The sequence below is a fragment of the Lagenorhynchus albirostris genome, chromosome 13 (genome assembly GCF_949774975.1).
Source record: "Lagenorhynchus albirostris chromosome 13, mLagAlb1.1, whole genome shotgun sequence".
Lineage (NCBI taxonomy): Eukaryota > Metazoa > Chordata > Mammalia > Artiodactyla > Delphinidae > Lagenorhynchus > Lagenorhynchus albirostris.
The window spans coordinates 38,359,153-38,503,331 of record NC_083107.1 but is presented as its reverse complement, the minus strand read 5'-3'; the positions used below and the strand labels follow the sequence as shown (position 1 = coordinate 38,503,331).

The following is a 144,179-nucleotide window of genomic DNA, read 5'->3' as shown; positions in this document are numbered from 1 at the left end:
TTGACTTATACAATGAATATTCGATCCCACATACAGTGTGGGGGAGGAGCTTGTACACACACATTCTTGCTTAATATGCTCCTGGCACTCATGGGTTACAGGAGGTTTTCAGGCTGGGCACTGGGATTCACCCAGCCATGGTAAGAGACCATGAACACCATGTGGCCAAGGCCTCGGGCTGAAGGGATTACTGCAGAGTATTAAAACTGGGACGGGTGATACTTCTGGAAACTCAAACACCCTTTGGACAAAATAAAGTCCCTGAGATTTAAAGGAGACCTTTCTCACTAAGAGCTGAGGATTTGTATTTCCTTTTAAAAGCAGAAAGGGATGGGGCTAAGAAAAAAAAAAAAAAAAATGTGGCTTGTACTGTGCCTTCCAAATTGAATTATTCCTGGGGGCTCTTTTCCTGAACTAGCCTGGCAGGGAAAGGTGGGCACCAGCAAAGGTTCCCACGTAAGAGACAGGGTACCTGCCCACCATAAGTATACACCGTGTCTCTGTTGAAACACATGCCCAGCCAGCCCAGACTCCTTGTAAACCAAGAGGAATGAGTCCGCATGACCTAGAAAAAAACCCTGAGGCTAGAGGCATCAAGTCCTGCTCGACACTTAACAGGCTGTGTGACATTGAGCAAGTCCCTATCCTACAGGCTCCCTGTAACCAGCTAGCCTCAATTTCGTTACCTGTGACGTGCAGAGTTGAACAGGAAGCTTGCCCAAGTCCCTCTAGTCAGAATATTAGATGATTCCATGCCTTCTTGCTTCAGACCTCCCCCGGGGAATGTGCCTCCTGGGGAGAAGGGGTTGTAGGCCAAGATCTGCTGGCAGTAGAGTTCCCCAGCAAGGGACACTAATCCACATGGGGACAGTTAGCATAACTGGAATTTAATCAAATAAATGGCTAAAACTTAATTGTTAAGTGGGAGGCTGCCTATGCCATCTGACCGATCCTACAGCTTACTGCACTGCTGGATGCCATCTGAGGGACGGGGTGGGACCCAAGCAGTTCCTGCCCACCTCCCAGTTGGCCCCAGACCACTCATGCTCACACACTGCTGAGGCCACTTTTTACCAGAAGGCCCCTTTATGCTAACAAGCAACCCAGACAAAGCGTGTCAACTATCTGAGGGGGTGAGAGATCCCTGGTGGGAAAGACTCATGGTAAGAGAACACACCTCCCTGGAAACAGATGTCCTGATCCCATAGCACAAATTGCAGTATCACATCCCCAAAATACAAGCCCTCCCATAAATCATTCAGGGGAGCCTGTTTCGTTTTCCTGTTCTGATGAAAGTGACCCGTGTGCAGGGCTCAAGGCCAAAAGTGCCGCCACACTCGAGCACCTCCACACTTCCCCACAGCTTACTGTAAAGGGGCTGACCAAAACCACGGTGGCTGGAACCACTTCCCCACCTGCCCTCTAGAAGCTGGCATTCCCCGGGGTTCTGTCCTTCCTCTCCTCCTGTGCCAGCCCGGCCAAGCCCTCAGGGACCACCCGGAAAATCTCCTTTCTCCCCACCTTCCCAGGATCATCCCACATACAGCTGGGAGCTAGGTCTCATCTTTAATTTCTGTCCTTCTTCTTTGGGCAGTGTCTCCTACTCTACCTGACACTGTTCATTTCAAGCCAGCATGTTTCCTCTCTCCTCACTGTATTTTCTTTAATCAACTTTATTGAGGTGTGATTTTACATAAATAAAACTTTCGCCAATTTTCAGTGTACAATTCAATGAGTTCTGACAAATGTGTACAGTCATGTAACCACACCTCCATCATGCAGAACACTTAACGTTATCTCTCACCCTTTTGCAGTCTACCTCCTATCCAGGCCCCCGACTCTTGGCATTCTGTGATCTGTTTTCTATCCCAAGTGTTTTGTCTTTTCTAGAATTTCATTTAAATGGAATCATTCTGAAAGTACTCTTTTATCTGGCTTCTTTCACTTAGCATAATGCCTTTGAGATTCATCCATATTGTTGCAGGCATCAGTACTTCCGCTCTTTTTATTACTGAGTAGTATTCTACTGTGCAGCTACATCACAATTCCTTTGCCTAGTCATTAGTTGATGGCTATTCCAGTTTTCCACTATTACAAATAACGCTGCCATGAATACTGGAATACAGGTCTTTGTGTGGATGTATGCTCTCATTTCTCATTAGCAGAAAAACTGCTGGGTCATAGCGTCAGTGAATCTTAACTTTACAAGAAATTGCCAAACTCTTTTCCAGAGTGACTGTATCATCTTGCATTCCTATGAATTAGAGTTCCAGCTGCGCTACATCTTTGTCAAATCTTGATATTTTTTATCTTTTTAATTTTAGTCATTTGAGCATGTATGTAGTGGTATCCCCTTATGGTTTTAATTTGCATTTCCCTAATGACTAATGATGTTAAGCATATTTCCATGTGTTTATTTGCCATTTGCATATCTTCTTTGGTGAACTGTCTGTTGTTCAAATCTTTTGCGCATTTTATTGTTTGTTTTCTCATTAAGTTGTAAGAATTCTTTACTCCAGATACAAGTTCTTAATCAGATATAAAGTATAAAATATTTTTCGCAAATATTTTCTCCCCGTCTCTGTCTTGTCTTTACATTTTGTTAACAGTATCTTTTGAAAAGCAAGTTTTCAATTTTCATAATGTTCAATTTACCAATATTTTATTTTATAGTTTGATCTCTGTGTGTGTGTCCTATTTAAAAAGTATTTGTCTAACCCAAGGTCACACAGATTTTCTCCCATGTTTTATAGTTTTACCTCCTACATTTAGGTCTATGATCCATTTTGAGTTAATTTTTGTCTATGGTGTGAGATGGAGATTGAAGTTCTTTTTTTTTTTTGCACATGGATTCTAATTACTCCAGTTCATTTGATGAAAAGATTATGTTTTTCTCATGACTGCCTTTGCATCTTTGTAAAAATTCAGCTGATCATGTATGTGTGGATCTATTTCTGGACTCTATTCTGTTCCATTGATCCACATATCTATCTGTATACCAACACTACAATGTCTTGATTATTCTAACTTTACACTGAGTCTTAAAATCAGATAGTATAAGTCCTCCAACTTGGTTTTTCTCTTTCAAAATTGTTTTGACTATTCTAGGTAGTCAAAACATTTTGCATTTTTATATAAACTTTAGAATCAATTTGTCAATTTCAACCAAAAAAAACTGCTGATCTTTTGATCAATTTCTCCCCCATTATGTTTTAAGCTCCTGGAGGACAAGGAATCTATCTTACATTTTCCTCATGGTTCCTGAGTAATGGTCATTTAACTGCCTCGCTGGGGAAATGAGGCTATGATTGCAGGCAGGGGAGGCTGAGGGCAGAATGGGAGAAGGTAGATCTGAAGGAACACAGGTAAGGAATGGTGCGGCGTCAAATGCAGACATGGGGACAATAAATGGAAACTCTTGGGTGGGGGCAAAGTGACTATTGTCACTCCTAGTGTGTCACCCTAGGAGTGGCACAGGAAAGTGGTGAATAGAAAGAAAGGAAGGTTTCTCTCATAACCTAGGTCACTGTGTTTCACGGTCAGAAAAAGTTCCAAGATGCTCAGAACTTGGTTATTCTAGAGGGAGAAACTGGGGTTCCCAGAGGCTGGAATCTAGTAATCAATCACGGTGAAATGGAATGGAAGTTGACTGCATTTCTATCTGATTTCCCCTAGAAAGAGTTAGAAAGGTCTTAGAGATCATCTAGTTTGTGTTTTACAAGTGGGCAAAACAAGAACTGGAGAGACTGAAGTCAGAGTTAAACAGTGAATTAGTAGCACAACTAGGACTAGAAAACAATATAGGTCTTCTGTCCCCCAGGTCAATGACCTTTCCACTATATCCCAGCCTCTTTAAGAAGTTAATCAGTTAATCAGCTCTAAGCTGTTCCAGAAATTCAGAGGCTGGTCTACAGGTCTCCCCTGATGCTTCCTCCCTTTCTGTCCACCCATCAGCAGAAGCCATTTTCAAGGAACCTTAGTGGCTTCTCCTCAAAATCCTCACTGGGACCAAGCTCCCTTTCTTTGTCATTCACTTCAAACCAGCTTTGTCTTTCCCAGGTACTTTGGTGAAATAGGAAGGGCTCTGAACCAGAAGTCAGGAAACCTGGTCTCTGGACCACCTACTCCAAACTCACCGATCACTGAACTTTTCCAAGCCACGGTTTCTCTCCTCTGTCAAATGAGGATGATAACACCCACCCCATCTGCTTGAAGGCATTGTGAGGATACAGTGAAAATAGAGCAGAAGTACCCTCAAATGTCTAGAAGGTGGCATACAGTGGAAGGTTTAGGAATGGAGATAACACACTCCGAAAACATGCTTCTTCTGAAAACTCATTGCCAGAAGCAGGAATGACAAAGGAGGTTTAGGGGCTTGTACTGCATGTACACTATCTTCCTTCAGTAGAACTCCCTCGCCACAGTAGGAAAACCTGACTGAGTCCTTTCATTCTCAATGTGTGTAGAGGTTTGGGGGCGGGGGGGAATGTACATCCCAACTCTCTGCCAATCTCTCCATCTCCCTCTCTCCTTCTGGAAAGAGGCCTTTCCCAGAGATATTTGAGCTCACCTTTGCTCTGGTCTTGGGGGCCCCCTCCCACTTCCAAGTAACTGCACAGCTCAAGTCCTCAACTTGCAGCACCTCTACTCCACCTCACAAGTCAGTCCAATGTCCTGGCCGATCTCTCCAGAGGCCTCCAACTGTACCTCCGATTTGCCTCCTCAACAGCTGCCTCAGACAACACAGGGCTTAACGGCCCACAAGCCTGCCATGCCTAAACTGAGGTTGTTCATTCCCTGAACAAAGTTTTGAGTGCCCCCCCCAACCTCCCAAGTATTATTTAATGGGAAAGAGCCATAAAATCATCAGTAATCACCACCTTGATACCAAGTATTGACCATTCTAAAAAATCCCAGATAAAGCTCCATCTAGCCCCCAGACACATGCTCCCTTTGCTTGCCTTTCTCTCCCCAGAAACAAGATTCCCCAACCCCACTGAGACTGAACACTGGTCTTGTGGAATAGCCTTCTTCCCCGTGATGCAGGATTCGACTCCCATTCCTGGAAGGCCCCAAATTCAGTGCGCCTGAAACTGACCCTAGGCTTTGCTGATCTCTCCTGCTTGGAGCAATTTAATTACTAAATTAAGGTAATATCATTGTTTTTCTAACCACAAATGGTGTTAAAATGATCAATGTCACTAATGGATAGCTGGATCTCCCTCCACCACCTCCTTGCCCCCACATCCTAACACCCCCCTCCCCACCAAGGAGAACCAAACTGTCTCCTCCTAGTGAGGGTGCCACATTTCCATGCAAACTGAGTGTCCAGAGTGAACGGCGAGGGGGCAGTACCCAGACTTTCTCCTAGCTTGAGCTGCTGGAGTATTTGCATAGTAAAATGCCTTAACAGCTTGGAATTAATCTTCGCTGCTACCCTGGATGGCCTAAAGAACTATTTTCCAGGCCCTCCTATGTGAAAACTCTGGATGGCATTTGTAGGTAATGGAGCCTCTGTATATTTGTCTAATTATCATATTTTTCTATCTGTCTCCAAAATGTGGCCCCAACCTAGAATATCATAAAATGTTGTAGGTGCCTTAGACTATTTTTATTATATGAAAATACTTAAGCATTCAATAAATTACACCATGCATGCCTTTATGCATGAGGATTACAGTGGAATGAGTAGAGGTTTGCATGAGTGGACACAGCACAGGCTTTGGAAACCAAAATACCCTGGTTTGAGTCTTCCTTCATGGATGATTTAGGGAACAGCCACACATCCTTGCTAAGCCTTGGTTTCCTCTGCTGTAAAAAGGGGATGTGCTAGGCTACCTTCTAAAATGACCCCAACGCCCCAGCCTTCTGGCATCCACGCCCTTGTGTAATCCCCACCACTGGAGTGTGGGCTGGACCTTGCTAGACCTGGATCTTGCTTCTAATAAAAAGAAAATGGCAAAAATAGTAGGATATCAACTCCAAGATTAGATTACAAAGGACTGTGACTTTTCTCTCTCTCTCTCAACTTGTTTATTCCAATGGAGCTGACTGCCATGTTGTAGCTGCCCTGTAGAGGACCACACAGCAAGGAACTTAAGGCAGCCTCCAGCCGACAGCCAGTGAGGAACCAAGGCCCTCAGTCCAACAGCTCATGAAAAACTGAATCCTGCCAAGAGCCACTGAGTGAGCCTGCCCAGTTGAACCTCCAGAAGACTGTAGATCTGTCCTTACCTTGACTGCGGTCCATGACAGACCCTCAGCCCAGCTAAGCTGCACCCGGATTCCTGACCCATAGTAACTACGAGATAATAAATGTGTGTTGATGTAAGTGCTAAGTGTTGAGGTGATCTGTTACCTAGCAATGGATAACTAATACAGGAGATCAAACCATATAAGCTACTTCACAGAAATGCTTCCTCCTATGAGATAATAGGACTTTAAATAATGAAGCACCACGCAGACGGTATACTATCATTTGCTTTCAATCCAATAAGTCAGTCATTTTCCTAAATGCTTAACTTGCTCTGTTTGACCAACCAGAGGAAGTTCTGCTCTCTTCCAAACGTCCCCATCCACATGTTTTCCAGGAGGTTTTACCCCTATGACAATGTCCGCTTTGGGGCTTGGGGTTTGTTTTGTCTGGACTGTGGGCAGTACCACCTCACAGAAGATAGTGAGTAGACAACAATGGAAAGTGAGCTGAGAGTAATAGGAAGGCTGTCCCCACAAAACTACTCTTACCTGAGCTTTGTCACTGACAAACTCCTACCACTAATAAATAATAGTGGTAAGAATCATAATGATAATAGTTACTACCATTTACTGAGCAACCACTATGGGCAAGGAACTTTGCAAACATTCTTTCAGATCCTCACCACAACCCTGAAAAAAAAATTCACAGGTTTTAAATCACTTAGCATCTAAATGCTAAGCAGTTAGACGTCAGAGTTGAGGTTAGAATCAAACTCTTCTTATGTGTATTTATTCATTTTCTTTTATGTATGTGTGCCTCGATAAACTATTTTTTAATAAAAGGTGAGAATTTGTTTTGTATACTTTTTGTCCCACTTAACACTGTATCATGAACATTTTCCCATGTCCTTAAGTTTTCAGGGAGAAAATACTATTTTTAAAGGTGGCATAGTATTCCATTATCAAGCAGACTTATCCTACCCTTATTATTCAGCATTTAGGCTGTTTCCGGGGTTTTGCTATCAAAAATTACACTGTGATAAGCATCCATGTACATACATCTGTCATCACATCTCTGACTATTTCCTTAGGATAAGGCCCTAGAAGTGGGACTACAGGGTCAAATAAGCAAACGTTTTTAATGCTCCTTATGCATGTTGCCAAATTGCTTGTACCAATTCATACTCCCAAGGAGATAAACACTTAAATCCAAAAGCAAAGGGAGTTTTAAAATGTGAGATAAGCTAGCACCTTGTTTAAAGGAACAACTCCTTAAGTTCCCTGCAAAGGCCCTCTGAAAACCCCTGTGAACCAATGGCTGAGGATACATTGTTCCACCTTCCTGACTGGCTGGTTAAATTCCCAATGTCCCAGATGTCATTTCACTTACAACTGTAGGAGGGGATTGGGTGGGGTAAGAGGGGAGATGGAAGCATTTGCATGATAATAAACCTGAAACTTAATAATCATGCTTTTACAGAATGTGTATATGGTTCTTTCTTGAGGCAGCTTTTCCAGAATTGGATGACCTTCTCCAAGGGGATAAGGATATTTTTCCTTGCCAGATCTTAAGCTAGGGCATTGAAATTATTTCTATACACATACACAAAAAGGAGGGAGCTGAGATGCAAATATTTAGTCACCCAAAGAGAGGAGAAAAGATATCACAGTGGCATTAATTATCTAGATAGTACTAAAGGCCAAACGAAGATTCAGGGAAAAAAAATTTTAATTGTTAAAATTCTCCACCCCAATTTGTTATGCACTGACATAGTCAAAGAATCACTGGCCTATTTTAACCTTTGAACATTTCCATTTTGCTTTTGTAAATAGGGAGAGAGAAAGGAAAAGACTATTCACAAAGATAATGGTGGAAGGATGGCTATGGGAGAGACACAGAAACAGAGGAGGGGGAAAAGGCTATTTCAGTTCTCTGTAGTTACTTGGGTTTTCACACCATAGGCTAGGTCTTAAGAAATGGAAGTCAGGGGCTTCCCTGGTGGCGCAGTGGTTGAGAGTCCGCCTGCCGATGCAGGGGACACGGGTTCGTGCCCCAGTCCGCCGAGGAGCAGCTGGGCCCGTGAGCATGGCCGCTGGGCCTGCGTATCTGGAGCCTGCGCTCCGCAACGGGAGAGGCCACAACAGTGAGAGGCCCGTGTACCGCAAAAAAAAAAAAAAAAAAAAAAAGAAATGGAAGTCAGCTTCACACACAGGCCAGGTAGGACAGGGCCTGGCTGGTGTGGTATTAAGAGGCCAAGAAGGTTTCGGTATTTTGCTATTATTTGAAACGCCTTGCACTGGTCAGGGCAGGCCAACTGCTGTAGCAAACAACCCCAATATCAGTGGCCTAACACAATAAAACAGTATTTTTCACTTATATCACAGTCTAATGCAGGTTATCCAGAGGGTGGCAGATGAAGGAGGGCCTACCTCACACTGTCATTCAGGGGCCCAAGGAAACGTGAACTAAACCAAGACCACATCATTCTCATCCATCCAACTGACAAAATTTGAATTTTTACAACAAAAAAATAACTGTATATACATTGTATGATCCAAACAGATTTTAGAAATTATAAAATCGCTGCTCAGAGTTCTGTGCCACCAAAGCATAGAGAGAAGGAAGGCCCAAGTAAGAAAAGCTAGGAGAGAAGTAGAATTAAATAAAAGGGAAGAGACTTGAGGGAACCACCTACATTGCTCCCCAACTCAGAAGAAGTTCAGAAGAAAATGAGTCCAAGCCCCAGAAAGAAGTTGTCACATCCCTACAAAGAGCAGCTACTGGCAACAGGGAATAGTTGTGCCAATATAGGCTCTTTTAGACTCTTACAGCCACTCTCAGAACCCTCCCTCTAAGAATAATCACCTAAATCAGGACATCTTGGATCCTGGGCATGAAACATGCATACTCAGCTCTTAAGTCTCCTGCTTTCTTACGGTCACATGTTTCTTACTTAGCAGCCCAGTCAGAGCATCAGTTTTGGAAGGGAGGTTACTTATTCCTAGGCCTAGGGTGAGGGATGGGAGGGTATGTGAGAACTTGGGCAGAGGCTCACCATAGTCCCATCAGACTCGTACGGATCATGCCTCCTGCACTGGGCAGGTGAATGTTGGACTAGGAGGTTGTGGTGAGCAAGAGGTGGTTTCAGGGACATTTGGTGCAAGATCAATTAGACCAGGGCCAAAATAGCCTCTGGGATAGGAAGTGTCTTAGTAACATAGGCCTGGGGCCTGGGGGGAGAAGACGTTTCATCACTTAAATTTCAATATTTGTCTAACAGAGCCCTGAAGAGATTTCCAGGGAATACATAATTGCCAAGAGAAACTGGAGATTTCTAGAAGGTTCCTGTATCTCTCAGTGATATCTTCACTGGCCCTGGCTGAGCAGCACCTTCACGCTAAGTTGGTGGACACTGTCCTTCTCGGGGTGACCACCTCGCCCCAGTTTGCCCAGGACTTTGCCAGTTTTAAAACTGTCTCAGTCTCAGGCAAACCAGCATAGTTATTCGCCCTAGTTCTTCTACACAATTTTGCTGACTGCATCAACCAGGAGCTGTTTTACCTAAAATGACAAAGGATTTGTACTGAACCACTGACATCCTCGTCTAGAGGAGTCCAGATAAGGGCAGGTGAGGGCCACTGTCTGCCTGTGGCACAAAGCAGCATTATCTATACCCTGAGGATGGGAGACTCGATTTACAACTTTAGCCTCTACTCACAGACTTGGGAGGGAGCGTGAAGATAATCTAATACAACCATCCTGGATGGCACATAAGGAAATGGAGATGGAGAAATCTTAAGGGACTCTCTTAAACCTACACAGCAGAACTGTCCAGGGCCAAGGCTTCTTTTGCAATCTGGCACTCTTTCCACCATACCACACAAGTCCGTCACTAGAACACCCAAGCAACTGAATTAATGGGTCCTAAGAGATGAACCTGGACATCCCTCCCAAATCCTATGAGATGTATTCCCATAGTCACCACCAGTGGCAAAGGAGAGGATGGTGGCAGCAGCCTTCTCTTGGGGAGAAGTGTGGTGGATAAGAGGCGATACCACCTTGAGCCTCCTTATCCTTCTGGGGCTCCACCTCCAGCCTCCAACCTCTCCTGACCAACGTCAGAGGCCCACAACACCCTGCGCTCTCATCCCATCCTAACTCCTTGGGGTTATCCAGGGATGGTAAACAGGCGAAAAGAGGGGGAGGGGTGGGCTTGGGGAGTAGTAAGTCCATCACCACAACCGCCTCCCTGAGCATCTCTTTAAAGTTTATTTGCAACTTTTGAGAAGCCGAACAAAATACCTTTTTCAGGTTGACTCCACAGAAACGTCATTTTTGTTTTCAGAAATCAAGCCAGCGGCCAAGCAACTACTTCTTCAACCAATGAAGCACCTTCTTTCAAGTGTCTTCTTTTTAAACGGAACAAAAACGGTTTTGATCACACACAGAAAGGAGTGTGCAGCTGGTAATACATGCCCCTTGGGAACACAGGGCTTTTAAAATCATTACTCTTATGGCTTTTCCCATTATTATTTCAGATTTATTAAGCCTCAGCTGTCTAGATGTACCTGTAGAAAGGTAATTTGGGTTGGGTATCATTTTAGGAAGCATATGGAAATTGCCATCAAAGAGTAATTATTTTATATTCTCACTCCTCCCAGTTCTCTTTCTGGACTTAGAGATGGGCACTATTGAGACAGATGGGAGTAACACAATGCAGGTTACTTCTACCCCCTCCAATACTGGGGGATTGAAAAGCTACTTCAGGTAGATATGTTTCAACCCAAAAGGCTGTGACATTGAGAAGTTAAACCATCCATTCCTGTTTACCTCTGCACCTCACTCTTTCCCAAGACATACCTTGTTCTAACTATCCTCTCTATTCTCTGCCCCTGAAAATCTTTTCCACGCTCTGAGACCCAGCTTAAGATCCAAGCTAAATGACCTTTAACAAGTCACTTAACTAGTTCAAGCCTCAGTTTCTTTATCTGGAGAATGGCAATAATACTACATGGATCAGAGGAGCAAATGACATACACATAAGAGGAGCTCAAAAACAGAGCATGCCCTTTACCTTCACCAAGTGCCCAGTGAGAGGGCATTCATTTATTGTCTTAACCAGTTTGCATTCCAGAATCTTCTTTTTTAAAACAATGTTCATGCCATATTTTAACCAGTGGTCTACCATATTTTGATTAGGACTAAGTGTGGCCTATCAATTGTTAAAAAGTTTCCAGAAACCAAAACTAAGTCCTGTAGCAAAAAGGCACGTGGAGGTCATGGTGTAGGTACGTGCTGGTGTGCCTTCTCATATGAGAAGGAAAATTCCCAAAACCTATTACAGGAAAATGTTTGCGTCACCTGCCATGGCCCTGCTGTAATTCATTGTTATTTTCCTCGAAATACCTCATACTGTACTGCATGTAGGAAGACATGTGGGCACTCCATTTGTGTTTGTAAACTGAATTATAGCCATGGTTGCAAAGTGTTGGGAATTTAACTAGTTGGGGTGGGAGGGAAATGTTTTCAAAAGCCATTTAATTCTTTGTGCTCTAAACTATATTTCAGTAAAACAGAACTCCAAAAGATCACCCAAAGCTGCCGCCACAACAGCCCTGGCCCAAGGATTGTTGAATGGTGTCCTATAAACCCTGCCTCATAAATACTCCCAGCCTAATGAACCCACGCCCCCAAAGAGCCCCTGAACTGGTCTACTAACCCCAATACATGTTAAATTTATTATTTCTAAACAAGACAAAAGACCCGATTGGATTTATTTCCTTTAAAAAAAAAAAAGGCACTCCTTTCCTGACCAAATTGAGACCTTGAGCTGGTTTATTTGCGCCTACTTGCCCGTCATTTAAGCAAAACCTCCTTCTATAACTTCCCTGGCGTTTTTAAGAATCGCCTTCCTTCCCTGACTGGCCTAAGCCTACTCCTCTCACCACGGATTGTTCACAGCTGAGACAGCCATTCACTGATTCTTCCTATGGCTACGCCAGGTGACTTCCTACCTGGACGCCCCTGAGCTGTGTTCTCTCAGGTTACCCTCCCAGGTTCTCCCCTGCAGGGAGAGTCACATAGAATCTTAGAGTCAGAAATGACTTTGGAATTCATGTAGCCATTTTACAGATGAGGAAACTAAGGCCCAGAGAAGAAAATGAACTGAAAGAGCAGGGACTAGAGCCCAGGTGTCTTGACTCTGAATCCAGCACTGCGCCACCAAACACCCGGCCTGAAGGCGTCCCCAGCAGCCCCTCCCGCGGCACACAGTCCAGTGGGATCGCTTGTGAGGTCCAGGGATGTTGCCTTCAGTGCTGCCGGCCTGGCCTCCAAGCTGTCTGCCCATATAGGCTTCGTGTGGCCGCCACCCTCCATCGCCCATCGCCCTGCAGCCTCCAGGCTTGTCTCATAGGACTTCCCAGCACCGTGTATTCTCGAGGGCAGATTCCTTCCTTCTTGGATAAAGTGAGACGTACAAAATCTGACAAACTAATCCATCTGGGGAAAGGAGACTAATGACTCCTCCTAGATAATCTGAGAATGTTAAAACACAGGCCTTCTAAAAAACAAACAAACAAAACAAGGCCTTCTGAAGGAAACGGCTTTCCTGTCCCGAGCAGCACAGTAATTTTAAAAGAAGGCATTTGAAACTTCAGGGGTGATGGAGCAAGCTGCCTGCCCTCTTAGAGGTAAGAGGTAGGAGCTGGCCAGGCCCAGAGGTGGCCCAGTGGATCAGGTGGTACGTAAATCCACCTGCTCTCTCAGCCTGCATGTGTCACCGGCAAAGCCCCCGTGAACAATTCCTGGGAAATAAAAATAGAATCTGGGTAATAAAATAACGTCTAACCTTGTTTTCCTTTGTGCCTCGTCTAGTTTCACTTGCTCAAAGTGGGCTGCGTGTAGAGGCCTTGTTCCGGGCCCTTCAAACCAGAGCTCCCGGTAGGAAACGGCTGCGACACCGCAGCTCGGCCGGCGAAGCGCTCCACACAACACTCAATTCAAGATGGCGGCAGCAGAGCGCGTGCGAGACGCTGCACCCCACCCTGAGATCTGGAGCCGGGAGCAACGCAGGCGCGCCAGCCCTGGGAGAACTCCGGCCCCGCCCCCCCGCTGACGAGATCCCTACAGAGCACCCCCGCGCATGGCCTTCTGGGCGGAGTAGGGGCTCCAGAGCCTGAGCTCGCACCTCTCCGTTCTCGAATCAAAGAACAAAACTTCTGAACTAAACTCGGTCTCCTTCTATTGGCTAGACCAATAGAAGGTAGGAGGACCCTTCTTGGGGCCCAACTCAAAAGAGTCGATAACAAAGGGAATCACTGAGAACCGCAGATCAGTATCATAACCCCAGGGCTCACAATTCTCCCTCCAGGAACCGGTCTGTCCTCAATTCCCATCACCTCACCATGGCAGCCTGAGCACTGTTAGCACTTTCAGGAGCCACCCCCTACCCGACACATCACACTGGATCCAACACTTATCCCACCAAGCACCTAGCATGAGTCGAAACCCAGGAGTGGGCATGTCCAGAAAGGACAAGATTAAAAGCCCCAGGGAAAGTCTGCAGGAGGAGTCCTAATCCCTGCCTATTCTCCTAACCAGTTCTGTGGCCCCTAACAAACCACTGGACTTCTCTGTGCCTCAGTTTACTCACAGGAAAAATGAGGCTAATGGCAATACCTGGGTAGCATGGGGACAAAATGAGAAAACTCTTCAACAAAGGTAAAAATCGTTTTCAAAGGTACGATTTTCTCATTACATTATTAGTAGTAATATAATTACTTCCTTGCCCTCCTCCCAGACAAATACATTTATTTGGAATCCTTTCAGAGAAGTCCCAGATTTACCAGGTAGTTTGTATGAATTAGGCTCTCCTCCTGCTTAAATTCTCTTGCAGTTAAGCCCAGCCTGTACCAATTGATGTTTTTATAAATAAGATAAAAAGGGAAGAAGATTTGACCAGGGCTCAGGACTCAGACAATGAAATCATTTGGTGAAAGACGAATTCCAATCACCTGCCTCCATCACCAAGCAAATGCATGCTGAACACCACCTGAAAGCAGGTTACAGCAAGATCCCAAGGTGTGGGGTCCTTGGCCTTGGTCTCAGAATGTAACTTCAAGTCCCTTCAGTTCTTTGCTTTTTTTTTTTTTGTGGCTCTAAGAATATGAGAAGGAATTATTATATACGTGTGTGTGTATGTGTGTGTTTTATACCTTTTTAAAGCATATATTGACTTTGCCTCATCTTTTTTCTTTTTTCCGGGTGCAAAACATAGTGATTCTATATTTTTGTACATTACAAAATTATCACCACTCCTTTGTTTTTGAGGCCAGTTCTCGGCCTTCAAGTTCTTAAAGCCCAGTGGTGACCAGGCAAAACTCTTGCCCATGTTCCGTTTTAGCTCAGTACTCACACCTCTTCTGTCCACAGACTTGAACCTTCAGGGTCTGACAGGTGGGGAGTTCTTCAGGCAAAAGCTGTGATTATACCACCTGTGGCTTAAAGGCAAAAGAAGAGGGAATTCTAAATAAAAAAGAAATGACCACACAAATTAACAGACCAGGTGTGATTTAGAATCTCTCTTCCCTGATCCAGCCCGAGCACATCTTTGAAAGCCTGATCTGCTACTTTTCCTGACGGGCAGTATGGGCAACATGAAACTTTTAGAATGGTAAAAGTAGATTTCACAAACTAACAGTAAAGAGCCCGGCCCCAGTAGAGTACATTTTACCTGTCTTTGGAATACCCCCATAACTTGAAGAGGCCCCACTTCTTACGCTTCCTTAATTCTCAGAAATTATTCAAAGGCGAGAATACAATTAGAGGGAGCAGCAAGCAGGGAATCTGATGATTTTTCCCAGTCTCCTCTCCAACAGAAATCTTCTAACAAAGCAAATGGCTCTGAGGGCGCAGTTCCTCTAGAAAGCACTCATATCAACCGCCAGCCTTAAAATGGACATAAATATCAGGTCGGTTTCACAGCCATTTATCCCACTCCTGGGGTAAAACACATAAATAAACTGGAAATGGACACTTCTCCCACCCCAGGGAGGTGATCCCGCCCCAGGGCTCCACGCACACTCTCTCTTAGTAAAAGAAAACCAGCCCTCCTCTGGCGGAACCTGTCTGGGATGGTTTCGTGCCGTAGACTCGAGCCCCAGAGATCACCCTTCTGCCTCCACGGGCTGCAGACCCCTGGGTAGAGCACTTGCTTCTGGGCACTTTCCTTTCTTTCTGCCCTCTTCCGTTTCCACGCCACTGTGTCTCCCACACCAGCCCTGCCCTTTACTGCAGCGGTCCCCAACCTTTTGGGCACCAGGGACCGATTTTGTGGAAGACAATTTTTCCACGGACTCGGGGGTGGGGGGGATGGTTTCGGGATGATTCAAGTGCATTGTGTTTATTGTGCACTTTATTTCGATTACTATTACATAGTAGTATATAATGCAATACTTATACAACTCACCATAATGCTGAGAGGAGGCAGAGCTCAGGCGGTAATGCGAGCGATGGGGAGCGGCTGTTAATGCAGATGAAGCTTCGCTGGCCTGCCGCTCACTTCCTGCTGTGTAGCCCAGTTCCTAACAGGCCACGGACCGGGGATTGGGGACCCCTGCTTTACCCTGTGCTTTCTCTGCTTGCCTCGCCTCCTCTTTTACTTCTTCTTATTTTGTTGTTGCTGTTTGTTCTTGTTGTTGTTTTATATTTGGGTTTTGTTTGCCTGCTTTTTTTAAAGTTTTTCTTTATTGTGGTAAAATATATATAACATAATATTTAATCTTTATCATTTTAACCACGTGTAAGTGTACAATGCAGCGGCATTAACTACATTTACAATTCTGTGGACCCTTCACAACCATCCATCTCCAGAATTTGTTCATCATCTCCAATCTAAACTCTGTGCCCATTAAACAACTCCCCTCTCCCCTCCCCACAGCCCTTGGTAACTTGTATTCTGCTTTCTATCTCTATGATGTTGCCTGTTGTAGGTACCTCATATAAGCGGAATCATACAATGCTTGTCCTTCTGTAACTGCCTTGTTTCACTAAGCATAATGTTTTCAAGGTCCATCCACACTGTAGCCTGTTTCAAAATTTCATTTCTTTCTATGGCTGAACAGTAGTCTATTGTGTGTACATAACACATTTTGTTTATCAGTTCATCTCCTGATGGACACTTGGGTTGTTTCCACTTTTTAGCCATGGTGAGTAATACTGCTATGAACATGGATGTACAGATATCTGTTTGAGTCCCTGCTTTCAATTCTTTTGGATATATACATAGGAGTAGAATTGCTGGACCAAATCATAGCTACCTAGCACTGATGAGATGCTTCCAAAGTTTGTTCCAGGAGAGGACACTGAACCAACTTATTGCCTTGGAGGGAGGAAGAAGCAAAGCAGAGAACTTGAACTCATCAGAGAAACAGTGGTCTACAGATCTCACTTTATGCCATCCTCACATAGTACTGGAACGTCTACCCTGGGACCTGACTTGACTTGTAACTAGCTGTGTGATCAAACAGCTCTGAGCCTCAGTTTTCCAGTCCATGAAATGGAGGTAACAGCACGTGTTCTGCTTGTAACATATTACAGGGCTACTGTGAGCATCAAATGAGAGAATGCTTGTGAACTGTTTTGTAGGCCAATAATTACACAAATGCAGCGGTAACAGTAATAAGAAAATGACTGGGAATCTAAACAGAATTACAGACCTTCATGAACTACTTGTGCCTCCTCCAAAAACCTGGGGCTGCTTCCCCAGCAATTCACTGCTATCATTTAAGCATTTCTCTCAGGTGCCCAGCAATCATTCCTTCTGATCCCACAAGGCAGAGTCAAGCACCTAGGGCTCTCCTTTCCAAAGGAAGCACCTGGAGAGATGGATCCTCAAAGGCCAAACAGGAAACTGAGGCTAGAACCTGGATCTGAACTATCGGAAAATCACGAGCATTTTAATCTGCTCATTTGAAAGCATTCATTAACGATCCCATCCCCACGCCTTCGTCAATCCCCTGCGCATCTGAAAGCACTTAGATCAATCTGATGGTGTAATCTGAACTTTGAGAGCCTCATGAAAAGTATCCTCTTTGATTTTAGAAAATAAAAGAAAAATAGAAGGTACTTACTCCGGAGACCTGGATGCACGTATGCTGTCCTGGTGATAACACAATGAGTAAAATCCATCCTGGGAGAGTAAATTATCCCACTGAAGGTCTTGCTGGCCCTTCCAAAGGGCCACTTACATCTGGGCATCTCTACAGAGAATTGTGTGCAGGCACTGTGCTCACTCCAGGGAAAGGTGCAACTGTGGGACAGGGACAAGTGGAGAGATAAGACATTTAAATGTAATGCTCCAATTAATAAAGCCCTAGGAGACAAACTCCTGGTATATGAAATAACCTGGGTTTAAAAACAAAAAACAAAACCATCATTGAATAATGCAAAGTTGCACTGTGCCTTTGCAGCTGCAAGACTAAAATACTTCCTTAGATGCTTCCACTCCTCTTGCTCAGGGTGAAGTAAACTGGGCCCCACTCATAGCTAAGAGTGGAGTCTTCAAAATTCATGTTCTGCACCCAGCCCTCTTCTCTGTTTTAGTTGAGTTTAGTTGAGTCTGTCGGCCCAGCCAAACCAAGACAGGCCCATCTCTTTACCTGTCCAGACTTGAGGATTGATTGGCTGGTTATTCTTTTTTTTTAAATAAATTTATTTATCTATTTATTTATTGAAGGAACCCTTCTTCATTATACAAACCCTAAACGGTAGATGCAAAATGAGGGGCTCATGCAATAGGTTGGAGCATGGGGTTGACCATACTTCTCAAAAGTTAATGCAGAACACGACTCAGTATCTCTGGGGAGGGTCTGTAGGTTGTGTATTTCTAATGGACTCCCAGGTGATGCCCACTCTCTGTGACAGCACTTTGATCCACTGATAGCACTTTGAGTCTTGAGGGGAGAGATCCCTTCCTGAAGAGCCCCCAGGTGAGGAAGGTGGTAAGAGGAGGGGAGAGCTGAGGACCGGTTTTCCCGTCTATTGAGCCCCACAGGAATGGCCACCTGGGAGATGCGGGGTACAACCTCACAATGTCAGCTTGAGAGGGAAGCATAATTCACCGACTTGTGGGGGGAGGGTGGCGGGGGCTGGCTGGAAGCAGTGGCAGGAAGTCCAAGTACACGCTGCAGGCTGTTTGTGCCACCAGAGGAAAGAGGAACTGACCTTTTTCTCACGGGGAAGTGCATCTTCTCTGCTCCAAACCACAGGCTCACAACCATACTATCGTGAGTGAAGTTCCTGCGATGACCACTGGGTGTGGGCCTGCCTCTTCTGGCGCCCACCCACAGGAGCTCCCTCCCTACTGGCTTGGCTAGCCCATTCCACCGCCCTGCTGAGAACCCGGGCTCCCCACCCAGGAGCACAACCCCACTTGCCTTCCCATGCCAGTGTCGTACCTCTAAGCCCAAGCCAGGAAAGAAAGCTATGTACAGCGACACTTAAATTGCATCCTCACAATTCTCTCTCGGTCTTGGCTTGCCGTGTGCTTCTTTAGCACTTTTCTTTTTTAATAGCTAAAGTTACTCGCCCTCCTTTTAAGTAGATTGTGCAAAAGGCATAGGCCAACTTCTGATATATTCCCACAAGCAAAATTAAATACCAGTAACATGTGTTTTAGTGAATTGGGTCCCTCAATTTGCATCTTATAATAAGCATGTTATCATACTGGTTTATGTCTCAGCTCTTTAGTTTTTATCTCTCTGGGGCTAGATTCCCCCTCATGAGTTCAATATAAGTCTATGAACTAATGCAAGTTTTAAAATGCTTTTCTTCTGTGTTAACATTAACACCCTTATGAGTGAAAGGGTTTTACTCCCCAAAGTGTACAGAATGTTTGCATTCACTGGAGGATGGGACGGGATATTAGCCTCAGTGACATCCATGGCTACTCTTAAGTGGAAGGAGTTGAGTCAGTAATCCGACCTTCCCCTGAAAAAAAGCCTTTTTCACCTCTTTGCACGGAGACATAATCTCTGGTGTGTTCATTCCCTTACATTTAGATTAATTATAAAACATTGTCACCAGAATATTAAAGTAATGTTTAATACACAGAAGGGAATAAGGTATTCTGGAAAATGCATAATTTCTCTATGATGATTTTGCAAGTTGCGTGCAATATGATCTTTTGATTGCCAGCTATAGAAATATTGTGACTAAGCTTTCACTAGCTTTTTATTTTTGCAACCATCCTGTCATAGCACTTTGAAAACTGTAAGCTTGGCCCATCAAAAAAAAAAAAAAAAAAAACCAAGGGTGCCCATGCTAGAGAGTTCTCTCCGCTTGGTTCCTAAAGTGTGTGGTGAAAGGGGAGGGTTTGCAGTGTACAGGGGCAACTTTCGCTTCACCAGTGCTAACATAGTTGGAGGGAGTGAGGGAGTGACCCCCACCCTCTCTATGAGCCCGACACCACACACACACACACACACACACGCTCTCCGTGTCCCTGGAAGGTGTCAACGTTCCTAAATGGAAATCTTAAGTCCTCTCGCTTGCGTCAGATCTTACAAGCTCTATTGCAGCCACACACCCAGAAGGCAAGGTCTGAACCAACATAGAGCCACAGCAAGTGGAATATTCCTTGCCGGCAGTGGCTGAAATGGGACCGACACTCCTCGGGGGGACTGCTCCTGGGGACTGGGTACCTCAGCCATCTCCCTCTAGGTCACTGGGCTCCACGTCCTTGGCTGTGTTGGTTAACAACCAACTATGGTTACCAGCGGAGGACTCCTGTCCTTCGAGGTCTCACTTCTGGTCTCTGCAGGTGAAACTTTTCCACTTCATCATATTTTTTTAAAATAATAATGATAGCAGGAGGAACATTCCAGCCTCCACTCCCTCACGTGAGCCCTCACCAAGCACGTCAGTGTCCCCATTCCTCTGTCACACCACCCAGAACGCTGGTAGAATTCTTTGAGCTTTTTAAAGCAGGAATGAATTTTTAAATATGTGTTCTATTTATCCGTGCCACCTAACGGCAATACACCCAACACCTGTCATCTTGTTTCCGTTCTCTTCAATGCTTCCTAAGCCTTTCTGACCCCCACCCTCTGCTCTTCAAAAATATACTGGATGCATATATGAAAAACTAAGCCCTCTCACCCCAAAAAGCTCAGAGTCTGGAGGCTTAATTACCTCTCCATTTGCAGCACAGAGGCCCCTTGGGTCAGAATTAAATGTGATTTCCAGTAGGAGACGGGGTAGGTTTACTCCGCTCCTGCCCATCCCACATCTGTTCTGTAGACACCATGACTCCTTAGGCCTGGAAAGGATAAGCCAAGCCTCTCTAGCCCAGCTTTGTCGCCTTGACGTTTAACTCCAGAAGAAGACGGGTGGGAGCCCAGAGCGAATACAATTTCTGAAGATAAGACTCTAGAAACCTGGGCATGATGAATATCAAAGATCAAAGCCCAATAATGTCCTTGAGATCATCATAGTCATTACAGACAAGGGGTGCTTTCCTGTCTGGCTGTGTGTGGACAGGCGGCACACACAAGATATGAATATGCATATGTTGTAAACAGGTGTATACATAAGGAATTAGAGGCGAAACTGTACATATGTACATGCTTCCTGTACAGACACCGTAATTCTGACTCCCAGGGAAAATGGAAAGAGTGATTATATGCAAACTATTACATTAAACAGTTGTTTGGACCCTTGGGTTTCCTAACCAGGTATACATGATTTTCAGTGATTATCATTTTGCTGAGGTGCTGACATGGAAGAGGGGATACCTAGCTAGAGAAGGAAGTTTTGTCCTCTGCTCCAAAAGCTGCATCTCACAGAGGCCTTACTTTCCTCCCTGTCCCCCATCAAGGTCTGTAGGGAACACTTAACTTTTTCAGTTATACTTTATTTCAGTGGGAGGGAAGATATAGGCCATACTGGTAATATCAAAATGTTTTCACACCTCAGGGGAATGTTTCCATGTGTGTTGAACCCTTTGGGAATCTCCTGGCCATTCACTTAGCATGTATTTACACCCTGACGATCCTCCTGAAGGGTGGGCCCAGGGCTGGGGCTTGTGGCTGTGGACAGGTCACAGGAGTGGGAAGGGGGTTCCGGGAGAAACTCAAGGGTGAAAGGGAGAATTTGAAACCCAGTGCCAAAAATTATTCTTTATGTGCCTGAAATGTCCTGATTTATGACACCAGACAGTCATAGACCAGTCTTGCTTCCAGGAGGAACAGATAGGCAGGGGACATGAGGCATGGAAGGATACCAGATTATACGACTTCAAAACAAAAATACAAAGGTCTCTGTTTTTGAAATGTAAACTCCAAGAGAGTGAAGCCCCAGCCTGCTCAGCCTTATTTTATACAGAGAACATTACTCTGATTCTGGATAAACATGCTTGCTCTCTTCTAATTCATGCCTTCATTATGAAATTCATGTAATTTTGTGGCCAAATGACAATAAAATCATATTATTACAGGATATAGCATGTATCAACAAGCATGCTGCAAAGAAAAAAGCAACATAATATAACTTTTACAAGTAGTCAAGAGAATTAAAAAATGTGTAACTCTTCCCCCCTGAAAAGGAAAATCCCTGGAGCCTACTCTTGTACCTTTCTGTTCTTTTTCGAGTTGAGTTTATCATTGGGCTTGAGACGATGGTAAAGTACTAAATGCTTCGTGAGACATGATGTTTTCCCTTTGTATTATAAACATGGTCCATCTCTAGGAACTAACTGACCTGCTTGAGCCTCAAGGTCTTCATCTTTAGGCTCTTCGTTGGGTGGGCTTCTAGCAGCAGTCAACATATAAGGAAGACCTTTTGTGGGCTTCCACAGACAGTCTGGAACGGTTCTAGACTAAGGCAAGGGGGGATTTAGATACACCATTGAACAATGGGGTCATTGTCTGCTTGAATGTGATGAAGATGACTACATAATTTGACCCAAATACTATACTCATAGCAGAGCCCTTCCTCTAGGAAATTACCAGCACTTTCAAGGATCACTTCCTACTGGTCTCTTGGTCTCCTTCGCGTTCACTGTCAATCCATTCCATACCCTGCCACACTCTTCTTAAAACTTTTCTATGGACATGATTTTGAAAACCTTTTTACTGACTATAATACAACCCCCTTAAGCCTATCATTAAGGGTGCTCCATAAAATGGCTCCAAATTAGTTTCCAACCTTACTTTCCATGATTTTCATAGACAACCCTTCTCTTCCTGCCTTACTGGTCTAGCCATTGCCCTCCAAGCACCACAGCGCTGCCTTGAATTGGTTTGCCTCGTCCTTTCCCTTTACCATCTAAATCCCAGCCTGCTTTTGATGACCAACTAAAAGCCCAACATCTTTGTGGGTCCCAGAGACATTATCTTCCTTCATATGCCTACAGTTCATGCCTCTCACTTCTGAATTAATCATATTGCACCTTTTAATTGTTTTTTGTTTTGGGTTTTTTTTTAAATAAACTTATTTATTTATTTTATTTATTTATTTATTTATTTTTGGCTGTGTTGGGTCTTCGTTGCTGCACGCGGTCTTTCTCTAGTTGCGGTGAGCAGGGGCTACTCTTCATTGCGGTGCACGGGCTTCTCATTACAGTGGCTTCTCTTGTTGTGGAGTATGGGCTCTAGGCGCATGGGCTTCAGTAGTTGTGGCACGTGGGCTCAGCAGTTGTGGCTCGTGGGCTCTAGGGCGCAGGCTCATTATTTCTGGCACACGGGCTTTGTTGTTCCACGGCATGTGTTCCCGGACCAGGGTTCAACCCTGTGTCCCCTGCATTGGCAGGCAGATATTTAACCACTGCACCACCAGGAAAGTCCCTGAACCTTTTAATTGTTAATTATCTGCTTGTATGTTTATAGTCTTTATCCCCTGCATTAGGACCAATCATAATCCTTTTGAAAACAGGAGTGGGGTCTTATAGTTTTTATAGTTGCCCAAAGTACATAGAACACCACATTGCACATTGTAGGTGAAGAAAACAAACTTAGCTTATGTTGACGTTCTGAGAAAGATCACAGGACTGCACATAGAGAAGTAAAGATTTCTTTGTCATGTTCCTTTTATATTGAATTAGAGGCAGGTAATCAGTTACAGATCAGCTCAGAGGGTTGAATACATGGACTTATCCCCTGTATAGGTCACGTACATTTGATCACGGTGCAAGAATTTTGTTTCTATTACTAATATCCTTCTAAATTATTTGCTGTTATTTTTTTCTCAGTAAGACTGGGCCAGATGAAGAAACAACGTATACTTATCTCCACCGTCTGAAAACAACTTTTAAGTGTGCATCCTACTGATAAGGTATAAAGAATAACATTCCCATTCATTTGGGAGCTCTGAAGCCCCTTGCCTGGGACTGCTGTCTAGGCTGGCAAAGTGAATTATATATTAGCATTTTAAAAGGCCCACTGTTCTCACCACATCAGCTTAACTAAGACTAGTTATTTAGGAAGATTCTAATTAATTTAATTCTCCACTGGTGGCCATTTCTGACGGGCAGTGACTGTGTCTTTGACCTCTTTGCATCCCTTCCCCAGCACTTAGCTCTGTAGGTTGCTTATAGCAGGGACTTAATAAATATTTGTTGATTGAACAAATGAATGAGGCTTACTGCAGATGCACAAGTGAATTCCTCAGATACGCCTCACAAAATCAAACTGGTCCTCCCAGCTCCAAAGACAGACAGAAATGCAAGCACCGTGGGAAATACTGACACTGGCCTTGCTCAGTAGTTAACAGAACCAGAACCCATTAAGCAAAGCCACTTTGAGTATGCTTCCTAATCAGTTTAATTAGCACTGTTGTCATTTTTTTCATATGATACCCCCCAACTTTGGCATACATATGGTGACAACACTGTAAAATGAGATCCTGGAGGTCAGTAGGTGGAGGATAAGAGTGAAGATTCCTAAGTCATATCACAGTGGCAGGACCAATTGTACACCCTTGAACAGGTCACTTTAGTCTCTCTAAGCTTCAGTAAAATGGAAATAATGATCGTACCTACCCCACACGATGATAATGAAGAAGAAATAAGAACTTGAATGGAAAAGTCTTATTGTTGTACCTAGCACATAGTAAATTCTCAATAAATATTAGCTGATATTATTATTTCTACTTTAACCTACATTTTGCTCTTTACCAAGCTCCAGACAGTCTGCCAGCTGAGGATGAGAAGAGTTAGGTTTTCAGTCAGAGGTCACAGTTTGGACATGGCCTGGCCCTCAATCCCCAGGCAGCAGAAGATGTGTGGTACTTAGCGACCCTTGGTGAGATGCACAAGGCCTGTGGGAGAGGGCTGTCCTCCAGTGTTACCCTCCAGCAGGGAGAGGGGTAGAGAGGGACCTCCAACCCTAAGGTGCACCAAAGTGATAAAATTCACCCTGACCATTGCAAATGCAACCATTTCCAAAATTGGGGCATTTTAAAAACATGATGACAGCTTTAGATTTCAAACAAAAATCACTGCAGCTTTTTTTTCTGTGACATAAACTTGTAAAGGAAATGGGTCTACTAACCTAAAGCAAAGGAAAAGCCACTGTTAAGATGGACCCCAACCCCACTTCCCCCCAGTCATCAAGACTGGTTGTCAGTACCCCCATCCTACGTAGAGTCCAGAGCCTTCGGATGGCTTGTACTGTGTGACTGCTCTGTGCTGCTCTTCGATAAGAGGTAGGAAGCAATGTGTGTCTTTTCCTTTTTCGGAGGGAGAAATGCAGCTTGAATGGGGTTAAGCACAGAGAGAGGACAACAGGTGGGTGAGCAAGACGAAGATAAAGCCAGGATTACAACCCAGAGCCGTCAGCTCAGAGACCAGGCGCGTTCACCAGCCTGGACCAAAAACGCCAGGAGTCCATCCCTGGCCCATCAGCCTGTCAGAGGGAAAAGAACGTGTACTCTCAAAGAAGCCGAAAAATAAAAAGGACTCCACAAATAAGGCAAAGCAGCCACCAGCAAATCCACACAAAGGGGACCCCTTTAAAAGAAAATCTCTCGTGTTCCTGAGTTCCAAACTTTGGGCGAGTTTCCGAAGAGGAGTATTTGCATTTTCGTTTTTCCACTTAGTGTGGGGAAGCCAGCAACAGGTAAAAAGTCAGGCACTCTGAAATAGGGGATGAGCAACACTTCACAAATCTTAGCACCAAAGGGGGAAAATCTCCATGCACCTCTCCGTAGGTTTACTTTCTGTGTGTCGGAGAAGAGGGAAAAATCAGCAGGGAAAAAAATCAGGCAAATTACTTCCTCTCAGACCATCCTCAACAGGGATATTTGATTTGCTGTGGCTCTCTTAGGCTTCCTGCTGCCCTGCTCCTATTTCAGGGATAACTTTGCCTGTGCAGGCTCGAAACAGCTGCTGCACACAGCAACTGCAGCGCTATCGGGCCCCGAAACATTCAAAGTCAACCCATGTCCATTCGAAGAAGTAAATGTGAATCAAAGGATGGTTGGCAAGAAAAGAAATGGCAGCAGAAGAGCTGAACAGAGCAGAATTTGTACATCTCTAAACAGAGCCAGGAACCCCTGACCAAAGGGGAAAAGGACTAAGATTTCACCTTGTGCAGAAAAAGACTGTACAACCTAAATAGCATAGTAAGTGGAATAATTCTCACAACCCAGAGTTGTATACCACTTCAGTCAATCTTCCCTTTAGTTCATTGTTATTTCACCATCTTTGAACTCAAAATTAAATACCCCTAGTAACAGGATTCAGGTCATGCTATTGGCTATTTGAATTCTCTAACAGGATGTGATGAGGGCTCGAAATGCAAATTAAGTGGGTGTTTCCCTTAAATCCTGCCTAGAGAATGGAACAGATTGTGAGATCTATTTAAGACATTTGAGATGAATTTGGTTTGGTGAGTAGCTCTTTTTTATGCCCTTTTAACTTTAAATGCTGTCTCCCAGCGATTCTTGATTCCTAAAATTCATTTCTACCATCAGAGGGGTGGATTAAAAGAGGAACCTTTCTAGGTAGTGACCTAAATGTGCCCTGTCATCAGGATGCCGCTTAGAAACCCTTGAAATATGGGACACGCTTACATATTCCCCACTAGGACTGGCACCAAAACAAGCTTTTGATTTCATTCTTAAGTTCTTCTGTAATGCACACTTTTTCTGCCATTCCTGCTTCTGAATTTAGTAGGTCACAAGGGAGAGATTTGCCGTTTGAGTTCCTTTGCACAGGAGCTGGAGGCTTGGGTTCCAATTCTGGCTCAGCCACTAACTGTGTGGTTTCAAGCTTGGCTCTCACTTTTTTCAAGCTGTGTGATCTCAGGTCCTTCACTTAATCTTTGGGCCTCTGTTGCCCTGATCTGTAAAACGAATGATTGCTGTGGTTCCTTTCAAGTTTTAGTCTATTCTTGTCCTACCTAATTTCTAGAATCACTAGGAGAATTGATTCGATCATGCCTGTAAAAGTACTCTATAAACCTTAAGTGTTTCCTGGGAGCATTTTTTAAAATATAAAGCAAGGGGAAAAGTAATGGGATTTAACAATAGGTATTAATTTACACTAAGATAGGAAGGAAAAGAATGACTGCTGCTGGATTTTGCTGGAATTGAAACGTTCTTTAGCTTAATGTAACCCTGGAACAGTGCAAACTGAAAAGCGCTGTCTCTGCTAGGAAGTCAGAGAAAAGCAACATAACATTATTGTTTCCCTGTTGATTAAGAACTCAGGATGGATCCTTGAAGAAGGAACGTGTGCTTGCAGCACACCTTTTTTCTGAACTTTCAACTGAATTCCATATTGACTTTACAACCAATATGCATATTCCTCAAATCTCTTCCCTCACACTACAACCAAAAAGGAGCCAAAGCTATGTGGCATGTAAGAAGAGAAACAGCACCTGCAAAATACTTCCATTCTGATCCTCTCTACCACTCCTTTCTGGGGACCCTACTTTATAAAATAAGAATTCTTCATAGGAATAAACATTAACACTGAGAAAAAATGTTAATAGGAATGATCATCTTCAACATTAACTTCACTGTCTAGCCCTCAGAAAAAGAAAATTATGTCAGCACACATAAAACTTGAAAGATATTTCTTACCACTTGATAGGTTTGGCTCTAATACAAATACTCTGGAAAACTCCAAGCAAAAATGCCTAGGAGACATTCTACCGAGGTTTGGGGTGCTCAGTTAGACCTCAGTAGGATCCAAGTTTTCTCTCCTTCCCTAAGATTTTTCTTTACCACCAGTTCTGATACAATCATTTATTTCTCCAGCACCACCAGTATTCAAAAGGCCAGGTGCTGGGTGCTGTAGGAGCTACTGAGTCTCTGCCATCATGGACCCAGACAGCTAACAGATCTTTTTGTTTAGTGTGACAATCTGGACAGACCACAAAATTAATGTTCATAGACCAGGCGTGGGAGGGTAAGAACAATGTCCCATATTTGGTCCCTACCCTCCCGAGAACCCGGAACTCTGTCCTCTAATCCGTGCTCGGTGCATGCTGGGCAGCCAATTAATCTCTCTGCAATTTGAAGTTTCACTCTCGGGAGAGGGCACAGTGAGGACCCCAATCAGATTTGTCAGTCCCTTCTGCTGCTTCCACCATTCACGGAGAAACATGACCTTGACATATCACACGGGGAGATGTCTTCCCAAATCATCAATCTTTCGTGGGTTTTCAAAAGTTCTAGCCCTCGCATAACACCATCATTTCATAATGAATTTTTATTTTCTTTCAGCTAAAAAGGATATAGGGGAAGCTATGTGGGATTTGGGGTTTTTTTCATTTGTTTGTTTTAACGAGGGGTCTTTCTTCTCCAAAGGGGGGAAGAAGAAAAAGATATCCTTTACCCACTCCCCCCTCCTCCCCCCAACCCTCCCCCTGCCAAGCCCACTTCTAGAGAGATCCATTTATTTACAAACTGACTTCAAGAAGAAATAAGAGGTGGAGACTAGACTAGAAATGAAATTGTAGTGAACACCAGGGCTGAAGGTGTCCCCAAATCCAGGATTGTTTGTTCTGTTTCAGTCGGGTCTCCCTTTTGAAGCAGAGTCACTCTTTCTAGGTAATGGCAAGGAGCTTAGCATGTTCAGTGAGGATGCTGTCACAGAATCCCTAATAGCCTTAGGTTTCGGTAACACAGAGGCAGAGCATGGGACAGGAAATGTTCCTTTAAGAAATAACACTTGTCTGGAGGTCCCATCTCACCTAGATGAGAGGAACTCTCAAAAACTCATCCAGGCCACCTAGTTAATCAGGGTTATTTATTTGTCATGGAAAAGCCACTGGGGAAAGATGATGGCAAGAAGGGCTGCTTGCTCCAAACTCCCTCTGGCAGTGTGCACAGCTGTTGGTAGGAAGAGACACTTTTGTGTGCCTTACCAGTGGACATCCTTGATCTCTGTGTGTGAGCCATACATGTGTGTGTTTGTGAACGTTTATGGCTTGTGTGCTAACACGGGGAGAGACAATCCCCTTGACCACAGAGTTCAGTGGAATTCACTGGATGAGACAGCAGAACATCTGGCTTCTCTGCTCTCCTTCTCATTGACGTGGCCCTGGGCAAGCCGTTAACTTTGGTGAGGCTCAGTCTCCCCATCCACAAAGTGGAAGTCGTGAGATCTGTCCCAACGAGGATCAGATGAAATGAGGCACATGAAAGCACTGTATAACGTATAAGGCAGCACACATCTGTGAAGAGTCATTATTTATGATGAATAAGCAGGAAAGAATCCAGATGCCAATTATTTTTCTGTCTTCTCACTAGGCTAGGTAATCTAGCCAGAGGGTGAGTGGGTAAGATTTTCCCCACTTACGTTCACAGCCAATATGTAAATCTATAATACACAGGTGTCTGAGTTCTATTATTTATAAACCTATTTTAATATGCTATATTGTTTCTAGTTCTCTTCTGGATCTCCAGGCAATAGAAAACACCAAACTTAGAAAAGTTATTTGCAAATTAACTGGGCCAGAAGGAATTTTTATCACTCGTTTGTAGACCTAACATTTGTGTCACTAATTTCTAAGGAACGGGGCACTATTACGATTACAATAGCGTGTTTTGATATGGACCTCTTTCCTCCTATCATTTTTTTCCCCTTATAAACCTTCCCCAAATTTCCTGATGTGGGTAATAAAGAAGTTTTATGTTTGTTTGTTTGTCTGCATTAAGATATATTTGCTGAAGTTTGGGGAACCTAAAATTAGAATATTTAATAAACAACTACTGATTTTCATCACCTTCTTTGGGATTTACCACTAATCCAGGGACATTAGCTTTCTTGAGCTAAATTAAAAGACAAATTTAAATCCTGCATGGTAGCCACCAAAAGCATATATTTGAAAAACAGAATTCAGCATGCCATATTATGCATTATTTAATGGTATGCAAATTATGTCAGACAGTTAGGAAAACCACACTTTAGCGTTAATAAACAGCAACACTACTACTACATTAATTATGATATCGCTATGATTTATTCCCAAGTTTTGCATTTTGATTCTCCTTGAAAATTTATGCCATCTGATAAGCAGTAACCTATTTCCCCTCCTACGCCTCCTACCCATTCCTCAAATCTGTTCCTCCTTCCCACCCGATGGGTGTCTGCAAAAACGGGTACAGAAATACAGTCTTAAGCGGCTGCATTGTCTTATAAGCATTAATAATTAAAGAACAAGCAAACACCACCTAAAGCTCCAACATTTATTGTGTCAATGTTAAGCACACTTTTTAAAAGACAACATAGAATGTATAGAAACAAGGGGTCTGGGGGACTCATGCTCATTTCCACAATACGGGGAATTAGGTTGGCTGGTCTCAGAAGGGCCAGGACGGCACTCAGGACAGCGATGGTCCATGGGCCCTCAATATGGGACTGATTCACTGTTCCAATGTGGGTCTGTTTTTTTGTTTTTACTTTTTATTAAAAAATATAAATAAAATGGCACTGCAGGCCCGGGCAGGAAGGACACTGCAGGACTCTGTCTTCGCACAACGGCTTCTTGGAGGCTACTGTCAGAAAACATCACAAACTAGCAGGATGACAGACCACGCAGATGTCGGCTGGGCGGCACGTGTCCACCCCGCCCCTGGGGGTTCAAATTTTCTCAGAACTTAAGGGCTCTCGAGCTTCCATCCGAAAACTGCCACACATCTTGAGCTCTCTGGGTACTACGCCGAACGGGGGTGTGTGAAGAACCTAGAAAGAGGTTGGAGACAGAGGAGGGGGAAAAAAAAAGTACAGGTGTGACTTGGCCCAGTCATTTTCTGTTCTCTAACTAGCTTTTTAAAATTATAACTTAAATCAAGCACAGGTTGAGCCACCGGCATTTTAAACATGATTTCAAACTCAATCTCCCCCACCTCCCCCAAATCTCTGACCTCTGAGTGCCTTCCCCATGCCTCCCTCCCCGCCTTCCCCCAAAGGACCCGGACACCCTCCCCGATCATAGGACAGTCCTAATAAGCTGGGGACACACCTGGAAGGAAACACTTTCCCTTATGACTGAGAAAACTGAGTAGGAAACAGTCCTTTGGTTGAGGAGAACAGGGGAAGGAGGAGGGAGGGGGACATTTCCTTAAAATAATAATAAAATTATAAAGAAACAAAAAACTCAAAATTGATGTAAAAGCAGCACAACGAAAACATGAAATGTCATCAAGTTCAACGTCAAAGCAGCCAACGATTTACAAGAGGCGAACAAATCTCTGAAGAGGAAACCAGAACTCAAAATAGTTGCTCCCAAATGGCACCAAAAACTGCCTGTAGTTTCTTTCAAACATGCAGTTTTCTTTTCTTTTTTTTCTTTTTTGTAAGGGGACAAGGCAGTGGTGAAGGGAAGAAGGGAGTGGTTATTTTCCTCCAGGGTTCCTCCCTTGCTTTGTACATTGACTCGAAGCAGCAGAACTGGGAGTCCGGATGTGCCGAGGAAGAGGGCTACGACTGTGGCATTCCAGGCCTCGTTGCCATGGCGACCTGAAGCAGGGGCCTGGGGCCTCCTCTCCCCTGACTTGGCGCCGCAGGAGGCCCAGGGTCTGGAGCTCAGCTGCTTTCTCGAATCCCCCCACCCTGAGCAGTGGAGACCTGGGCTGAGGGGCCTGCTGTGTCCAGGTGGGCTCTTGGGAATTCCATTCCCAGCCCAGCCCTAAGTCACTGTCGTCGAGGCCCCTTTCGCTGATACCCGCCCCCCCCATCAAACCCCTTTGTCAGACCTGCTACCAATATTTAAAATCCTAACAGGCAAAGTATAGCTAGCATGGGCATGTACCACATCCATTGTTATTTAAAAAGCACAGCCCCCCCTATGGGTTTGGGGGTCCTACTTTAAAGGATAGACTTTGGGGAAATGGCTTAATTTGCCTTTTCTGCCATCTCATAAAGACCTGATAAATGCTCCCTTTATCACTTTACAGAAAGGGAAAACAGTATTTGGATCAACCATTGAGTTGCCTTCAGCCAAGTTTAGGTTCTTGAGTACAATGGACCCACGTGAACTGTATTGGTCTCCTTTCCCATGTGAAAGGGAGGAATTGATCGCATCCCATGATCATGAATGACACTGGGAAATAGAGAGAGAGAGAGAAATAGGCCCATCCCCTTAAAGGCTGATTCACTGGCCATGTGTTTTACTAAATGAAACAGTGGGCTAATGGGATAACAAGATGACAGCAAGCAAAAGAACAGACCCACCAACCCATGTCTACAATTTGCAGCAAAGCAACCCTGGAATAAATGTACATAATCCCAGCTCCATCTATGTGTTCTGATGTCCATGTCTCTAAAAATGGGTTCATTTATTGTTAATCGGGAAAGCTGCAGGGCCTTAGGAGACACTTAGGAAAATTTGCTAAGTGGCTAATGCCTTTTAAAAGTTAACAGTCTTTTATAAAACACTTTTCCAAGCAGGTTTAAAGAACACTGCTAATCCCATCCTCATACCAGCAAAAGTCCCACAATTTTTTTTTTTTTAAATGGGAAGTAGTCTGAAAAAAAGAGCATAGGATGTGTACATTCTTGAACACACCAGGCCCAGGGACAATGGAGTAACAGAATCATAATGAAGAACACACGACTACAACACAGTCATAAGAAATCATGTTTGTGTGTATGGAGCCGGGGAGGGGTTTAAAAAACGAAAACACTGCTATTTCCTCCCTCACTCTCTGAGAGTAAAGTGTTTGAAGCAGGACAGAATGGGGCCTGAGGCTTCTCAACTCCTTTCCAGGAAGGCCTGAAATATCCCAGTACCTTTTAACAAACTTTTAGTGTCTGTGAATAAACCAGCTCATTTCCTTATTTCTCCAAATGAAATGATATCTAGCCCCCGCCGCCACTTCCTTTCAAGTCCTCACTTCAAGCATTGTGAATATATACAGTATGAACTTATTGCATATACAAAAATGGTATTTAAATAAACAGTTCTATCACAGAATGCCCTGGGAAAAGCTCAGCTACTTCACACTTCCTGCCATTGCTGGTACAAACGAAGTCCCAAGCGTTCACCTCACTTCTTAGCAACCTTTAAAATATGTTCGTCTCACTCTTTTTGTAGGTCCTAAGCAGAGAGAGGAGAGTTACTGGTTTCAGGATGAAGGTAGTACATGTGCTGGAGAGTGTCTGGGTTAAAATCTGTGAGAAATAGTATTTACTGTATTCCTGTTTATTAAATTGTTCTCAAAATGAAGATAAAAAGGAACATGTTAAGCTTTAGGAGTTCAAGTATGTAGAGAACATTGCATTCAACACATCAGGGGTGTCACATAAACTTAAGTTGAGAATTTTGAAATGTGTTCATGTCCTTAGCAGTTCCTCGTTTTAAAGCTTTATCATGACTTCACCCTACTGTTGGAAATGGTTTTTGTTATTTTATATTAAGATTTTTAATTTTAGGGTTCCAGATACAAGATGTCATTTATAAGTTATATTCTTGTTGCCTAGGTTTTCAGGCTTCTATTGTTCACGCAGCTTCAGAAATAATATTTTATAAGAGGGCTTCAGTAAGTCAGGAGACTGAGAACCCTGAAGAACCTGTCTCCCAATAAATTTATTTAACTTTGGGACCATGTAAATCAAACATAATCTATGATTTATCACCAGATGTTTGCACCCTCCCCATTGCCCATTTAAGAAATTTGAGCATACAAGCATACAGTATCCACCATTAATTCTGTCTGTCAGGATGCAAAACCTAATTACACTAAGAGCATCATATACTGAGAAATTTAAATGAATACTGTATATAAAACTTGCACAGCCGTACTCAGAGCGCCTAATAAAAGAGTAATAGGAATACACAGCGGTTTTATGGACATTTAATATGGTGGAGCAAAGTCACCATGTCTGAAACTGGCATGGCACTTGAAGAATATTTCTATCTGTCTTGAACAGCATTCTGGATTCACTTGTGAAGTTAAACTCATCTAAAACACATATATCACCCCTCACTTCACTGCCAATTATCAAGTTCTGCAAGTACCCCCTCATTCCATCCCAGCTCCTGTACCATTTATGCTCTCCCAAATCATCTCTTACCAGATTCCTCTCTGCCTCCACTCTCTGCTTCCCACCCAAACAGACTTTTAAAAAATACACTTACTTTCTCTATATTTTAGAAAGATAAAACAATTCTTGCCCCAGATAAAAGGCATTCTGTGAAAAGGCCACCTCACAAGGCACCAGGGCATAAGAACTGAGCAACAGAAATGCTACCACAAGACAACAGAACGGTTTTTGTTTTGTTTTTTACAAAAAGAAGAACAATGTCGTATCCATTCATCTACACTGGGAACAGGGAGACAGTGTCACAGAGGTATGTGTTTAATAAAGCAAATAGATGCTGCAACATGCAGTATTTGTAAAACTGACAACACAGATTTCTAAGTAGGGGTTTTTAAAACAGACCTAACTTGCTTTTCAAAGACGTTGCTTCATTTTATAAATCTGTTGGTTGGCCAAAAGATAATTGAAGGGTATTCCCACCCTCATTTGCTATCAACCAGGAAGACCCTATAAAAACAGCTACAACATCTGTCCCAACTAGGGTCCCTAGGATCTCAGAATCACAAAGCAAACCACCATATATCTCAGGAAATTAGTGGCTGATTCCACAGGTTTGGCCAAAGTTGGCTAAACTCCTAGTTACTGCTTGCTTGCTTACTTGCTTTCTTTTTTTCCCCCCTCTCTCCTTTACCTGATGCTTTTGTTTCTGGATTTTTAGATTTGAGGGGTGGGATTATTTTTGGTATGAGGAAAGGCTCTTATGTGGAAACAAAAGAGCTGATTAAAAAAAAAAAACAACTTTTTTACATTATGTTCTAAGATAGGGCATGATGGGAGAATAGAAAAGAACTTTTAGACAACAAGAACACAAAAAAAATCCAAAGGGAATAAAGGTTTAAGATGCTATTATCAGGAAGTTTTTCATTTATATCTGAATGGATTACTGCTAAGAGATGGAGGGGAAGTTTTTAACATCATACTGAAAACACTTTCCATTTCTCGAAAATTATTCTAGAATTATAAAGTCTAAACTATTTCCATGGCTTGAGATATGTCTATTTTAATATAGTAAGTATTTTATGTTCCTTTAGGGTATAATACACGCATCAAAATGCCCATAGAAATAATCTTGAAAAAGACTGACTGGCCTTCTCTTAAAACCTGTTATTTTCTTGAAAGTAATTTACAGAGTGTGTCAAATGAGGACACAAGAAGCTTACATTGTGTACTTTAATTTTTTTATTTTTTTCAATAAAGGGACAAAATGGGTGTATGAACAGGTTAATGCAGACAACTGCCAAAAAAACACAGACAGTGGTTTTTCCAATAGAACTTAACAAAGACCAGAAACAAATACAATAAAAAGCCAGGTTGTAATGACCTTTGGTCATCCAAATAAAAAAAAAATAAAAACAAAGAAAAATAAAAGATCAAATTAAGTGCCTCTGTTTTGAACAGGGCACATAAGCAATAATAAATAGTGACTCCCATAGTAAAAGATAAAATTTCAAGTTACGACAAACAGCTTTCATTACAGGAATAGAAAAGGCCAATAACAAAATATTCTGCATTGCCATTTACAAAAAAGTATTGACTAAAGCGGGCTTTCTCTTTAATATGCTTTGCATATGAAATTCTTTCCAATCTAAATATAAAGCACCATTTAGTTTTTGGCAATGAAAAAAACTGCAAAACATTGGTTTTTTTTTTTTTCCTTTTTTTTTTCTTTCTTTCTTTTACTGCATATGAAGGTAAGATGCTGGAATGTAGGGTGATAGAAGGAAAGGGACAAAAAGCACACTACATAACAAACCAACGTTATTAGCTTGCAGTACTGCATACAGCATGGCAGCAGGAAAAAGGAACAAAAAAGGATATGTACAACCCCTATGACAGCCATCCGTGTGACATTCTAGCAGGCTCCCCCAAACCGCCATTATATGGCTTCTCATCTGTACAATGTCACACTTTTTTCTCTTTTTTTTTGAAGCATACAAATAATTTGCACTATATTATCCTGCCAAATTAAAAAAATATACTGTGGCAGCCTGTCTTTTTTTTTTTCCACTACCAAAAAAGGTACATTGATACCTTTTAAGAGAACAAGCAACAGTTAAAAATACAAGCTTCAATATAAATACTATAGTGCCTAACACTAGATGAACATTTAATTCAAATACCATTCTAGAAATACAGAAAAAAGACCATAAATGTGTTTTAGCATAGGAATCAACATGAGTGTGCATTTTCCTATATTTAAGTACTATATAATCTTAAACCTTTCCCCAATGTATGTTTTTTTTTTTTACAACCTGAAGAGCGGTGTGTATCCAAGGCATAGAATTTCCACTACCATTTTTAAATGGATAACAAGTCTTGTAACACCACCAAGACAATGGAACCCTAAAATGCAGTTCCCCCCTAAACATAATGAAGTGTTTTTTTAAAAAATTCTTTTTTTCTTAACATTTATATTTAAAAAAGTTTTGTACAAAAAAATCCTTGCACTGTAGAAGCGAAAGCAATCATTCATTTCTATGTTAAGTGTATTCTGTTTTCCATTCACAGCGCTTGCAATGTTGAGTCCGAGTAAGTAAGCTCATTAGTCAAGTAAATGGCGGGCAAAGTTTTTTTTTTAGTTTTTTTTTTTTAAATGCTCATCAATGAGATTGTGTTCAAATTATTTTTTTTCAGCATTCTTGCAACTTTTCCCTTAAGTATAGACCTGTAAACTGGGAAAATTGTACAGTGCACTTAATTGTCCTATCTGAGCAGGTTTATTTTATACTCAACCTCTGTATCTCTGATTAGAGAAAAGATACAGATATTACAGGCAGAGTCAAGTGCTATTTGAACACCAACTGGGGCAGATGCTAGCTTAATAAAAAAGAAAAAATTAAAAAAATAAAATAAAAACAATGAATCCTCTTTCATGTTAACACAAATAGCACACAGTGTATGGAAAAGAAATGAAGTACAAATTTTAGGGAGCACAGACATATATACTGCTACTCTTAAAATTCTTTCTCTTCTTTTTTAAGAATGTCACATTTAAACGCAAGTCTTAAGAATTCATAGTTAATCATCATTGTATCAATATTAGCTTATACACCTGTTCTAGTTTAAAATGGCAAATAGTACCACATTGTGCTAATAAATCACATTTTTTTTTCCTCTGTTACCCTCTGTCAAACCTTATTGTCAGTCTCTTCTTTTTAACATGCTATTCGAGGTCTTAAAGTTTATCGTTTGATTGTCCATTTGACAACCAAGTAGATCTGGATCTATTTCTTCTGGTGCCAGAATTTTTTTCAAAAGACATTATTTAAAACAAGTTATCTTCATAAAATGAATCCCTTACTAATGTATTTCATCATGTTCCAGAGCTTTTGCACGTTGCACGTTCAATTTAATCATCATTTAAAAAAAATAAAACTTTGGGCAAAAGAGCCCATTTCTTTTAAGCTCTCATCAGGAGCAAAATAGCTTTTATACTGGTATAATCAGTTTTGCTTACAAGATTAAACGAAAGGGAAAAATGATGATTAACTAGGACATAATGGGTCATATTTTTAGGTAGCCATTGTTGTGAGAAATACAATATAGAATTATACTCTAGGTCCTAAGGTTTATTACCTCACCCAATGCTGAATTAAGCTACAAGTTTATAACAAGTAGAAAGAACCATCAATGTGGTTTTAATAGATCCAAGGCACTCATATTTTAAAACCAAATGATAGAATAAACTTGTTTTATTTTTCTGTTAATTTGTCAATTCAAGGCCTTTCCTTCATCTCCAATTGATATATTTAACCCTTTAGAGACAGACATTTAGCTTGTAGAGATTTGCTTTCAGTGCCATCTATTCTGTCTATAGAGGGTTAATCCAAAGACTGTTTTCCCTCCTCATGTTATAAAAGAAAACTGTACATGATATGTATTACAGAATGTATGCAGCATGGTCTTTTTCTCTCTCTCTCTCTTTTTCTCTCAGAACGGAACTGGAAACAGCAACATGTTTTCTCAGCAACGAATCGGGGACAATTTAAAATAGCCATAACATACCATACATGCTGTCTAAGTTTAAAAAAAAAAAAAAACATACACAACATGTAAATTATTGCACAAGAGAAAGGCTCAAAGTTTGCGTAAAATGCAATAGTATTGCCCCATACAGATCATGCATTCAAACGGTGAGAACATAAAGGAAAAAAAGAAAAAGAAAAAGAAAAAAAACAAAACAAAACAGGTGTGCTGGTGACAAGCACTCTCATATTCTTAGCTTCCGTTACTTCTGTTTGTTTGTTTGTATGTTTAAATCACATGGGACTAGAAAAAAATCCTACAGGGTGTGGGGCTGGAGGGCGATGGGGAAAGGGGAGGGTGATGAAAAAAGGAGGTGGCAGGTGGGAGTGAGGGAGGGGTATTAATATACCTCTATTCAGTTTTTATATCATTATTCAACACTCGATCACTGTGCCATTTTTTCATGTGTTTCTCCAGGGTACTGTACACGCTAAAAGGCATCTTACAAATTTCACATTTGTAAACGTCCTTCCCCACCTGGCCATGCGTTTTCATGTGCCTGGTGAGCTTGCTACTCTGGGCACAGGCATAGTTGCACAGCTCGCATTTATAAGGCCTTTCGCCCGTGTGGCTTCTCCTGTGGACAGTGAGATTGCTACAGTTCTTGAAGACTTTCCCACAGTACTCACAAGTGTCGCTGCGTCTGCCCTCTTTTGAGCTGGGCCTGCCCGGGCCCGGACCACTAATATGGGGCGTGCTCCCTCCACTTCCCGTGCCGCTGCGCCCCGAGATCCCTCCGTCCAGCTCCCCGGGCGGCGTGGAGAAGCGCAAGCTTCCGTTCTCCGAGGAGTGCTCCGACGAGGAGGCGAAAGGCGATTGTCTGGAGTCTCCGAAGCTAAGGAAGGGATCTTTGAGCTGCCTGGAGGCCGCGTAGCCGGCGAGCCACTGCGAGTACACATTCTCCGTGTTGGGCATCGCGGCCGGGGGCAGGTCGAACTCCTTCTCGAGCTTGATGCGCTTGGAGAAGGGGCTCAGCGAGCTGGGGCTGCCCAGCAGCAGCTTTTTGGACAGGCCCCCCGAGGCCGACTCGCCCGGGGAGCAGCCGCGGCCGTTAACAGTGCCATCGTCTATGCGGTCCGACTCGCCGGCCACCGAGTCTTCGTCGCATGTGTCCCTGTGGCCCTCGGCCTCGGCCAGGTGGCCGCGCTTATGCTTCTCGCCCAGGACCTGGTGGAAGGCCTCGCTGAAGTGCTGCATGGAGCTGAGCACCATGCCCTGCATGACGTCGGGCAGGGCACGGCCCTCGTCGCCCACGCCCACCACCGCGCCCCGCGAGCTGTTCTCGTGGTGGCGCGCCGCCTCCAGGCTCAGCCCGAAGCCGTAGTCCACCCTCTCGCTCTCCGTCAGCTCCTCCTCCTCCTCTTCCTCCTCTTCTTCCTCTTCCTCGTCGTCCTCCTCTTCCTCCTCGTCCCCATTCTCCGGGATCAAGTTGGGGTCGTTCTCGCTCTTGAACTTGGCCACCACGGACTTGAGCGCGCTGCTGGCGCTGCCCACCAGGTCGCTGGTGCCGGGTTCCGGGGAGCTGGCGGTGGAGAGGCCGTCGTCGGACTTGACCGTCATGGGGGACGACTTGTGCATGTGCGTCTTCATGTGGCGCTTCAGCTTGCTGGCCTGTGTGCACGCGTGGTCGCACAGGTTGCACTTGTAGGGCTTCTCGCCCGTGTGGCTGCGCCGATGCACCACCAGGTTGCTCTGAAATTTGAACGTCTTGCCGCAGAACTCGCATGACTTGGACTTGACCGGGGGCTGGGAGGGAGGAGGGGCGGATTGCAGAGGAGGGAGTGGGGGCGTCGCCAGGAAGGGCGGCTTGCTACCTGGCTGGAATGGTTGCAGTAACCTTTGCATAGGGCTGGGCCGGCCTGGGGACAGCGGTGGGCTAGACGTGTTCCCTGCCAGCTCTCTAAGTCTCCTAGAGAAATCCATGGCGGGAGGCTCCATAGCCATTGGATTCAACCGCAGCACCCTGTCAAAGGCACTCGGGTGATGGGTGGCCAGGGCCATCTCTTCCGCCCCCAGGCGCTCTATGCGGTGGGGGTCCAAGTGATGTCTTGGTGGCGGACTAAACAGGGGGGGAGTGGGTGGAAAGCGCCCTTCTGCCAGGCCGGAAGCCTCTCTGGATACTGATCCTGGTATTCTTAGCAGGTTAAAGGGGTTATTGTCTGCAATATGAATCCCATGGAGAGGTGGCTGGGAAGGACATTCTGCACCTAGTCCTGAAGGGATACCAACCCGCGGGGTCAGGGGACTTCCGTGTTCGCTTTCTAAGTAGATTCTTAATCCATGAGTGTTCTGTGCGTGTTGCAAGAGAAACCATGCACTGGTGAATGGCTGTTTGCAAGTTGTACATGTGTAGCTGCTGGGCTCATCTTTACCTGCAAAATAATACAACACCAACATCAATGTTTAATCACCAAGGAGGGCATCAGCAATTGCTTATTTATGTTCCACCTCCAGCCTTCCCTGCCCCCAGCCCTCAACCCCACGGCCTAAGCCCTCACTGACCTTATCCCCTGTGCCTAGATGGTGCTGGCATCTGGAGGTTGGTGCCCAATAAAAATTTGTCAAATCAGTCTTCCTGCCATTTGACTCAGTTCTAAGAATTTTAAATCCAGTCTTCAAAGTAGAAAGATCTAGATCGATTCAAGCTTGAGGATGAGGATCCCTACATTCTAGAGAAATTCAGCAAACATCTTCTGAACTTTCCAGTCTTTCACCAGCTGTGTTTTGGGGCAAGCCATTTCATCTCTGTGCCTCTGTTTTCCTTGTCCGTTAAGGGAGGGATTTGGACAGGCTGGCCTAAGGGAAACTTTCCTGCTTTCCTAAATCCCCCTGGGTGGCAGGTGAACTGTCTGAACAGGCAATCATTTCATGGAGATGTGAAAAAAGAGAAGGTCAACTCATTACAATTCTCTGTGGCCCTAGAGATGCTTTTAATCTTAGCCTGAAACACACTAATTGTTGATATTGTTAAAAATGAGAAGGTACTCATGAAATAATTACGTGGAAGAGAGACTAGCGACATCCTCACAACCCCAGCCTGTGTGAGGGTCAGTTAGTCCCAGTTCTGGTTCCACAACACCCCACGGGGATTCCCATTTTTATCTCAAGGGCTGTTACAAAAAATCTCAATAGAGAAATTTAATTCAAATTTAACCAACAGGCCATATCAAATCTTTAGGAGTTGTCCACCCCAGTCAAACAAATGGGAGTCTAGAGAAGTCAGGTGGAGTGTCTAGGGCCAACTTAAGCAGACACAGCATCCTAGTTTAAGAACAGTTAAAGCAGCCAGCACCATGAAGGGCAGCAGGCTGAGAAATGCTACGCTAGCCTCCTCCTCATTATTTTGAGAGGCTAACAACGTGAACCAAATTATACAACATCCTGCGCCCTCAGCTGAGCCTCAGCTCCAGTTGAGAAAGAAACAGAAAGATACAGTTCAGCTAGTCAACTCTTTGGCCAGTAGCCAAGCCGTCTGGAGAGGGGCCCTGCTTAAGTCACATTATTTCTCTCTCGCTGAAAAGAACCCAAGAGTGGGAAATGCCGCTGTGGCAAAGAGGGGCCAGCTTGACTTCCCAATCATTCCTTTTCGGTGATAGCTAAACTAAAAAACACATATAACAAGGGAGTAACTAACAGTTTACCAGTCAACTCAGCATTAAAAAGGGCTCAGATGCTGGTGGCCAAAGGACTAGGATGAGAAAAATCAGTAACTTCCCAGGAATTCCAAAAAAGACACTGTATAAAGCACAAATGAGAAATACACTTTAGTCCCCCTTTTTAAGAGGAGTTCCTTAAGGCCACAGATAGTATTTGTCAGTAACTCTTGAAAAAGGAAAAAATTCACCATGGAGTTAAAGAGTGGGAATGAGGAATTAATCAATTATGATTCTTCCATTTAGCAAGTCAGAAAAGCTGGCAGCATCTTCTCAGGAGCCCCAAACACTCATATTCCAAAACAAGCCAGCCTCACTCAAGCACTTGTCTGAATAATGGACTCCCTGCCCTGACCTTGTAATTTACTTTACAGTGCATTTATAATCTCACTCAATATATCCCACTCCTGGGTAAATCTCTTTAACAAGATTAGATGATAAGATACCAAAATTAGGTTTCAAACATTTGCTAATGTGGAGGGAGAAAAAAAAAGGCAGAAAGATTTTGAAAGAAAACCGCTGACATTAGTATCACATTATCTGCCTATTTTTGTTTGCCTTCTCTCTTCAAAGGGAAATAAAAAGCATCATTGAGAGTATTTTCATAAATTTTTTGTTGTTGTTGAACAATGACTTGGGTCCTAAATAGGCAGGAAAAAAACTATCTAGTTCCAACTACCGTGACCCTCTGTGGCTTTCTCCTTTGCCTCTCTAGGACTCTGTGTTATTATCATACATTTAGCCTGACAATCTGAATTGGGTAAGTAAAAAGGAGATTTGTCAGCTGAAGCAAGTCGTTAACACTTTCATCACTACAAATGCCTTTAAATCATATTTTACCTTATAATATTCTATTGAAACCCAGGACTGGACCCACAATTAGCGATGCTGGTTTTGCATGCACCATGAATGCAGTCATTGATAGATGCCGAAATCTATATAGCACTACATCAAGGGTCTCATCTGGATCCTTTTAAAAAGGCTTAAATGAGAAAAGCCCATTTTATTTTGCTGCACTGAGCTTCCTAAAATTTTGTTTTCAAAGCTATGTGATCATGCTACAATATGTTAACACTGTGCTGTTACCCTCCCCTCTCTCTCATACATCAGGTTAGAGAAAATGGCATTTTATCTTATAATGAGCATACAACATACAGTTTTCACTACCGCATTTTAGTATTCCCATCAACTAGATATTCTAGATCATGAGGGCAGCTAGTGTAATCATAATGTCAATGAGAAGGGCTGTTACGATTGAGACTAAAGATTACATGGAAAGAGCTGCTTTGAAACTGGTAATTATTACCAGTCCACTAATAGCAAATGATGCATTACAGTTTCACCATATAATCTGTATTTCACTCAGCTCATGCCAGTGCACCATATTATATTACAGTGCTCACAGATTCTAAATTCCTAAACTGCAGTCATCAATAAATGTGTTACTTGCTGTAATTTGTGAAATTACTTTGTTCATAACATCTTTGATGGTTTAGAAAGACCAGAATTGATTTCCTGTGTGGCAAAATTAGGGCTACATTGATTTATTGACGTGTAAAATATAATAATATTCTTCATTTACTCTGATGAAAATCAACTTCTCAATTTGAGAGCCTCATTGGGCATTCACTGGGATTGTTTTGATTTAGAGCAATAAACGGAGACCTGGCCCCGAGCATGGGAACTTGAGGCATCAAAACGGTTAAACTCAGCTATTAGCTCACCTACAGCTTTTACTTTATTTCATTTTATTGTATGGAAAGGAAGAACCCCATTCCTGGTTTGTCACCAAGGCTCAAGAGTCATGATTTAGAAGAGTGATGTCTTATGAGGGACCCCTGGCTCTACTATTTACTAGCTGGTAGCTCTGGGACAGTCATTTAATTTCTCCGAGTCTTAGGTTTCCTATCTGGAAAATGAGCGTAAAAAACAGTACCTTAAAGAATTGTGAGGCTCAAATGACAAACATATATAAAAGCTCTCTGTGATCTACCAGGTCCAACATGAACGTGAGTTTTCATTATTACCAGGCTTGATTAGTTACCACGAACGATGACTAACCACACGTTACACACCCACAAGGGCTTCTGGAGGAAAGACTGGAATCCAGAATCCGGGCTTTCCCAGGCCAAGGGGAGGCCCTGGTTAGAAGAAAGCAAGAGGGGGTGATTTTTAAGGCCCTTGCCCATGGTCCACCCAGCAGGGAGGCCACAAGGTCAGTGCTAAATGCTCTGAAAGCCAAGGGCACTGGTTAAGGCAGCTGAGTGGGGTGCGGGTCAGTTTTGCTTCAGAACTTTCTGGATCCCCACAACCCACTTCCACATACCTTGTTCTGGTCACTCCTAAACTGGTCCTGCCGGCATGGGCGCCAGCAAACTAGGCTCCCTCCCATTGCCGGAAGCAGGGAGAAGGCAGGGGCTCCTTATCAGGCTACTGGTTTCCCACCCCCTAGATCAAACTCCCTGCCCTCAGGAGGATCCAGAGCAAGAGAGAGAACTCACTCCCTTCCTACCCCTTCCCTCCAAGGGTGGCTCTGTTCCCACAGACAAGTAAGGGCCCCAGGCACCCCCAGCAAAACGAGGCGAGTTCTCCCCACCCAGTCAGCATGTAGGGACTTGAAACCATGAGTCCAAACCCCTAAACTGTACAATCGGTGACCTAACCCAGGCTTCTGCCCAGCTAGGCTTGTGGGTGCCGGGGGCGGGGGTGGGGGGGTGGGGGGGGTGCGTGGCGGGGAGGTGCTTTTAACCCCTGCACCACCCAGCCCTCAGGACCTGAGGGCTTGTGAAATTCATACAATAACTCTTTGTTACCTAGACCTAGGAGTTAATAAAAATAAACAACTAGCTTCCAGTCTGATCTCAGGGCGCAGGCCCTGCCCTGCAGACACCATTCACAAGAAGGTTGGGTCTAGTTGACCTCCCATCTGAAAACCAGTCACCTTTAAGGCCCCAACTCCTGCATTTTGCTGTCTGTTATTCCCTTTCCACGACACATCATTCCCTTTCTTCTTTTCTTTCCACAAAAGGTTATTTTTTTCATTTACTTTAAAAATATTTTCCTTAAATACAAATTAGATGCCACACTTCTTTTCTTCTTGAACCTGCTTTTTTGTGTTTGGGGTGGAATCAATCCCCCGGCCCCCTACCCCTACCCCCGCATCTGACTTTTTAGCCATGCATGTTATTCCTACAGAGAGAAGCAAACTGTATTACCTTCTAAAACAACATCTTTCAAAAACATTTTTTTCCCAAAAACATTTTTATAAACATACAAATCTAAATTTCATAAGAAGTTCCCCACTATGAAAGTTGGCTTAAGCAAGTAACTGGATGGTGGTAGTCGCAGTGATGGCGGGAGGGGTGTGTGTGGTATCTTTGAATTTTAGCAACAATGCTATGCATTTTTCTCTAAATCTAGGAGAAAAACAAATAGAAATCATATATGTCTGCACATATATAATGTACGATGCATATATAAAAATATACCATGTTTAAATACACACGTAAATGCATATATAACATGCATAAGGATAACTCTAGAGTAACTGTGAACTGACTCCTTTCAGTTCTGGCCTCTGCTAAAGACATATGCCATGGAGTAAATCCGAAGTCCTAAATGAGGCCATGGGAGTAAATGTCCAGCAATACAATGGGCCCTGAACACACAGATATACTCAGTCACCAGCCATGGAGCCACACAAGACCCTGGGGAGGAGACCCGCAGGGATGAGCTGCTTCCAGCCCCATGCCTTCAGTAAGGAGAGAGAGAAAAAGGGGAGGGAAAAAAGCCACTTAGGGCTGAATGGATTGGGGGAGCTGGGTGCCAAGTGAGTAATGGAATATACATATGCAGATGCCAATGTATTTTGGAAATAACTCCTTTCAGTACTTAAAAAGTAAGGGTAATTTCCAGAAACTCTCATCTCTACACACATGGACGTTTGTAGAAGAAATAATGCTCAACTTACAAATACCCTGCGGGGCATATTCTGCACTCATCCCAGGCGTGGGGATTAGAGCTCCGTGTGTAGAACGAGGGGAGGAGAGGCCCCTCCAGTGCAGAAGTTTATCTGTGAAAGAAACCCAAAATCAAGCACTAAAGCTATAAACAACATGCATCTTAAACCACAGGATATCACATTTCAATTCCATTAAAATAGATTAACATCATTACAACAGCCTTGCAGATAGTTAACAGGCCCAAGGCCTATATCAAAAGAACAGTGGTGAGTTCTTTCCCACAGTTCCGCTTTGTTTCTAATTTTGGTCTTTTTTGACAAAAGGGAAGGGAGTTTGTTTTAGGTATGGGGCAGCAGGGGGGGCGGGGGTTCTTTGGTTCATTTGTTTGTTTGTTATTGTCTGATTATTGTCTTTCAATAAGAGATGTGTAAATAGCAAGGGGGAAATTGGTAATATGACTGGCAGCCTGGTAGAATGGGGGGATTTATCTGCAAGGCTGGTTTACATGCATACATTTACTTTACTTATAGACAAGCTCAAGCAAAAAACAATACGGTAACAGGAAATGAGTAGATTTGTGAATCTTTTCTTCTAGAACAGAGTCCCACTCGGCCTTTCCTGTCCCACTCTTTATGACAGCACCTTCAGTGATAGGGAAACCTTGGGCATCTCAGGACCTGGAATTCTATCCACGGAGTACCCCACGTAGACATGGCTTCTTACAGCACGAAGCAGTGGGCAATAAAGATTAGACTTCTGGGGTTAAGATAACTTTGGCCAAGTCCTCACGTTAAGGGTAAGGAATCCTACCGTTCAATGACAAGGAGCGAAGCAACTTTCCAAAAATAGCAACACCCTGAAAAACGTGGCCCACCTTCTCTATTCTACTGCACTGGGTTGCACTCTGGTGAGGAAAAATGACTTCTCACACTGATAAACATAAATCTAGCTGTAAATCAAGCCATTCTTGTGAGATTTTTGCGAGAAAGGAAATATTTGGTTTGGGCAACCTGGGGATTGTATGGTTTATGTGGTGAGTTCCTAGCTTTTCCAAGTCCACCTTGAGCTAACCAAGCATGGAGAGGTCAACCTTGAGACAGAGTGGAGGAGAGATGGAGCAGGGACACTCCGTGTGTCCTAGAGGCTTGGAGTTTGTGATGACTGGGGGAGGCGGGAGAGAAGAAAAACAGACTTTGATGGTGAGTAAACAGAGTATGTTTTCCATTAGCTTAATATTAAGAGCACTTAGAAGAGTTGTTGTTATACTCTAGGATAGCAGGTCTCAAGTGTAAAATACATCCTGTTCTCCTTCTATAGATCATGCTGCCAAGAACAGCCAGGGCAGTCAGCACAAGGTTTCCTTTCATGAGGAGCCTGGTGGGTAACAATGGCGTGTTGCTCGTGGAAGCTCTTACACAGAGGCATAAATCTGTCGTTACTGGGCCTGTCCAGGGAGGCTGCCACGAAGGCTCCGCCTAGCCCGAGACCATCTACAGAGGCCTGTCCTCCTCCCTGACCCCAAACAAAACAAATGCCACAAAATGAACCAGCAAAAGCAGGAAGACTAGACTTAAAAAGCAAGCATGTCTTCATCTAACTGCTTACGTTCTATGAATTGAGAGGCAAGGGTAAAATTAACTACAGATTTAGTCATAGTGTTTTTCAACGAGAAATCTGAGAATCCATTTTTGCACTTGTTCTTGCCTCAGCTATTTAATAAGTTTGTTTGTCGCCAAGACTGAAGTCTGTTTCTTAGGAGACCCATACAACAGAGTACTGTGACCCCAGCAGAAAAGCAACAAGGTACTTGGACCCTCACACTGGGAAAGACTCATTTCATATTCCCTGCCACTTACTCTGGGAAGACCCTGAGGTGCCTCAAATAGACCCCCAGCAAGCAATGGGAGAACCGTTAACCTGGTCCAGGCCTGACCACTTGCATGCATCTCCTGTTGGCAAACTCATCTACTAACCCATTGGCCTAGAGCAAGCTGAGTTTCTGGGGGTAGCAGCCTGGCCCAGTTCCCCACAGCACTAGGCCACAAGGCGACGTGAGGGCTCATCAAGGAGAGTGTCTGAGTATCTGCCCCCATTATTTGGTTTGGGGTTTGGTTTTGAGTTGTAAAAAACCTTAGAGATCATCAAGTCTAATGCCTTCATTTTACAGGTGGGGAAACTGAGGCTTTGAGAAATTAAGTGACTGGCTCACAGCTATAATGATGGTTAACCACAAAAGTGAAGAACAGCACTGACTCCCCAGTCCAGTGCTCTTTTCTGGGATATCCATCTCTCTCCTCCCCTCTGTCGTTCCCACCCTGGTCTGTACTGCTCAAGAAGTACCGGTGAGAAGGGATCTCTTTCTCTTGACCCATTCGGAGGAAGAACCTCTCTTGGGGAAGAGTCCAGCCCAGAGGTGCTGAGTGGACCTTTCAAAAGGTCCAAATGAACTGACTTGGTTTCAAAATTGGAAAACACCTGATCTATTTCCTGCACCTTGCCTCACCCCCCACTGTTTTCATCCTCTACTTCTGCTTCCCCTGCAGAATCAGCCAGCTGAAGAGAAACAAACCATTCCTATCAGCCTAACAAGCTACTGACACTGTCTTCGTGAGAGAGACTCATACTTGCATTTCTCTTCCTCCATGAAGAGTGTCAAACCAAAGACAATGGGGACCCCAGCTGATTCTGCAGCCTCTCCCGCCAAACACATCTCTGAACACGTTCTCATTGGTAAGTAGAATCAACATTCCCACAGGAACTGGAAATGCTGAATTGTTAATAGCTTCCCTAGGGTTTAACTTCTTGCTATGATGCTTTCAATTATTCCATCACAGTTTAGGCAGAGTAGAGTCTCACAATTAATGCTTCTAAGCATCACCCTCAACCAGCAGCTCTGCCTTCCCAGGCTGCCCTTGACTGAGGGCCTCTTCTCCTCCCACCTGCATTTCGTTCTCCTTGACTGAGGGAGAGGTGGGCTCCGGTGGCTGGCAGGGAAGTGGGCGGTCCAGCTATGCTCTCTTTATTTCCTTGGTGGTTCTCTCAGGGCAGTGGTTCTCAAAGTGTAGACCCAGGCCCAGCATCAGCATCACCTGGGAGCTTGTTGGAAATGCAATGTCTCAGGTCCTTCCTCAGAATTACTGAATCAAACACTGGGATTGGGGAAGTGGATGTAGAGTATAAGAATCTATGTTTAGCAAGCACTCCAGGTGATTCGTACGCACAATCCAGTTTCATAAGGGCTGTCTTAGCATGAGGGGAGGAATGGAAGCTGGAAGCTTTGATGTTCTCCTGGCAGCCAGAGATCCCCTGGCTATGAGGCTCTCATCCCTTCTGTCTGGGACTCACCTCCTTTAGGACCAGAGCAAGCCTGGGAAAATTCCTAAGGATCCCTCCATGTGGAACCCAAGGTTCCACCCTCCCTCACTGACCAGGACACGGAACAGGCCCAGACTCAAATAGGGAACGCTCTTTGCATAACATCCAAACCAGCTTATGTCAGGCAGATGGTGTCCTCACTGCTTCCATAAATGCGGAAATGTTTGCAAATGCAGCTATGGCACGCCGCACGGATGCAGTAAGCACTGGACTCCTGTTTCCCTTTCTGGACTCTCCAGTGTGTTGCCCTCCTCTGAATTAATCTTTTCAAATGCCTTGTACTCCTCTGGTGAAAAGCATTTTAACCTGTTCTGTTTCATAAAAGTCTCTCCAGACCCAGCATTCCCACTTTAGGGCCTCAGAAATGCCTTATGTATTATTAGGTTGCCATGTTTCCTTATGGCTGAGTAACAAATAATGAATCTTATCTTTCAGGTCTCATTAAAAAATCTGCCACAAATTGGGAATGGTTTTGATTGAATGTTATGCATCGGTCACTTTAGATTTCTATATGCATCGGGACCGACTTTTGACACAGAGCTCTATAAACCAGGTGGGATGTCCCTGGAATTGAAGATCACTAAATCAAGTTTTAGGTTACCCCAAGAACATCTCAAAGCTTCCTTTACTACTGACCTGTTATTTGTTTCTGAAACTAATCACTAGGTGTGTCATATAGCCACATCACTGTCTACCAATCAACAAGTAATACCGCTGATCTACAAATGTGCTGAAACAGCTGAGCACAAAGCATTATTTCCAAAACACTGAATGACTGATCCGGGTGCTGACTTTTATAGGAATTAAAAACCCAGGCCTCTCTAGAGGAGTAGATACACGTATAGATGTTCGCCGTTCACGAAAACGTATATGTGCATTTATGTATTTCTTTTCTTAACCATATGTTTCTAGATAACTTCCCTATTTTCCCAGCAAGATGGGGCACCAAAGAAGTAGAGCCATCCCCAAGAGGAAGGGTTACCCTGTGAAGCGTGACCTCCCACTCACCTTGCGTCTTCAAAAAAAGAGAAGATGACAACCCACTATGATGGGGAGGGATCTCTATATTGGTGACAGGCCAAAATAAGGACACTTACCGCCCCTTCTAGCTCCAACATTCTCAAGTCCCCTCCCTGCCCTCAGCCAGTAGCCAACTTACAGACTACACTTAAAATGCATCCCGAAAGTTTGTAAAGTTCCCTGAACGAACCAATTCCCGTTCTATCAATATCACTGGATATAAATCACAAAAATAACTACAGTGCAGCTAGTCTAGGATAGAGGCTTCTATATCTAACTGGAAAGCAAATCCACTAAATCTCCTTCTAGCTCCTGACCCTCCATTTAAGGCAGATACCAGCCCCCATCTCTCAGATCCTGTGACTTTTTAGAGTATTATAGAGCCAACATTAGCAATGCCTGTGTCTTGAGTTGTGTCAATCTGAACTGAAAATGCGCCAGCTTTATCACTGCTCACAGACTTCTTAATTAACCTTCTGATATGTCAAAATCGCATTCCCTTTTGTTCTAGAAATGAGCATTTACATGAGTGTTTTCCCCATCACTATGCTTTTTCACTAGCTAAGATTTTATGGAATCGTGATGCTCTGTATATACAAAGCAAGCAAGAATTCTTCAGACATCACACTATAGAATTTCTTTGCTGAAACTTGTTTATGGTCCTTATATTCGTAGAGACTTCACCAATGACTTTCATCTCATCAATCACTCATTGAAAAACTTTTTTTTTTCTTTTTTGACCAAGCCTATCACCTCAGAGCCTTGATTACCTAACAACACATTACTAATTTCACCTTTTAAGGGTTCTCACCCTAGGCATCCACTCTATGAGTGAGGAGGAGAGATGACATCTTTCATGCCCCTTTATCTATAAAAATGCAAAGAATGAAAGCCACCAATCTGTCAGGCCTAAACAAAATTTTCTGCAATCTGTGTCTTTAACATAAGCAAAGCATATAATTCAAAAAAAAAGGAACTTGCTTTTCTGAAGAATAAGTAAGCCAAAGACATTGTGTTCCATCTTTGTGTTGAAATGCAGATTTCCCACTAAAAGGCAAATCCTTCATTTCAAAAGGTTGAATAGGATGGTACTTAAAAAAAAAGAATTCCAACTGGTTAAATTTAGGGTGTTGAAAAAAGTTCATTCCAATAATATTTTTTGGCTCTGGGCCCTAAGTATTTTCACTTGATCATGAATTAGATAAATTTTTATTACATTTTAAGCTCTTGCCTTAGAATGGTGGAACTTCTCGAGGAGACTGGAAGGGCAGCTCATAAGAAGACAAATTGTTTTAGGACAGTCTTTTTTTTTCCCTTTGTTTAACTGTGTACCTCACTCTGCAAGACGAGTGTACCCAGGATAAATTCCATTCATTCATTCTTTCACGCATTCATTCAACAACTATTTACTGAGTGCCCGAACTCAGTGAACGATTATACTGCCCCAAGCAATGGACTACCTCTGTGGGCAACGCAAAGAAAAGTCAGACACAGACTTCCCTACAGGAACCTCCATCTAGTAGAGAAGATAAGCCTGGAAAGGAATCGCTCTGCTCCAAAGTAAAAAGTGTGTCATAAGAGAGGCACAGATAAACTGAACGGAAATTCAAAAGACACAAATAACTTCCATTTGTAAGGGAGCAGAGTGGCTTTAGGCAAAAGGGAACTTAGGAACTGGACCTGGAGAGCCAAGAGGAAGGACTTTCTAGCCAAAAGAAAAAAGCAGGTATTGATGCCCCAAGAGAAGCAAAGCTCGAGGTGTACCCAGAGCAAATGGGGCCCAACAGGTAGTACATTTAAATCAAAATATTACTCACCAATCCATCCTGTTGATAACAGAGGATATGGTCATCTAAATAAACCCTCTGAGGGCTTTTGTGAAGGATTCACCTTCCACAACTTCTTATTTTCAAACACCACATTTTCTTACAATAATGGATGCGGCCACGTGGACGCTGGTGAAACTATGAAAGGTCATCTGTCCTGTTTTGTTTCCCCCCACCCTGATTGTTTTGCCCCCTGATGAGTGGTGAGTGGTCTACCAAGGCAGAATTCACTGTGTTCTATTCCTCTGAGTCAGACAAACAAGTGTTGATAGCCATGTTCTTCCTGCAACCCTGCCTCCCCGGTTTAAATAATCTATTTCAGATGTAGCACTGCCAGTTTCACATGGGCTTGTACTTGCTGACACATCTTCAACAAATGACTGTGCAAGAAAGGTGGAGATTTTCCTATACTTCTCTGTGTCTCTTCAATCATCACCTTGACCTTCCCTCCAAATCTCCCCCCTTTCTTCTCTTCAGAGCCACGGGAAGAGCGGGGGTAACCTTACTCCCGCTCTGAGTCCTCATTGGAGGACTTTGTTTGTGTGTGGTGGGGTGTGAGGGAGTGTACACGTGTGGACGCAGGCTTGCGTCTACCTGAGGTTATTTTTCAGCTTATTTGGGGGAATTGGGGAACTACTTTTAAAGAGGCCTTGCCCAATCTATTCCTTCGTGGGTCCCACTGAAACTCTCTCTGGATTCCTTTCTTCCTTCAGGATGTTAGGGACTCATTCCTCTGGAGAGAGCTGCTAGAACAAAATCAGGAATTTAAGTTCTTCAATCCCAACTCTGCCATTCCCGGCTAAGCATGACTTTGAGTAAATCCCTTCCCCTTTCTGGCCCTAAGTTTTCCCATCTTTAAAAAGAGAAGACTGGATTAAGATGGATGAGTTCTTTCTCCCAGGCCAGTCTTGAGTCTCCTTGAGACCAGATCAAGGGCAGGAGTCTTGGACGCAGTTAAGAGACCTACTATGGGCCATCCTAGAAGCTGGCCAGGATGGGTCTATGCCCCTTATGAACTTGCAGGGATGAGAAAAAAACCTACAGGCCTCTGTGGGCTGGGTCTGGTCCCCAGGCTAATTCTTAGACTCAGAGAGTAGGCCTGGTGGTGGTTTTCAACCTCCTGGGGCACAGTCGCGCAAAGCTTACCTGTCTAAGTTTCAAGCAGGAAACCTAGGTGAGTCCTGAGCCACAGAGACTGAAGGTCAGAGAGAACCAGGAAGAAACTTCCCACAAGCTCAGGCTAAACGTCAAGGGGAAAGGTCTCTGTTGCCCGTGCCCGAAGGCCAGTGGCAAAGCTCGGCCTCATGTCAGAGCCTGGTACCCACTGCACACGAGGGCACGCACAGGACTCTAAGAAAAGCCAGAATCCTCTCCCAGCCGCCCCAAACCAGAGAGGCAAGGCCCCAGCGTCCTGTGGTCCCTGCCCCAGCCAACCTGAAGGGTTCCTGAAAAGCCATGTGTCAACTGAATTTCTGTAAACTGAATCACATTTGCTAACGGAGGTAATTTCAGGGATGTTTCGTCACCCTTCCAGATTGGCAGGGCTTCTGACACTTTTACCTTTTAAGTGCTTCTTCCTCCACCCCCTCCCGAACCTCTCCATCAAGTAGTTAATGATCTGTAAACAAACACTTTAAATTCAGTGGGGGAGCTCACTATTTAAAGGAACCCTGCGGGGAAACCTTTTGAAAAGTTAACAATCTTTCTGTAATGTGAAAAATCACCCTCTAATTTATCAGTTTCCATTGATGAGATTTGGTGTGTATTGGGCTTTCTTAAAGTGGGGCTCAACTGCAGTGGTTAGAAGAAGGGGTGAGGAATGAAAGAAGGTGAAGTCCTGAACGTGTTTCTTTTGCCCAAATCATCCAGTCTCACGCAAAGGTATTCGCAGACCCCACTCACCGCACAGCGAAAGGAAGAAAAGGATGGAAAATCATAGCCCCAGCACCTGGAAAGCCTTGAAAACTACACGTGTGTTCCCCATGATTTAAGGATTCGATGTCTGAGGGAACGAGCATTTTCAACTGAGGGGAGGAAGGCCTTTGGGCTGTAAAGGTGGATCCAGTGAGACTGACCATTTGCTCAGCAAACGTTTAATTCTGATAACACCAGCCAGGGCAGAGAAGGACTTCTCTATCAAAGCAAGCAGAACATGCAACTCCCAAATTCCTCTGAAGAGGCCACCCCGAGCCTTTTTATCTGTGTCAACTACCAAACGTAATTTATTGCCTCCCTATCTCCATTTTCATCAGTCTAAGAAAATACCAGAATAAGTTTAAGAAAACCAAGCTTGGCACTTATAAGAAGACCCCTGTTATTTTCAGGTGTCCCTGGGCCTTGCAGAGGAGGACGTTTGTGGGATGTGGGCAGTGATGCTGCTGGAGGGGAGAGGCATGGTTGGTAGATGTGAGCAGGCCCAGAGAGCTGGAGAGTTTTCTGGTTTTATCTTCCAGGACTGATGTGTGCAACCTTTAAAGGAAACGGGCCCAGAAGCACGGGTAGCCTCCAAGCCTGGCCCTTTTTGAGAAAGTATGTTGTGGCCGCTGTGGAGGGTTTTATCTTCTTCCCAAAGCCTTCTCCTCACATTCTGACCCCACAGTAATCCTGTGGGATGAGGGAAGGTGTTATCCTCACCTCCCCAGGTGACAGAAGATCTCAGAGGCACCCTGCTGCAGGCAGTGAGAGCAGAGCTGGAACTCAGAGTCCTGTCCACTGACTTGGGGACCAACCTTTGCCCCTCATCACCACTCACTCACCTCACTCACCCCACCTCCGGGTGGGGTGAGGCAGAGTGTCCGGGCACTAGTCTTACAGCCACTTGCAGGCAATCACTTGCCTTCCTGGGATGATAAAATAGGGTGTGCGTGTCCAGGGAAATGGGGAAGGCACACTCTATGGGCCTAATGTTCTGTGACAATCTTGGCCAAGAGATTCTTAGAACCAGAACTGGCCATTCTCCAGAATTAAAACCTATTATGTCCTGTGGTTAATACAGAACTGCTCAGAAATTATGAGAACTAATTTAAGGCTTCAAAGCTCTACAAACTTAAAAAAAAAAAATGGTCTAGCAGGTCAGGCTCTGACATTTCTTCAGGAACAAAACTAGGCTGCCCTCTTGCCTGAGGTGAGATTGAATCAAGGAGGGTTCTGGGGCTTCGAGGCCAGGCCTCGTCCCATGGCAGAGAGTCCTTCTTTCAGAAACAGGCCTCTGCCCGCCCACACGCTCCTCCAGCTTCTGCTACCATCTGCTCAGTCCCTCAGCACCTTCCTCCTCCGAGCCCTGGCCTCAGACCCAACCTCTCTGACAGCCCTACAGAACAAAGGCGAGGCAGACACAGCCTACTGACTGGTGGCCTATTTTCTTGGCTTCAGAGATATTTTCCTGGCTTTTTACCCAATTCCGAATCCTTCATTTATCCCACTGACCAAATTGGAAAGAATTTCCTGAATAAAAATGGACATGCGCACGTGTATCATCGGCAGCCATCCGAGGGGCCCCAGTCCAGCCGCAGGGTGGGTGCTGCTGGCCGTGCTCGGGCTTACTAGTTCCGTTGATACAACGGGGGCAACACCCAAAGTTATCAGCCTCCTCCAAGCTCCTCAAACCAAGAACACACCATCCCTTCCGCCCCCTGGCCAGGTCCACTTGGGAACTCAGCTTGTGGAGACCTGGCCTCTTTGGACCCTGAGGCCACCGTCCCCTTTCCCGTCTCCATGGACATCAAGGGCCCTCCTCCGCCCCCCCCACACACACACAGGGGAGTCCCCAGTATCATTTCCTGTTTTGAATCTAAGACTGCCTGGGCAATGAGGCCTCAGCTATACTCTATTTCCATGCAGCACCAGCCGTGAGACTGACCCGGAGCCGCCCGTGTCACGGTCTCCCAGGTCCACTAGGAACAGAGACACTCCCCTCTCCCTAACAGGCCCCTCAGGCTGAAATCCTTTTGCTTCCAGAGCCTCAACTTTCCACTGCTGGGTAGAAAGCCCCCTCTGTCACCAGCCCACAGATCTCCGCCACCATCACGGCCCAGCCCTGTCAGGTGGTGGGAGTGTGGACAGCAGGGCGGGTGTGTTCAAAGAGGCCGACCAGGCAAGAACCATCCTGTACTCCTGCCCTGGCTCTAACGCAATAAAATGTCTTCTATCAGTGTAATTCAAGGCAGAGTCAAGGGTCTGTCACCATTTTAAAGAGGCTTATTACATGGCCACAAGAATTTGCCTCGGGCTCAAACCTGGCATGTAAGGTATCAGCGTGGGACAGGTTCTTTTGATTTGATTTTATTTTCTTACAAAATCTGAAAATGAAACGCTTCTGTCCCTCCCTTCCACCAACCGTTTTTTGATTTATGGGGAGGAGGAAAGAAATCTGAAGTTGACAGGTTGGGACAACTCCACTCAGCTTTCTCACTCAAAAGCTGCTTTTGTTAAACCATACTTTGCATTTATGGCCTGCGGCTCTTGGCTGACACAGCCGCTCCTCCAGTGTGGAGCAGGCTGCGGACTTCCCCGGGAGGAGGCCCCACTGAGATTACGTGCCCGCCTGCACCCAGGGCGGGAGCATCTTGGCTCAGGGGGCGAGGGGCACCAAGGCCCCTGGTTAGACAAAGGCGAGGCCAGTGAAGGCTATCCCATGCCTGGTCCCCAGCCTTACACTATGTTTGGGTCCAGGACTCCACGCGATCATTATGTATCCACCACCACTGGTCCCAACTAAAGTCCAAGCCTTCTGAGAAGCAACAGCGTGCTGTCCACCTCTCATCGCCTGGCACCATTCGGGGCAAAGAAGAGCCCCTTAATCGATATTTGTAAATCAAGTGCTGTTCAGTGAACTTGTCTTCCCGGAGGGCGATTCTAAATGACCTGGCTGGAAGGAGCTGCCAAGGACCCGGCAGGGACCAGGGGAACCTTGCCTTCCCGGAGTCGCTGAGGTCTCTCCCGTAAATGATTCACTAAGTAAGGAGCCTCCAGGTCAGCCTTGACCCGGGAGATGATTACAGTCCCTTGAAAGTGGCTGCAGGCCCATCGGTTCACTGTATAATTTTGACAACCTGTGATTGTATATTTACTCAATGGTCGTTATGGACAATCAAGTTAATAATTCACTTTCCAAATGCTGTGTAATTATACAGTTAGAAGAGTTACATAGATGTCAAATTTCCTTAAGACTTCTGATGTATTGGTCCCAATTACCTAGTTTGGGTCCCTTTCCTCTCCCTCTCTCAATTTTTTTTTTTTTTTTTTAGTAATCTCCCACACTTTTCTCTATTCTCATTCCCCACCTACACCCCTATCTTTCTGCCCCGAGAGAAAGAACAGTGTGAAGTCCTGCAGTTCAAGCAATCCTATTTAGAACACATAGTTTTGCTCCACTAAATAAGGCTAGCCTTGGAAGGCTGTCTGGATGACCTCATCTGCCTCCCTGCCTCCAATGCAGGAGAACGCCTGCAGCAGCCCACAGCTCATGGCCCAAGTTGCACCAGATCCTGGCACAGCCCCGTGGAGGCCCAGAGAAGAGAGTGCAAAACCCTGGAGTGCTGGCTGGGGCTTCCCAGCCAAACGACTGGCATGTCCCTGCCCAGCCAGAGCTCCAGGCATAAGCCCAGCCCCTGCCTCTGTTTGGGATGCGCCGGAGAACATGAGAGAAACACGTACACCCGGAAAACTAAAATGAGGCAGGGATCCCAGGAAAAGCAAAAACATTCAGAACCCTGGGCCTCCTGTCTGCTTCCTAAGAGCTAAACTTGGTCCTTCACTCCTCTTGTTTTGTGGTCTTCACACACACACCCCACCCATCACAAGCATATAACCTGCTTTCAAGGCTCAAAGCAATTTCTGCCCCCCAGTAGGGCAGTGTGGTCAGCTGACCCGGATCACCCCAAGCTGCAGGGCCTGGCAAGGAAACCCAGGCAAGACGTGAATGTCCTTGAGCACAGCTGGTGAAGGAGCAGAGGGACAAAGGTGACAGGAGGTAACTGCAGCAGAGACAATATTTTTTCCTCCATTTCAATGAATTTCTCTTTTTTTAAGTCATTTTTTGGGTGCTCCACCCTCTACACCTTTCTCTCTCCCACATGCTCCAGCGCACACACAACCCAGGGCCCCTGTGTTTTAAAAGGTCTTCTCCCACCCCCTCTCCCCCATCCCTGCCCCACAGATGAGATTAATTTTCTAACAGATTCCCCACCCCCAAATTTTATGTTATGGTGGGAAAGTCTTTTGATCATCGTGGTGTTCTGGAAGCATAAGAGCTAAGCATGATCTCTGGAAAGTGAATTGGGAAAAGCCCCACAGAAAATTCTCAAATTCATGAAACCCACCTTAGATACAGAAAACATCTCCAGAACCTCCCGTCAGTTCTAATCTTGGTGTCAAAAGAATGGGGATGGGGCTTCCCTGGTGGCGCAGTGGTTGAGAGTCCACCTGCCGATGCAGGGGATACGGGTTCGTGCCCCGGTCCGGGAAGATCCCACATGCCGCGGAGCGGCTGGACTCGTGAGCCATGGCCGCTGAGCCTGCGCGTCCGGAGCCTGTGCTCCGCAACGGGAGAGGCCACAGCAGAGAGAAGCCCGCGTACCGCAAAATAAATAAATAAATAAAAGAATGGGGATGGACTGTTTCCCGGCTGAGGGCTTGGCTATCACTTTCAGATCTAACATCCTGTTCTTCTGGGGCACTCCTGATGCCCAGAGAGGGGGGCAGACCTGTTAAAGGGGGGATTTCTATACGTTTAGAACATTTGGGATCGCTCTTTGTAGAGAGTTAGGTTTGGCTGGAGTTTTTATTCAGGTTGTGGTTTCTTTTCCTCCATAAAAAAAAAAAATTGGAGCTGTATTTGTTTCCTGTTGGTGGTGCGGACAGAAGGAGGGTGTGTGCTGGAGGAGGTGTGGGGGGGGGGGGGAAAGGCTGGTGGATGGAGCAGGGCCGAGAATACCCGGAATTGGAGAAAAGCGAGAAATGGAGATTTTTCTTGGCCTCCAAACAGTTGTAATTTCTACTGCCACTGCTTAGATCCTGGGCACCAGGCAGAGAGAGTGGGAAAAGGGACATGTGACAACTTTGCCACAAATCAGGATTTGGCATTTAAATCCACAGGAAGCAAGAAGAATAGAGGGACATCTTATTTATAGATTTGCAGATGAATTGAATGAGATAACCAAAATGCACTTCTCATGTATCTGAAGGAGCAATTCCATTTTCAGACTTGGAAAGTTTCCCATAATTGAGTATCACCCGACCTCAGCAACACGCTGCAGCCCAAGGTTAAGATCAGCTTCCTAAAAACCGGGCAGAAGGCTGCTGCTTAGGTGGTAGCTCAAGAATTCTACTTTGAAGGACAGGTTGGTACCACACTACATTTAACTGGATTCAGTTCATCTGATTATACAGTGCCTTGCTTTCTGTAATATGTAATCATCTCTTTCTGATGACATTTTAAATATCCAACTAGACAAATAATTGCAGCAATAATTGATAGCAGAGTCAAGCTGGAAGCTCACTGATTGGCAGAGTCCCTACCAAAACAAATCTTCTTTCTTTCAAACATTACAAGAATGATGCTTAAATCTAACTTTTGCTGATAAATGCTCAAAATCTGATTTACTGACAAAGATACGGTAAGAAAACCTGCATTTCAGCCTGTGATTACTTTGTGAGCCGTTTGAGAAGAATCAGGCAGCGTGATTTATATTATTTTATTTCCCATGAATAACTACAAGGATAGTATGGGTAGTTGGGGAGAATCAACGGGGACAAGAGAAGTGCTGCTCTTAATACTGCACTTCCTGAACGATGTCAGCCAACCCTCAAGGTTTACAGCCCTGTCCCCCTCTGATGTGTGTCCCATGTAGAGAAATGGTCTTGACAAGGGGAACACCCAGAAAGGAAGGCACGCAAATGATGGGCTCCACACAGGCCTTTGAAAGCTGGTTTAAATCAATGACTCAAACCAGGACTTAAATTCCCCTGCCCTGCGCACAGAGCCCTGGATGGGGTCAGGAGGCCTGAGCTCAGACAGATCCCCAAGGGATCTCAGGCAAGTCTCCAGGGACAGATGAGGTCCCCTTCAGCCCCCAGTCTGTTTCTCCATCCAAGGTTGAGCCCCAAATCAACTGTTGTCTACATCACGTTTCAATTGTAATATTCAAGTTGTTATGGTTTGGGTCACTGCTTTCAACAATTCAGACCCTGTGGAATGCTGCGATGGTCAGAAATAACTCACGGAGGAGGCTCGTCTCCGGGAAACATCAAATGAACGAGCTGGCATATTAGCAGACATAGATTACAGTAAGGAAAATCTAAAACAGAAGATGTATCTGATTGTTCCAGCCAGTGACAAAGGCAAGAATTCAGGGATGGGGTCTGAACATTTGCCCAAAGCACTAGCATGAGAACCTCTTGTTCATTTTCCCCCCCATTTTTCCTATTTTTTCCCCTATTTTCTTTTCTTCTTCTTGTTCTTTCTTTATTCCCTTCCTTCTTTCCTTCTTCTTTTTCAGAGGGGGGTCTAGGGTGTGCTTTTTATTTTTTTCCCTTGAAACTGAACTGTTATAGGACAGTTCATCTCACAGCTTCTGTTAAAAATCAGGAGCTTGTTAGATGTAATGATTATCTGCGCCATGACACTTAGTGCATGTGAGGGGGCTTGTCGAACAGCTTTCCTCTAATTTGGATCTCCTCCGTTAATTAGAAAGCCCTCAGAGTTTCTGCAAATGCAGGTCACTATCGACAGCGCGTGCCTCTGATGCTTCGCCTGTGACAGTTGTAAGGCTCTCCTTCCAGGAGTGTCAGAAAATTCAGTCACCACAGCCGCTTCACAGTAAGTTACAGGCACGGTGACTGACCGTACAGTCGGTTTCCCCACAGCCAATGAGCCTGATGAAATCTGCATTGGAGTCCAGCTAAAAATAGCCCAAATGTCACTCCTCTTTCCCCCGCTCCCTCTTTCCTTCTCTCTTCCCATTTTTCTTCTCCTTTCCACCTCTGTTTCTACATCTCCCTTCTCTTATCTCCCCTCCCTTTTCTCTTCCAAAGGAGTCCTCTGCCATTCAAACTGGGACCACTCACCAGAAAGGGAAGTAGGTTTTACAGATAAACCAGGTTGCTTTTTATTGAAACAGCAGTGATTGTGGAACAGAAACCACCCCCCCAAAAAAATACGTATTTCCTATTTTTTTTTTGCGCTGGTCAGCAGCTGCACCTGGTGAGGTGGAGGTCAAGTCTATACTCCCAGCATGGCTCACACGTTTTTTCTTAAGGGAAAGAAGACCTTGTAGGGGGAGAGAAAAGGAGGAGGAAGGAAGGAAAGGTTAACAACTCAAGCCAAAATGCATATGGGGTTGAGGTCTTCTGCACTTATCACCATGCAAAGTGACACCTCAAAATTTAGGAAGTCTTACTTAGGAATAGCTCATTATGTGCTGGTGGGGGGAGGGAGAGGTGGTGATCTGTCCATGACCACATGTGCATAAATTTGCGTTCAGCAAGTTCATCTCAATCTCATCAGGTTCAAGCCAAAAAGAAACCCTCTGTGGCATTTGCCTAAGACTCGGCCAAAAAAAGAGACCAGTATTTGAATCAAAATAGGAAATATAAAAATTATGTGCACACCCCCCACCCCCAAACAACAAGGGACAGCCCGGAAGAACAACTATCCCTTGCCACCATAGTTCCCAAATGGACTGATCTCAAGGTCAAAGCCCAATTCCCTAAGCAGACCTGCACACAAATGCAGGAAGCTGAGGGTATTGGGAGCCTGGTCTTGCAGTTGCTGGCTTATGGAATGCAATGGGATGGAATGGGGTGGGATGCCATAGGTCAGACTGATGAATTCACACAAACCCAGAATGAGCTAAAGTCACAGCAACCAGGCAGGGTGGAGCAAGGTAACCCCAGCAAGAATCCCAAAGCCAGCCTCCTCAGCAGGTACAGTGGGCAGCTAACCCCAGGCTTCCACCGACATCATGCTGCTGTCAGCTTGGCCGTTGGCCTCCAGACACCAGTCCCGGGAAAGCCCTTGGTACCTTTAAGCTAACTGAAAAAAACCAATACAAAACAGAACAAAACCAGGATCATTTAGATTCTGCCTGTGAGGGAAAATAAGACAAACCCCAGACCTGGGAAGTAATGTGAAAAGTGGCAAAAACCAATCAAGTCATTTAAAAAGAAAAACCCTCCCTCCAACGTCACAAAGCTGCCGAACATTAGGTTCCTAGGAAACTGTCCCAGCAACCTAGATATGAGAAACAACGCTTGCTATTCTGAGGTGAGAAGTGAAGCTGTCTTTCACTCGGGACAGTCAAACATGGTCTATAAATACCAGCACTGCCCCTTGTGAACAATGGGCTGAGCTCAACCCAGAGAAGGCAAGTATTTCCCTGAGGTCACACAGCAATTCCAGGTCCCCCCAGACAAACCCCTTCACCCAATAGATGGCCTTGTCTTCTCTTAGAAATACATATTGCTACAAGAGATCCCCATTTTCGGGAGGTTGAGGAATGAAACTGCACATTTTAGTGTTACTTTCCCTACTTTCTTTCTCCGACCCTCTGCTCTGGTTCTCTCCTTCCACACACCCACATGTGCTTACACACGCACGTGCACGTGCGCGCACACACACACACACACACATACACACACACAAGATGTTTAGTATATATAGGGATCTATTTCCATACCTACCCAAGTTTCTAATACCATTGCTTTGTCAGCAGATCAAGAGTAAAGGATAGTGGCAAGCTGTTCTCCATTCTGAAGTGGATTAGACTGAAAGGCTGCTGGAAGTCAAGACCTCCTGGGGAGGTCAGTCCTGGGGCTTTCAGGGTTACAGCTCTGCAGGTGGACCATGGCTCATTTGCAGAGAATGCCTTGTGACTCGCTCTCTCCCCTACACATCAAATGGAGACATCAATCACAGCTCTGCCAGCCCACCTTGACCCACCTCAAGTTGGGCACCCGTGCCTTCTTCCCACACAATGAGAGAGAACGCAGTGGCCAAATGCTCAAAGTCCACTTTATGGACATATGTATCGTTAAGTACTGAAGTGAGTGAGAAATTCAAGAAAGCTATGCTTAGACTACACACGCATGCTCATGTGCACACTCACACACACACATTTTGCACGGAAGTGGGCAGCATGATGGATTAGCTGGTAGGTTATTATCAGATACGTGGAAGCTCCAACTCGACAACACGACTGGGTCTGGAATGTCTTTCAGGAAGACCTTTATAGCATTAGACTGTGGACCAAGGCATCATTAAAAGCATTAGGTGGTGGACCAAGGCATCATGGTATGACAGAGAAGCAGCCCATAGTCTCAACATGACCACACCCCTACACGGAGTGGCATTTCTGCCCAAAACGCTGTGAAGCCACTCATCTCTCAAAATTGGCCACTGCTCTCACCCTGTATTCCCCCTTTCAGGTATTCATCCCTTTCCCTGCTAAAAGAAATGGAATCAGAACAAATTAAAATTTAATTTTAAGATTACTATTCTATCAGAATTAAAAGGACTCAGGAAATTCAAAGCTAAGGCAAACGTCCCTCCTATAAATCTAACTTGACTATTCAGACAGTTCAGAGTTCTACGAACAGGGCATCTGCCCGCCTTCGATCAGTTACTCACCACGAGCCTCTGCCACAGGCAGGACGGGGAAAGCCAGGCTACACCTCTAAGTGTGCGAAGTTCTAACCTTTTACCCATGTCAATGATCTACTTAATATAATGTTTTGTCTTTAATCAGAGAAAGAATAAGATAATTTGATATCCCATAAAACTCCCTAACCTATATTTTGCAAGTCAATTAGGCAGTCCTTTTGCGTTAATGTCAGCACATCCCATGTTGCATCTCCAGTCAGGCTTTCGGGTATCTGCGGCCCACAATGCCCCACACTGAGAGGGTAAGAAGAAAACTCAGCAGGGGGCAAGGGGTGGGTGGCATGCAGTGGGCAGTGACTTTTTCGTCATCTGTATGGAAATTGGGAAATCGTCTTCTCAAATGGAGATTACCTTCCCTTGGGATCCTTCTGGAGGGCTATAAATAATAGAACATACTAATCAACATTATATATTAAAAAATGAATACAGAATCAGATTAAGGAAAAACTAAATTATACCATTATAAAAGCCAAAGTTAAAAAAAAAAAAAAAGAGGCATGAAAAAGATGTCTTAGCCCATCCCCTTCAGTTTGCCCTACTCTCTGGCAGCCAAACCTGCCTTAATAAGGGCGTTCAAAGTAACCGTTTCTCACTCCCTTATTTATGAGCAACGGAATGCAAAAAGCAAGGGGATTAATTTCAATGCAGCCATTTCTCTATCAGTTATTCTAACTAAGGAAGCTGCAGAAAAGTGAAGACTGGAAATTTATGAACACTTTATGAGAAATCTGGATAAGAATTGGGTCTAAATATATGAGAGGAACATGGACATATGGCATAAACATAAGACAGGAATGTTCCCGACTCCAGCTGTCCAATGATGTCTACCTCTAAGCGTCTTATGACTCAGTTTTCCCATCTCTAAAATGGAGTCCCCTAACCAAATCTGGGGAAACATTATAAAGAATAATTGGATGTTCAACTCTCACATAGAGACCTCTCTTTGCTATTACTTTTGAGCTGGTTTTAAAAAAACACAATAATAATATTTATAATGCATTCTCATTGTGCAGAAACATTAACATTATCCTGGAAGAGTCTGTCTCATTGGCTGTTGGAAGAGATTGTTTCTTTCTTTCTGTCTAGGAACACAAGGAGTGAACTTGGCTATTTCATCAAAGCCTGTAAAAGACACCTGAGTCATCATTTTAACTAAACAATTTCTCCAAGAATTCAACCTATGCGAGGGGAAAGAAGCCCGTCTCTGGGGTGTGCTGGGAAACACCATTGACTTCTCGCTGATTCCTGTCCTCTGTCCTTGGCAATCCAGTTATGATCTGACAGCATTTAAAGATGACAGTATTTGAGGTAATAGGACAATGCCGTAACAAGATTACAGCAAATGTGAAAGGAAGGACACACGTAGGTACCGTCATTTAGGTAACGTCATCTATGATCAGCTTTTGTTTCATTTTTTTGCTGACACAGAAGTCAGTATCAATTATACAATTCAGGGTAAACCTTGTTATGGCTGTAAATAGTTGGCTTCCCCGATGAAAGGAAACATTTATATTGCAGGGGGATTCAGTGAAACTTTTCTAGCTTTGGTCGATGTGAAAATAATAACAAAAAAAAATTCAAACCAATAGCCAAAGAGTCAAAATCAGCCTGAAGTCACTACCACCCCAAATTAATTCATCTTGAAAGAAAGAAAGAAAAAATTGCTGTTGATCATAAACAATAGGTGACCAAGAGGTTCCTGAAGAAGTCTTAGACCCTAATGAAACTGTTGCCTCAGAGAGTTTGGGGAAGATAAAGTGGAAACACCTAACTACATTCACTTCGGGGAGCTGGTCAACAGCAGTGCCCCTGCCAACAGGGTCCTTCTTAGTCATTTACACCATTTCTCATTCCATTTCCTTTTTGTCATTTGGCCCACAGCACATCCAGATCCACATAATACCAGCTTTTGGAAGTCGGTTCTACTCTACTTTCTAATTAATTTCTGCCACTGTGAGCTTTTCTCCAAAGCCACCAAGTCTCCTAGAAGCTGATATTCCTTTGCAGTGCACAGAGCTACCCTGCCTGCTGCTAAAATGACCTCCTCGTTGTCCAGGACAAGGAGCCATGCTGTATGCCAAGACACCAACCACAAACAAAAACACTTGTCTGGGGCTTCCCTGGTGGCTCAGTGGTTAAGAGTCCGCCTGCCGATGCAGGCGACGCGGGTTCGTGCTCCGGTTCGGGAAGATCCCACATGCCGCGGAGCGGCTGGGCCCATGAGCCATGGCCGCTGAGCCTGTGCATCCGGAGCCTGTGCTCCGCAACGGGAGAGGCCACAACGGTGAGAGGCCCACGTACTGCAAAAAAAACCCAAAACAAAACAAAACAAAAAACACTTGTCTGACCAACACCTGTCACAAAAGAAAATTCTGGCTAGAGGAGGAAGTCCCATGAAGGAAGCTGAAAAGATGTTCTGACCATTTCAAATCCTAACAGAGGCTAGTCCTCCTCTAGAACATTCTGGGTCCACTAGGATCTCTGCTTTCCTTTTGACTTTCTGTGTGTCCCTGGCTAATCTCATGAGCCCCTAGACCTCCTTTCCCCTCCCAAATGCCTATCTAATACTCGTTTTATCAACTCTCCTCTTACATCATCCACAAAGGTTCATTCAAATTCAGGCTAGCTTTAAAAATCCCCAAAGTAGGAGGGTGCTATTAAAGAGAGTTCATAAGGATGTGAATTTGGTGCCTGCCTTATTTCATCACACACCACCTGAATGATAAATGCCATCATGAAAAACTAACCATGCCCTGAGCAATTCCCCACATGGATGGTCTGGAGGACAGGGACAAGGGTCCACCGGGAACCCAACTGGTTCTTGATTCCAAACTTCATTCCTGTCCACTCCCCACTCACAATAGGGGTGAAATGAAAACTTTCCGAGACTCTACACTAATAACAGACTGATTTGCTAGTCTCCTGCAACGTTTGGTTCCATTCTGCATGTGAAAACCCTACAGTCAACCATTCCATCCTCTAGAACATATCTGTCAAAGGGGAGAACTCAGCATGAAGGACATTAAAGAGAGAATCCCAACAACTGGCCCCATCCTTCCTCTGGACAGAGTCCTTAATTTATGTCACCCTAGAACGCTCCCTTCGTTCTTTGCTCAGAACATTGACAGCCTCCCATGGTCTACAGGATATGGTCCAACGCCTTAAGCGTCCATTCCAGAGCTCCATAGTCCCTCCCTAAATTTTTATTCCAGGCTTAGCTCCCTCTATGCACCAAGGAAAATACTCTGCTCAAGTAAAAATCCCTTCCTTTCTCATTCCCCTTCAGGCTTTTCTTATTCCTCTTCAACTTCCTGGAATCCTGTTCCTACTTCAAGTCCCAGCTAAAGGTCTACTAGTCACCTTAGCATAAAGAATCAATCTCTTCCTTTCCCAACCTTAAGGAGCACTCATTCCCTGCACCACCTGGACTCATAACCAGTCCTTACATCCCTGGTTACCTCTCTGTGCCTCTACTTAATTCTACATATTTCCAGTGTGCTTCTTAAGTGTGGGGACTCCGTCTTCTACTTATTTTTGTTTTACTTCAAAGGATCCAGCATAGCACGTGATATATGATACACCTATATCCTAGGAACTCAACAAATAGTGGTTATATGACTGATTTGCCTTCCTAAGAGGAAAATTATTTTTCCAAGTATCTTTTCTGTCCATAATGACAATTTTAACCATCTCTGTAGCCACAAACAGTTCCCTTCTGATATCTGCTTGAATTTCCAGATTAAAAAAGGCAAGTGGCAGTAACCTGTTATGCTACACAAAGATTAGCATTAATATCCACCCTCCTTAAACAGCCACCCCACACCCTAGGGAAGAGCAGAAGTGAAGCACATGCACCAGCCAGAATGTGTGCCAGGTTGATTGAGTCTGGCTGTCAGTTACCAAAAAATAACATCTTTATGGGAAACCCATCTTTAAGCTTGTACAGCCCTCTAGCTCTATTTCAACCTTGGTCAGCTGCAAAGAAGTTAAGCTCAGCAGAAGCACACCCTGAATGCAAAACACTAAGCTCTAAACACATATTTTTAATACTCTTTTGAATCCAGCACCACTAAAAAAGGACTTCGCTTTGATGCCAGCGAGCAGGAAACATGAATGTTCTTGGCCGCCTTATCTATTGGGTGTGGTAAAGGGAAGGCCCCGCAAAAACGAAGGCAGCAGCTAATGTAACTATTATTTGAAATGTTGCCTTCAATTCTCCAGCCTGGGCTGACTGTTCATATCAAAGCCCCCTAACAGTCAAGTCCCAGAATAAGGCCGTGTGGCCAGATGCAACCCAACACGACACATGCACAGAAGTCTTCCACGTAAGGACTTAAATCTATGCAGCCTTAGCACAGATCTGGGTTCAGAAAAGGCATTCTCCCCACATCTGCCAGATGAATGAGGAAAGTTCAGATATCACATGAATGCTGACTACCTTGGAAACCGCACGAGAGACAATTTGGAGAGGAAGATGGGTGTTAAAAACAAACAAAAACTTTCACTTTACAGGAATTCACCGGACAGTCACACAGTTGGGATCTCCGCCCAAGGAGGAGATATATCAATGAGTAATACTGACTCAGGCATGTTCTCCCCTTTCATCTTTTAAAGCCCTCTAGAATTCTATGAAATAAACCCCTCCTCTTACTGTCTCTCGCCTCAAACACTCACAAGTGCTCACGCATTTTTCACATAAGTACACGTGCTCTGCTGGTGGTGGAAAACATCACCTCAGTCTGCTTCTGTCTCTCTCCCAGACATTAATCAACTTCCATGAAATCTCCGAATTCAAAGAGCATTCTGAGTTCCCTGAAATGTACTTTAGTGTCCCCCCCACCCCCTTCAGAGACGGCTGGAGTCTTGAGATGACGCAGACAGTTAAAGGCTAGAGACAGACAGACAGCCTTCCATGATAGTCCAACTCAAGTGGTTGGTTTTCATTTTTTAGCTTTATTGAGGCATAATTCACATACAATAAAAGTCACCAACTTAAGGGTACAGTTTTATGAATTCTGCTAATTGTATACAGTGGTATAACCTCCACCAAAATCAGGTAGAGAACATTTCCGTCACTCTAAAGAGTTTTCCCATGCCCCTTTGCAGTCAGTCCCCTCCCCTAATCCTCTGACCCCGTTTAATCATATATCTACTACCCATCACTCTAGTTTTGATTTTTCCAGAATCTTACATAAATGGAATCACACAGCATTAAATCTTGTCTTAATTTCTTTCACTGAGCAGAATGATTTTGAGATTCATCCATGTTGTTGGGTGTATTACTATTTCATTCTTATATTGAATATTCCATTGTATGGCTGTACTACATTTTGTTTATCCATGCACCCATTGATTGACTTTGAGTTGTTACCACTTTTTGACTGTTGGGAACAATGCCACAATGAACATTTGTGTATATGTGTTTGTATGAATGCATGTCTTCATTTCCCTTAGATAAATATCTAGAGCAACTCAAGTTTTGAGAACACAGAAAAGGTTTTGAGTTTGAGAGTCCAGGGAGTCCCCATTTTGTCACCCTACAGCCTGCCCCATCTCCACCCCATTCCCCGAGGAGTACAGCTCCAAAGCCCGTATCGCAGCCACCTGTTTGGTTCAATTACCAAATGTCATCTTATTCCAAGCAGAAACCTCACCACTATTCTAAGGGAGTGATGGGAAGTGACCCCGAAAGATTTTTATAAGGGACATTCATTTGGACTGAGACCCCTGCTGAGTCAGGGCTAACTATTAAATGTGGTGTTGAGAGCCCTAAGAGCCCTCCTAGGTCAGAAGGAAGGGTGGTTGACCTACTAGTTGTACAGCAGCCAAGGGTCCTGGAGATAACTTCTAACTTGCCAAAAGGCCTTGGGAAGTTAGACAATACCAAGGCCTCCCTCAGAAGGGCCCCCAGCTGCTGGCCAGTGCTGTGGACAGCAGAGAATCAGGGGAAGACCTGAAGATTCCCCTTGCCTCCCCTCCCTGATCCTCACTGGCTGTGACAGGGCAGGGCTGGGGGTCAACAGGTGACCAGGAAGCAGAAGGATCTGTGAAGGAGCTGGAGCCTGGAGACTGGAGTTGCAGTGGCCCCAGGAAGTGGCAGAGGCAGATTGAGGGAAGACACAGTGAGTGGAGGGAGAGTGGAAAAAAGAGGGGGCAGCCACCTTAAATAGAAAGACAACAACTCAAGGGGAAGAAGCTGAAAGAAACAGAACAGAGACTACTACTGGCAATAAACTGAGAAAGTGAAGCCCCGTGAGTGAGGCATGCCTACATCACTTAAGACGCCTAAGCAGACCCGTACTCCTGGGGCAACAGATCCCTTAGCTATATAGACTAAGGAAGCATGAAGCAGGGGGAGGGTGGTGCTGACAGCGGCACAGGAGCGTGGGAAGATGTGAGGCTGGGAGCTGAGGGCCCTGGCTTCTCGCCTGTGCATTGCCACCACCTGGCCCGGTGACCATGTTGGGCCTCGTCACCTCTGTGGACCTCAGTTGCCCCACGGTAAACAAGGAAGTTAGAATAAATTATCTCTAATTCCCTAATGTCTTATAAATCTTGTGCCATTTTTGCAGAGATGGGAGTACGGGGAGAGGAAAGTGGAAATGGCCCAGAGCTGGCTGAGATGAAATAGCAAAAGGGAGGAAGAGTATTCATTCTAACTACCTAATCTCCAGTTGGCAAAGCCAGCCTGGGGGAGATACAGACTGCTTCTGTGATGACAAATACTCCTGGCTCACTCCTAATGTTTCACCACCAAACTTTATTTCTTTAGCTGGAATTAAATAATTGACTCATCTGTAAAATGGGAAGAATAATAATAGTATCTGCTTAATAGGGTTGTTATGAAAGTAAAATGACTTAACATTTGTAACGTACTTAGAACAGAGTAAGTACGTACATTTTGTTGTGAAATGAAACACATGCCTCCTGGTATTTATTAGTTACACCTCAGCAGAAATGAGGTCATCAGCCCCTTTCCCAAGAGGAAGTTGGGATCAGTAGAAAAGGAAAGAGGGAGAGAACAGATCAAGGAACGTGAGGCCGGGGGGAGGGGGGTCAATTGGGAATGCAGATTCTAAGCTACTGTGCTGATAGGTGCCTGTATGTGACCAATGGATGGACAGATGGACAGATGAAAAATGGATGGATAGCAATGAGGTGGGGGGAGTGCAGACAGGGGAGCCCTCACCTCCTTCACAATTTGGGGAGGGGTGATCTAGTCCACCTGCCATGGCATACACATCGTTTTCTTCCCATTGAGTCATCAAATCAAATTCTCCACCGACAAGAGACCCTTTTGAAAGAGGCCACCTAAGCGAAAGGCCACGGACCTGGAGCTCTCACTCCTCTTCCAGCCCACCCTCACCCCCACCCCAATCAAAGGCCAAACCCTTCCACGGGGACTTCGATAAAAGCAACTGTTGGTTTGCTCCAGACCAACTTTTCAAGTTGTGTTGACCCTCGTGGGTCATGGCTAAGAGGAGGTGCTGTAGCTACTTTCCGCCAGTTTGGGGCTCTGCACTGGAGTCAGCAACCTGCTCACATTTGTGCACACCTGGGCACAGACCAGCCCTGTATCTCTCTTCCGCCGTATCACTCTGGATAACTTCCAAGTCCTGCCTAGCTTCGGGGTCCATAGGCAAATCAGGGCGGAACCCCCTAGAAATGAGCCCAGCTTGGCAAGTGGAGGTAGTTAGGTTGTATTCCAGGTTGGGGTGCAGAAATTTTTATGGTGCCCGTGGTTTGAGAGCTTGGGACTTCCCAAAAGGTACAGATACATAAAGGATGTTTGGCAGACTCCCTTCCTGCTCAGACACAGGCACTCCAAGACTCCTACCAGCACAAACCCACTGCCACCGTGGGAGCCTGGGGCAGAGGGAGACGGCACACTTAGGGCAGACTGCAGCTCCGGGTTCTAAACGGCGCTCCCGTTTCTCTGAGAGTCTCTAAAATTGCAAGGATATTTTCATTCTTATTAGAATATTTTTAAAAACACCTAGGAAACAATCTACAAATCTTGGAAAGATTGCCAGAAAAGGGGGGCACAAACTAAATAGGAGACCAGGGCCACTCTCCTGTGAAAACTCAATTCATGATAAAGCTTTTTAGGATAACAAGAAGGGGGATGGGGCTTCCCTGGTGGCGCAGTGGTTGAGAGTCCGCCTGCCGATGCAGGGGACACGGGTTCGTGCCCTGGTCCGGGAGGACCCCACATGCCGCGGAGCGCCTGGGCCCGTGAGCCATGGCCGCTAAGCCTGCGCGTCCAGAGCCTGTGCTCCGCAACGGGAGAGGCCACAACAGTGAGAGGCCCACGTACCGTACCGCAAAAAAAAAAAAAAAAAGAAGGGGGATGATGGAAAGCTCTGCATATACGGAGGAAATGGATTAGGGGAACATGGATTTGCTCTTGAAATCCCAGAATGCTAGGACCAAGGAGGGTCCCCCGAAGCTGGAAAAACAAATTAGGATCTATACACTGGAAGCCCAATAAACCCTTTTACAGAATGCCTGGCCCAAAGAGGTGGGGCAGGCTGCCACAGACGGGGAAGGGTGAGAGCTGACCATCCCAAAGGTGTTACTAAAGGGGCAAGTGCCTAGCTTTCTGAGGCAGGAGTCCAGGCCAGAACCAGGAGCTTTTTGTGGTTCTCTATTTCCTAGCAGAGACAGAGCTGGTGCTGACCGTCTGATGACAGGTCTGCCTAGTCCTCTGGTCACCTCTGACACGCGGCAGAAGTGCGCTCAGAGCAGCAGCCAGCAGGAGCTCGGGAGGAAAGAAGGATGACGTCCATCTTCCACTTTGCCACTAGTCTGCGACTCGGATTCGAGCCAGTTACCCCTCCGGGAAGTCTGATGAGTACATTTCTCCCCCTTGTACAAACCTCTTGCCTTACAGATGTCTCTCCCCCGGCATCCAGCGGGGGCCTGGGTCATTTCTGGGAGGCAAACTCTGATCACACAGAATTAAATTCCAGGACAGCCAAACCTCTCCATTCCATCACAAGCTCTCTCCGTGCTCCCAAGAGGAGTCTTAGGTCAACTCCTTCCTCCAGTCTCCCTCCCTGTGCGCCACGACAGTATTCCTAAAAAGCAGTATGTAAACTGAATCTTTGTAAAGCAAAGCCCATTCTCCCATTAATAAATCATAAGAGATGGGTAAACACAACTTAGCACTTTAATTTCTGTCTTCACGATACTGTCTTCCCAATTATTTCATGAGAAGTCTTGCTTCCAAAGAGACTACCAGTTCTCCAAGGAACGAAGCATGCTGCCTGCTTCTCTCCCAGCGTTGGACACACAGATCGCTTAGCAGACACCTGTCAGCCAACAGAGTCTAATTCTGTTTAGCATCCTCTAAGCTAGAGCTGTGAGTCTATTTCCTTGCAGGTTTCCTTTTCTCTACCAAAATCCTTCCATGGAGTAGTTAATGACCTGTAAACACTTACTGAGCTAGACAAACATTCCATTGAAAAGGAATACCACTGAGGATCCTTTTGTAAAGTGAAAAAAAATCTTTTGTAAAATGAAGCCTCACCTTTTTACTGCTCTGTTTGATAAATTCAGATTCTTCACAATATGGACACGTATTCAAGTCAAACCCTAGAAACTAGCCAGGGAACTATCAGAGAGCTTTGAAGTCTAGACTCAAAACTCAACTCCTGAATTGAATTGGCATGTTCCAGGTAGACAAATTCATGGCCTCTAAAATCAGGAAATCAACTGGAAACTCAATCAGTGCTTACAGTTACCCCCTACCTCATTGCCATATCCTCTAATGGTGATGATAATGGCCATGATGATGATCATAATAACCATAGATGCCACTGACTAGCACTTTGCAGCTTACAGAGCAATTGAACAAACTGTTCTTCCTTGGAAGGCCTTCTAGACCAGTCTTCTACTCCCTCTTTCTCTGTGCTACCACCTTATCTTCAGCACACATTTCCCCTAGAGGACTCCGTGACCTCTTTTGTCCCATTTATTTCTTTGCCAATGACAGGACAATGGTCTAGTACAGAAATGTTCAAAAGGGTCCTGTGCTTGGTCCTAAATGAAACCACTTCACCAGCCGAGGGCCACCACAAGACTTCTGGGCGTTGCTGAGATGGCCCGGACCCCCCAGGGCAGCCCCTAGAGAGCCAGGTTGGGTCCTCTGGGGAGGAAGGACATTGTTTTGAGCAAGGCTGGGGTGAGTCAAAAGTCCCTGGAAGTGGGGGTGAGGGGTGGGGATTGGGTCAGACTCTAAGCCAGAAGGGACTCTGCGTAGATGGGTGTGTGGTTCTTCAAGGGGACACCGCAGCCCTGGGCACAGAGGTGGTGAGTGGAGATAATGCCCATGGTGATAACCAGCAGGGCCCTGGAAGAAGAGGCCCTGGACACTGCTGGCTGGGCACAGCCTCCGAGACAGCTCACGGGACATGCAGCAGTGTGCTCCAAGGAGAACCCCTCCCCACTGGTGACCCCTATCAGTGCCGACCAAGCACGCAAGATGTACACCCAGGCTGGGCTGGACGCAGGGGTCCTTGCAAGGTTGCAGGGCGTGCACTTAGGAGGTGGGGAGGTGACAGCCTGCAAGCATTGCATCGTGCTGGTACCAGGGAGGCACCACGAAGCACTGGGCTGCCCCATGCCCACTTTCCTTCCTAGAAGTGGTCTGGGACATTCCTAACACGGCCACCTCTGGCACTTGGGTTTGTCTTAAAAATGTTAATGGCTAACAGGTTTAGTGTGCTGGAGAGATGTGAGCAGGGGTGATCTGATCCACCCATCTACTCACCAACACGTACAATCAGGAAAGAGGGAAGCAGGCTGATGAGGGATGGGGGAAGAGGGAAAAGGAGACCAGAAGCCAGCAGCGTTACCGAGGTCACCTGTAGGTCCAAGGTCAGCCTGGACTCACCCCCATCGTTTGCCAGGCTGCTGGTTCTCCGAGGAGCCTGGAGACTTTGTTGCTAAGGGAAACCTCTTGGATTTGTGTACTAAGACATAGGGACGTTATACTCATATTTGAATCACCCATACACCTTGATCAGCCTTAGATGATTGTCCAACTCATGGAGAAACCACATTTCTCTAACAGAACAGGAAGCAAGTAGGGTGAGGGTTGTGACGCAGGGGCAGCGGCTCCTCCCCATTTTCCCTTCCTCTGACTCTCTCTGCACACGGGCATTGAAAGGGAAGGACGCCACAGTGGCAACCCATCTGGGAGATGACCACAGGACACATCCCCTGGATCTCAGGTTCCTAGGGCTGCCGTCACCTTTTCCCATCTTTGGGCCCAAGCCAAGCTGGAGGACAATGTCTGGCCACAGAGGCTAGGGAGGCCGGGGGAGCTCGGGCCAGCCACACGTGCTGGGCAAGGTCAGCAGACAGCGCCCTTCAGTAGGCCACCGGGGCCCAGGCACACCTCTTCCCCTGCCACACTTTCAGCCCACAGTGCTGAGGCTCAAGCCAAAAGACCACCATGCCTTATGCTTCCGGAGCCATACCTCTGGGAGAAGATGTACATTCCGTCACACCTCTGAGTGAATGAGAGTTGAGCGGAACATTTCTTCCCAGTGGACAGGAAAGGTAATTAGCTCCATTTTACAGGTGAGAAGCCTGAGGCTCAATGGGGTGGGTCAACTCTTTCAGGCCACCCAGCCAACGGCTGAAGGAACTCAGACGTACCTGGCTTTACCGCCTTTCAAAGGGCTGCCTTCTCAAGACAATGTTTGCCAACTGCCCTGCACCTACCCACCAGCCCAGGGACCACGAGACCCCCAGGACCAAAGCGCGGACTATAGTGAAGAAAACCGCTCAGCCTCGAGGGGAGAGGCTACTGTGAAACAGCTCTAGGGGACAACACGTGGGCCACAGTGTACAGTGGGGAAGGGGGCAGAGGCCAACGCTGTCTGGTGCTCTGCCAGCTCAGTTCTCCCTCTTCCCCTCCCAGCCCATAACCTTCAAGACCCACTGCCCCACACCCAGTCCAGCAGCTGACCGGCCCCCAGCAGGACTCAGACTCTTGAGGGAGCAGGCGCCAACCTGACTCCTCCCCAGCGGGCCAGCCCCTCCCTCCGGGGCGCCCACTGCACTGCCCGGCCGGCGGCTGGCTCGAGAGCTGGCTTCTGTCTCTCGCCGGGTCTGCTGCAGCTCTCCTTTCTCCTTCTCCTCCTTTGCGTCCTCTGCCCAGGCCTGCCAAAGGCTGCTTGCCAGAGCGATTGCATGTCAGGGCTCTGCCCAGGACACTGAGGGTTGGGACTCCCACAGTCCTGCTTCTCTGACCGGGAAAGGAAACCCAGAGGCCTGAAAAGGTCTGAGGGTAGCACCTGGGGCAGCAGAGGGGCTGCGTTTAGAGAGGCGATCCTAAGAGTGTAACTCCCCCAGTCCAGAGAGGTGGGAAGGAGAGAGGGGACAGGTGGGCTTCCCTGGGACTAGTCCCCTCAGGCTGAGCCACCTCTGACTTCTCCACCCCCAAAGGACACCCTGCAGGCTGACAGAGCACGGGACGGAGAGCAGCCGCGGCCTGGCCAGAGCGATAACCCCTGGCAGGAATGCACACCGGAGCGGGCAGACAGCGTCTCTAGTAGGGAAGGAAAGTGAGACCCTGTGAAAGACGGGGAAAGAGTGGAAAGGACTAAGTGGACTAAGGGCACTCCACTCCTCCCAACCCCTAGGGACCAAGTCCAGAGCCAGACTGGAGGCTGCTACCTTCTAGAGATAGCACCTGCCAGCAGGCCAGGTACAAGGCTGGCAGGTCTGGAACTGCAAACCCAGAGCTCAGAGTGGGGTATGTGAGCTCAAGGCCTGGTGGGTCAGCAGAGCGGGCACTCAAGCTCCCAAATTAGATACTGGCATCTTCATCTACCACCACTTCCTGGCTGTGTGACCCAGTGCAGCTCTTTAACCTTTCTGAGCCTCATTTTTTTTTTCACCAGGAAAATGCGCATGATAGTATTGTATTGCCAGCCTCCTGGGGTTGCTGTGGAAACTGATTAGAATAGTGTCTGTGAAACACTCAGCCCAGAGCAGGAACTCAAGACCTGCTAGGACTCAGTAACCTTGCCCTGAGGGCTCACAAGCACTCCTGGGTCTTCAAGTCCTCATCTGTAATATAGGAAAAGCCTTAACTGCTTGTCCCAGTCAACAACGGAGGTCTCCGGCCACCTCAGGAGCCTCTCCCAAACGAGAGCTGTTTCCGGAGAGGAGTCAGTGAATATCCAATTTTGCACTTATTTACATTCTCATTCCAGAAATACTACCTTCATTCCACTTGATATGTAATGGCACCCAATTTCATTCATTTGTTCTAAACATGTATCGTTAATGGTGGGGAGAATTAAATGAAATGAACCTCATTCCTTGGCTTCAAGGAGCTCACAGTCTAGCAGCTCTAATCCTTAATGATCTGTAAATAGACATGTAAGAGTCCCAGGAAGCCGTGGGTCCTTCAGGGAAATGAAGGACACCTTTGTAACAGGATTAGTCACTTCCAAATGGTTTACAGGTTCTCTTTAGGTGCCCACCTGAGTGGCAAGAGATAAAGGCCTTTCCAAAAGACCACACTGCTTCCTTAATTACAGCAATGTGCTCATCTCACATGAAAATTTAAGAAGGGGGATCAGGAAAACACATTCTGAGAAGTTATACCAGCCTCTCTGCATTCCAGAATGGCCTCTTCTTCTAGTTATTTTACTAGTGAATGATGGAATGGGGTAATATTCTGTTTCTTTTTCCACAACTTGTGCTGCATTAGGTGAAATCGCAGGCTAGCAAGGTTTCAGGGAGGAAAAGCCAGATTGAAAATAAGCGTCACTCCATGGAGAAGCTTTAACCACCAGAAGTCCTGGAAACCTGACAGCTTTGCATGTTGCAACCACGCAACTTAAGACTATCAGAAACATATAAATATTTGTACAGACACTTATCAAAGCAACAATCAGCTATCAGGTCCCTCGAAGTGAGCTGATGTGCTTACAGTTTATGGTCTTGATTTGCAAAAGTCGGCGAAACAAAGCCACACACAGCAGATTTGCTAAGTTCCAAAGTCAGAGAGTAGGTAAATAGTGCAAGCATGTTGGCTTCCCTTCCTGGCTCACTTCTATGGGCTGTGAGCAAACGGAAAAATAAACCATCGGAAAAAGTCTCGGCCTAATAAAATTACATACACAGAATGACTTCTTCGTGGAATTCAGAAGGGTAGCACAGTGGGTCCTTGCTAGCACATGTTTATGCTCTGCCGTGATCACAACTCCTGGCTCTCAGGTATTGCTCTGGAATTGTCCCCAGTCGGCTTCCTCCCTTCATCTCCCTCCTACGTCAGAAAGTATCATTCACGCCCAATCCCATGCTTTCTAAGAATAAAATATGCCTTTAAATGATACCAATCAAAGAAAGCCAATTTGGCTCTGATGATGGTAATATACAGTAGAGCAGAAAAAAGCACTTAGCTGGTACCCGAAAGACCTAAGTCCTGTCACTGAGAGGCTATGCGACCAGGACGGGGCACTTCATCTCTAAGAGATCCAAGTGTCTCATGGGTAAAATGAGACAGGGGAAGGGGTGAGCGAGACTGAGAGGACACTGGCCCATCCAGGGCTCCCAGAAGAAACAGTGAGGCTTGTCGCTCACTCCCTTCCAAACACCTACCTGCGCTGGGGCCCGGGGCCCATCCAGGGTGCATGGCTACTCACCTGGAGCAAAACCAGTGTGTCTGTCATCTTAATACGCAGGGAATGTGTTTAAATAAGGATCAAAGCCAGTCAGGAAGGTATCTGTGGGGAAGGGAGCAGACCGAGCTCCACTCACTGCATCTGCCTTAGGGGTGGGAGTAGGGGAGGAGGCCACCTCCTACAAACCAGGTCACACCCCCGTCACAGGAGGGGGGGCCCACAACCCCTGATCATGTCGGCCCCATTCTGAAGCCCCAGCAGTCTCCAAGCGGGTGGAAGGGCAGACTGAGGTCCAACCAGGAGACCCAAGACAGAAAAGGGGGGAGGCTGCAAAGGAACCTCACTTCTCCAGGGACTTCGACTTCTTATTAAAACCCTCACCCACGCCACCCACCGCCAACCGGCCCGGCGTTCCAGGACACAGACTTCTCCCTGTGAGACAGCTGGCTCTTGCTTCCTTTGCACGACAACACGATTTCCTCTCTACCGGCTCCTCCACTATCCCCAGGATGGGGTGCGAGCCTCCCACCTACCAGCCAGACTCGCCATGCACTACCCAAGGCCAGGAAGGAATCTGTGGTGCTCAGGCCTGAGCGCTGTCCAAACTCCAACACCAGTGACTGTCTCACGGTTCACAGTTGGTGGTTTCCACACCCAGCAGTTCCTACCCAGCACTGGAAAGCCTTCATCAAATACCCAGATGGCCCTGCCAGGAAAATGTGACATTTTGGGAGGGCTAAATGAACCCAACCCAAAGATTTGGGAGACAAGATATAAATCCAATGCCCATGGAGGGGGATGGTATTCTGGCCCTTTGATTTATCAGAGTTTAATTCTTTTTGTAAACTTTTAAAAATTAAACAAGTATTTGCATTCCTGTAAACCTTCTGAAAATTGATCGACTGTTTTATTGATTTTTTTTTAAAAGGAAAGAAAAAAGGAAGGAAAGGAGAGAGGGAATGAAAGACACTGAGTGTCAAGGCTCAACCAAACTAAAAAAGGAAGGAAGGAAGGAAGGAAGGGAGGGAGGGAGGGAGGGAGGGAGGGAGGGAGGGGAAGGAGAGGAGGGAGGGAGGAAGGAAGTGAAAGACACTGAGCCTCAAGGCCCAACCAGACCAAAACCTCGCGTTCCTCACTGCCTGCTGGAAGCATGCGCAGCTTTGGGTGGCACAGTCTGACAACTCTGAAAGCATCACCGAGCCTTCACCACCTCTCTGCCACAGGGCCCTGGTCTCATTTTTGACTCGCACTTGCCTGGCAGGACTCCCCCCCAACAAAACAGAAGGGGGTCTTCGCACAAAGAGACCCAGCGCCTGGGGCTCACACCGCATGGTGGCCTCCCCAGCCATCCAGGCACAGTCGCCGGCTGGCACGCATGCAGGAGCGATGACGAAGCGGCACAGTCTTCCCGAGCCCTGCGGGGTCTACCCTTCCCTTTCTAAGCCTCCTCGGGGCTCACCCAGCCCAGCCACCTACTGCAAAGGCAAAGGAGGCCACCAACCTGAATGCCAGCATGTTATACGCGCCTGAACCCTTCACCCTGCCAGCCCACTCTCCCAGAGGGGAAGGTAGAATAAAACAAAGAAGTCACCCTCTGACTACCTGAGTTTTACACTAATTTTCTTCTTGAAATGGGAGCTCAGCATCCCGGAACCTAGGAAAAGAATAAAGTCTAAAGCAAAAGGCAAACAGAAAGTCAAGAGTGCTTGGCTTCCCTGGTGGCGCAGTGGTTGAGAGCCCGCCTGCCAATGCAGGGGACGCGGGTTCGTGCCCCGGTCCGGGAAGATCCCACGTGCCGCGGAGCGGCTGGGCCCGTGAGCCATGGCCGCTGAGCCTGCGTGTCCGGAGCCTGTGCTCCGCAGTGGGAGAGGCCACAACAGTGAGAGGCCCGCGTACCGCAAAAAAAAAAAAAAGAGTTCTCCATGCCTGTCTGCCCCAAGCCCTCCTCCTCAAAGCCTTCACTCAGCTTTGAGGGATAAACGCAAGAAACAGGTACTGCTGCTCCCTGGGAAACGTACCTGAGGTATTTACTGAGAAGCTGCTCCAAGTTAACACTGCCCCTGGTGCTTTGGGACTATGGCAATAAATTCCTGAAATTATATACAAAAGCTGAATGTCTGGCACGTTTTGGTCCCTGCAAACTCTCAAAGATCAAACTAATCCCTATCACCTGCTTCCCCTACCAGTGAGCAATGGCACACAGCTTCCCTGTCCCAGCGCCTCCCAAGCCCCGCTGTTTGCCCTGTGGGCGGGCTGTGGATGGGAGGAGGGCCAGGACTGCGGAGGCCTGGGTGCAAATCTGAAGTTTACCCCTGAAGCTGTGTGAGACCAGACGCGCCCTTTAGCACTCTGGGTTTCAGATACCCCCTCCCCTGGCTCTTCACAAGGTTATTCCCGAGGGGAGGCTCAAACATGACGATGCTCATTCCAAGGATTCTTCCAGAACCATAAACACACACCATGATTTTATTTCCAGTCCCCTTATTGAGAGCACAATGGATGTTTGAAAGGGAGGGGCCCAATTTCTCATAAACCCAAAGAGCTAGAGGGTTGGCAAGAGGGAAGGCACAGAGACAGGGAGATTGCTTCGAGGTCGTCCTTTGCAGCCCCTTTCTTCCAGATTCTTCCAAACGCCTGCTACAGCAACAACAGCCCCAAAAGAACACCCCGCTTTGTCAGGACTTGTAGGTGAAATGTGTTGGAGCAGCTGTCAGCTTGAGGAAAATCACTCATCAGGTAGTCAACTGAGTGGGGCTGCTTTCAGCTGAACAAACACTGCAACCACAGCGGGAATGAGAGCCTTCCTGTCCTTCCCTTGGGGGCCAAACCCACCCTCCTTTCCCTTCTTGTCCCAACCAGCAGGCCTCCTTCCCCTCAAAGGCACACCTCCCACCCTTCCTTCCAGGTCCCTCAACGCTCCCTCAAGGAACAGAGACCTTCAGGCCACCAAGGCAAGACTGCGGTAAAATCGGAACCCCAGCCGCCCGTCCCACCTCCCAGGACACAGGACACAAGGCGGCTCGCTCTGTGATGAGGATGGTAATCCTCCCTCTGGGCCTTTAATTTCAGACCAAGTCATTCATGACTGACTCCTAAGGGGAACGAGCCAATTACAGATACGGCCAGGAACAATCTTACCTGAGGGAGGGGGTCAGTATCCCCAAATCAAACACGGGCAGAAGAATTTGCACCCAGGAAACAAACCCCCAGGAGTCGCAGCAGACCTCCCAGTCGCTGCCCGGGAGGCGTGCGACATTTGGTGAATAACCCACGTAGGGTGTTCCAGGGTATGGGACACCACACCGGGCTTCACAGCCTGGGTGAAACCAGATGGTGTCAGAAGACAGTGAGTTACTCACAGGCAAAGGATCAGTTCTTGGCACACCTAAAAACCCCTTTTTGCTAGCCCTCATTTGATACCCACCACACTACATCATGGGCCCAAAGAGCCTGACTTATTAGCCACATGCCGGCGCTCCCATTTTGTCCAAGGCCATGGAGGGAGGGCAGCTGACCAGGGCTGGGGCTCTGGGCCCTCATTTAAGTCCCTCTGCAGCACAGAAAGTCACCTTCACTGGCAAGAGCTGTGGGTGAACATGCCACATCTTATGCCCCAAGGCTCTGGCAGCGGCTTCCATCCTGGGCTGTAAAGTCCCTTGGAACCCTGAGACAGCCCTCCTCGGATTCTGGACAGAGCTGGCTTGTAGTGCCAGGGAAAGAGATCCAAGAGTGCCAAGCCTCGGCCGTCCAAGGTGACAAAGACCTCACAAGAGTGTGTCTCGCCTTTTCAGGCTCAGAGAGCTGGCCCAGGCTGGCCAGCTGCCTCCCAGGAAAGCCCTGGCTTGCTTACATACAAAATGACCCAAGTGCCTTTGTGCGTCTCTGCTCAGAGGACTAACGATAAACGCGGCGCACGGAGGAAATGGCCGTGCCCAGCAGCCTCCTGAACTGCGAAGGCAGTGTCTACCACTGATGAGGGAGCCCCCTCACGTTTCCTTCTAAATGTATGTATCCATTTTCCTGTCAGCCACTTCAAATAATGCCTATAATGCTGAGATTTATACATGTGTATTTACAAATGTTATTTCATTATAGCTTCTGCAAGACTACCTTTCCGCCTAAACATTCAATTAATGTAATTAAATTGCTACCTGATGGCATTATCTAATTTAACTTGGGATCCAAACTATTGAAAAGCACGTGCCTTTTAACACCCTGACTGGTAAGGCATGTGATGAACGGAGCTATAAACATGTTGGCATAACTGAGCTGTTTAAAAATAAATTAGCAAACTATAAAAATAAACAGTTACATACATATGTACTCAATTATGAACTAACTCTAATTTTTGTTCTGAAATACTGTCTTTGACCTTAGTCATAAACAAGCACTATTAAAAAAAACGTAATATCTCAACAGACAGGAGGCCAAGGATTAAATGCTCTTCCAGTTCAACAGAATGCAAAACAAGGGAAAAGAGAAGAAAGGAAAGAAGGAAGGGAAGGAGGAAAGGGAGGAAGGAAGGATGGAAGGAAGGGAGGGAGGGAAGGGAAGGAAGGAAAGGAAGGAAGAAAAAAAGGAAGAAAGAAAGAGAAGGAGGAAGAGAGAGAGAAAGAAAAAAAAGGCTTGTCCTTCTTGAAAAGCTGAAAAAATGTGTACAAAACATACAAAGACTGCTGTGCTCATGCTGATTTGCTTCTGTGCAAGCCAGAAAAGTTAAAACCTGGTGAAGTGCTTTTGCATTTTCAGATGTTTTGGAGTCTCTCAAGAAGAGAGGGCGGGCAAGGGGGAAGCACCCAAATGCAGCTGTTTGAACAGCTCACTGTCTGCATAATAGTCTGTTACACAGGGCCACCTCCCCACCTGAACTAAGCTTGCTGTCCTAAGTCTGCTACTGCCTCTAAGTCCCGGGCTTTTCTAAGACATATGGCAGAAATGTGGAAATTGTCTTCCAAATAGCACAAGACAGAAAAGGGGGGTGGAGGGGGAGGAAAAAGCAAAATCAAGCTGTTGAAACTGTATACAGGACACGTTTTCACTCTAATCCAGTGCTCCTGTAACAAAGGACAGCATACTATGGGATAATTACTATGGATTATTATTACAGTTTCTAAAGCAAAAGAACAAAAAAAATTCACAAAAAATTCACACTCGCAGATTTTTAAAGCTTGAAAATCATATGGTCTTCGGTGTTGGTTCCTATGGAGTTACGAGGTAATGCCCTAATGGAGCAGGACAGATGCAGACACAGAAAAGAAATCACAATAAACCTGAAATTCTCTCATGTCATGGTGCTTACTGGCCTTTATGTCACAAACAAAAGTAGTTGAGCAACAGCTAAGTAGTTATTCATCTCAAAGGGCCAAACTAACATGCTGACTGCCCCAGGGTTGTCTACCCTCTCCTCCAAACAAGTGCAAAAAATTATATAAATAAAGAAGAGGAGAAAAGAAAGAAAGAGAGAGAGAATAGGAGGAAACGCAAACTCGGCCACACTTGCCCTAGAACGTGGCGGAGAAGGCTTGATGTGAAAGAGGAGCCCAGGAAAAGCTTGTTGGAGACACAGAATTCCGCCCAGGCCACTCTTCCTGCAGTGGTGAAAGGGGCCACACGCAGCCCAGTTACTGAGTATGACGTTTACAAAAACGAGGAGGTTGTCAGTTGCTGGGAGACAAACACCTCAAGACACATTTCTAAAGGAACGTGGAGGTAAGGTATGGAACAGCCAGTGTGGAACTGTGTTGGATTCTTCCCTTTCTGAAGAGGACTTTCCTTTCCTCCAGGATGGGAAGGATATGATTGACGGGCAAGGACAGAAATGGGTCTCGGGAACTCCCACTTGGGCAAACTGGTCCAAGAGGGGTGTGGCTATGAGAAGCTTCAGGAGGAGGCTGACGCTTACATATCTGGGACCGTGGGAGCGGCTAGAGGCTTTTGGATGTCCCTGAGAATCTCTTCGAAGGCAGGGCTCGACCTCCAGGCTGGCAGCCTAGACTCTTCCATGAGCTCTCCCTTGAGTCACCTATGATTCCAGATAATTTGTTCTACGTGTAGCAAAGCTAGCACCATAAAGGAGATGGAAAACTAAGGTCTGACTTGAGGGATGTTAAACTTATGCTCTAAATGCTGTCATTTAAGATCTTTATTGAGATTTGAGGGCAAAGGCACTCCTCCTATGATAAGGAACCTGTTGCTGACAAAAGATGCTCACCTGTGAGCCCTAAAACCTCAAAGACACCCTCAAAACAAAGGTGGCTCAGACAGAAATGCTGGCTCTCATTTCTTATCAGACTGCTAAAATCACCGGCTTCTGGACTAAAGATTCAAGCTGAGGCCAGGACAAGAAAACAATTCATTTTGATTCAGGTCCTTGCAAATTACCCCCAAATAATTTCCTTGGTCTTAGCTTTGGCCCGTTTGGTTGTTACGAGGATTCCAAGAATGATTTTACTTTTCCATTAGAGGGCTCTCCACTCTCCTTTCAAGGAAAAACACTCTATCGGCCAGCCAACTTCTTTCCAGGAATGGGGAAAGGGAGGAGGCGGACCAGGGGAAAGGAGAACAACGGGTTTCCATAAGAAATTCCATACCCGGGGCTGACCAGCAGATCTAAGCACAGCAGAGCCACAAAGGCTTCTTCGCAAAAGAACTCTCTGGAGGTATAAGACGCAGCAGTGGATTCCTAAAAAGCCCCAGGCATCTGAAGAGGGTGCTGTCCAGGGCAAGAGCTTATATACCCATTTCCAAATCCCATGGTTCTCCAGCAGCCCCTGATGGTTTACCTGAACTCTGAGAAAACAAGCTCAGGGAAAGAAATGCAAGAAACAAAGTCTAAAAGTGGTGTCTGGTAGCTAAAGAAAAATAGAGAAGGAAACTGAGTAAAAAGTTCAGAAGGGCTTCCCTGGTGGCGCAGTGATTGAGAGTCCGCCTGCCGATGCAGGGGACACGGGTTCGTGCCCCGGTCCGGGAGGATCCCGCGTGCCGCGGGGCAGCTGGGCCCGTGAGCCATGGCCGCTGAGCCTGCGCGTCCGGAGCCTGTGCTCCGCAACGGGAGAGGCCACAACAGTGAGAGGCCCGCGTACGGCAAAATAAATAAATAAATAAAAGTTCAGAGAAACACCTTCCCTAAAAAACTACAGTTAGAGTTTGACATGGGTCATCTTGGCTACAGGCCGTCTGCTAGAGCTCTCCTAACTGCCCCAAAAGGGGCAAGCCTTCCTGAACAGGGTAAGTCTAACCCTCACCCAGGGCCCTAAGGAGAGGAGGAAGTGGAAGAAGAGGAGGATGAAGGGGAGAAGTTGGGGAGAGGAGGGAGAGGAGCCGCCCACAGCTCGAACTGGGCATCCCATCCTCCCAAGCACCCCCAATGCCTTCCCCATCTCGGAAAACAGCAACTCTACCCTTCCAGGCACCAGACCACACATCTTAGGGTCACCTTAACGCCTCTCTTCCACCTTCAACTTGTCAGCAAATCCTGTTGGTTTCACCTTCAAAATAGGTCCAGAATCCAACCCTTTCTCACATCCCTGAGCCCCTGATCCCAGCTGCCACCGTCTTGCCTGGATTGTGGCGACAGTCTCCTGACTGATTCTGCCTCAACAGCAGCCAAAGGACCTTCTGGAAACTAAGCCACACGATGCCACTCCTCCAGTGGCTTCCATCTCCCGTGGGGTCAAAACCAGAGTCCTCACAACGGCCTACAGGCGGGCGCTGGCTGGTCTCCTCCACCCGCCTCCCTGACTCCTTCAACTCTGACCGCCGGACCCCTCCTGCCCTACAGCCAGGCAGGCTATGCACAGGCCTTCACATCTGCTGTTCACTCAGCCTGGAACCCTCTTCCCCCAGAAACCCACATGGCGACTGCCTCACTTCCTGGGAGCCTTTGCTTCCCAGAGTGGCGGTCCCTAACCACCCTGTTAAAAGCATGTTCACCACACATTCCCTATTTTGGAATAGGGAAGCAGTCTGGCCATCTTCTGACATGTTCTATAACTCACCTGTTTATTCATTTATTGTCCGTCTCCCCAGCGAGAATGTCCCACAAGAGCAGCGACATTTGAATGCTTTGACCATCACTATATGTCTAACACCAAGAACGGTTCCTGGCACGTGGCAAGGGTTCAAAAAAAGTCTTGAAAAATGAATGAGTGAACCTCCAGAATTCTAACTCAACCCAGGCAGCCCAATCTGCGTGCACTTGGGCTTTGCACTCTGAGTGTGAGGCAAACTCTATTCTCCCCCCAGAGCCCACACAGGCCCTGAAGCCCAGGGGGAAGAGCATCTTGCATTAGAATATAAATGGAGGGGGTCAGCTGGCTTGGGGAAAAGAAGAATGGGGGGGGGACTCGAGAGGGGCCAGTCAAGACCAAATTAGAGTCTTTTCCCTAAGGCTTCTGAGGACTCACTAGAAGGAGAAGAGGCTTCGAGCCTGGGGAGGTGCCAACCTTCAGAGCTCTCCACCACCTCCACTCAGTGGTCCCCATACACTCCTGGCAGCCAGCCACCCATCGAGGCATACAGAGACGTGGGCACGCACATCAGCGCAGTGCAGGGGCCCTGGGCCAGGCGCGGAGCCCGGAGAAGCCAGCTTCCTGCACGGCGTTACTCTTCCTCCATCTGTGCTTTCAGGCTCTCCCTCCTCCTGCTGGGGAGGTTGTGGAGGGGGCCACAGTGAAGGGACAAATCCCTCACACCTGAGAGCCCGGGATCAGCCAGGAAAGCTAAAGTACCTTTTCCCACCCTGGCGCACATTTTGACAGGTGAATAAATGCTCCCCGGCAGGCAATAACGAGAAGTCTGAATTTAAAGAACTTGCCAATTTGAAAAGTAATGCCATTCTCTGTGACTCCACTCTACTCTGTTACCGATAAAACACTTAAAGATGCTATTCATGCAGACATAAAGTGCTAATGGCCACTTGTTAACATGTTTCATAATGTTAATATTTCCCTCTGATTTCCGACAGCTCCTTTTTTTCTTTCTTTCTTTCTTCTTTTTGGGGGCTATTTTAAGTTAACAGAGTGCTAATCTGATTTGAAACTGAAGGCTTAAAGAGCTACACTCTACATAACTGCATTATTAATGACAACCGTAGCTTTACATGTTGCACCACTTCATGAAAACAATCATCACTCAGTCAAGGGTTTTTCCGAGCCACAGAAAAGCTGTAATAAGTTGAAAATACAGTAGGCATAGAAGAAGCTTGTAATGTTAGACATGGTTCCAGGGAGGGTGCCTTTGATTCTCCTCTAAGCTTTGTGCACTCTGTCTCCAGGAGGAAGAGGGATGGTAAAGTAAATGGGAATTTATTTTCTCTTTCCAAACAAACACACAAATAAATAAGAATGTGAGGTGCTTCATCTGCTACACCCCACTCACCAAGTTGTCCTTCCAGTAATGGGAGGCGTGTTCAAAGGCAAAAGAATGGGTTCAGTACTTACTACTGGGCCAAAGACACAGTAACTCTTCCCAAGAAATACGAGTATCTCAGTGACTCCAAAAGAAGTATGCAGCCATCTGGGCCTGCAACTTTATCCAAACAACTTGGAAGGGTAAGAAACACTGGCTTTGGGAGTTGCAAAGGAAGCTTTGTATGCAGCTTCCCTGGAGGGCTGTTAGAAGAGGAAGCCTGCTCACCTGGGATGCTTTAAGGGGGTGATCCAGAAGGCACCTAGACCCCACATCTAACTCTGTGGAGTCGCTAAAGCGGGCTGCATGACGTGCTAGAGAAACCATGGACTGGGGACTCAGAAAAACCTCTTTGGGCTGTGGCTGAGCTCTGCTAGGTAGCTGGGTGGCCTGGGCAAGTCACTTCACCTCTCTTGGCCTGGGTCCTTTAGATTTTCGGGCTGCGTGTCTGGCTCTCGGGTATAAGGGATTTGCACCCCCCCACACACACACCCCTTCTCCTAAATGAGAATGCTTCACGAGCAGGAGCTTGCCTGGTCTTGTTTACCTCTGCCCTCTCCAGCACCCAACACAGTGCCAGGCATTAAAGTAAGCGCTCAATGAACACATGTTGAATTTTAACAATGAGATTAGATGGCAGCTTCACCTCTCAGCTCTAATTCTTTGATCCTGTGGAAATGAAAGCCTCCAGTAACTTCACATCGCTCATCTCATTTAAGAGGCTTCCATGATGTGGGTACCAGGACGTCCCTAGGTTGCTGAAAGTTGGTTCAGAGCCTGGAGAGGTTCACAATCTGGTGAAGTCGGTTTATTTTCTTTCAGTTTCTCAACTATGAGTCACCTTTAACCAGGGGTAGAACAGGCAGGTTTTACTGAAGTGCACACCCACGGTGAAGGAGGACACCTGAGCACACTGCCAACCCACATGGAAGCCACTCAGTGACACAAGGAGAAAGGACTTTCACCTGTGAGCTGTCTCAGCGACGAATCTCACCCAAAAAAGAACACCCAGGGCAAAAGCCGGCACGTCACATTTGACCACACCACCACCCCTGGTTACCCCCGAGACAGGCAGAGAAAGGACGGCCCACAGAACAGTCCCATTTCGGGGAGAGTTTTGAGGACTCGCCCCACCCCCCACCAAAATGCATGGAGAGTCTCTGAAGGGTGGTGAATGACTTTCTCATCCAGCACTACTCTTTGAAAGGGCCTCGCCTGGGAGGAGGATGCTCAGAGCAAGGGGCTCACATGCTAAGTAGGTTTGAGGCACATCCCAATACTGTCCCAGTATCCAATCCATGCAGTCAACCCCGCTCCACGATGGGGGAATGTGGGAGAAGGAGGGGACCAGGAATTTGGTCCTCGGAGGGGCTCTAGGTGGAGTTCCTGCCTCCGGGGGCCCACTCCTCAGCGGTGTTCACTGCCAGATGGTGAGGGAGATGCCGCTTCCGTGCCCCCCCAACTCTGCAGCAGAAGCCGCCGCCCAGTGCCCGGAAGCCACACCACCCCTGCCAGCGCCTTCCGCAGGCGTGGGGACTGGGCCAGCTTCCGGCAAGAACTCCTGCTTCTCTTTTGTTGGAGCGCATCTTCAAGTCCTGCCGGGATCTTCCCTGTCCGGCCCTCTCCTTTCCCCCAACCTCAAAGGACTGGCTGCCCACTCTCACCCACAGCAGAAGCCACCCTGGCCAGGATGGGAAAAGGGCTCCCACAGCAAATAATACCCCCATAGCACCATTATCAGGAAATTAGAAGCGAGACCCAGCTCTAGAATGGAGCACAGCTGGGTCAACACCTATAAAGGGGTCCCGGGCTACCAATACTTTGGAGCACTGCCAGCCAGCAGTGCTCTAACCGCTCTCCAAGGGGAAAGCTTTCATGCTTGGCCACCTCCTGCAGGTAGGAACAGGTAAAAAAAGTACCACGAGAAAGATCACAGCTCAACTAGAAGGCTGTGGGCTTCCCTGGCCACTGATGGGACAGGAGTCCTGAGACTGGTCCTTCTGAGGAACCCATTTCTGGACAGTCCTGGGACTTGGAGAACAAGCCACCTAAACACAGCATTCAGTTGAGGTTCTTTCTTATTATGAAAGAAATCTAGCTGGTCTGGATGACTCTCTTCCCAACACACTGAAGAGGGTAACACGAAGCGAGAATTTCCCTACTCAAATATCAAAGGTCTTGCATACACATACACCAAAAAAAGAGAGAATCACCCAAAGACAACCCAGCGTTAGCCAGAGCTGCCAGGAGGACAGCAGTACTCAGTCCCTCTGAGCGCAGCCGTACTCCCTTCTGGTAAGCCCCGGGCTGACTGCAGGACGCGGCTCCCAGCTTCCCACACCCCCAGGGGAACCCCTAGCTGCCCTCCCCGTGTTTGCCCAGCCCTGAGGAGCCTCCCCGCACCCACTTTCAGGTGAGAAGGGGCAGGAACTACAAGCAGAGACCTTACTGCTTGGCCAAGAGAAAAGGCGAGCACAGAGTGAAGGCCGCAAAGATGCCATCCCTCACCCCAACCCCAAGCTCTCTCATCTCCTCCCCAGGGAACAAGGAGGAAAACAAACTTGCCCAGCCTCGGCACCTTTCCACTTCAGGGAGCTGAAGCATCCGATCCAAAGCCTGGCCTTTCCATTTCCAATCAGTCAGTCAGAATGAAGTATGAATTAAATCCCATAATGAACCAGCATTATGTGGGGCATGAAAACACAAAAAACAACACACGATCCCTGCTCTCAAAAAGCTTATAGTCTGGGGAGGAGAAAACACCAAACCCACGAGGCAACATGGATACTACGGATGCCTTCTCACTAATCCCAGAGCGACCCTTTCTCCAAGGAAAGCGACCGTCAGGGCTGTGCCAGGTCCAGGCTCAGATGTTCTTAGCTACCTGCAGAAAGGGCCTTGGAGCTCCAGCCCAGGGGGTAGACAACACAGAAACAAGCCTTCAGTGCATGTATGTGGGGTTTGGCTACCTCCCTCTTCCCTGAAACACAGCCCAGTGCTTTCAGGAAAGGAGCACATGGCAGTGCACGGAGGGGTCTGACACGGACACAGGCGTTTCCAACCGACTTCTGATCACCCAGCTTCCCAGATGCCCCATTTCTGCTCCTGACTTGAGACTGGAGGCAGAAGTTCCCAGACCACGTAGCTCACTGTGCGGTCATACACTGCGGGGATTACCGAGTCACCTCTGGGCTAGGCAGAACGGGAAGTGAGCCAGTCAGTCCGAGAAAGTTCCAAGCAGGGCATGTTCTCCGGGCTCTGCTGGGTCCCCACTCATGCAGGTGTCCTGGGCTACAAACACACTGGAGTCCGAAGGGCGGGTGGCCCCTCTTCTCATCACGTTTTTTCCATCTTAACTGATTGAACTGGGGTACAAAAAAGGGAGGCAGGGACTGAAAATGCAGCCTTGTGGCTATAAGCCTGCGATTACTCATGCCATGTTTGTGTGCTCTGAAATGCTTTCCCATGTCTGTAATGCTCTTCATATCATCCTACACACTCACGGTCACCTCTACTCACCCCAGCACACAGAAAAGATGTGCTTATGATGTGCACTTAGACTCTGTTCTACTATTAAACACAAGGACCAACTCCTATTATTTTAACACAGGTTGTGCTGGAAACTCAAAAAAGACTTGGCTCTGCCGGCTCGTGGGGAATCTGGGCTCTGCTCCTCCAAAACCTATGCTCTCCAGGTGTCAGAGGAAAGTTATGAACAGCTCTCTCTCCAGCAGCGAGTGAGGCAAGAAAAGCCACTCACTGTATTTCTCAGCCTCCGTGAAGTTGTCAGCGGGAGAGGAACCAAGAGGGAGGAGGCCCCTCCACAGACAGGATCATAACTCTCCATCACCTGGTGAAGCAGAAAGGTGGCCAGGGAACTTGGGACAGGAGGGGAGAACCAAGGTCAGTGTAGACAAGGACAGAGAAGGGTGTCTGGCAAGGGAGAGGTGTGGCATCCACACGGTTGAGTGAAAGTTTAACTGCACTTAAAGATGGCTGCCGGGCTTCCCTGGTGGCGCAGTGGTTGAGAGTCCGCCTGCCGATGCAGGGTACACGGGTTCGTGCCCCGGTCCGGGAAGATCCCACATGCCGCGGAGCGGCTGGGCCCGTGAGCCATGGCCGCTGAGCCTGCGCGTCCGGAGCCTGTGCTCCGCAAAGGGAGAGGCCACAACAGTAAGAGGCCCGCGTACCGCAAAAAAAAAAAAAAAAAAAAAAAAAAAAAGATGGCTGCCAAAGATCTAGGGTTCCTAGTGGACATCAAGCTGAGCATGAGTCATCAATGAAGCGCTGGTCTTTTAAAAACAAGCAAAGATACCTGAGTGCAGCTGTAGGAAAGGAATGTGGAAAACTAAGGCAGCTTGTCACTGCACTCAGCAGTAATTAGACTAACGTGTGAGTAAAAGATCTGGGAGACCAGGACGTTCTAAAGAGAGGGACAAAAATAATAAATGGGTTTAAAAATAATAGATCTATGAGTTCGAGTTTAGGGACTAGAGATTACTCAGGAAGGAGTCTGTGGCAGGGAGTAGAGCAAAGAATTCTAAACTATGAGGGGTTTCAGCCCAGAGCTGGTGATGAGATCCTCTGTCTTCTCTGGAATGAAGAGGAAACGGGTTTAAACTGAAGCATAAGGGATTTAAGGCAGATGAAAGGAAGGATTTCCAGATAAGGAGAGGTGTCTTTAAAAATAGAGCCCTGGTGGAGGAAGAGGCTGGACCGACCACTTCTCAGGACCCATCTGCACGGAGAGGGGCGCCACCACCCCAACTCCATCTACCCCATCTGTCCTGTGATCTGGATACAACGCCAAGCTGTTCCACACGCACCCGGTGCAAACTTCAGAACTGCCACAGCACGGGAGCCCTATCAGGAAACGGAGCGGGAAGGCCCACTCAAAACCGGGCAGGGGACGTGGAAAGGAACCAGGCAAAGCAACACGACCACCCTCTGCAATGGCCCGGGCGGTTGGGTGTTTGTTGTTTGGGTTTTAACCACGGGATCCCTAGGTTAGCATTGCCCAGAGAGCTCCGGGATCTTCCCCCAGCAAAAGCTCCAGTTCTGAAAACCACTGCAGCTGTCATACCTAAAAGCATTGGGAGTAGCACGGGTCTCTGAGAAGAAGGGCAGGAGGGCCACCCTGGGTCCCGCTGGGCCAGGAGAGTTGGGACAGAGGGCCAGGGATGAAGCCAGGGATGAAAGTGTGAGGCCCCGGGCTCTGTCAGTTCTATCACTGCCTGGTGAGTAGACTTAGGCACCTGACTCCCCGCTCAGCCTCAACATGCCTCATCTATAAAAGACACAGGAAACAACAGGACTTCACAATTCTACATCTACACAGAAGATGCTCAGTAAGTATTTACTTCCCCCTTGCACGAAGGAAGATGTCCATGCCCAAAGACTTGTACTGTCATCTGTGATTCTGCAGCTACTCTGGTCAATGAGAAACAAGAAGCCTTGCCCTGAAAGTCAATTTTAGGGAAAGAAAAAATTTTTAAAAAACACTTTAATTACTGAGATTCCGCTATCTTAATTTAAAAAGACAAAATCAGGCCCAAACTCCCTCCGACAACGCTGGGCCTGACATCACCTTGCCTGGTTCTTCCCTCCACCAGCATCCACTCCCCCTTCACCTAAGGCACTGGAGGGGAAGGCGGCGTGGATCAGACTCTTGGTTCCGCATGGCTGTGCTGCAGCCGGTAGTGAAGTGAGTCCAGAGAAATGTTACCACTTATTACTAATAAAATGTATTTACTTTGGAAGTGTCTGCGTTAGAGTAGACTCAAGATTGTGCCTGTAAGATGGCATGCCAACTCACCTGAATTTCAATACACTTACTCAAGTGGAGAGCAAGAGGTGGGGCCCAGCCTGGGAGGACATCGCACGTGAAAATGTCAGTTTCTCACACACACGGACCTGGCGGACAAGGTGAGGAGCATCGCGTTCCACCTGAGAATCGCCACACGCTGGCGGGGGCAGGGGTTAGGGTGGGGAACAGCCCACCAGAGAATACTGAGGAAATATTAAGAGCCTGCTCATCATCACAGAGTTCCCTTAAAAGTCCATCCAGAGCCAGACGGAAGACGGGGGGTGCCGCAGGGCATCCTGAGGACCCAGCAATGACTCCTCAGGCTCAGGTCAAGCTGGATGGACCCCATGAACATGCTTCCTGGCAAAAATCGACACAGTTGTTCACAGCGGCAGTTCAGGGGGCTGCTTGTTGCTGACCTTCCGTCATTCAAGTTGAGACCTGAAGCCACAGCACCCACCACATCTGTCTCCCCACAATCGACAGCAAAATGCGAGCTATGGCAGACATCTCTCAACCCGGGAGAGAAAATGAAGAGTCCTGGGATTTCCCAATCCTGACACTCTGGTAGGTAATGCCAGGCCAAGAAGATTCTTGTCTCCCAAATACACCAAGGGCCCTATCAGACACAGGCTACCATAAAAAAGTAGGTGTAAAAGTGGAGCAAGGAGGACCATGCAAGTTCAGAATGTGGGTATCAACATCTTTAAGGCATTTTTCAGACATAAAACACAAAACATTACACCTGTCAGGTGCTGTGCCCTGAACTATCTCCAGGCAGCTGAAAGTCAGTACATCAGACTTCTAGCGATGTGCAAGTTTAAGATTAAAAACATGTTGGAACGCTGACTTCACGTGGTGCCAAAAACGTGTCTATACCCTTTTAGGAGGGATGGGTGTGGAGCATCGTCCGAGAAGGATGACAGCATTCGCGCCGCAGAGAGAAAATAAGGTCCCCCCTTGCTTTCTTCCCTTCCTGCCATCCTTCCTGCCTTCTCAAGGAAATTTCTCCCAAAATCTGACATACTTTGCAACAGCATTAAGTGAACTACTCCAGAGGGTGAGGTTGGAACCGCTGAAATCCTGGGCAGATGGCTGAGGCCAATTCTCTTCTGACACGTGAGGTCAAAGCCACTGGTTTAGACATTCACATGGCCACGGGAATGTGCTTATTCAAACAGGGGCTCCAGGTCACATCCAGTGTTCTCCTGAATTACTCTAGTGACAACAGAAACCCACTGGCTGCTAAAAGACACTTTCGTTTGGCACTGCCATTTGCCAACCTATAACTTAAGCACTCATGGCCATGCTTACTTAACTCTCTCTTGACAAAGAGCATAAAAGTTTGCATCTACTTACTCTCCCCTCTCTCTGGCAGAAAACTCATGTCACTGGTAAGCAATTATTGTACCTCCTTCAAATAATTCAGCTTGAATTTTCACTTACAGCTGATGTATTTATGCACAAATGCGTAATGGTGTTATGGCTTCTTTTTTCCAAAAATTGAAAACTGCAGAAAGCCAAAGATAACGTACTATACCTTGAAAGGCATGGCCTATGGGCAAAAGCCAAAAATAAATAAATAAATAACCCTTGCAAAATGATTTATGCAGGAGTATCATTAAAATTTTCCTCAAAAGTTCCCAGGCAAATGGGTGCCTCTTTAATTTTCACCCTTACAATAAACTCTTCTGCAGGTTTTGTTTATTTTGAGGAAACATTTCACTTTTTTTTTCCAAGACATGAGGTGTGAATGATGCAAACAGTATTTGGATATGTAAACTGAGTTATTTGCATAATGTATTACTAATCAGTGAGTATAAATCCTGGAGTCTGAGGAACTGAACTCAAGTGCCACAGAATTTTTTAAATCGAGATGATAAAAGTAAAGAGCATTGCCCTTCTGTGCAATAACGTACACATTTGCATTCTGCTTCTAAGAAAGAGAAATTATCCCCACAGAGTTTTCGGAAGTATTTTTTAAAAGTGATGTTGATGTGCACTGCTTCGCTCTGACTCAACAGTACAAGGCATAAAGGTCCTCAATTCACAGGCACAGCCACACCAGGCACAAGCACCAAGGAGAAGATCTTTGCGTCTAAAAGAGCCAAAACCTTCCTCCCACTCCCATGCGGGTCTGCCTGCTGGACCTACAGGAATCCGAGACATAAAGCAGGACAGGGGGCAGCCAGACATTCTGCCTACATCACCCATCAGATCAACTTGGTCCCCACGCTGCAATAAGCCAGAAGTCATCCACACCCTTCTCTGCTTGTTTCCACTGGTGTTTTTATGCAAGCTTAGCCCCTTCTTTGCAGAAAAACACTGACATGGATGTGCAGAGAGTAGAAAGATTATTCCAGCTTTGTGCACTTCCTTTGCTAACCAGGCACAAGCAAACCAAGTTGGAGAAACTATCTGTCTGAACATTTTTTTGAAGAAGGAATGAAATGGGGAGAAGAGAAAAAGGAGGTGTAGCCCAGCAGTCAGCCCCAGACAATGGCACCTTCCCCATTCCCTCAACGATGGCCTATCAGGTCCCGAATCACCCAAGAGTCACCTGCATGCTTGGAACTCCCACAGGTGCACCTCTGAGCACGTGCGCACGTGCACACGCACACACCGGTCCTGGAGGGTGCCAGGATACATTTCTACAACAGCTGCTCCTATTGTCTACTGCCAGTGAAGCCAAACCAGCCTAAAATTTAATTTAATCTGCTATAAACCCAAGCTGCCACTTAGATGGCAGCTAAAAGCGCCACTCTCAAGATAACTGAGTGACACTTGCTAATAATAGCCTCCACATGAAGCAAGCAGGAGCAGACATCTTGTGAAACCAGGGGGACCCGTGCCTAGGGATGGCTCAGAGAGGCTGGTCTCAGCTTCCAGGAGGCAGGTGACCGTCCCGGCTGTTGCTACACAGGAGAACGCGAGGCCCCTTTATGACTGTGCAATCACTGCACCCCTGCCTTTCATCTGTCGGGGGCTGTGCCCCAGTCCTCCCTTGACTAGCACTTTTTGTCCCCTTCTTCCTTAGAGTGTGGTCAGCCTCCTGTCACGCAAACCACGCTTCTCTAACAGCCAGGGCTCCAACGGCCACAGGAAGGCCCAAGAGCCTTGTCTTCCTCAACACTATCAGGGGAGTGGCCACTGCCCACCTCCTTCTTCCTAACACCCACCAGGATGAGAAGAGGCACTGGTGCTGAAACTTGGTCAAACTCCACCTCCAACTCTTCTTTGTGCACCAAAAAACCCATGGGCTCTCTTTTCTTCCAGGAGCATGGAGCACAGTGCAGATGCTAAGACGACCCCCTTAACAGCAAACCTTCCAGATGCAAGATTTGGGCTCCCAGGTGATTTCTTCACCACAGGACCCCTGCCTCTTCACTGCCTCTGAGCCAAACCCTTGGTGAAGAAACAATACCCACCGAACAAGGCCATTTTGCTCTTTACCACTCAGGCAGCGCCTTTATTTTCGGGAACATCTCACATATATACCGAAGTAGACAGAACGATAAATCAGCTCGCGGGTACGCACCATCCAACTTCAACCACTAGCACCTCGCGGCCAGTGTTGTTTTAACTATCGCCAACCCTGCCCACTGATTATTTACATTGATTCCAGACATCCTATCATTTCATCAGTAAATATGTCAGTATGTATTTTTAAAAGATAAAGATTCTTTTTTTAAAAAAAACCCCACAAAACCATTATCACACCAAAAAACAAAGTGAAAGTAATTTCTTATCATTAAATAGGGAAGTTACTTTAGACTCTGAAATACTTCTTTCCATCTAGGTTATGCTTGGGAGAATCCCTTTCACCAGGGTTCGAGACTGAAGCTGCCAAGGAAAGCATTGGGAGAATCACACTCTCTAAAAAGGGTGACAGACTTTGTTTAAAGCTATCTTGCACTTTAGCCCAAACTCCCGCCCCTTGCAGTTCCTTGCCCTACTGGGGGTCAAACGCACGCTCCGAAAGTCCTCTGTGAGGGTCCTCACCCCTCTCAATGCCCACCAGCCCCCGAGTCTCCCTTACTCCCCACCAGGTGGCTCATCACCGCGTCAGGCAGGCAGGTGCACTCCCAGTGTTCAGAACCGGTATTTATTTTTCGTTGAAGAAAGTGTTCTCTTGGACAGTTCTGCACAGAATTCATTCACAGAGCATGTCTTGGATATACAGCTGACTAGATATGTCACTTATGTTCCAAATGGGTTTTCACAGGTCAAGGTTCCACAGGCAAGAGCAAATACTATTTTTAGACAGGATAAGGTCACAGTGCTTTTAAAGACAGTAAGGTCTACAATAAAACCTATTGATCAGCCTCTGGAACTACTGCTCCAGAGAGACACGGAGATTGAAACAAAAATTGCCTGGCCGTTTTCTCTATAGACTCGGTGAGTAAAAGCTTGTTGGACTTAATATCTTTCAGGATATAAAATAAGTAAGAAGTAACTGTACAGATTACTGAAGTCCATTTAACCAGATGCAGAGGCAGGTCAGGGGAAATATACTCCTGGCAGAACTCTGAAGAAGGGACTTTCAGGCAACAAGTGTTACAGCCACCAAGCAAGAGAAAAACCAGCCTTCTCAACTCAGCGAAGGCAAAAGGTACAGGCGGCCATACGTGAGTTCAGCTTGAGATTATTGTCCCTAAATTTGCAACTATGCCCTTCAATCCGGGGCTATGTGAATAACAGACCCTCAAAGACAAATAGTATGAGGATGCTATTTGCCTAAATCAGAATTCGATGAAAAGAGGTATTCACATGAACGATTTTTTAAAACTTTTATACTAACTTAATGGAATCATGGTAAATCTAAAGATCTTCCTACTTTCTCAATGTTTCTCTCTCTATATGTATATAGAGAGTATGTGTGCGTGTATATATATATATATATATATACACACACGCACACTGTATATACACACACTATATATACACACAGTATATACATGTAATGTACGTATATGTGTATTCATGTAGCTTGTATGTATGTATAAATGTGTGTATGTGTATATATATGCTACGTCTCATGACGATAGTGTTGCTGTATTGGGGAATTTTTTTTCAAAAGGCATCACAAGTCTTTTATAGGTGTACCACACAAGACTCCAGTAAGAAAAATCATTCATTGCCAGTGAAACTTGAGAAATAAACTTAGAAATCATACACACACACAGGAGCCAAAGCAAATGAATCATCCAGGCACAGAAAGCCACTGGAAAGTCATTTAACTATAGCCCAAAGATTCATGCACTTACCAAGGTTTTAGCAACAAAACCCTGAAGTCAAATAGGACCTTTAAATAAAGACATTAACATAATGGACTATCACATCTTAAACTTCAGCCAGAGATGTGAAACTCTGAAGTCAATTATGCCCCCATAAATACTTCTCCATTGTCAGCACTGCTTGTGATTGTCTTGGAGACTCGGGACCACAGGAACTAGTGTGAAAACTGTAGGGTATCTTCATTTATCATCTGCTCTCATCTCACAGCCCAGCTCGCAAACAAAATATGCCACGGTAAACATAATCCATATATCACATTGTGACACAGCTGACCCCATTAGTAAGCCAAGACTGTGCTAGCAGCAGCATCCTATCAGACATTAACAATACAACAGCTGATACATTTGCACAATACAATTGGAGGGGAGAGAGAGAGAGAGACTATCGGGCTATGAAATCCTAAACTTCATATCTGAATACATATTTTGTCGCCTATCTCTTTGGCATGAACGTTATCGTGCTTTCTCTTCAGGTAATAACCGAAGGGGAAAATAGTGCCTCTAGGTGGCTGCCATTCATTCGATCCGTCCGTTATATTCATTTGGCTTAAGTTAGAGCTAAATTTTTTCCTTTTCACTGTTGGGGTTTTTTTCCCCGACATTTTTTTTTTTTTACCAGAGACAGAAGAGCATACAAAATCTGAAATAGCTGATTATCAGCACCCTAATAGAGCACTCCTAATAAAAAAAAAATCCCTAAAAGATTATAAATTAAAGAGGCAGTAACTTAAATAAATCACTTTTTTATTGAAGCTATAGATCTCAAGAGTGCCTGTGTCCTACCAAAAACACGTATTTCACAACTGGTTCATTTCCCCCTTATTCTTAGCACGTGGGATAATAAAAGAAAGTGTCAGATAATCATTATCCAAGGGTTAACTTTGAATGTTGGCTTTCAGCATGCTTCTGAAAACATCATTTTACATCTAATTTAATGCCACGTATCAATGGTATTTGCTGGACAGCCTGGAAAACGGAAACATCCATGCTAAAGTCAATGGTAAACACCAAGTTTAGAAAATGGATTGCAAAGATCACATGTCCCAGAAGCAGCCATATGCTTTTACCTACATGATGAATAAAAAAAGAACATTTTTCCTTCAATTTATGCTGTCTTCAACACTAACAGAGGGAGAGTTCTTCTAAACATGTTGCATCGGATGCCTTTAACAAGCAAGAATTTGTAACTCCAAGAACTCAGCATATGTAGGCTATGTCCGTACAGAGAAATCAGCTCTGGGGGGAGGAAGGAGGAAAAGATCCCTGAATTCAGTCAGTTAATTGAATTTAAAATACCTGGTTGTTTGAATTCAACTGATTTCTTTGTCAAACGTATTTCTATTTTGACACAGCTACAGTTGCCCAAAAAAGCAAACTTGGAGAAAATACACATTACACTCTTTAGAGTTTATAAAAAAAAACAGCTTGCTATAATTAAAAGATGGAGAAATCTTGTAAGGCTGGAAACTTCTGTGAATTATCACCATTCCATTATACCATGCTTCCATTTTGCTTCCAGCAATTGCAAAGTTGCTCTTAAGCTTTCTGCCGAGGGATCATGAACCCAAGCCTTCATCTCCAATGTCGCTTCCAACTTTGAGGCAAATCAAGAAAATATTCTGGCCTCTTTGCAGGTGAGCCCCATTCAGCAGCCAGATTCCAAAAAGAGCAGGAAGGAGAGGCAGTTGGGAATCTGCCTGTGGTGTTCAGAGTATACGCTAGTATATGACGGGGGCTTAAAGACCCAGCTGGTCCAGACTACCCATTTTACAGATGAGGAAACTAAAACACCAAGAAATGAAGGGAACCCAAGGTCTCACAGCTCAGGGTCAGAAGCCAGGCATACTGGTTGCCAGACCAGTGTCTTTCTACTATCATTAAAAGTCCAAGTTTGGTTCTAGAAAAATCCCAAAAGACCTGAATCCTCACCGTCCCCCAAACCAGTCTTGGTCATTTTTCCATTGCCTTCATGGAAGAGTAAATGTCTAGTACAAACTTTTATTTTATCACTCTCTTTTTGTTTTTACTTTCTTGTTTGGTAATCGAAAACGGTTCATCACAACGCTCTCAACTGAACTGTCTTCCTCTTACAGGCAGTTTCTGGAGTACTGGAGTTTCCTAGGAGCAAATAGTGGCAAGGCTGGAAACCAGAATATTGTTTTTGGGTTTTTTCTTTTAAGATTACAGTTTTTTCTATAATAGTGATTTCACATTCTAGGTGCAAAACAGGTATGGTTTCTCTCACTCTTAACTCCTGCAAAATCTAGACTGGATCAAATTTAGAATCTGGTTAAAATCCCATATTTTAGGACAACGTGTTCTAACTGAAAGCTCTGGGTTGGCTATATTGCGTTTTTTCTTTCCCCAAAGATTTTTAAATAGTTTTCATTTTTAAAAGGATTTCAACTTCGAATTGTGCCGATGCCAAAATCTCTATACATCTAATCAATCAATAAATAAGACAAACAAAGCAGCATATGTTTATCCTTTACCATTTGGGGAGTGTACATTAATTATCGCAGACTGTCTCCTATGCATCTCCCCCTCCGTTGCAGACAGCAGTGCTCAAAAGGGTCCGCAAAATAAAAATGTATGGGGTAATTAAATGGATATTTATAATTAGAACTTAATAATTTGCATCAGGGACAAATGAGCTCTGATTTTAATCTGCAGCGCATTTAGATTAGCCCAAAGATAGTGTAATTTGATGGTTCATAGGCCTCCTCTCAGATTAGGAAATAACACCAAGCCTTCCAAGACAGCGCGTCTGTGTCAGGAGCGTGTTAAGGAAGAAGATGCAATGAGAATGTTTGACAATGTGAAAGCAGCCATAAATTACATGACAACTGTGTAAAAGTCATGATGAAACAAATAAAGGGCTGACCTATAATGCGTCTGATTCATTGTGACACACACAACTCCCTGCACTAATCTTTGCCCAGCCAACACATTCTTAAGCGGGGAACTACTTAGCACCGGGAACGCAGTAAATTATCACTAGTCAACAGCATTGATTTTTAGTCGACATTTCAATCAGGTTGTAGTAGAAATACTACCCAGCTCATCCAACAGCCTCTTAACCAGTCCGCTGCCCCTCTGCGGTCTCCTCAGTTATGGCTTTGTTAAATTTCCATTGCTCTCACCATTCAATATTTATTATAGCGTTGCCACATCCAGGCACTTGGCCTGAAAGGTCACCGGCCTGCCTCTTGGGACATTAAATTCGTGCTTACCTTAACGGAGGCAGAGCCAAAAAAGAAAAAGAAACAAAAGGCCACCATCAGAGAGCTGGCCTGATTTTCAAGAGAATGGAGAGAAAACTGGGGTGGGGGGGAATTAGGGGCTCTAAAGCAATGGTATTTTCTTTATTACTTCAGCTTTTCAGTCTAGGGGGCCCAGTCAACAAAACTCAGAGCTTCTCTTCTGGGGTGCTCAGTCCTCAACCTGGGGCATGTAGAGATGTGGGGAGCCAGGCGAAGAAGAGGTGAGGGGGAAGGAAGGAAGCACGGATCTCGTCCCAGGGCTGAGTAAGAACTGAAATGTAAGGCTTGCAGCTCTCCACCCACGTGTATTCTCAGCAGCCACCTCCGTCCCCACTGCCCACTCAGAAGACCGCCTGCATCCATGCCAACGGCAACCTCTTGGTGGTGGGTCTACCTAAACAGCCTGCCTCGGCTCCAAGAGAACGGTTACCGGGTGAGCAGAGGTCCCAGGTGACACCTGTCGGTGCCGAGGCCAACACTTCAGCTCCCCCATGGGGCCTCCGCACACAGTAGGCACCTCCTGACTACCCCACGACTCTAAAATTATATAAATGGTGGTCTCTGGTGGCCCAGCCAATCTGAAAGGATGGGTAATAAAAGGAAACCCCTGCCATTTGGCTTTGGAATACATTATGTAATCCCTCTGCAACGAACCTCAGGTCTTGCTTCAGCAAATATTAATGGTGTCAGAGCAGCCTGCGGAGTGACTGGGGGAGGCCACCATGCAGCTGAAAACTTGCCTCGGGGAAAGCCACATGTGGATCATATGGAGTTGTTGACTGCAGTTTCCATTCAAAAATTCCCTCAAGTCTCCTTGCCTGCTTTCCGGACTCGCCTTACCACAGCGCTTGTTTGGCCAGAAATGAAAACCGCCTTGAAGCAGATTATTACCGCTCAGGACCTCCTACACACACACACACACGCACACGCACACGCACACGCACACGCACTCTCTCCCTCACAGTGTAACTCTGATTCTCCGGACCCTTTAAAGGTGCAGTGAGTGAAGAGAATGCCAAAGAGACAACAGAACAGAACTGCTGAAAGCCAGACTCCACCAGCCCTTCCTTAAAAGCGCTAGCTGGGTTTCTTGGTCAGCCTTCTAGTGTCTCCTAACCAAGTCACACACACATAGTAAAACCCCCTCCCTCATCTTCTCAGGACCCTCGCCCCACTTGCGCATCACTCTGGACAGATGGAGAAGTGGCTACTTGCAAAGCAGAATTCCTTACATTACTGCTCTTTCCAACAGCTAGCTCGAAGACTCCTCCAATACGCCCAGGACAGCCGCCCAGGGACTGGATGGGAACATTCTTCTCCTTCCCAGAAGACTGAAAAACTCAACCACAGAACCCACATGAGGGCGAACCGTCCAGCACCAGAGCTTCCCGCCCAGTTGGTGCCCCAGCACTGCTGCAGAAAGCGGCAGACCTCGTGAGGAGGTGGCAGACGGTAACGACTAGAGGCTAAAGGACAGAACCCTTAATACCGTGAGCCCTCAAGGAGGGAAGTTACTTAACCCTTGGTGAGCCTCGATTTCCTCCTCCATCAAATGGGGCTAACAGGACTTCCCTTCTGGGGTTGCTACGGGGTAGAGTAACAATGTGTTGGATCCACAGTGTGGCACTGGCAACTCTCGGTGTGCGTCCTGTGTATTTATGCTTTCTCTCATTTACCCCTTGCATAGACCCTGGCAGGGAGGTTCTCTGAGTGGTCTTCATTTCACAGAGGTTAAGTGGTTCACCCAAACCCTCCTGACCAGTCAGTGGTGAAGCAGGACACTGAACCCACAGCAACTATGTCAGACACCCAGGCACATTCTCCTGGTGAGGCAGCGCATGTCTGCAGAGAGAGAGGCCAAGCATTGAGGGACCTGCCGATGGAGAGAAGCCCCACACACACACACCAATCACCCCACCACACCAGATCTGCAAGGGTTCCTGAGCTTTCTCCACCCAAGGGCCCTTTCCCACAGGAGCCTACCTTGAGGCAGAAAGAGGCTGTGAGCACTTTAGAAACTCCCCTGCCCTGTTCTCTCATCCCAACCTGCTCTCCCCACACAGGGAGAAACTACATCGAGATCCCAGTCCTTAAAGGAGAAAAAAGTTGTAAGCCATGAGTCATAATCATAATAGTAACTAGTTTTCCTCAAGTGTTCACTTGGGGAAACAGGCAAGCATCCTCATATAATGCTCACAACGTCCCATGAGGTGGGTCCTGTGACACGCACCCCCCGCCCCCGCCTCCATTTACAGATGAGGAAACCGGAGCTTGGAAAGATGAAGAAATGTGCCCAAGCTCACACAACCAGAAATGGCAGCACTTTTTTGCCACTTTAGTCTATGTACTCACAGAGGCTAAAAAGGGGGAAAAAAAAAAAAAAGGACATACACGTATTTTTAAGAGTTTATTTCCCCTCACTCAGGCCCTCTTCCTTTTCTTACCACGCAGGTTACAAAGACAACCTCGGTGAGAGAGAAGACAGCATCTAAGGGCTGGGCTGAGTTTTGGGGGTTATCTGTGGGATGAGCCCAGGGACCTCCAAATTTTCCCAGTTTCTATAGGTTCCCAGATGAAGACGGGGAAGAAAATCCACCTCCCTTGTGAGGCTTCAGCCTGGGGAAGTAAACATGATTTTATCATATTTTACGTGGATGTTCACGATGGTGCCTTTTCAAGTCCATGATGGGAAAAAATATTTTTTATTGTGTGAACTGCACTTTGGACAGGCCTCCAGACCACTTGAAAACCCCAGTGTCCCCTTCGTGGAATCCTCTGGACCCAGCGTTAGCCCCAGCAGCCCCTCTGCTGGGAGCCAGAACATGCCTCCTGCCAGTGAGTAACAGGGAAATTCAATTACCTCGCCACTTGCGGCAAGAGGGCAAAGATGCACATTAAAAGAGCCAAAAATGTCAGGAAGTTATTGGGCTGATGACTCTTGCTTGCCAACACTCATAAGTGAATACATAGTGTCACAATAAACTAAAAAACACAGAAACACACCAAAGAAGATAAGATGATCGAGAACAAAACAAGCCCAGACACATGGGTTTGCCATCAGCCCTGCTTGGGAAATGCTGTACTTCCAACAGGGCATTTTTTTCCCCCACTCCTGGCCTTTCCTGGGCCTTGCTTGTATATGATATCGCTCAGCCACCAACAGATCAGTTCACAGGTCCTTTCCAACGAGGAGTTTAACTGCAGCCATTTAAAAAAATGGGTTCCCACCGATTTCCTACCTGCACACGCAGGCCCACCTGCCATGCCCCTCTCTGGCTCGGCACACAGATACTCCGGCACATGCACTCACACACTCTGGTCTCCTGAACACACCAACCCTTCCGATCCCCAGCCCTTGGGTTACTGGCGTTATCACAACTCTTTTTTTCCCAACGGCAAGCCAGGAAAGATGATAGAAACTGTGTATGTAGCCAAAAGACTAGCCTCAACTGGTTCAGAGGGAAAAAAAATTGAGCTGTGTATGTTTTTTTTTCTTGCCTTTAGCCAAAGACCTGGGAGCATTTGATGTACAGTCGGCAGGTATTTAAAAAAAAGAAAGAAAGAAAGAAAAGGGAAAAAAAAAAAAAACCCACCACTGAAAAGGCCTGGCTGCACTGGGGCCCTGACACGCTCTCATCTAAAGCTTGGCCCTCGGCCAAGTTCATCTGTTAATGGACAGCCACAACCAAGGCCTGCACCTCCCCCACCTCCCCGACTCTTCTCTGTTCTCCTACCTCTTTCGAGCTCCTAAAAACTAGACATCGATTATGTCTGCACTTTTCCCTTTCTATTCAAGATAAACAAAGTGCTTCAAGTTCAGGGCACACCCTGGGACCCTTGACAAAACAATCTATCATTCTGTCTGCTAAACCAGTCTGGCTACACCACAGCCAGGAGAGCAATGCTCCCAATGTACAATTTTCCCTTTGTGCTCCTTCCCTCTTGCTACTAACCTCTTTTCTTTACCACCTTCTCGGGAGCATATGGACTTGACCACTTTGCTTAAGGCCGTCCCGGTAACCTCAGAAATTAAAGAAAAGAATGGAGCTCCTGGCTGCCCCTCCTCCTGCCCAGGTTTTCCTGCTCCCCCTGTGGCCCCCTCTTCCCTTGGACACATACATGCATCCCGTTAGACCCACACAATCCTTTGGACCCTCTCAGCACAGACACCCAGAAAATAAATGAAATTCAGGGACTGCCCCTTCTTTTGCTCCCTGCAAGAACGTTTTAAGTGAATTTTGTTTCAAATCATATCCATTAATTTATCCTGACTCGCAATTAAATGCAAGTACACTTTTTACAACCGGTACTGAATGTATTAATTACAACTACAAATGGTCAAATGAGAGCACAGTCCCTCCTAAAAATATTAATAAAATACATAATAAATAATATTAATGAAACAAAAATAGATTCAGAAGCCTTAGCCAGGGCTTTTATTATTTCACACAAGGGGAAATCCAGCCAGTGAAACTTGCTACACATACTTTGGCAGGACTCTGGCCAACCATCCCCACTGAACTCTAAAGAGCATGTTTGGCTGCAGGGCGGGGTGCGGGGGATTACAGCAGTGCCCTGGTGCTGGGGGTTTTGTGCAAATGCCACCTTGAGAGGCCGACTGATGGCCACGGTGCACAAAGCACGGCCCATGACATCTCACACAGCTTTCCCGTGTGGCTGGGAAAAGTTACCCACAGGCTGCTTCCCCTTCCTAAGGCAGCCCAAGCTGTTACTTCAATGCCCACTCCTCCCCTGGAAGGACAAACGAAATCCTCTAGACCCAGAGAGAAATGAGCCCTGCTAAATTAAGGGCTTAGGATTCGTGCCCCCATCAGCACCATTTACTGCACCAGCGCTGTTAGCTGCCTTGCTGCCACACCACCAGGCCCCTGCTAACCTATCTCCACATCCCGAAGCCCCTCGCTTCACCCCCAGCACTCCCTGCCCCCTCCCTTCCCCCCAAATCCAACACACCCACCACACAATCGAATCTAATTAAGATCAGGAGAAAATTTGCATTTTCTTTTCACTGTACCCCCAGTAATCACAGAAGTTCTTCAAATTTTGAGAATTTTGTTCCTCTGCTAATTATTTCCCTCATTTTGCATTTCAAGGCACAAAGACAGTCTATCTCACTGGTGGTCTATTAATAGTTTGAAGTTTTGAGCATCAGAAGGTAGGGTGGGTTTTTTAAATTTTTTCCTTTTAAAACTATTCTGTCATTTCCAGTTTGGTAAAAAGGGTTGTTTTTTTTTTGTTTTTTTTGTCATTGTTGTTAGTGGTGATGATGTTCATGTTTCTTCCAAAAAGACAGCTTAGCTGTGCCATTCTGTATATTACGATTTGGTCACCCCCTTACAATAGTTACTCTTTGCCTGGTTTACTGATTTACAGAACCTTGGTATGTGAACGGCAAAAAAAAAAAAAAAAAAGAAAGAAAGAAAGAAAAGAAAAGGAAAAAAAGAAAGAAAATTCCTTGGCATAAGTGTATGTTTGCTGATCAAATTTCAGATCATGTGTTGTTCATTATTATGACTTTGCTTGAAAAACAGTTTACCACAGTGAGATGGATTCCCTTTATATGCTCTCTACCCCTCCACTCCCTTTAAGTACTTTGAAAACCAGTATACTTTTTTTAAGGTACATCTAAAGCCTGAACTGGTTTGGATTAAAACAATGTTTCAATGTCTGTAAATTCCCTCAAAATACATTTTTAAAAGACTTACACAAAGCCACACATGATTTTGAAGACGCTAATGAGATTGTCCCACCAACAAAATTTAATGGTGATTTAAGAAATTCTAATACTTTTCATTGACTTCCTCTAGGGTTATTTGTGTACTTGACATTTATACAGTCTCTCCATTATATAACAATCTACTCTGGGTACACTAGATGATGCCAATCTACTAGAATGAAATTTGTACTCCATATAAGCAGAAGTTTCCAGTCGGTTTTGACTTACCATTATGTTTCAATGTAAAGTGTTATTATAGCTGAGTATAAAGCACAGCTACTCCATGCTCAGGGTTTTTAACTCTAATACTGTAATCTTTCTTGCTGCTTCTAGGGCTGTGTCAGTGTTTACATTCCTGGAAGTTAAATAAACCGACATGGCAAAACTCCTGGATAGACTGAATAATAAGGCTTGTGATGACTAAATTGTTTACTTTTTACCTTGTTAGGATCCCTTTCTTGTAAAGTTTGGGGGAGAGACAGAGAGAGGAGGAATGGGGGTGGGGTGTGATATGATAGAAAGAGAGAGATTTACACACTGCCTTCCATATGTCACAAAGACCTTCCTACCCACAACCAACGAGAACGAAGCAGCCTGCCGAAGTTAGCTTTGCCTTTTTCGATTTGTTTTGTTTTCTTGAATACCGGGTCATTTGAATACCCCCTTGTCTACTACCTTCCCTCCAATAAAAAATATGAACATTTTTTTGCCCATTTTCAAATAGCAAATTATCCATTAGATTTCATCATATCTTAGTAAAGCAATTACATCAAGAAAATGATAGTGCGTGTGGAATCAATTATGCATGCAGTTGGCCGGAGACCAAAGGCTGTGAAGTCGGAGAGGGCAGAATCGCTCGACACACACAAATAAAAAGCCCCTGGATCTCACAGATGGACCCCATCAGTTCATCTTACTGCCTAAAAAGTTCATGCACTTAATAATTTATTTGTGTTCTGGATACTGTTTCCCAGCTGAATATTAACAACTTTGAACTGAAGCATGCTTTTAGCATGGTATGGCTAGAAGTCACGGTAGGGCAGTGCTAGGGTCCCTCGGAGGTTAAAACTGTAGTTATGTTTCTTACACACTGTTCATTTTCCATCACAATTTATTTTCTTTCATTAAACATTCCTTTTAATCAGAATATCAGTTTCAATGTTCTGATTCTGCTTGTTAACCAGTGATAAACTGCTAAACCAAAGACGAACATCAATAATACAGCACAGGCTATTCAACAGCAAAGGCAAACACCAAAATCACAGGCTCTCAAAAATCGGAAACCGTTCGTTAGCACCTTGTTTTCACAGCCAGGACACTTGTGTACCTTGAGGGAGGTACCCGGTAGCCCAGAGACCACGATTTACTTTAGTGACGAGGGGAGGACACAGAGAGAGCAGCTGAGAGCAGAAGGCCCCAGGAAAACTTACTTGAGCTAAGAGATAAAGAAGTCAGCCAAACCCAGGCCCAAGACGTGGAGGTGCAAAAGCCATCTATTCAAAGCAGAGACCCAAAGCATTGTTAGAAAGGTCTGTAGTTTGTAGGCGTCTCTCTTCCAAAAGAGCCTGATGTCTTAATACACACTGGAATAGTCAAGTCTCTCCGCCATCAAACTGCTAACAGTGAAACTGCCCGACAACTTGCATGAGGGAACGGGGACATACATATTTCTGTACGTATCTGGATGTGCCTCAATCATACACCTAAATTTTATAGTCTTCTCCCCAAATGAGAACGACTTCCAGCCAACACTTCCACAAACTGTACTTAACGTTAAAAGAAAACGGATAAAACATATGTAATTACTCAAGGTTAGACATCTAATTCCTCAATTCACTAAAGGAAACTTGGCAAGAAGATGCATCATTTTGCTCCTTTCTACTGGGGCATCTGAGGAGGAGAGCCACTGAGGCAGCTAATACACAAAACATGATCAAAAGTGATTAACAACAGCTTCATATGCAAATTGCATTAATGAAGGAGTGCAAAGTCATCATGTAAATTAAATATGTCAAATCTCTTGGTGAACTTTCAATCTTGAGAAGAAAAAACATGGCTTTAATTTTTTTACATCATCAATTTTGCAAGATTGAAAATCTAAGAATCTTGGTGCTATAAACAATTTTCACCTTTTTTTTCTCCTTCAGCAGGCTGACAGGCCAGCCTGATGTGCACCGAATGTACATGTTAATAGGCCAATCAAAAATGCAAAACAATTCGCAATTACTGGAAGGACCTAATGGTCATTAGAATTTACAACTAGGTAATGAACTGAAGTCTGCCCACACCATGCATATTCATAAAGCAATTTAGCCTTTGAAGATTAAAGAAGTGCTTAAAATTCAAATGAGCTTTAGCAAATTATCAGTAAGATTCATCCAAAAAGCAAAGGGTTTTTCTTCCTATGATTTCCTCATTTTTTAAATGCAAAATTGTTATATCTTCCAGACTGAGCTTAAACTAAACATTGAGCTTCTAGTGAAGCCAAGGGGCTAAGAGACAAACAGAGGCTGCAAACATCGTTACGGACTTTGTTCATAAAACTAAGCCCTTAAGAGCCAAACCTATCTCTAAACATGGTAATTTATCAAAAACAGCCCAGAGTTGCTCCTAGGCAATACTGCACAGTCCTCCAACAAAACAGATTAACGCAAGTCCCACCACCCTCCCAAAAAGCCTTTTTCCCCTCAAGTTGAGTCTCCTGTGTAAACATCCACTATGGTATAAAAACAGCTTTTTCATCGGCTTGGAGTGGCATTCATTTTAGAAGTTTCTGCTTCCAAAGAGAAAAGAGCAAGGGAGAGGGTATGAGGCAGAGGAACGAGATCTGGTTTACTTCTGAGGAGTGAAAATCTTGTCGTTGGGTATGTGTCTTCCTGGGGGTTCCCCCCTCCTGCACTGGCAGCATTTAACCCAAGAGGAACAGGTCAGACAGACATCAGCTGACATTCAGAAAGTTAGGGTGTCCACCCCACCCCCCAACCCCAGTCGTTAGAGAGCATCGTGGGAATTTGGATTTTCACGCTTCCCAGTTACCAGTCTGGAGAAGAACCTAACTAACTCACACCTTGAATGCTAACACATACCTTACTACCCTCAGGACATTCAAGAAATTCTAGTGACAGCATTCCCAGTGAAAGTCTCCCCCACTGCCATCCCAAACACTCAATCCAGGTCAAAGCACAGAGGTTATATGTAAACCCTTTCTCAGATGGTGGACAAGTCAGACTGAGAACAACAGCTTTGAAAGGACCACGTGCCCGTGCTTATTGCTCCAAAGCTGGACCCAAGGGGCTCTCTGCTTTGGTGCCTGTGTTTGAACCCCCACTGAAAATATTCCAGTAGCTTCTCTCTGCCACCCTTCTCCCCCTTTCTCCACCGCCCCAGCCTCAGATGTTTTCCTGGAGTTGATCTTACCCAAAATGTACGTATATCAAGGAAGTGGGAAAGAGGAGGAGAGGGAAGGGAGAAAACCTCAGGTACTATCCCCGATTCCTTGACTGTCTTACCCATGGGACCTGCTCAGAAATGTGCCACATTTTAACGTTTGTTAGAAAGAACAGGATGCAAAGCTGCACAGAACCCACATTCACGACCATCTGTATGAACCACAGGTCTGCAGTCCTGACCAATTCCATCTGACACTAATGTTACTCTACATGAGTAGAGTTCAATGAGGGTTGATATGGGATGTGACAGAGTAAATCAGAATTAGATTAAAAACAAAAGTTTAGAAACCGATGCTACACTGCAGAGCAAATGGGACTTGAAGGCCAAATTTCCCCTAACTGCCTTCAAGTCATTTTCCCTATTAGAGCGTTTGCCTGCCACCCCTCTGCTGGCAGTGCCACAGTCACAGCAGAAAGTAGAGTGGAATGCATATAGGAAGGCTTGAGACGTTCCTCTTTAGATACAATACCCATATATTTAATATATAGCAATTAACTTCTGGTCAGGAGTCTGCAGGCAGCAAGTTGCCCCAAGCAGATAGTAGAGGAGGGGGCCCGGAGCTGGGACAAGTACAAAAGACAGGTCCAACAACAATGCCTGCTGTCAGCAGCTGAATTATTTTTATACAGGAATTTTTATCTCTATTGTACAAACAAGTACGTGTCTGTGCAGACTTGTTAAGCAATCCACTTGTATGTAGAATAAGATTTTTTTTTTCTTTCTTGCTACCAGTCACACAGCTCTAAGATCAGAAGAAATACATAGTCTTTGAAGCTGCTCAAATGTTTTAGTTAAAAGGACAGCAGTTGTTTTCAAAGATCCAAGAGTATCTTTATCAGAATTAAATTTTTCCTTATTGATTTTTCCCCCTTAACATAACAAAAACATAACGTGAGAAGGTTACGATTTATTATTAAAATTTTTCTCAGCCTTTAAATCGTTCTTCAGTAGCCAGTGTTCACTTTTAAATGTAAAAGAATAATTTTTTTAAATCTTAGAATGGGATGGAGTAGGAGAGAGACACTCATGAAATTTAAAATTTAACATTGGTGAATGCATTGTTTTAACTATGAACTCAAAGACTTGGGAGAGGGGGCTAAAATGAGCAGTAAATGGCTCATTGTAAGCGGCCCCGAAATGTAAATAAATCACGAAATCGTGGTATCCCCTGAGTCGGTGAAAGGAAATGCTTCAGATATTTTTTTTTTTTTGACCCAAAGAGAAACTCCATATTTAAAACCTAAAAAGCAGACGTGGCATGTAGTACCCTGTGCTCCAGTTAAGGTAAGAATCCAAGCTACACCTTATTTCCCTAAAAATTGACAGATGTGATTTTTTTTTCTGCAGCTTTTTATGCATCATTACTTATCAAGAAGATGAACTGATGAATATAAATGTAAATGCCCCCATGCTCAGCAAAAGGCTTCCCTGTGTTTTTTAGAAAGTTCCAAAATAAAATAGAAAGTGGAGAAAGGGGGGACACCACAGCACCTGTGTTCTTTTTGAAAGCACCTTTGCAGGTTTCACAATAATTCCATTCTTCATTTTAATGGTAGTTTTTAATCAGTGGACTCAGCTCTATCTAAAACTAAAATCAAATGGTAGGTGTAATTGTTCATTGCCAATGCTAACAACAGCAAAGATACACACAGAAACTCATTGTGAGTGACCACAGGTCCCCAGGTATCCCCTTCACCAACATGCCTGCTCCAGGTCCCCACTGGGAATTCCCTGGCGGGGCCGATTAAATTCTGAATAACAGGCTGACAACCCTATCTGGAAAAGGGTGTGCACGGCGTCTTCTCGCCTCTTTTAGAGGAAGTTTAAACCTAATCATCTCACCTTCAGTGGGTATAATTTGCTGTTTAGCACACCAAGAACTTGGTATTTTATCTATCTAAAGAGATCAAAAAGAAAAAAGGAGGGCAGAGTGGGAGCAAGCTGTGGCCTGGCCTAGCCCCTGTGCAGGGTGCTAGCTCAGAGCAGCAACCTGTGCAGGTAAGACTTCCAGCGGCATTGCATCAGATCCGATCACATCAGTCTCCAGGGTGAACCGAGAGGTGAAACGCTCCGGTGCCCTGTCTGCAAACTTCTCATTCGCCAGTTCTTGGCGGCTTATTTTTCCAGAGTGTTTTGTTTCAGGAAACGTGTGTATTTTTCTTTGTATGTTTTGTGGATTTACCACAACTGGTTCTGACAGCTGTTGATACTCTTAAATGAACACATTATAAAAATCCTCTTTAAAACCTCAAGCAACAGTGGACTCAAAAATAATGGTAAAATATTTTAATGGAGTTCCAGTTGAGAGTTGGTTAAAAAAAAAAAAAGTACAAATGAAGGTACAGAAGTCCTTTAAGTCAGCGCTAGATTTAAACTGAATGTCTGTGTGTGCGCGTGTGCGTGTGTGTGTTTAATGGGGAAAGAGGGGTGTTGCAAATCACCACAAATATTTACACTGTACTCCCTTTGTTCAAATCACATACTTTTAACAGGAAAACCTGGAACTGTGGCTATTTAAAATTTTAAATATTCAAATGCCTGTAATTAACCATATGAAACAAATTATGTCGCATTTCTCCATACCAGAACATGCAAAAAAATTCGGGTGGGGGATTGGGAGGTGGCAGAGTCGGGGAGACAACTCCAAGAGGAGGAAAGGATGATGTTTTCATTTTGCTATAGATCAAAGGAGAACAAGAATGGAAACTGTGGCATATCCAGCATTTTTACATTGCTGTCTTTCACACTGGGCTATCTAAGTTTACACAATTCCCCAGACTAGCTGCATACTAAGCTGGCTGTGTACAGCTTTATTATGGTGCGCTGGTGGAAGAAGCATTAATATTCCAGCTCCGCATCTGACAGGGCATTTACATGCGCCCATCTGAGCGGCACCTGAGAGATCTTCCAAGGTGCAGTAGCTGTGCGCCTATTGTAAAGGCAAATGAAGCTCACCTATTCCCTGCTGGGGTCACAAGTGACCTCACCACCCCCCCATGCCTCCAATCCTTCCCTTGCCAACCTAACTCAATGCCATCGCAGAATGACGAATGAGCTCAGAAATAGACCCTAAGTTACTAACCCTGCTAAGAACAGCAAAAGCCTTTGCTGAAATGTTTTTAAAATGCATAGGGAGTGCAGCTGGCCAGTAAAAAGCAGAGAGACAAATTCCAGTGAACCCAATATGGAATACGTTATATTCTAAAACTGATTAGAAATACAGTCTGATGTTTACTGGCTTCAAATTGAGTTTGGCATCAAGCATACTAGCTTTAATAATGCTGGCATTTTTTTAATTATTATTTTAAATCTGCCTTTGGTCTTTAGGAGCACATGTGGAGAGCTCAAGCATTCTTATTCATCAGGTTACATTTCCTAGAAATTAAGTTTGTGACAGAAAATGACTCTACTAGCAATAATATGGTCCGTGCTCAAATTAATTAGGTCATTGTTGTAAAAACTACATGGCAAATTACTATGGTAAATTTACTGATATTGGCCAGAGCTCTAACCCCTGGGAGTAAAGGGGAGAAGCAGTTTAAGGATGCTTATTTACCTGGGTAGGAGGACAGAACAGAGGAGGGAGGGATACGATGCCAATTTTCTATTGGTATTACAAATAAAAATACTAGTCATTATCCATTAAATTATATAGTCTGAATATATTTTATGAACTTTATTAATATCCTCCAAATTGACACATAAAATTAAAACCTGTTCGATTTGAGATAGTGTTAAAAATGGGCCCTACGTTTAAATCTTTTTTTTTTTAATCCTTGTAATAACAACACTGCTGACATAACCATGACCCAAATGAAATCTGAACAAGCAGAAAGGTACTAAAGATCCTTGGTGATTAAATCTCTTGCTAAAAAAGTGGCAAGGTGCCAGGCTGGGTCCAGTTTGATGCTAAGTGACTTTTATTGCACAAAGCTGGTACTACTGTATGTAAAAACAGATTTGGGCTTCGGGTAAATTTTGTCAAATGATTTCTTTGTGCAATAAGGGTGTGAACAGAGCAACCGGAGTAGATTAAATTAACATCAAGTGACGCAATCTCGGTGCATCTCCCTAGCTGTGCTACTTCAGTTAAAATTTCATATTTTCCCCCCAAACGAAAGCCGAACTATCTTCTTTTTTTCACTGACTAGTGTACAAGGCCACCATTCACCTATTCTCCTTTTTGAAATACTTTCACTAAGAAATCACAAAATTCTGAAAAATGCTTCCCTAGGATTTGCACGTTTGTTACATACTTCAATTTAGTACCCCCCCACACACACATTAGCCAAACTGCACTAAGGCTGCAGTGTGACAACAATGATTTTCCAGGATTCTAAAATGTGCCATTAATATGCATCCAATTCACCTCTTCCCTGAGCTTGAAGTTTGCTGTCCTGACGCTGCCTGCACGTGTCTATACTCACTTGCATTTTCCAGCCCATGGGCAGCTCCACAATTAAATGCCACATTCACCAGGAGAAAGGTGTGCAAAACAGATTTCAGATCCTTTAAAAGTAAAAGGCACAACTTGCAATACAACGAGGAACTGGGTGATTTGAGAAATTACAGCACTGTTTTTTAAGCTTTCCTAGAATAAACACAGAGAATGGGAGGGAAACTTTCCCCCTCTTCTCCTGTTCTTGAAGTGAATACATATTTGTGTTTCCAATAGAAGGCCATTTTTACATTAACTGTCTGTAACAGCAGGAGACAGAAAAACTAACACAATCTCCACATCACACACAGGATGATCTTCATATCACGTGGCCCTATTCTCAAAACTATTTATAAAAGACAACTAGGAAAATGCACAATGCATCTTTTCTGTGTCACGGAAAGGGTAACGTCGGAAGAACTTTGGGATCTTTGGGATCTTCCACATTGTAGATTTTTTTTTCTTTTTGGCTTGCCGAAGTAAATTTAGCAGCCATGCGGGCCACTGTGTTTAATTAAGCTTTCAAAAGTCCTCTGACAATGCCAACAATTGTAAGACACTTCTGCGGCTCAATCATGCAATCGCTGTGACAGTTCTATTTACAATTTGTCTTAGAAAGAGTTTCTCTCACATTGTACTTTGACAAAACATCCAAGCTGCCAGTTCACAACCTTTCTCTGTCTTATTTACAAATACATCTTGTATATAGGACTCCCAGTCTCATGAACATGAGCCTTTGGGTAATGGTCCCACAAACACAGGCTCCCAATGAAAATCCTAGGTATTTATTAGGAAACAATATTCTTTAGTCTCTGGATGTGAAGGTTAAATAAAATGTTCACCAGTAAACTGGGGTTTTGTTTGTTTGTTTGTTTGTTTTAGCTGCCATGCTAAAAATTCACTTCAGAAGTCAGTGGTTTTTATTCAGAATCACACAAATAAAGAGAAATGAAAAATAAGAGGTTATAATAGGATACTATAATTTATAGTCTCATTTACAATTATACCATAAAGTACATCTTCCAGTTCAGTCTGAGATAAGAAAGAATTCAAATGGGTACAAAAAGAAAAGGCAAGTTGAGTTTCTAAATTCTAAAAAGCATGAGTATGTTATACTTGATTTACCTTTAAGTAACATGCTTATATATTTCTGGATTGAATTAGTATTTCTCCTCTCACAGAGCTTCTGGCTTACATATTATTATCTGGGTATGAGGTGTATTGTCTAGGCAAATAATTTTTCAATGCCCTGACATCAATGTCTATGTTCATGATTTTAAAGAGAAAAAATGTTATATATCAATAGCAAGAGACTTCACTACACTTTACAGGACTAATCATATTTTCTCCCATTCTCTCAAAAAGCTAACTTTATGACAGCCCAACCCTAATTTAAAGATTTCTATGTGCAACAGCCAAAACCTCAAAGCTGACACTGTGGGATAATATTTTTTGGCCTTTTCTATAAGTGAACAGCAGCTCCACAGTCACTAATTTCAATGAATATTTCCCCCTCATAAAACAGGAGTCTAGAAAACAAAACAAAACCCTAATTAAAAGCCCTGACTGCCAGTCAAAGGCTGCTGATATCTGATGGTGGATATCTGACACATAACATTGATGAACTGGGCCCTGCACAATATAACCTGCCCATTTCCAGTTAAATTAGTACGACTTCAGTGGTCTCCGTGGATCACAGTCACACAATATTTTGAATGAAATGAAAAAAAAAAAAAACCTGATCAACATATACGTGTGTATTCAATCAGGTAAAAATCATCCTTTCTAAAAAATACTCGGCTTTGAGAGGCCTATGTACAGCCAAAACCCACATCATCTTACTGAAGTTTTAAAGGACACTCAATCTCCTGTGTGAAAGCCCCAAATTCTAAGCTTTATTTATCTCAGGAAGAAGATCTGTCACTGTTTGATTCCAGCTTCCTGCCTATAAAACAGCACAGAGCACACAGTAAGCTCACATCCAACTTACAGCACTTTAATAAGGCCTTTCCTACACAGCGTATTTAAATAACTACCTCTTATATGGCTGCCAAACATATTCTTCTAGAGATTCATCAATATACCTCTTTCCTAATACAGAGCATTGCTCCTCCTTTCTTCTTGTGACACAATTCAAATATCTACTGAATGATTACTCTTATTGTTTCCTTCCTCACCGTAAAAAGAAAAGCAGACTTGGGAGTTGTGAAGACGTGCTCTAGAGAAATGGGCTGGGAATACACAGCCGTCTTCCAGAACTTCGCTTCAGAGGCACCTAAGGGCCAGGGCATCTTAATTTACGTGCGATGGCAGAACGTTAATTTCACCATAGGAAACTCCTTAATTCATTACCGTGAATTATGAAAAGTCGTGACTCTAGTTACTGACATCTCGCTTTGCGATGCGACCACGCTATTTACGTTCAGCCAATTCCAGGGTGGGAACAGGTGATTACACACAATGAAAGGAATCAAGACTTTGTAATTATTCGTGAATGAAAAGGTTTACCTCACCTGGGTCGCAGCACTGGTGCACCCACTGAATATCTCAGATAGCTTAAGTAGCTCTTCATCTCAGTGTAATTACGTAGCATTAGCCCTATAAAACATATTTTAAATGTGCTTTTTGGGGGGCTTCTTTGAGCTCTCTTACTGCACTAGTCCTTAAAAAAAAAGAACCTTTATGACAACCAGAGAGTTAAGGAAAATATCTCTTCTTCTTCCCTACGTAGATTTACAACTGGGACAGCGAAAAGCCTTCACTAGAGAGCCTTCCCCCCAGCTTTTAGATTTCTCCTCTAAGTACAGAGGCACAGAATTTTCAAGCTGGTTAATCTGAGACTGAGTAACCTACTTGGGACCTCAGTAAGGAGTGTGGTTTTAATTCTTGCTTGACAGACACTGTGTTTTGTCTTTTAAACGAGCAGCTCGATATGTAAATACGATGTTACATCACGCAAGTGTTACTCCATATTTGGTGATTTAGAAAGGCTTTGGATCTCCTAAGACGACAAATCCCCTTCCGCTTGCTCTTGCTTCATTAATCATGCCTTACACTTCTGTTCATTTTCCTTCCAGTCACAAGACAGCACATGGAAATGGTCATTGCCATATCCTGCTGGGGGGCAGGGAGGGGTGGATAAAATCTTAACCTGCATGTCATATAAGCTACATGTGGTGGATTCGAGAAAAATATTTTGTGAATGCACCTTCCCTGGCAGCAGATTTCTCATTTCACTAAAGAAAAAGTATCTGAGTGTTGTTGCAGGCAGCATTAAAAAAAAAAAAAAAAAAGAGAGAAAGAAAAAATGCCACGTTTGATTTTAATGATCAAATTCCAGAGGGGGGGAGGAGAAATAATACGACATTTAATCCCCTCTGGACTACTGACCCACTACAGTTCAACTCTGTGGTCAAACTAGGTTGAAGGGACAAGTTCCAATGAATAAATTGATTCTATGCACTACCCTTCCTAAAACTGAACAAACCCTCTGCCTTTTGGGGGCAGCAGCAGGGGAAATAGAGGGGAGTGACCAACCGACAGGCATGCCAGTTTTGTTACCACAGAATCTGCATTCACTTCATCTTGGACATTAAATCACCATTGTTTCATTTTTAAAAATGTTTTAAGGGTCGCTGTATAGTGTTGCTGTTTATCACTTAGAGTGGGGATTTAAGTCCCTCTGTTAGCCATTAATTCCTTTTCCCTTGAGCTGTTGAGAAACCCACACCCCTAGCTACCTTTCTGCTAAAATTAACCAAAGGAAGCAGAGCTGTTCAACGTGTGTATATATTTTTCCAAGAGAATTTTTACATTATGTTATAGCAGAAACAGTGGAAGTCTGCACTGGACATTTGTAAGGGTGACATGTGGTTGTGTAAACCACAAACAAAATCAAGATACATCTGTCAAAACCACATCAGAGACAAGAGAGAGCACAGAGAAGCATTTATCATTTAGCTGAGGAGGCAGGCTGCAGGGAGCAGCCGTTCCTGTCAAACCAACCTTTTGAAATTTCCAACATGCCCTTAAACTTTTCGAGTAAGCATGTCTGTGCGCTTCAGCAACTGCCCTCTCTACTCTGGCCTGGCCAGTCGAAAATGGCATCTTAAAGTCAAGGTCACGGTGTCATCCCACCACGGGGCTGTGTTTAATTACAGCCCCATACGGGCTGACAGCCAATATGGATCCAAGGCTAGCCCTGAAACTCAGTTAACTCTTTCCAGCCCCTCCAAAATGCCCTTCCAGCCCACCCAACTTCATGGAAACATCGAGAACAAACTGCACCCCTAGGGACGTCTGATCAAGTATTCTGACTCAAACAGGTCACTGGCTGAACTACAAATGCCTATACAGCCACTTTGCCTCTGACTTGTCACCAAGGCTGGAAATGGACCTCGGAAACTGGGCTAGGTGTAGTAAGGTTCAACACTTAAAAATGAGAAAGGGAGAGAAAAGGAAAGAAATTCAGAATCAGCAGATCCAGAGAGAGGGTATCAGGTGTGTGTAACCTATTCTGCCTACATTTGATTCGGTGAAGTGGAAAATATTTATTTTTATGTGTTCTGGACATAAGCAATAAGAATGCTTATTTTAACATTACAGGGCTGTCATGGACAGTCACATGGAGAAATACAGAAAGCACTTCACCACTCCTTAGTGCTTGGCTACAGCGCCTCTGAAAATGAAAAGAAAACATGCAAACAGCTTTTCTCCTTGCTTCTCATTTACCTGCTATGTGTTCCTGTTTGGGGCAAATTCCTCTAGATGACGTTGATAAACAATCGTCATCCTCTGGCGTGACCTGGATGCCAACCTCCACGGGATTGGATGCTTTTTTCATCTCGATTGGTGAAGGGGAAGGTGGCTTATCCACAGCTTTTTCTAAGCAGAGGCTGCCATTGCATTGTTTCCGTTTGTGCTCGATAAAAATAAGAATGTCCCCCAATGGGAAGTTCATCTGGCACTGCCCACACGTGAGGAGGTCATGGTCCCCTTCTGGAGCTCCCAAAGGGCCGTGGTCTGGTTCATCATCTGTAAGAATGGCTTCAAGAGGTTCGGCTGTGGTTGAAGAAACAAAAGCACAATTATTAGAGTGCCAGAAAGGAAAGAATACGGGGAAATACATTCTCAACCCCATTCCATCCCAGCACATTATGTAAAGGGTTTCTAGCCTCCTCCATTTAATGCCCAGAAAAATGTGAGCGTATAAAATGTACACGGATGTGGAAACTGTCAACAAGAAAGCAAATTTATCAATGAGGCAAATCATCATATATTTAAAGAAAACTGCCTGACTTGCATACTTCCAGAGAAAACACACACACATACACACACACACACACACACACACGCACACACACCCCAAATGTGTCTGGTTTGTAAGTTTAGAAAGAATGTGACTGTTAGATAAATAGTTAATGCGGCAACATAAAGTAAGCTTAAATAATAACTACCCCCCCAAAAACCTGGTAAAAACATGGATTGAAACCAAATTTGTTTCTTTTTCGTATAGAGTAAGTTGTCTATTGTGCCCAAGAATAAAAGGAGAGGTGAATAAACATACACACACACACACACACACACACACACACACACCCTTTGTGTGTGAACATATATACTCTAAATATACAGAGACATGGCTTCATAAATTAGAAAGCTACTACAACACACAGAAAATGTGCCACATTTACACTGCCGTAATAAGAAAAAGACTGCATTCACCTGTGAAACAGATCTAAATAATAATCATAACGCAGCGTAATTCACAGTGCCAAAAACCTTTCTGATCTCACTCTCAGCAGTGCCACAAAATCAAAGAAATACCAAATTCACTGGCAATTCTTCTCAGACACATTAGCTAAATGGGATACTTTTGAGTACTTAAGAAAATAAGCCAATTAGTCATTTTTTCATTCTGAAGAAAGGAATGTCTAAAATATTCTAAACATGTTTGCAGTTGGTGGCCCCCATCACGTAAAAATCAGAATGGTCAAGCAAACGCCACATTTCAGATCAAGGCTGAGAAGTCCTTTCTTTAGACTTGAAATACTTTGCCTAATGTTGTCAAAGTTGTCTAATTTTCTGAATGAGCTCCAGAACGCTTCATTATGGGACTATTTCTGCACACATAATCACCAGCGGATGGTATAACAAGGTAGATAGGTCTTTCATTCCTGTTTCCTTTTTTTAACCGTGCACCAAAATACTCCAGCATCTATTTGAACAGCTTCTATCATTTTTTTAAACTTCCAAAGGGGAAAAGAGAGTTGGTAAGTCTCTGCTCCTGAAACCTTATGCTTACTCTATCACACACACACAAAATTACAAAATATGAAACATATCCAGGATGCTGCCAGTTAATAAAACTGAAGCAGATAATGTACAAGTCTTAAACAGTTAATCAGTCTGACCTTCTTTAGCAAGCTGCCAATTTCACATTTAATGAACTTAAAGCCACAGAGAATCAAAAAATAGATTTTAATTTGAGTGTAGAATATTGGAACAGATTTTGATAAAGTGCAAAAATCCAGTGAACTCAGGTTAAATTTATTTCAACCCTATCCAGACTGAATATTGAGGGGGAAGATCTGGAGTAACTCCCAGATGTGCTGGGTGAAATAATATTGAGAGAGCCCTGCCTAGCTGCACCTGTGCTCAAGTAGGACATGTCATAATTTCTAGCCTCTGGTACTCCTCCTAATTTAACATAAGGTCACCACAGGAATATGAAGGTTATATTCCTACTAATAAAGACAGCAAAGTAAGCACTTATATTTCTGTGCCCAACATACTGACCAAAAGATAAATACACAGGCATACTTTTCAAATAAAAGGAGACAAACAGAAAGCTTTTGCATTGTGCTTCTATATCATTTTTCTCCTATTTGCTTTCATTGTGACCAAGTGAGGAACTGAATAAGGAAGTCATTCTCCAAGATCCCTCCTATGTGAATTAAGAATTTTAAGTACACATTAACAAATGTGGCTTTTGTTGTTGTTGTTCAGCATTAACTACAAGTTCTGAGGTTTACAGATTGAAGAAAGACTCCGGAAAAATACTTCATTTTATTAAAGTTAGTAGTACATAGAACCTTTGCACAAAAACATGTTTTTAAACTCCACCGTTAAGATTTGTTTTTTATTCCCAAGCCCTGACACATTTCTGAAAATGGAAATATTATTTGGGAGCAAAAGGAGATATTCCCCTAGTTATCAAACAGTTAAAGGTAATGTGGTACAAAACAGACTTGGTTAAAGTCTTCTAAATGTAGTGACTGAACTGATTTACAATCAAAACCAGGAAATGAAGTGGTAATTCAGAGGTTGCTGATTACACCTCCACATTTCACCTAATTAATTTTATAGGAGGCAAAGTTCTTGAAAATAACAAGATGATCAAATGTACAGATATAAAACCTATAACCTCAACATTTTCTATGCTCTTAACATAAATTATTGCTAATTAACAAGAATTATATCCTAATGTATGAAATACGGTTAACATCAGGCTCCCTGCTAAACATTTGGCTAGTGATGTTCAGAGAAATACCAAAATGTTTTATCATTGCTACTATATTATTAAAAATCAGACGAAGTGGGGCACAAAGAAAATATGAAAATACAATTCTCTTGCTGTAGTCTACTGATTTGCATTGACATCTTTTCTCAGTGGCAATCAACATTTCCTTTCTGGGCTCTGATAATTTCTCTGTATTTTAATGCAAATTCCCCTTTCCCTAAAAACATTCCTAACCTCAGCCATTTTACCCCCTCCCTCAATTCAATTCCATCCTCCTTCACTCCCACACAACCACCGTTTCTAAGCTCCGGCCTAAGCTCTGGCTACAAAGCGGGGAGTCCAGGATTGAAGTGGAAAGGAGTGGGCAAATAATCATAATAATTAGCCGCGAATTCTCTACAAGGGGAAAAAGAAATTGAAAATAAAATGCTTCTGCGTTCAAACAGCAAGACTGACCGAAACGTCTCAATGCCCCAGCGGCTGACTGAGATCTCCTTCCTCTCTCTGCAGTTGCAAAGGAATAAATTTAAAAAAAAAAAAAAAAAAGCCTTAGAAGAAATGTAGGGAAGGAGGAAGGAGCTAGCGAAACGAGGGCTGCTGGGGAGGGGGAGGGGGAGGGGGAAAGAGAGCTCTGCCTTCAAGTTTGCTTTCCAAGTCCTTCCCTTTGATTGTCTTAACAGGGTAAGGAAGCAAACCGAGGCTGAAATGCAGAGAGAAAAAAGCAAAGAAACAAAAGCGAAGGCAGGGGCGACAGGCCGGGGGCAGGGGGGCCGGCGGGGGTGGGCAGTGCGGAAAGTGAAGTTGGGCGCTGGGACTCTGAGGCACAAAGCGAGCAGCGTGCTGGCCGCAGGCTCCGGCCGCGCTCGCTGGGAACACGTGCAGCGGCTGCCGCGGGGCCGTGGGGCCGGCAACCCGGGGCGGGAGGCGGCGGGCAGCCTGGGGACCCGATTGCTGCCTCCACGGCGGTCCTGCGTGGCCGCGGGGTGACGACTGTTCCCCAGGACCACCAGTTGGAGAACTGGGAAGTGAGGCTTGGAAAACTCGGCAGGTTAACCGGGTGCTGTCTCGGTATCAACGCACACACCAAAAGCGCGGGTCCTGAAATTCATTCTGTGTCCAGAGGCTCACACTTTTTACTTTGAGGGATCTCTGCAAATGCCTTTCTCCCGCAATTCCCGGCACCGGTGTGCGCAGCGCGGCGGCGGCTGCTGCGGTTATTCATTATTAATGACGCCGCTTGCCCGCATCATTATGATGATAACTATTACTATTGTTGTGATTTCGGGCTTCAAGGCGAGAGCTGCAGGAGGCGGAGGAGCCGGGGGGGGGGTCGGGCTGCAGAGCAGCCCTGCAAGCCCGCAGTGGCCGCCTCGGTCCGTGCTTTGCATGGGGGTGAGGGGGTGGAAGAAGTGAACCTGGAGACTAAGTGCAAACTTGCCGGATCCCGCCCTTTGGCCTTGCCCCGAAGCTGGAGAGCGCGCACTCCCCTTTCCTCCCTACCAAAAATGCCCGCCCGAAAGAGAACGAAAACTGCACCCCGCTCCACTCCCGGAGCCCGGGGGTGTCGGCCGCGCGCTTCTCTGCAGCCCTGGCAAGAAGCATTTTTAAAGTCAAAATGAAGAACAAAGACATAAGGGGTGATGGGAGGGAGGGGGGAGAAAGGGAATTCTGCCTAACCGTCCGTTTCCCCCACCCCCACCCTCGCAAAGCTCTTCCCTCCCGGCCGAGAAATGCAGAGCGGGGGTGGGGGAGGCTCTGGTACAGGTTCAAGTTCGCTGAGCTTTCTTGATCTTGTTCTGCCTCCTAGCGACCGAATGGCTCAGCCAGCCCAAGAAGCGGAGGATGGGGGCGGGGAGGGGAAGGGGGTCCTGAAGACCGGAATGGCTCCCGCTCCCCCCTGCGCACCCAGAAAATTAGAAAGGACAGACGACCGCACGCCCTTCAAACTGGTTCCTCAACGCAAAGCCAGCCCTGAGACACGGCGAGAGGGGGATGACCCACCCAGCCTGGGATATCTCCGGATGGGCCCAGGGTGGGTGGGGGACGGGGGAGCAGCCCGGACTGCACGCCTTAGTCCGTCCTTTGAGCCCCCAGTGCATCCTTCCGAAGAAGGGCCCAGCTTTCCCGAGTGCTGCGAACACTGCCCTTCCTTCCCGCCGGTACCTGCCGGGCTGTAACTTCACACCGCCGCGCGCCGCGTCTGCTCCGCATCCGGCGCGGCCGGGGGAGTTGGGGGCGGGGGAGAGCGGCGAGGGAGGGATGCGCGGGGGTGGGGAGAGGGAGGGCCCCGCAACGTGCCCGGGCGGGGGAGCTTTCGAAGTGTGTGACAAGTTCCAGGGCCCAGTGAAAAATTCAATTCCCTCTGCGCACCCCCCTCAAACACACACACCCCTTTAAAAAAATACAGAACTGGGTATAGGGTGGTCCTTTAAAATTGCAGCAAAAATTAAAATAAGGGTCATGAATGAGGAGGGGGAAGGAGGTGGGCCCTCTCATTCCTTTCTTTCCCTTGCAGCCAAACTTTCCTAAGTGCCCACCGCCTGCCTTTCCAGGCGCATTCTGTTAGCCAGGAGACAGCAACCCACTTACCCACCCACCCCCACCCCCAATATAGACTCACAAGGGTCCCCTGACCGACACAGGCCCGTGGTAGAGGACAAGAACTCAAGGGAGGGGTGCGTGGAGTCCCAGGGTCGAACACTCCCCAAAAGCATACTCGAACATACTACTCCCGTACCACCTACCACCCACCCCCACCTGGCTTGGCCGCGCTCAGGAGCTGGGGGCTGGTGGCCTGTCCCGGTGGGAGGGGGGCAAGGAAAGCACGTGGTGACCTCTCCGCCTCCCCGAGCTGGGGGCTAGAGGCGTCGGGGGTAGGGGGCGGACAGAACCCGCTTTTACGGCTGCTCTGCAAAATAAAAATGCTTTGCAAAGCCGAGTTTCTCCCCAGCCGATTTCGCAGTAGGGATGGCAGGGAGGAGGTCTGGGCATTATGCTGGGGGGTCAGAGAGGACCCTCGACCCGGCTGGCGCTGAGTCGCTGCACGGCCTGCCGCTGTGCCAGCGGGCGGGCGGCGGGCGCCGGGTGGGCGATCCCGGGCGGGGCGGGGGCGCGGCGAGGCCCGGCGAGGCCCCGGCGAGGCCCGGCCGCAGCCGCCGCCCGCTCCCGGGCTGCCGCGCCGCGCTCGGTCCTCTGTCTGTTTGTTGGCAGGAGGCTCCCGCACACGCGGTGCTTGTAAACATTCAGACACGAGATTTTTCCCAATCAAAATCCACTTCCACTTTTTTTGAAAATCTTCCAAAAAATAGTAAGAGGAGGGAGTTCCTCGCTCCCTCTCTGTGCCGCCGGCGCTCTAAGTTTGCAACTAAAGAGGTTTTGGTGAAGGGGATAATTGTATTTTACCCCCTCTATTAGAGACTGTGAGATTTTTGCGGGGAGGGGGGCGATGGGGGAGCCAAAGAGGAGAGCGTGGCAGAAAACGGCCGGCGGAGCGTTAGGCTTCTGTTGTGGGGCAAGAAATTTTGCCCTGTTTTATTTTATTTATTTTTCACGTTTTCTCGCCGCCACTGAGGTTCGGCCGGGAGGGGCGGGCAGCGGCAACCCGGGCGGCAGCGGCCAGAGCGCCCTCCCTCCCTCTCCCGCTCGCCCCCGTCCCTTGCTCCTGCCCTTCGGCGGCGGCGGCGGCGGCGGCGCGGGAGGGCAAGCGCGAGGAGCCGGCACAAAAGGCAGCGGGACAAACACCCACCTCGGGCCGGAACAAAAGGCGGCAGCGCCGGCCGCTGCTCCCATCCTTCCCGGTTGCCCAAGCTCTCCCTGCCGCCGCGGCCCCTCTCCAGACTCGGGAGACTCCAGAACGCCGGGGGCCCCCTCCCAGAATCCCACTTTCTCACTATTGTGGAGATGACTACTTTCCTCCCGGTGCACACTTGACCGTGAGCGCGCTGATGTCCGAGGGCCAGTCTCACCTCTTTTCTCCCTGGGAATTGTTTTTTTTAGACTTGGGCTCCCCACCCCCCCGTTTTTCTTCCTACGGCGAGTGGAAGCAACCCCCCTTTCCCCTTCAGTTCCCTCCCCTAGGTTTGCACTAGAGTTGTTAGCATCCACAGCATTGTCCATTATTTTGCAAAACTGGAGGGGAAATCATTGCATTCCTTTTCGAAAAGCGAAATAAAGCAGAGGAAAGCAGGAAAGAGGAGCAGTCAAATTGTTGTAAAATTAAATAAAATTAAAAGGTTCGTGCTATCCCAAAAGTGTACATAAGGCTATGGTTCGGGATGGGATGAGACTGGGTTTTTTTTTCCCCCTCTCCCTTTAATCTCTTTTATCCCGACGCTCGGAGGTTTTTTCTCGTGAAAAAAATTTTAAATGCATGCACACACCCCTCTCTCCCCCTCTCTCTTGCTTCTCGTCCTGCGCGCTCTTGTGATTATTAATAATTATTATTACTATTATTGGGTTACTTACGCGAGAATTCCCGTTTGCTTAAGTGCTGGGGTTTGCCTTGCTTGCGGCGAGACATGGTGGACTGCGGGGCGGGCGGCGGCGGCGGCGGCGGCGGCGGCGGGCGGACGACGGCTCGGTTCACATCGGGAGAGCCGGGTTAGAAAGAAGGAGACTCCAGAGAAAATATCTTCATCAGTGCCTTTTGACATCCAAAATAAATTAGAAATAATACAAAGATGGCGCAGGGAAGATGAATTGTGGGAGAGCCGTCATGGCTTTTTTTTTTAAGCAAAAAAAAAAAAAAGAGAGAGAGAGAGAGAGAGAGGAGAGATAGAGGGGGAGAGAGAGAGAAAGAGAGAGAGATGAAAAAAATGGCAAAAGCCCCCCTGAGCTGCAAGTTCAAGTGCGGACGTGACGTCCCTGCGAACTTGAACGTCAGGAGTCTGGATGGACAGAGACACACAAAACATGGGCAGGGCGAGCAGGAGAGAAGGGGAGGAGGGAAGGGGAAGCTCACACCAATGGACACACATCAGGGGCTGGACATGAAAAAGAGACCAGGACAAGCCAATGGCCAGTGCGGGGCGGGGGAGGTGCGGGGCGGGGGGCTCCGCAGACGCCAGACGCGGCCCCCGTGGGAGGGGCGGGCCGAGGGGAGGGGGCGCTGGGGCCGCGGGCTCACCAGTGGCCGCAGCAAGCGCCGAGGCAGCGGCGTGGCCGGGAGAGAAGAAAGGGGTGGCGGGGGCGGAGGGGGTGGGGAGCAAGACGTGCGCCCTGCTCCCCACCCCCGCATGCGGACCCTAAAATGAAAGATTATTTAAAATTTAAAAAACAAAACAAACAAACAAACAAAAACAGAGTGTACGGGGAGGCTGCAGGGGCCGGGGAAGCGCGGGCGGAGGGAAGCCAGGTAGAGTTGCTCCCGGACACCCTCCTGCGTGCGCACACCCACTTCCCCTCTCCGCCGCCGCCGCGCTCGCACCCCGCGTGCGGACGCCAGGGGCCGAAGCAAAAGCCTTGAGGCCGCGGCTGCGCTCGGGAAACTTTGCCCGAGGAGAGAATGGCAAAGAAAAATCACCCGAAGTTGAGAGCTGAGCCTCCAACTTACAGCTACGCGGCAGGCAAGGGGAGGCGGGAAGGAGCGCGCGGCGAAGCAGAGTCCAGCTCAAGTTTGGAGGGTTGCGGGTCCGGAAGGGCAGCGCCGGGGCCTCCGGGAGCCCGAGCGGCCTGGAGAGAGGGGGCAAGGGCGAGGGAAGCGGTGCAGACCAGGGCCGAAGGGCCGGGAGGGCGCCCCCCGGGCCAAGCAGGGGGGCCGGGGATCTGAACGTCCCGACAAACGATAGGGTCTGAATGCAACTGGGAGCAGGGAGTCGAGGCTCTCAACGGTCGCGGAAAGGGAGAGAAAGGCCGACGAATAAAAAACAGGGAGCCGGACTCGGGGCAGGTTCCCGCCCCGGGAGTGGAGTGCCCGGACCCAGGGCGAGGGAGGCGCCGAGGCGTCCACCTCAACGGAGCTGCTGCCGGCCAGAGGACAAAGCCCGGGCAGTCCCGGGAGTGCCAGTCCCTGGGAACTTGCTCCCGGGGCCGCGGGAGGTCCCCAAGCCAGGTCCCAAGGAAAGACACACCCCCTCCCACTCCAGAGCTACTGCAAAAGCACCGAGGAATGGCAAGAAAGTGTTTCTTACAGGCAGAGCACAACTAGTCCAGTGCTGTTACCCGGGGAAAGAAAATGGGGAATGAAGAAAGAGCGACTGGCTCGCGGGAGCAGCGGGGAAGCCACAGTGATGGGGTGACAGCCCCGGGTCAGCGCCACGCTCCCCGGACGCCCCGGGCGGAGCCGCACACCCCGGAGCCCACAGCCCCCCTTCTGGGCTTTCTGCAGACGTTCCCAGGAAATTAGGGAAGACCTGTTGGAAATAAACCCCTGTCTCTTTAATGCGCGCGCGCGCGCGCTACTGCTGTCAAAAAGCGGGCTTCACTCTGGCGTGGGATACTTTCAGTTTTACGTAAAATGTACAGCAACAGCACCCCCTGCGATTGGAAAGTTTATTCAGAAACGTGCCCGCAAAGTCCCCCGGCGTCCCCCGCCTCCCAGCCTCCCCGCCTGCCTGCGCCACCCTGTAGCCTCAGCCGACGCCGACACGCCGAGACCGCGCTGCGATTCCAGATCCGGAAGGGCACTGGGGGAGAGGAAAATGGACTCAGGTCCAAGGGAGGCGCGGAGGGTGCAGGGTGGAGGCGGAGAGCCGCGGCCCGCGACACTCCGAGCTGCAGGTGGACGTGTGTGAGTGTGTGTCTGCAGAGCGAGGAGCCTTCCTTCGCTCTCCTCCAAGCGGCTCCACAACCCCTTGTGTCTTCTCTTCCCCCTCCTCAGTCTAAGGGACGTCGTTTTCGTAAATTCACCTACCCGGCGCGGGGCTTTATTGTTTTAAGCTAGGGCCCCGGGCTTGCATGCGCGCACCCATCTCCGAGCCGCGCCGGCCAGCGGCTGTTTATTCATATGTTGCCTTCATAAAGTTTCAAACCCATTAGAAAATAACTGATTTGCCTAGCTCGGCGAAGCTTCGGGCCCCTCTAAGGAAGAAAAGGAGGTTTTGATGCTCAACATTAGGAGAGATGTGGGCTGGACTGGGTTTGTGTAAATATGGTTTGTTGTTATTGTTTTCCTCCAGTTTAAGGGGGGAGAAACTAAAACCCTGTTTAAGAAGCAGGAAGATTCACTTGCAGTAAAGCACGGTAGCGTGTGCGTTACACCATTTCCCCTTTTTCACGAGTTCTTCAGAGCAGGTCAGCATCTCTTTTCCACTACTGTCTATTTTTTTGTCTTGTTCCACTAGCCTTGGAGCGACCAAAAGAATGTTATTGCAGGGCAGGGGTGGGGGGAGCGGGACGTGGAGGAGAATGGTTGGAGGGAAGGTGAGGAGAGGGAGAAAAAAAGTACAACTGGAGGCCTTTGAAAAATAAATAAAATAAAAGCCCCTTCAGGTAACAATAGTCAGTCAGATTCTTTCGGAACCGAGCTTTTCAAATTTAAATATTTTTCCCATCCCTCCATAAAAGTCCATATATAGAAAAGGTATATAAATGGGTGAATGTGTGTTCTGGAAATATATATGTATGATTTATATATAATGGTGTGTATAAAGCTTTTCAGGGTTGGCTGTAGTGTAAAAAGTAATGACTTTATTACCTCTGAAAGGTTCTGTGGTTCACATTTAACAGTCTTCTGAATTACAATTCATTACACAATTGTGTGCTCTCTAAAACCGGCACCCTATCAGGGCCGCTATCTGTGGTTATTTCCAATAAATAACTGGCAACATTTTATTGATTTTCTTTTTTAAAAAAATCATAGCAAATTAGGCACTTAGTTACAAGTAGGTCTGCTATGTTCCTGCACTTGTTTCAGATTCCAGGGGGTTCCTTCCGAAACCACATGTTAAAACATAACATTTAAAACCCAGTTTTGCAGCTGCTTTCCCTGGGTACCCATGGAGAGGTAAGTAGCGACGTTTCCACCATTAACATATATTTAATTTCACCATCATAAAATGCCCAGAGTGAAATAGGAACTGCCCTCCACTCCCGCCCCTCCCCCAGCCTGATTTCACCCAGTCCAGAAAACCAGGGCTGTGTATCGGCATTTGATTCCCTCCTCGTCGCGGACCCCCACTCGCGGTCCCTCCTGCTCGCCCCTACGAGTGACGCCCCCTCCCTCATTGCTACTGGATGCTCGCTAAAGCGCCCAAAACTGGGGGAGGGGGAACGTTTGTATGTGTGTTTAAAGAAATAAAAATGTGTTGTTTTAAGAGCTTTGAAAATATTACGTAAGTATTGATTAATGATGCAGGTGGGTTTGTAGAGGGGTGAAAGGTCACTTTAAACGCGCACACTTGGATACACAATAAGTATATTTACTTTCCAAAAGTAGCTTTCAGAAAATAATAAATTATGACAACGTTAAAATTATTTTATGGCCGTTCGGTTAACTTCATTTGGAGCTGTAGAACCTTTGCTGATTCCACTGAGGAGCTAATACGCTCTGTGGGCTCTTTCCCAAACCTTTGGTGACGACACTGCGTGTAAACTCCAGGCCAACAGACGACCCCTCCCCTCCCCTCCTCCCCCTTTCTATCTTGCCCGCGGAGGAGACTCCCCAGGACTTCCTGCAGTATATATTCTGCCTCTGATCTCGTACTTAATAGCCAAGTCCTGTTTTATGCTTTATAATGTGTTGACAAGTTTTCTAACAGACTTTCTGAAATAATGCACATATATTCACGTCGGTTAGAAACCCACCGTATTTTTAGAGTCGAATAGATCTATACCCTAATGCAGTGAGAGACTGTAAATCATAGAGGATTTCATAGTCCTTTCAGTAGTTTTCGGTATGAAGTATGAGCCGCGTGGCCTCCAGACGTAACCTTTTAGAAAAAAAGACAGTGCTTTTATTTTATGGTGTAAAGTGCTTTTAGCTCCAGGGCTCTGAACGTGAATGTGGTCAACAAACAGCTCCAAGAGGGAGACTTAATACAGTCCCAGCCCTCGTGTGGAGGATCGCCTGGCACGGGGGACTCGGGCTGAGCTGGAGAATGAAGGGTTAAAAGGTCTGATGGAAACTACAAGATTCAAATAAAATATTCACTGTCTGCCTTTAGCAGGAAACACCTTTATAGCCTTAAAGATAAATAAATGAATGACTGAATGAATGGTTAATACAATCGCTCCCACCTTGCTTTTACTTCATTCTTCTTTTTTTTCTTCCTAATGTAATTTCAGAAAATAAAGAATGGGCAGTCATCTTGATAAAAATAAAACTTAGGTTTGGGTTCATCACTTGGCATAGGTTTTGGGGTTCTTAAGGGTGGGAGTGCTAGGGTGTTGTTAAGACAAAGGAAAATTAATTTTAAAAAGGAAGGGAGGTTGTGCTTGAGGAAGGGGGTGGGCTTTGTGTGGGGGCCCCAAATTGAAAGGTGAGCATGAGGGCCACAGTCCCTTCTTCTCCCCAGCCTTCCTCAGCCCTGACCCCCCTATAACATTTCTTCCTCCTCTGCTCACAGTGTGATCCAGAGCCTGGGACCTAAGGAGGCCCCTGGAGGGCAGTGTCTACACCTGAAAAGGCAGACTTCCTCCAGTGGGGTTCCGGGGGAACAGTTAGTATGGCATTTCTCCAGAGGCTCCCTGGGCCTTTAGGGGACTGGCAGGCTACTTCACATACCTGGATGGAGCCCCTCAAAAAAATAAAGAAGGGAGGAAAGAAGGGAAGGAAGGAAAGAAGGAAGGGAGGGAGGAAGGGAGGGAAAGTAGGAAGTCAAAAGCTGAATCTGCTCTAAATAAGTCTATACTTACCTCTAGACTGGGCTGCTGTGTGCTGAGTCAACAATGTGTGTGTGGAGGGGGGCGTGGGCAGCAGTCTCACCACTTAAGTAAGAGGCTCCTTTGAAGACAGCAAGGAGTTCTGGTTAGAACATTGAAATTTAGCTCCCTAACACTGACATCAAAGACACATACGTGCTGGGCAGTGAAAACAGTCCAATGGACCGCATTAGAAACGTCCAAATGCAATGCTTAGCACACAGTAGATTCTCAATAAATGGTTTTTGAGTGAATAAGTGAATAAATCCTATCACCACATAAATGAAACCAACATAACCATACAAATTCTATTAGTTTCCCCCAGAGCCAATAAGGCTTTCATCAGGCAACTCTGTTACAAGAGTACATTTTAGCCTAAAAGTGATTCCCACCAAGGATGGTGAGCTCCAAAAGATTACCCCAAAGATCAAAACGGCTGAACACTTAAGAATACAATGCAAGATATTTTCATCACCTCCAGCAGCCTACATAATCAATTATCGTCCAAATAAACCAGTGTCAAGAACCGGGTATCATAAGATTCACTTTTGTAACATTGCTTTTTGGATATGTTCAAATCTGGTTTCCCAAATGAGAGCCCTTCTAAAGGAAAAAATACAATCAGAAAAAACAAAAATGAAAAATATCTCAAACTTCATTTTCTGTGCACCCTCCCCCAATAGATCTTTTGCTTTTAACAAGGGAATAATTTTTTTAAATACATGTTTTTCACACCCAGTCTTAAAAACAAGCTTCACCTATTTCCCTTTTCTTGTGGGGAGGGGGTAAATAAGAGGAAAAGCAACACACACACACACATCTGGTCTGACATTTTGTACAGCAAGTTTCAGCCCAATGTGATTTAAAACAATGTGAGTTAAAAACCTCTTAAAATTTGGGTTTATAATGGAAACACTGACAGACTCTTAATTATAGCAGCCCTGCCAGACACTGCTATAATGAAATAGTTGTGCTTTCATTACTGCAGAGGCACTATAGTTAGGGGTCTGTCAGTGTTTCTATTATAAACCCCAAGTTTAAGAGGTTTATAACTTGGGCTATTTAAATGGCACTGGGTGGAATTCAAGTTATCAGTCCAGATGTGAAGTTGTTTTATAAAAGAATAACTCAGTAGAGGAAGAGCTTTTGGAGATATTTCCTCTCTCTCTCCCTTTCTCTCTCTCTCCCTCCTCCCCCCACCTTCTTCCCTCCCTCCCACCTTCCCTTCCTCCCTCCCCTCCTTACACATCACAGAAATGATTTTTACTGGTTTCAGATGGTCTTATTGCCAACTTCCAGCTATGAATTCAGTCACTGTCTAAAAGGAAAATTTATAGGCAGCTAGTCCTTTATTTGGACAAGTACTCTTTGCCATTATTATAATTTTTTACTATGTTATTATCCTGGAATACATACAGACAACACACACACACAAACCAAAAAAAAATCAAGACTGTATGTCAAGGAATGCAACCTCATACACATACGCAGAGGTATACATTCTGATGAAAAAGTATAAATTTACTGAAGAGGAGAAATAAAGCGCCTGAAATCTTCTTTATCTTGTCTATCAACTGTGTAGTAAAAACAAGAGAAATATTACCATCTTATTTCAAAAATTTGTAGCTTTCCTGTTATCATTTGGTTTGTTCAGAAAAGCAACAGCTAGCACTGTGCAGTCAGCACTAGACTATCCAAGGACTCTACACAAACACCATGTATGTCTCTGCTGGACTTTGAATGTTGACAGTTTGATGAAGAATTTATCTTGGATTATCTAATGGACCAGAATTTTGAAATATGTTCTATTAACCTGATATACCATCACCATAATGTATGTTTGTTAGCGAGGATATGGCTGATACTGATTCTATCATAAGGAAAACAAAGATGGTGGTGGTGATCATGGTGATGGTAGTAGTGTTAATGGAGGTGACAGTGGTGGAGATGGTAGTGATGGTAGGGGTTGGAGATGGGGGGGGTGGTTTCCCTAGTTAACACGTCCATAAGAGTGCAGTAGAAATAGGATGAAAGATGAAGCTAAAAAGCTCAAACCTTTGCTTCTCCACCTCTTGACCCTTCAGAAAAGCCATTCCGTAAAGATGAGGTGGTCGATGAGTTAAAACGAAGTTTTCAAATGCACACTGCTCTATGTCCCTCCCCTGCCCAGCAAGACGTGGCCCTGGGTGGGTGTTTCTGGCAGGCCCTAAGGCCACTGACTTCATACAGAAAAAGACCCATCAAGAACTGTGCAGCAACCATATCTGCATTTAGAAACCTTCTCACTTTCAGAAGAACAGTCCCTTTTCTCTGTTCTCTCTGTCTGAAATCAGACCACCACCAAATCAGGCCATTAAGGACCATAGGGCCTTGATCATTCTCACTTCACAATAGCTTTGGTTGGTATCCTCTCGAATTAGCTAGGTGACAAAAGAGAAGCAGTCATCGAAACACATCACCAGGCTCAAGTTCCTTTTCTGCCAGTTTCTCATAAACCCCACAAATGCCTAGGCCCACAACCATTCCAGATGTGCGCCAATCATTCCCAGAGATTACTGAAGAGCTGCGGCTATTCCGGTCCCTTTTCCAGAATTTAAGACACCTTTTTTTCCCTGATAGTTAATCATCAGTATTTTTTTTCCTGCCAAAACCAGCAAAGGAAACTTTTCTGGTAGAAAAAGCCTGTCTCTATTTCATCTTCTTTGGCAGCTTGGTAGAAGATAAACAAATCTCTCTGGTCTCCCATTCCTGGTTGTATACAATTTGCCTGTTTTCTTTTTCTCTTAAAAAAAAAAAAAAATCCTTTGCACAAGGTCAGTTACCTAAGCCTCCAGATTCCTATAAAATGAAGAATCTAGTCCTAAGAACTGTTATTCTTTCTTTCTTTATGGAGCACTGCACTGAACAGACATGACACATGGCTTCTGCTCTTGGATGGCTTTCATTTTTAAGGCACTAAGATACACATACACAGGCACAAGCCCATCGTATAAAGTTCACAAGTCACACATGCCAAAGCCATACTGATGCACACTATTATCCTTGCTTTGGGTAGCCCTGGCTTCACATTGCTGATTTGAACTGTTCTAAGCCTTTAGCAAGGACCAGTTTGAGGGGACACAGCTCTAGTTACTTCTGACACCAGTTGGAGAAAGAACTTGGTTTCTCAGAAATGAAAATGGTAAATAATGAGGTTTGGTCATGGGTATATCTGTGATAATTCTATTGTTTTATGACATTAAATATCTTAACTACTCTTGAGAAATGAGCTTTCCGTATTACATTTGTTTTGTAGGCAATTTTAGAGACTATTTCTAACATGCAATTGTGAATGTATCATTTCACTTCCCTAACACATAGTAGGCATTTAACACTGTTAAATCAAGGAATGAATTCTACAAATGCATTTTCTGTTGCTGCTGCAGGTGAAAAAGACACAGGTATTTGTGTCTGCTCACTAAGAAATTAAATGTGCATATAGTGGAAAATTACATTATTTCACTTTTTAAATAGTTAAGAAGTATGGGCCATTTGCACAGCTATCTAACTATACATTATAAACCGCAAGCCCATTTGCGTCAGGTGGAAACAATTGCATGTTTCTCTGTGTATATTTCATATAGTAACTTATGTCATAAAAGCTATCACCTGACAAGTCCTGGGTTGTCAGTTCTTATAGGGCAGAGCCTCCATCCTTTTCATCTTTTTACCCCTCAGCACAGAGTAGGACCTTAGGAAATGTCTGGTACATGAATAAAGACTTATGAAGTAGACCACTTAGATTCCTGGGAACTTCAAAATCCTTTCTACCATAGATAAAATTTTTTTTATTGTTCTCAATTCTCAGATTTTGAAATGCAATAAAATATTCAAACAGCCAAAATCCAAGTACATTACAACACAGAGTAACTCTGAGAGATTACTTCTGAAGCCTGATTCTCCAGATACTACCTTCTTTAAATATCAAGGCCTGTTCTAGCTGGTTCTCATTTGAAAGAGGCAAGGCTCACAGAGCCTCATAATGGCAACTGCTCTCCCACCCATCCCCAAACAGTGATTTCTGTGGCCTTGCTCAGGGAACAAGGGAAATATCAGTATGTGCTCTTCAAATATGATGGAAAGAGAATCCCGACCCTCTCTTCTCAAAAGATTGAATCTTGAACTCTGAGCTTAATTAGTAGGAGAAAATTCAAGATTAGTGGATTTTCAAAATAAACTCAGTTTATGAAAGTAAACATATGAGGGGGGAAAAGGCAAATATGTTAATTATTCGAATATTAAGCACATAAAGGGGTTTTGCTAAAGACTGTAGATCTTTTGCGTTTGTTGATTTAAAGATTCTAGAAAATTTAAAATATGCTCATTTTAAAACATATGTTTTACAGGAAGTAAGCTCTCCTTAATGGGAACTTGCAACTCTCATTTTTTTTCTTTTATTTTAGCATAAATAAATCAAACTGAAAAGCAACCTCAAACTAAAAAGGAACTGTTTTTTTTTTTTTAATTGATAAGACTTTAGCTATAGTAACATCTTTAGAATTCCAAGCTGGATTGTTGTATTTCCACTGATCTTCATATTTAAGGGTTTTAATCTCTTAAAATTAATGTGACAAAGAGAAAATGTTAAATGCTGAGCCCAGGCCTGTGTTTTCAGATATTTTACCCTCAGTAAGATTGACATGATATCTGGTTTGTAGAAGCGTTCAAAATTAATACATTTCTGACAATACTAAAAAGTTGTGATTCATTACTTCCAATTTTTAAATATTCTAGAAGGAAGAAGCTTTTCATTATGGGAGAGGAAGGGGGCAAAAGAGCCCCTGATTTCAGGTGGTATCTTCATTTTATTAGGAGCAAGGGATTGACCAGCAGCAAGGAAATAAACAAACATTAATCCTGAATTATATATTTTTTCCAACATGATACCAAAGGCCTAAACATTGCACTGAAATAATAAGATGATGGCAGTAATTATTTTAATGAGAATCTCCCTAGCCAGAATAACAAACAGATATATTGCCTAATGTTACACTGAAAGGTAGTGCATAAGTACACATGCTGCTGTGGTGACTAATGTGTGATAAGAGAATCCTCTGCTCACAATTTGGGCATTTATGTCACCACGTATTATTGATAGCTATGTTATTTTTACTACCCTGTGTCTTTATTATGTAACGTCTAATTGCAGGAAAAATTATTTTCATCCCCTTGATTTTGATAGGCATTTCCAAAGAAAGGATGGAATACAGAGAAGGCTGTGTATTGTGGAGTTCCACCATCACTCAGGATGTCTGCTGATGATTGCTGGTAACAGTTCTATAAGCACTGTACACTGGCCTTTTAGGAGGGAAGGAAATTAAGTACAATAGACTTGTGATCAAATAAGGATGAGGTTCTGATGAAGACACAAGGGAACTGGACCACTTAGAATTAAAGCTTCAGCCCCCATATTCCTGCATTCAGGTGTTGCCAGCTGCAGAGTGGGTGAACTCTCTCCCTGAACTAAAACCCCTGATAAACTGGAGTTTAACTGCACCTCGGTCCTAAGGTGGAGATAAGACTAGATTTTTCTGGGTGTAATTTCAATTATGATGCTTACTTTGGTGGAATGCTTTTCAAGACAGTGAGCAGAGTAACAAAAATCTGGCATCCACAAGCAAACAAGCCCTAGTGTCTGGCCCCTGTACAGTTTCCACAAAGAAGGTCAAAAGGGGCTGAGAGGAAAGGTGTATCAAAGGTATCCCTGGAACGCAGAGCCAATAAAAATGAAACTATTCTCTTCTGAGACCTAATTACCTTTTATATCCAAAGCTACACTGCACATTTGTTCATTGCTTATGACTAGGACTAAAAAAATATATGTGCCACGGAACTAGGCTTTTAAGTGATCCATTGGGTGGCTTTTCCGTGTCTGTAAGGAATTTTCTGTTCTTTAGAGGCATTCAATCAATGAATAAGTAAATCTATGCTAATTTTTTTTTTCTCTCAAAACGTTAAGTATTTTCCTAGATCTATTTTCAAGGAATCAGAGACTTAGTCCTGTAACTTCCAAAATATTCCCTTCAAATTCTAAAACAAAACCAAAACAAAAATGTTCCAGAAACAAATTTCATGCTACCGGCTTTGCAAGGATTAGTCTCCTATTAGAGTCACGGTTCCTATATGATCCTTTTTCATGTGTTAAAGGAGGATATATATTTTTCTGTTACCTTTCTTGACTGTAACGCAATCACAGGAACCTGCAGGAGGCACCATAAATATGCAAATTTCTGAGAGATAACTGTTTTCAGTGGTTATGCCTCCAAGTAGTCAGGGAAACAGGAGAACCTGAGCTTCCTACTTCCAAGTAATTCATATGTTGGTAGTGCCCCCTGCTGCAATCACAGGTTGTCCAAGAAAGGGAGAATAAAATTCGTAAGCATTTAGATCTGGTTAATATGTGAAGTAAATGCCCCCTACCTCTGCTCCAGGAACAGCCATACCCAGTTCAGAGTTCCTCCTGCCCATCACAAATTCACTTTAAACACTTTGCTCAGCCTAAAATCGGGAAGATCTGCTTTTAGCTCAAAATCTTTAAATATGCAGGTTACATAGAGATAGATTTTATTTCTCAAAAAACAAAACAAAACACAGCACATCAAGACCCCAAACAGCACTTTAAAAGAGTGGAATATTCTAAGAATTTTTTAGAGGTTACCTAACTATAATAAATGTTGAGTTAAAAGCATATCCAGCTACCCACTAGGACATTAGAGCAGGAAGGGAAAAGTTAAAGTGTTAACAGCGTGTAGAGCTATTATTCAGTTTTAAATGGCTTTATTTATTAAAGAAAAATTTTGTGGCCCATTAGCTCATGGGGTGGACTGGACATTTTGATATTAAAAAAGAAAATGAAATAAAATAAATACGTGAAACCACCAAGTTACGAACATTGGAAAACTGATTGCTGTAGCTCTAAAGTCACTCCATTACAGATTTCCATATTCAGACTTGGGCGGAGGGGGGCAGTGGTGGCGATAGAATAGAATAACAGGATACAATTCAAACCTGTGCCGGTCTACTGAATGCATAATATGCATTTTTAAATTGCCTGAATATATATTCACATGACAGAATCTAATGGGTTTAGGAGGAGCCCTTGTTCTTGATCAAATCATAAAAACTTATAAACTTGTCTATCACATCAGATCACATACACTTCTATTAAAATTGTTTTTGTCTTCTTGTTTAAATACTACTAGAGTCTGAATAGATAAAGGAAATTAAACCTTTTTTTAAAAAGCTCAGTTAGGTATTAGAAACTCTACATAGGGCCACCAAAGCAAGGCCTGACGGCACAGCTAATCCTAACTTTTTCTGTTGGACCCTCCCCAATCTCACCCAATGCCCCAAGTTGCCCAGTTTTGCCATTTTTTAACATCAGTTTCAGAAATGTATGCTCTCTCCTAGTGTAAATATCTCACAGTGGCTACGTACTAGTTTGAATTCCAACTTAGCTTCACACTTCAATTCCATACTCAGATCTTCGCAGCTAGAGCAAAGTTAGAGGACTGAGGAAATTACCTATATAATTTCAGCAATAAGCCTGTCTTTATCTGCATCATCCAGGAATCTTGCATCCTGTGTGTGGAGCCTTGACCTGAGAGCCTGTGAGGAGAGAGAGGCAAGGCCACTGGTAGACACTAGTTACCAGGCAGAACTAATTAGAAATAGACCGTGATATTAAAGGTATCCATCTTTTCCTTACTCCAAAGTTAAACAAGTCCCCCATTACTCTATATGATGAGAATTTTTAAACACCCCCCCAGCACTCTGGATTTTATTGCCACAGAAGGTGAACTGTTAGAAAAAGAAAACGGGTGCACAAAACAGCAGTTGGGAATTGAAGCCCCGTTTTACCAGAACCCCTGCCATATATGTTCTGTCACTCACCTTCTAGACACTCAGTACAACCATTCAATCTATTGAATCAAGAGACTGTTTGATCTTATCTGCATCTGTGAGCTGACTGTCAACCTGCTTAGGCTGCATATTAAATCATCTATAGTAGCTGTATCAAGCTGAGATGATCTGTTAATTCTAAATTTATTAACCCTTGGAGTGCAGTCATCATGTTTAATCTGGTGTAGCCCGCATTTATTTTACAAGATTAAATCCTTCTTTAAGATATGGCTGTGCTGTAGGTTAAAAAGAGCTAATGTGAGTTTCATTATGATAACTGGGGGGACACTGTCTGAAAAATGCTAGTGTGACTACCCTAACAGGCGATGTACGTATGTGTCTGGTCCCAGGCACTCTCCTAGGCTGGCATTTGCCTGTGGGATGAAATTTATTCCAGAAACAGTTCTGTCTCTAAAAAGAATGCAAAAGGAAAAAGAGGAGGGGGGAGAAGAGGGAAAAGAGCAAGGCCTCTGACAGATTTCCAGGGGTCCAGAGCCAGAAAGACTGATTTCCAAGGCAGTGTCAACCCCCAATGTAATGCCTGAGGGATGAATTTCCAGAGGCACATACCTGGTGAAAGATGCTAACAAAATTCCTTAAGTGAGTCAAACTTCTCGATCAATAAAGATCACCTATTTCTGGATTGAGTGATTTTTTTCACTCCCCCCACCAAAGAAGAATTCCAAGCAACTCAAAATATAAGGTAGACCTGCTAAAAAGAGAAAAACATGTTCATTTAATATGTTAATCTGCTCTTCAGACAAAAAAAAAAAAAAAGATATCCATCTCTTCTACTTGCCCATTACTGATGTTATCAACATATTCATAGCTTTTCTTTCAGACACAAACTGCTAGGCATGCTCCCTTTTTTGGTAACCACGTGCCTGATATCTCTCTAATGTAGCCTAATAACAATTTTAGCATTCAGATGAAGCGATTTCATTCTGTGACTGCCTTTTCTATTAGATTTGATTTTGAGAAGCCCCAGTGGGTGCCTTCGAGGCAGAGATCTATCTGTGAGGCTGCTACCGACTCAATAGCAGCCTGGGCTAACCTTGACCTTTCCCGAGACCCCGCTCCATCTGGTGCCAGCCTGCTTTCCACCACCCCCCCCTCCTTTCTTGCTTCATAGTCAACATTGATCAAGGCAGAACGGAGCGCCTCGTCTCCTGGAAGGGCTGGGCAGGCTCAGGAGGACAGCACATTTCAGTATATGGAAATGATCAAGCTTCTTATGCAATCATAAATCTACATAGGAGTCTTGTGATTTGATTTTTCATTCACCTCCAAAGGTTTTTTTCCTCCCTCCCAACAGGGATTTATAAGCTCTGTAAGAGCTCCCGGACAACGGCTTTCCCCAACACCTGGAAATTATCAAGCTTGCTGCTTGCTGAATGATGCTAACAGCTCTAATGCTGCAAATTCATTTTTAACAACTCACTGGCTTTTATCTAGGATCTCTGTGTGTGTGTGTGTGTGTGTGTGTGTGTGTGTGTGTGTGTGTGTGCCTTTCTTTAAGAAAAATCTACCAAAGCAACGGATAGTACCAAAGACACCAAAATAAAATCTGACTTGAATCTCCTACATCTCCACACCATCCCCATTATATATCCATAGATAGATTTTTCTATCTCTGTATTCTGTCCCCTTTTCTTAACCGCCTAGAGAGGGAGAGAGAAAGAGGAAGAGAGGAGAGGCAGGGAAGAAGAGAGAGGAGAAGGAGATGGAAAGATGCCAGAGAGAGGTAACTGGATGTAACACTTGAATGGAGCTTGAAAACCTACCTCTCCCCTCCCCAGGCCACATTCCTTCTTTCCCAAAGACCCACACAAATGTCTCCTTCTCCAAATCACCCACTACAGTACACAGATGCCTCCTCTGCCTCACACTCTTTCTTTCCTCTTCTATCTGTTTCTGGGGCTGGGTGGTAAAGAGGCTGACTGAGGGGGAGTCACGTGGGCAGCCCGTGGGCAGCGGCGGCAGCAGCTCAAAAGAAATTGACTGACTGGCCGCTTGGGCGCATTTCAATATATGGAAATGACCAGAGGCTTCTGCAATAAATCAGCACTCAACACTGTCATTTTTCTAGTTCTGCTTCATTTTCCTATTTTCCTCTTCTCCTCACAGAAGCCTCATTTCTTGCCTTTTCCGTGCTGTGTCTCTTCCCACCTCCGACCCCCACCCTCTCCGAATCTGGCCCCAGCCTCGCCAAACGCCCCCCCCCTTTCTGTTCTCTGGCTACCCTGTAATTGGAAACATCCGGTCGAGAACGATTCTTTTCTTTTCTTTCCCTTTAAAATTTTTTTCTTACAAAATCGGGCAGCATTTGCTGGCGTGCATCAGATTTCCTCCGACCAGAGGCGCCCGGGATGCGCTCACTTAATCCCTAGGACAGGGGAACTCAAGCCCCTTGTGATGTAGAAAAAAGAAAAAGACCGCGGTCCTCATTTCACCTTTCCCCATCCCAGCTCCCGCTGCCACCCTCGAGGAGTTCCCTTAGCAAACTTAAAAGAATATCAGAAGCAACTCGTGTTATGAAATGCCCGGGATAGCGCTGGGTGGACAGCCAGGGAAAAGGGAGGGACGTAGTGGGAATCTGAATGGGTTTACGGGGATGCTGTTTTTCTTTTGCAGATCCTCTGGTGCCCTCCACCTAACCCTGCCCCTGTGCCTCGGCTTTTTTTGTTTTTTTTTTAAACTAAAGCGGCGAGTCCCTGAAATCTGCAAATACTCTGGATGTTTCTCAGGAGCTCCACGGAGCCTGGATTTCGTGGCGAGTGCAAAAAGCGAAATTAACAAAACCCCATCACCGCGCTGCGGGGTTTTGATTTTTGTTTTTGCTTTTAAGTTCCGTGCAGAAGCAAACATTACCTAGCTTCCTCCATCCCCTCTCCCTGCTCCTACTTGAGATTTCTAATCTTTCAACTTGGTTCTCTCTTGTGTCGACTGGGCAGCCTCTCTTTTTTTCTTTCGCTTGGATCTGGGAACAATAGGCATGTAAAGGGTCAGTGGGCATCACCTTATATAGCTCAGAACCTAATTAATTTTATTAAAGGAGGATCTGTTTATGCAATATGACAGCCTGGGGGAATTAACCATTTGAGGACGCAGACGCTGTTCACACACCAGAGATTCCCACCTCACATCATAAGCTTATACATACTTCCTGCCCCTTTTGATCCTGGGCGGCACCGTGATCCGGGTCTGGTTTTTTGTTTGACCTCGTGAAGAGCTTGTCTAAATCCCGGGGTTCAGCACAATTCGAAGGACACCCAGAAAATCCATAGATTCCTATTACCAGATGACAATCGAAGTGCCCACCCATTCGCAGTTTGTTTCAGTGACAGCTCAAAAGGTCTTACTATGGGAACGGAGGATGAACCTCTCACGTGTCCTAAAGTGGATATTTGGTGCTTGCAAAATTCTACGTGGAAATCACATCGTGTGAAATCCAATGTTCCTTCTCAAGAGCACAGGAAAATGTAACTGTTTTTAAGTTATTATTTTTTATTTTTTTCCTGCCACTCTGGTAATTTGAAATACATTTTTAATAACCTCCTGGAAAAAACAGTTTAATAGTTCAGACATATTGTTCTTT

General features: G+C 45.4%; 1 protein-coding gene and 1 long non-coding RNA gene across 8 annotated transcripts; one reads left to right on the top strand and one right to left on the bottom strand.

Moving 5' to 3' along the window:
* Positions 1-29,917: 29,917 nt before the first annotated feature.
* BCL11A (BCL11 transcription factor A) lies at positions 29,918-129,068 on the bottom strand. 7 transcript variants are annotated; one of them, XM_060169330.1, is made up of 6 exons: positions 127,968-129,068; positions 127,307-127,484; positions 120,052-120,381; positions 45,399-45,500; positions 38,125-40,147; positions 30,286-30,389 (listed from the first exon to the last, which is right to left on the bottom strand). In XM_060169330.1, exons 2-5 carry the CDS (start codon positions 127,359-127,361, stop codon positions 38,127-38,129), a joined length of 2,508 nt encoding a protein of 835 aa, XP_060025313.1. In that variant the 5' UTR covers positions 127,362-127,484; positions 127,968-129,068; the 3' UTR covers positions 30,286-30,389; positions 38,125-38,126. The 7 variants fall into 7 exon arrangements, with proteins under 7 accessions (XP_060025319.1, XP_060025314.1, XP_060025316.1 ...); XM_060169336.1 differs by lacking the exon at positions 127,968-129,068 and having other exon boundaries at positions 29,918-30,389; positions 40,005-40,147; positions 127,307-127,795; XM_060169331.1 differs by lacking the exon at positions 127,968-129,068 and having other exon boundaries at positions 29,918-30,389; positions 38,405-40,147; positions 127,307-127,376.
* Positions 43,509-49,846, top strand: LOC132531501 (uncharacterized). The gene is made up of 3 exons (XR_009544114.1): positions 43,509-43,643; positions 47,934-48,120; positions 49,678-49,846. It is a non-coding gene; the product is annotated as an uncharacterized LOC132531501 (long non-coding RNA).
* Positions 129,069-144,179: the final 15,111 nt, after the last annotated feature.

Excerpts from the sequence above, each read along its gene's own strand:
- BCL11A (XM_060169330.1), bottom strand. The coding sequence starts at position 127,361 with ATGTCTCGCCGCAAGCAAGGCAAACCCCAGCACTTAAGCAAACGGGAA. Across the intron at positions 120,382-127,306 it reads AAGCAAACGGGAATTCTCGC|CCGAACCTCTTGAAGCCATT; the intron begins GTAAGTAACCCA and ends CTTCAACCACAG. Across the intron at positions 40,148-45,398 it reads ATATGCCCCGCAGGGTATTT|GTAAAGATGAGCCCAGCAGC; the intron begins GTAAGTTGAGCA and ends ATTATTTTGCAG.